We start from the raw sequence: 144179 nt of genomic DNA, 5'->3' as shown, positions 1-144179 counted from the left end.
ACCTGTAGAAAAACAATCAACAGTAAAATATTTCACAGCGAGTACAATAATTTAAAACCGTTACAACTAACCAACAAGAGCAACAAGTCTCTCAATAAGAGTCATTGTGATCCTGGAGGAAACTAACATCAGGTCCAGCCAAGCATTCCTAAGTGCCGTTGTACTCCCGGAACAAGTGCGTCTTGAGCCTTTTCTTGAAGGTGGGGAGACAGTCAGTGTCCCTGATGGAGGTGGGGAGTTGATTCCGCCAGACAGGAGAAGAGCTTGTGTTGGGACCGGGCGCTCTTGATATATACAATATAGGCATACAATATGCTTACTATCCAGTCCAGTTTCCAATCTTGTAAACAACAGCAATTAACATCCAGTATGAGAGTTGGGGCTTTACAAGGCCTGTGGCGAGAAAAAAAAGGGTGACCACCAGATAACAGCTCAGTGTATGGCCATTGTATCTTTTGCCATTGTTCTACATTCTCAGCCTATTTACTTCTGGTGGTTCTGGTGTTAAAGTGGTAAGATAATAAGTCTAAGGCTGGGTCAATACATTCAATGTCTTTTTCATGTCCTACCTTACCCATCTCATACTGTAGTTCTCAGTAGGCCTCAATGTCAGGATTGTTGTATGTTTTTTCTTTAATAAGATGATGTATGATTTAGTCCTTCTTTGCAGTTGTCTCCGTTTGTAATGTCTCTTCTTTCATTGAGGTTGCACTCATCTCACCCTGAAAAAGGATTTGACTACATCTTATGCCTTATGTGTTTAAGAGACCCTACGCTTATTGACAACAGGGTGTGGTGTATTTATAGACATTTAGTTTGTTTTGAGAGCCTCCATTGTTATTTTGTTACCTCCCATAGCCTCTTTTTCCACAATTCTCAAATTTCCGGCAACTCTTTATTGTTTCCCTTTATACCCAACTATTTGTCTTCTCCTATCAAAAACAGATTTTAAACCCAAAAGAATTTTCTTTGGAAACTCTGGAGCAAATCCATTAAGACTGCAACTAAGCTCTAATGTGTTACTCCAAAAAAGAGAGAGACTACTGGTAACAATTAAAAAGAATGACACCAAGGGGATTGTGAGTTTTCTTTCTCAACAATTTTACACAGGCCACCTGTAGACAGGGAAGACCCTCTTAAAGTGTGCACCTTATATAAGCTCAACCCCATATATATACCCCAGGGCAAGTAGTATTAATAGCCAAATATGCCAAATTTAAGCATAAACATGGAGGACAGAGTGCATACCGTATTGCTGGACTTACAGCAGCAGGATACAAGTCTATTTCCTGACGCTGTAACCAATTAACCTGTAAAGAGCAAGCATTTTGTAAGCTCCTCCATAAAAGACATCAATTAAAATGGTGATTCATTATTTCCCTAATGCCACTGTTGCCCATTAAAGAGGAAGAGACAAAGAGGTCTACACAGCTGGCACACAGCTAACTGATAAAAACCAACATGGCAGTCTTTTCCTGTAAGAAAACCGCTAGAACCCTCTCCACAATGCCTCCAGTCAAAGGCTGCTTCAAAACCATATGAAAGCCTGCCAATGTCGATAGCCATTACATGTATATTATTCACTGTTGAAATAATACCATATTGACTGAAATACATTGACCCGACGTTTTGGTGAGAAGCAAACATTATCACAAAATAACGTTTGACTTGTTACGGTAACTGTGAGGACAGCATTCAACACACACACACACATTGGCTGGAGATCGGCGCCTTTTGATTCAAATGCAAATTTCTTGGGCAACCCCGCTCTGTGCTCAATTAAGACTGTTGTCCAAAGTGTAAACATACTTCAACAAAACTGCTTGCAGGGGGAAAACGGAATCCCCTGTTAGGAGCGAAGGCAACTGCTGGATTGCGATCATTGGTAAGTAAGGGGCATGCAGTGTGCGCAGGGAAAAACATTGAACAATTCACTGGTTTCGTCCAGTTAGTGTGCGTGCCACCACTACAAGCAAAAAGATAGAGCCAGTGCAACCTCTCCAATGCCATCAGGGCTTGGGAATGAGACACATTCTTCTAGATTTAAGGGGAGGGAAGCAAGGGGGGATGTTTTTCAACACTACAAGTGGAAGTATCTCAATAGGGACCCCCCTACACCCCCACTGAGCCCACAACAAAACAAGTTAGTTATGGATTCTCCTGGATTTTGAGGGAAACCCTCTTGAGTTTAGAGTAAAAGCCCTCCACAAAGATTCAAAGATTTACGAGGTGTAAGAAAATAAACCTTAAGATAGATACCCAAGCCTATCAATTGATTGAAAAAGCAACATCTGTTAAATCTCCCATTTACTTTTTCTCAAAGCACGCAAAACTCCAAATCTACCATAGATGTGGAGAACAAAAAAGCTATATAAATCTATGAGGAGTGAATGGGAGACGTTCAAAGTGGCCCAAAGACGGAATAAATTACTTATTCATACCCATAGAAAAGAACCACAGTCGCCTCAGTACATGGTTTAGGGCCAAATTCTGCACTGCACTTGGTGGTAACCTGAGCTCTTCACAGCTCTCCTCATCATGTCATCACCTGTTACAGTCCACAGATATACAGTATACATTTGGTACAATTCATTATCTATTCCTCTTTTACAAAGCTAGGTCCCAAAGTTGCCCTCATAACTACCTCTCTTGAGGCTGGTAATATTTTTATTTCACAACAAAGAGTGCAATATCGTAGAGGGAAAGTTAATTTAAGAAAAACCTGGCTATGATTACAAGAGGCCTTAAATAGACTTGTCTCCAGAGAGTGAATGATATACAGTACCTGTTGAAAACATGCTAATGCCATATGCAAGGGAGATTGATTTAACATCTGTGCCGTGTTAGCCTGCACTGTCCATTTCATTCATGAAAATCTGTACCTCAGGATCTACTGAAATGTATCTCATCATCCAGATAGGATTGTGACATACTATACAGACAATGGTATCCTTTGAACAGATGGCTGAGCGGTGAGGGAGTCGGGCTAGTAATCTGAAGGTTGCCAGTTCGATTCCCGGCCGTGTCAATTGACGTTGTGTCCTTGGGCAAGGCACTTCACCCTACTTGCCTCAGGGGGAATGTCCCTGTACTTACTGTAAGTCGCTCTGGATAAGAGCGTCTGCTAAATGACTAAAATGTAAATGTAAAAAAAATATATAAGAGGTCTGACATAATGACAATTCTAAGAAAAGAAATTGAGACAGGAAGATCAATCAAAAATAGAAGTATGACTATTATCAAACAGTTAGTAGTAATCAATAATGTAGCAGAATATAGATACGTATTAATTGATCAACAATATGTAACCCTTATTCTCATTTATTTTTGTTGTCCTAATCTGCAGTTTCAACAGAGATGAGAAAAACTAATATTTACCATTCATAATTTTCTAATATAGTTATTGTGCTAGATTGTTGTATGTTTTAGTCCATTTGTAATGAATGCGTAAAACAATACAGTCAAGGTTGACATCTAAGTGAACAAGTATTTAATTGCGTTTAGCCATACAACACAGTTGTTTGCATATGACCTTCTAAGTCTATGTTCGTCTGACCTTTTACAGAATTCACCCTAAAGCAAATTCTAACCTCACTGTTAAACTTACCCCTAACCCTTAGCCTATAAGATGTTTGATATCATAACTGTGTTAATTGCCATCCCTTTAAAGCCTTCACTGTTTTATTGCATACGACAGATGCATTCGATAAACAGAGAAACGCAGATAATTAATACAGCATAGTAAGACACCAAACCGTTCCATGATATTACAGTTTATTACTATAGTTAATAACACTCGTGGAAAGGAACGGCTTCATGTAAAGTATTACTGGACTTTGAAGTGCTGTGGAAAATACAGACGTCTCGGACTTGTTGGTCGTCCAACGTAAAGAGAACCAAACCAAACCTCAAAGGGTCCTCTCAAGAGTGACTCATGGCTTTAAGGTCAGTGGGTATGAGGTTATGGTGTAATCCCTGATGCTGCTGGTCATCCTTAGCATCCTTACAATACACACACAGACACGCACACCCACACAAACACACGCGCACACACACACAGACCTGTAGCCTGTGAATTTCCAAGTAGATGCCAGCCATGAGGAGTCCTACCTGGGAATTAAGTGAAGGCAGATTGGGAGTCTGACGAGAGATTTCCTACTTTGGAGGAGGTATGGAACAAATGACTGAGTACTTGTAAGGGTCGCAGATCCAGAAGATATTCTAAGACTCTTTTGCGTGATGAGTTGCTTGGATCAAACAGATTCACTTACCAGACAAGCATGACGATGGACTAATCGGCTCCACTCTTGTTCTCTGTGTGTCTGTGTTCTTTAGGAAATCCAACACACACATACACACTCTCTATCTCTCTCTCTCTCTCTCTCTCTCTCTCTCTCTCTCTCTCTCTCTCTCTCTCTCTCTCTCTCACTCTCACTCTCTCTCATCGTTTACCCTGAGTCTGTAGGGAAATCTGGGTGAATCAGTGCTAATTTCCCTATCAGTGGTAAGTCCAGTTTCTCCACCAGCCCACTGTTGTTATTGATGTTCTCTAGGGCTAAGTGGCTCAACATGGCATTCAATGGGTTGGTCTCTGAGGTCACATCCTTACATGAATTAAAGGCAGGCTTATATCCCCCTCCCCCCCCACCTAATTGCATTGATCTGGTTTAGCCAGAAGCACATTTACAAGTAACCTCTCCTCTCCCCACCCCCCTTTTAAATCATAGAGGAAATGTATCAGTTCTCACTATCAACTGGATATGGTTTAAGGCGTCTTCCTTGAGCTACGATTTGGTTAGTTGCACACAATTTCATCACCTCCAGTTCCTTTGACTGTTTGAAGGGTACTGAACCATTCCTGAATTACTTGGTAACTATCTATGGTACTACTGTCTCCAACAGCTGCATCTTGTTGTCACTCAAAGAGATCGACAGGTACTTTCAAGGGAATTGTTTTTCAAAGCACTTGATATCAGCAATGAAGCACATTGTACCTGCTTGGCCACTGTAGTTGAGCATCATTATAAAACTCAAAAGCACCCTTTTAAGGATTATCGAGCTACACTTTGATGGACCATCAACCTTTGCTTTCAGGCCAACAAATGAAGCTACACCAGCTGTTATGCTGAAAAATATATTAAAAACCTGCCATAAATGTGGTGAGTTATTTTTGCATTTGAGAATTTATGATTCACTTTAAAAAGCGAAGCTGATAGAATCCCAGAGGAATGAACACGTAGACGAACAGAGTGTTCTGTGATGTAGTTCAAACCCATTGCTTTGGTTCAGGTGACAACCCTTGGAGAACGGAGAGGAGGAGGAGATATAAATCTGGAGGATTACAGACATCCTGTCACAAAAGATTGGCGCGGAATCCTGAACCCTTTTTGTTCCACCTCTGTATTCAGTGACAGAACTGAAGAAAAAAAGTTTGAGACATGTTGACTGCAGGACAGCATCAGGTCCTTAGGTGTCAGAGAGGCAACAATAAAATATAAACATGGCATTCTGTTCAGGTTTCTGCTAGAGGTGCAGGTAGACATGTTTATTGTTCCAGGCCAAATGGAACAGGTTTGGGAAGGCTGGAGAGTTGGAGGAGTGGGGGGGTCAGGGTGTGGGTCCAGACCTTGACAGAGCCAGAGGTTGTGCTCGGCTGAAAACTGGGTGTAAACACTGCTTAATTTCCCAGTCACACTGTTATGGACCAGAGACCACAACCAGACTTTGTGCGTCACGTACGGCTGCAGCCTCACATGCTCTCCAGAAATGCCTTCCACCTATCGCTTGATGTTGCTGTCACTTTGAGTTTTTGATTTGAAACGTCGAAAACTACCCTCATGTAGCAGACTATTTTTCCATGGTGACTCATCCTTGTCCATATAGGTAGTTCAATTCTCCTGTGAACTGCTTTTTGGTCGAGATATTGGATGAGGCTACCCCCTTCCTAGATAACTCATTAATTATTTAGAAACAAATGTTCAGTTCCGGCATTGTTCTGAATAAAATGTCTTGTATCAGAGGAAAGCTATGGGGACTACTTTGACCTTAGCAATGAATATACCAATATGTTCTCCCCCTCCTAAATCCTTTAGTCTGGAAAGACCCTATTTAAATTTATAGTCACACAATGGACATAATGTGATGGCCAGAACTCATAGGTAATCTTTTATCGTGCAAGAAGGTCTTGTCATGATCAATCTAGCAGCAAAGGTACCCCTGCAAGATAGACCTATTTTCTAATCTCAGTGCTGATCCACTCTGAAGTCTCTGGGCTTGAGAACTGACCACTGGGCTCCCCATCGAAAACGGTAAAAACAGAAGGAGGATATGGAAGTAATTACGACCACTTCTTTTTTGTCCAAATCCCATTTTACCCTCACAGAGCTTTGATGGGCTTTATCAGACAAAGACTGGAGGTCAGCAGGTTAGCGATCTTATTTCTTTACCAGTTGTCTGGTTCAGTGTGTGTTACAACCCCCCCACGCCTCCCTGTACATGTAATGTGTGCCATAATAGGTACCTTGGCCTTTGAGAAGTTGATATTGCACTTAAAATGTGTTTTTGTTTCTGCTCCACTGTACTAAGCACTGCACTATACTGTTATAGACACTACTGTAACTTAGACTGAGTCATTGTTAGACTGTAGTTGGGGAATTGAAATGTTATAGTTGCACAGTGATTTATTGTGATATTTATATTTTTCTCTGTAGATGCTTTTAACATCTAAGTTCATTTAATTAGTAATTTCTGAATTTTTACCAATGTTGAGTTAGTTCTGACCAAGTAATTTGATTGGGCAAGAAGTATGTGTGCTGAGGTAGACTATTACAGCACTTCATGCTGTACATATATCACTCTGCAGGTTCTAATAACCGTTAACTACATAACAATCATTATCCATCTTACATTTCCTTTGCACTGCAAAGATTAATACATATCCAGTGATAGTATTCAGTACAAGTATTCGGCCAGTGATAAGATGTAGACCAATACAACGTAGCAAGCTGGGGAGGAAAATGTTTTATGTGTTGTTTGGCAACAGTCCCTTCCCAGTCCAGTTGCGGAACTATTTGTTTTGGCGGAACCAAATAAATGATCAAGTAAACAAACAAACCCTAATCTGTTGTTGCTTATTACTGTTAACTGATCGATGGTGCATGTAGAACTGTTCAAATTAGGCAATTTATATTTACACGAGAATTAATATTACACGAGAGGGAATGCTGTTATACTGAACATCAGCACGGCTGGGAGTGCAGTTTACATTACATTAAGTCATTTAGCAGGTGCTCTTATCCAGAGCGATTTACAGTAAGTACAGGGACATTCCCCCGAGGAAAGTAGGGTGAAGTGCCTTGCCCAAGGACCCAACGTAATTTTTTTTGCACGGCCGGGAATCGAACTGGCAACCTTCAGATTACAAGCCCGATTCCCTAACCGCTCAGCCACCTGACTCCCTCATTATCCTCAGCTCTCAACCTGTGGTCTCTAACCTATGACCGAATCACAGCCGTGCTGATGTTCAGTATAACAGCCTTCCCTCTTGCATGACATCTCTTAATTAGCAATATGTTCGGAACTACATGACTATAACAAAATATTTTACAGCATCAAAGCATATCAGTTTCTTTTGCACTGAATTGATTATCGAGACCATGAACCCAATGGCAAATCGAAATTTTACGAATTTTTTCACATGACAAGAGAGTTACAATTTATGAATGATGAAATGCTAACAAGCATTAGAATTCTACATATCACAATTATTACAATGTTATTTTGCGATTTTTAATAGCAATATTACATATTTTATTTTTTACTGTATATCTTCAATGAAAGGTAGATGAACAAAAACTTCAGAATCCTAAACTGACTCATGTTAAAGTGAGGTAACAATTCCCAAAGGTTGCACTGCAGTATGTGCTGAAAGGTTGTCAAGTACATTATCTCACCGCTCACAACACTGCCAACCTTAGTAAATCGCCCATGTCTCAATTGAACTCCAGTAATGACTGGGAAATGGAGTCTTTGATGAGTGCAAGATCTTGAGACATGTGACCTCCCACAGGTCAAACCTACCTTCAACTAGATTTTACGCTCAATCCAATTTTCTCGATATCCTAACTCCTACATCTTCTTTTGGTAAGGTATTATTTTGTGTTTCTGACAAACAATGTGTGTCAATAGATGAAATGAAACAGCAAAAACTGATGTATTACTCTTTTCATGCTGTCATGAACTTTTGACATGAACATGTCATTATAGCTGACGTAAGCTTAGGACTTTTGACTTGACAATGCAAGTTTATTGGTTTGCCTAGCAAGTTATACCGAGTTGCCATAGATGGCTTGTGCCAAAAGTTAACCACAGCCACCATAACTGTTGACAATGACCAATTTGTCATTATTATAACAACATCCTACACATTCTAAAACAACCTAATGATTTGACATTCATTACTCTATTAGTGCCCACCTCAGACATTACAGTTTGTGTGTTAAAGACCATCTTTGTGTAACACCCTTATAAAACATCTCTGTACACACAATTTACTAAGAGTATCTAAATAACTTCAACCTTCTAAATTCTAACACTACACAAATTCACAATGACACTTTACAGAGTGACCAAGCTTCAGTGGACATTGAAATATCTGTTCATTTGTATGTCGCTGACATTTAAAGCATGTATCAAAATACATCTTAAGAGTGGTACATGTAGATCCTATGTAGTATTTGTATCATACCCACACATCTTTGTCACGTCAGTGGGTTTTTTTGAATACTGTACACCTGTTGAAAAGGGCTTTTTCTGAATGAACACATTTACATTAACACCCACTTTGCTTGACTTTATTGCAACCAGATGATTGTTTTCCTTTCACCTGTGTGAATTGTGAACAGAGTTAATACAAACATATATTCTTCTTAAAATGCTTAATATTTCTCTTTAAGTACCCCGACTTGGCACTAAAGATTACATGAATTGTTAATCTGGCACTTGCAACACAATCACCTCTTTCATCTTATGTGCCCTCTACATTTCTTTAATGCTCTGTCAGAGTTGACACTTTGGGATCAGTTTCAATATTGTGCTGGGCCTGTCATTAATGATTAATTTATCAACCAAAGCTATGAGGAGAGTTAGTTTGGTATTCAAGTTTTGACATCGTATTTCCCAGCTTTATGGAACAATGAAGAATGTAGCACTTGTTAAAAATGTCGACCAGAGCTGATGTCATCATCTGGATATGGTACCTTTTCTAAATAAATGTCCAAGCATTGACACAAGGGCACTTTGCATTGTAAACCATCCAACAGCATGATGAATGGCTATACTCCGAAACTGTGGCCCATCACCTTGGGTGAGACTTGGCTGAGGTCACTTTTCGCTGTCATCATTTGCTAATACCATCACGGACTAAAGTCTGGTTCTAAACGTCACTGAATAAGAAATAACAAACACTTCCTTGAACACAGACACACTTCCTCTACTCGAAACAGAGCAAGTGAGTAAAGATACTCCCTTCTTTACGCAAATCTTGAAGTAGAAGAGTCCTGTAACAACTTGTCTGGGTTTGTTCGGAAGGAAAGGGGCAGTGCTCACTTTATGGCAAGCGTTGAATTGTCGTCATGGGACTAATAACAGGGGATCATGTCATGGGTCCCTTCCTGTCCTTCGGGTCAGGCCTTTAACCCAAGATAAGAACTCTGCCCCAACTCAGCTTTACAGATGTAACTCTATAAAAAAACATACTCTTAAAACAAGTTTTTTTGGTTCATGAAAGGCGGTAGGCCATTAAAGCTTTCCATAACTTATCAACAACTTGAGACAGGAGCGGAAGCTTGCGCGGCAATCCTGGAAACACAGAGAGAGCATGACTCTGGTTTAAATCACAGTGGGTGCGGATAGTAAGACGACACAGATGACAATTGTTGATTCCAAAACATAGTGACGTGGTCACAGCCACACCTCCCTATTGATTGCTGAGGAACTTGGGGGCTGATTGTCTCATAATTTTACTGAGGAAGCATAACCCACAACTGAGAAACATTAGTGAGTCATTCACAGTGAGGGGATGGCAAGAATGGTAACCATAAACAGCACCACTGTTTTGGGCTAGACCATTGTTCTTTATTTATCAAAACCCATGAATAAAACATTCAGTATCTATGTTTGTAATATGCTCAGACATGGATAATGTTGACTTCATGCCATAAACAAGAGGATACATTTCTGGTACTGATTAATCAAAATGGAAACAAAGATGGATGTGGGGAACAATATTTGTAGGTCTTGTTCTGAAACAAGTTGCAACATATGGTTTGCTTTTGCTTCTAGTGGAAACCATAAACCTTGCCTACGGAGACCAAAAGAGGAAGGATTGATCTAAAGATTGGAGGTGCCACGTCTGGGCTGCATTTGATTGGCAGAGACTGGCATCGCTCGGGGAGTCTAACCCTGACCTACCTCAAGCCATGACGCTTGGTCCATTCTCACTGGAGAACCATATAGCAACAGACGCAACGAATCTGGTCTCCAAAATGACATGGGTTAATGGCAATTAACTTTTCCTGTATCTGATGGAAATCTGGATTTCATATTACCGCGGGAGTGTCCACTGGCGACACAAGTCTTATGTTTTAGTCCATGTCTTGAAATGACAAAGAGTCCAGAGCTGAAGCACACGTCTTCCAAAAGGAAAAATATGATCAGACCCTAAAGTTTGATTGGTTGTGTAATAAGCATTAAAACATACGTGAACTTCTTTGCACAGGCGCGGAAGTTATGAGGTAACTCCAAGAGGCTCCGTAGCAGTACTGGACGATCCTGTAAACTGGCTTGTGGTTATTCAGACATCTTGGTACACCGTTGTCCTTTTGTGTCGATTGTTTGGTTTTCAACCCTTTTTCAGATGCAGCTTTTTCAATATGGACTAATTGAAGTGGCTGTTGTCTGTTGTGGTGCGCTACAGTAGGCTACAGGTGTTTTTAAACGCAGCTCTCAGAGGTCAAGAATGGCACACCTGGGATGAATTTCTCTGCCAAAGAAAATCGTTTCCCTGCCAAAATGAGCACAACAGAGCAGTCACCCATCTGCAAACATTACCTAGAAGTCTGTTTGTAAATGTACAGTATATAACTCACAAATGTGTCCCCCTCCTGTCATTTTTGCATACACGCATCCAAACTTAAAACTTGCTGCCGTACTACATTTGACTGAATACCGAGCTGGGACAGTTTAGTTCCTCTTAGGAAACTGTTGGATATCATGTCGCAGGTGCTACAACAACCTGGTTATTGTCCAGAGTTCATTTGGATGCGATTGAATTGATTTTGAACGCAGAAATTGACCATGAGAAGCCACAAATGGGAAAAAGTGAAGCACAGCTTGCAAGGTTGTCTCCTAAACAAATTTTTGTGGTCTCCCATACTAAATTGTGTTCTGGGCTTTACTGTGTTCTTCCAGGTTCAGTACATCTTGTTACTTCCAAAGACATCAAAACATTTTCAAACTTTATGAATATGTCTCCTTTTTGGTACATCAATCACTGAAATGGAATAAAACTTGATCAGTTTAGCACTCATATGAACTGCAGCATTGAAATCAACTGACAATGTGTGCGCAATGCTTGTCTTAATGGTTAAACAATGAAAACTCTGATTTCTGTACAAGAGTGAAAACCAACTTGAAAGCATTTTTTTATCCAGCTGAATTGTATCATATTTTTTCATACAGTACAAAACTGTGTATGCTCATGTTTGTAGAGAAATGCAAAGTTAATGTTGTGAGCCTCTATTGAACCTCACACAGCCGACCAGTAGAATCTGTAGAATCTGCATAAATTAACATCTTAATTCTGAAGTAACAATTTTATTCTTTGGATTATACTGGATCATACTGGATTTGAAGAACAATGTAATTGTGGACCTCTTTGAGAAATGAAGTGGTCTTTTTACTGAAGTGAAATACTGTAGAGAACAGTTAACAAGGAATGAGTCTGTGAGTTCATGCACTGTACAAGATTAAGGTTAATTGAATGATGGAAATCAGGACGCAATCATTGTACTGATATAGTGTCAAACCATGACACAAAACAGACAGGAGTAAGTGTTACTATAATATACAGAAACATTATTCTTCTCACAAATATACAACAGGAATTCCCAAAAAAAGAAAAGAACAGTCTGGTGAGATGAAGAGAAAGCTCAACACTTGAAGAGGTGATTGTTTGGCGTGGGTGGAAACAGCAAGGCTCGTGTGCCACCATCCCTCCTAGCTCGTTTACAAGTTCCTACTTTATTTTTGTGTGTTTCTCCTGCACTTTGTAATCCTTTCACAGGGAAAGCTCTATGGAATGGCTCTCCTTGTTCTCACCCAGCAAACTGCCTGGAGAGAAGCTCAGACATGGCAGAGAAAGCTCCGATGGCTGGTCATTGGTTGGGTCAAACAAACATACAAACAAACAAACTAGTGTATGTTCCATGAACGTGTGATCTATGCACAAGGGATAGTGAGGACTTAGGATGTTATCCTCAAGGAAGCTGGCACCACATTGTGCTGTCTCTTGAAAACTACGCCTCAAAAGATGTCTCAAAAGTCAGGGGGAAATGGCTGTATTCATTCTTTAAAAGTTATATAGTATTGTTAAGTGTCTAAAGATTTCAACATTGCTCAGCCGGAAGTTGAAGGAAGTATTTTGAGTTTAGGAGAACAAGGAAAAACTTTGACGAAGGCTAGACTTGATGGGCCTTTTCCAAACACAAGTGTTATAATCAATTGCACAATGCTAATGAAATGAAACACCTCATTTTCCTTTAATTCCACATGCCACACAGAAAGGAACTTATTTAAAAACTTTCAAGAGCCATCAAACCAAGCCTTCATTAGTTGTTGAATGCAGCCTGACAATCTGTTTCTTCAGTGATTATCTGTACGTCATAACACTCTGGTTTACATAATTCTCTAATCAAACCTTTTGACTGGACACATTCTAAGTTACTGGGGTTAATTTATTATGGATTGAAATGAAGATGACCATTCTTTTTCTAACATTTAAAGCAATTTTATTGTTATTCGATTTTCAATGTTAGACCCCTTCATGTCCACTTTATTTTTCATTTCCTTTCCCATATACTAATTTAGGAAAACCAACCTGTGCAAGGAAAACCAAGCAAATTCGGTTGTTCAATATATATTGTTAGAATTGGTCCCAAAAGTGTTCCTGTCACTGCAAACCACCATGCAGAACAAATGCCCTAAGCCAAGAACATTTTAAAGTTTTGACTTATACCACTGAAACTAAAATTTGGCAATGCTCTACATTAAGTTTACATTAGTACTATCATGTAACTAGCAATACCTATTGTAAAAGCCTGTAGGCTTTGTATTTATATTTTAGTTAGTGCTAGTGGTGTAGGGTAAAGCGAAAGCCTAATAAGGCACCTTATTGGGTAGCAGTGTAAGGGATGAATGAATATTCTTGAGGGGCAGTTGAAGGCTGTGTTACGAAAACGACCAATGCTAGCATCCACTTAATATTGGAAAGCTCAATTTCCCCATACCGAGTTTTAGTTCTATAATAATAATAGTTCTAATATAAATACATGGTGAATGTTGTTACCAGTTATTGCTATGTAGGTACATGGCAGTTAATGTCAAATGTCAAATTTAATTGAATCTCAACAAAAAATGTTGATTTACCATACCTTTTACATAAACATTTCAGATGTTTAAAATGCACCTCTCCAATCTGAACAGCTGAAGCTAAATAAATAAAAGTTGTACATGTAAGAGTTGTTGGAAGGGTTCAGCACAGGAAGTGACTCCGGTGGCTTCTTTCAGCTGTCCCTCCCAGACGTCCCTTCACTGACAGGCACACCCTCCTACTTCCTTTGTGTCCCAAATCAGAGTCACACCACTCCCAAGCGGGAAATGACTCCCTTATCCAAGGTCAAGTCTGTGTATGTGTACACTTTTCCTGAGTACTTGCAGTACGTGGCGCATTTGTCACTTCCTTTCAACAGAAGAAAATATCATCAGTTCACGTTTCACTTACCGAAAGCTCTTGTAGGCTCGGTCAACCTTGATATAGGTATGATAAAAAACAAATAAATGAAAACAAATAATGCACACTACACTGCCCCCCCCACGCCCCCCCCCCCCCCCCCCGCCCCCCCCCCCCAGCACAGATAACCTGTTCCACATGTGGGCTCAGTCACCGGTCAGACACCCTGCAAGGAGCCAAAGTGAAGGTCTCGTTTGTACCCTGGCAGGGTAACAGATGCCCCCCTCCTACACAGTGGCGACGGTTGGGGCGGGCACACAGAGCGAACTAAACGTAATTGGAGTTGATCACAGCACTTTGTAGTAGATTAACACACAAAGTGCACACTGTAACAGTCCGGGGAGGGCAACACAGCTGCACGTCAAGCGGGGCAAAAACAGGTACGTGGAAACAGAGCTGATGCAAAGCAGAGACATCCTCGGAGAACAACAACTGGGGAAAAAATTGGTCGTTTCTCTCTCAAAACGGGGACCACCTTGAAATGGTCAGCAAAGAAAGGAGGAAAAGTTTCACTTCAGCCAGTGTTGAACAGTTAGTTTTTTAACACATAAACATCAAACATTAAGTTGATATTGCAATTACTACACAAGCACCGTACTTTACCATAAACATGTACATTTTCATAATAATGAAATACACCACTGACAAAGCATCTAAAAGTTGTCTAAGATTATTGGAAAAAAGTCATCTTAGTTGTGTATCTTGTGCATCACCATATTGATGTATGTTGTTAGCTACTTATCACTCGAAGGAAATTGCAGTTGGGTCTAATCAGACTCCCCAGATTTGAGTGACCAAGCACTTGTTGAGTTTCTGTCCAATCAGATGTTTCAGATCACAGCAGGACTGGATTAGAATACTGAAAATAATACTGAAAGCTCATTGATTCATTGTAAAGTGTTCCGGACATAATCCCCGAACCGTTTAACCTCCCAACAAAACTGTCATGAAATCAGTTGCACAAACACGTTTGTTGGTCACCAACAAAACCAGAAAATCATTCTTATGATTAACTTTAATAAAAGATGTGATTATGCGTACTCATGGATAACACACAATAACTAATAAATATATCTACCTACTTATATTAAGGATTTTCAAAAACTTGGTAAGCTCTTTAATTATTGAAAGTTGCAGTGCCAACGCCAACCATAATTAGTGACTTCACTATGACTATTGTAAAAACTTGGGTCATGACTGTGCAGAATGACTGAATCATGATTGGTACAGTATCTCTGACTAAGAAATTGTCTCGCAAGTTTTCTGATTGAAGGACTTCCTGCCATTCTTGGCGGTTTTCCTGAGTAAAGTTTGTAGTTAATCAAAAAGGGCGTCACTTTTAGGATCTACTTCCTCTCCTTGATAAAGACTGAGTCAGTCTGAACTGATGCTTACCGCTCTGTGAGAAAGTTGTAGCCTATGGCATTGAATGTCTGATGAGTTTGTAATTGTTCATTTGTCATTTCTTGTCCACATAATTATTAGAAGCATCCTCATTGGTTCCATCTCCTCTGCCACAGCTTTAGGTTCATCAGTTATCACAAAGACACGGAAAATCAATTATATAAGTAAAAGATGTGCTGTGCAAAAATGAACAGTACATTTGCCATTTCCCACTACTTAGGTTAACTATGACTACTATAAATTAGTAGTATTACAAATAGTAGGTTTTCTTCCTCTATAACTGATGCTGGCTTCATAAAATTGCTTTTTTATTTTTGCAAATGTGTAATAACATGTCTGCATTGGAATAATTTGGTACTTTTTAGTTCATGAGAAGTCTTACATAAGCATGACATATTATGTTGAATACAAATGGAAGGGACTTTGACAATTTAAAGGTAATTAAGACCTTGTAACTCAGAGCAAACAGACCACTAGGAAGGAAGTATCCCTTTACGACTGGTACAGGGTCTTTTTTCCAAAATCCAAATGTATCTTTCAACTCCCAACCACAAGTGCTAATCAGGATCAGCTGGTGAAATTGAGAGTTTGTTTTTGATGCTTGATCATCTAATTGCTCTTGTTGACTCACAATAATGACTTACGTCGTAAATCTGTCTACCTGGTCTTCGCTCTGCATTTTGTTTTCGTGAAAAGTATTATTGATTACGTTTCCATTGTTGAGGAGGTCTGCTGACACACTGGGTAGAGCGCAGCCATATGGGTTGAGGCCCAAATGCAGTGGCCTGGATTCGATTCTGGATTGGGCCATTTCTGAATGTCTTCTGCTCTGTCTCTCTCCAATAAATTACCTGTCTCTGTGTCCAAAAACGCCAAAAAATATTCTTTGAAGAAGAAAGGTTTTCCTCCTTCAACCTTTTTTTCTTTCTTTCATTACTGGGGTAATTTGATGCCATTTGGCCAGGCAGGGTGGTGGCATTGGGCTGGGTGACGCTTTTGTAACAGTGTCATCGACCTGGAGAGTCATGGGTTCTCTGAGGCAACAGCAGAAAAAAAGCAGAGGACAATACCAACGTCCTTGAGTTGCACTGTGCTCATAACAATCTAAAATCTAGGAACACTCATTTTCGCTTCACACTGCTCCAAAGATTGCTGTTTATGTTAAGTTCTCCAAAGACACACTGCTTAAACTACAAGAGTCTCTTAATGAAACTGAACCTTTTATTCCCTGCCAATATGCACTAGTCAGATGCCTGAGGCATTTCTTCCAACTAAACACGCTCAGTAGGGTTTCTAGCCTTTACTTGGACCGAGCCGACATCCCCCATAACAAATACCTCCGATGAATCTCAAAACAGATCACCCAGGAGGAGATCAAATCTCCTGTAGTGTTCGTTTCCCCTTCATGGCTTTTATTACTGAAAGCTTCCCACATTGTGTTTTGGAAAATCAATATAAGGGTATGGCCACAGTGTTGCACCTCAGAGTCAGATTGCATGGACCACCGAAAACCACAAAGTGAAATGTTCAAAAACAGATTTGATGTGAAAGCGACAGCCGTCTTCAACAGACACACGCCTATTTGGAGGCGTCGTGGATAAATGAGCTTTTCTGAGGGCGTAGGTGGGAGGTGGCTTGGCCATGTTTGAGCAGCTTTGACACTGAACAATGCTGACTGTGCAGAAATGAGCGGCCCTGAGGGTCCTTCAGTCAGAAGCAGAGAGGAGATCCCCGGGGAGGATACGGCGGGACAGGAGAGAACAGGGCGAAGACAGCAGGAGCCCCAGGCAACATGGCTGCCCGCCAAGAACACGTTGGCGGACCTCAGCTGACACAACGCTCCACTGCTTGGCCACACAGGATTTCTTTAGTTAAGGCTTACCAAGTGCATTCTGCCAGAGACAGATCTTGTGAATCCACACATACGCTAACTAATATGAAGCATATAGTGATGTGCCGAGACTCAAGCAAACCAGCATGAAGACAGGTCTGGTTTGATTATCTGTTTACTGCATATGGGGGACTTGAAAACGTGCCAGAGAAAGTATACAAACACATATTGTCATGTAAAAGTCCCTCCCCCTTTCACCCCCCCCCCCCCACACACACACACACACACATGCACACACACATGCTCAATGCTCATAGGGATGAAGCTGTAACTTGACAGGCATCCAATATATTGATTGGATGTGTTATATAAGGGCTAAGATGGTAATTCTGGCTTATAGAAAACATATTTTGACATATTCTGATTTGGTTGATGTGTTTCGTGACATTGCATTGGAAGTACTGCTACAATCCACTTCAAAACAACAAGAACTGTCAGCAAACAGCCCTTAGTACAGAAACATTTCATCAGTTCAAATGGTTATCGGCAGTCACTTTTATGTTGCAAAAATGATTGCTGACAGTGGTCTTGCTTGTTAAAAGGTTGTGTTTTTACATGGTGTAAAGTTTAGAGAAAGTTTTTGACTTTGACAACCTTCAGTGAATGAAGCAATACCCTTAAGTGCCAGAGAAGATTTAATTGCCTGGCACTCCATATGTTTATCTTACAATGAACGCATTTTACGAATGAAAAAGAAATTGCTCGCACAAAACTGATTCTATATTAATATTCAACATACATGACTGAATCAACCTCTAAGTTAGGAAACTCTCCTATTGTAAACATTACCGTTTACATCAATTATCGTTGAGGCAACGACATTGACAGACATGTTAAATGGACTGCCAAAAACACATCCTGCTGTTCCAAATGAGTTGTCATTGGCCTTTGGCAAAACAATATTTACGTAACATACTCATTTTTTTCATTAATTCGTTTGCTGTATTTTTTTTCATAGCTTAATTGGGACATTTATAGCTTCAGGGTGGAAGCAAGTAGATAATACAGTTTCCCAGCAGAAGGTACTAGAGGGTGGGGCCAAGCACAGGAACAGGAGCCAAAACTTATTGAGGGCTTGTCAATGAAGGCATCGTGTTGTGGTGTGAGCGAGCTATTCCGATATTAGGGTGGTAGTATTCATTACCGGATCAAACTGTTGGGGATTCAATTCAAATCACTTATGAATCCAGACGAAAATTCTGATATCTGTGCACAGTTACACATTCAGTAGAAAACAATGATATTTCAAAATAAATGACGCTACTGACTCTGCTTTGGAATATAACTTAGAATTAGACTGTATAAACAGAAAATATGATCATAAATATGATCATAAATAAATAAATAAAAACTGTCTGCTTGCATTGCTGTTTCAGAATTGTAATAGAGATGTACAGTATTTAGAAGTATGCATATAGTTATAGTTATCCATACAGTGACAGTGCTGGTAAATGCAAACAGTTTCGTGACTGTCCACCAAAATATTCTCTACACATTATTTGTTTGTCGCTTTGGTGAATGAAAATTAATAAAATATAAATGTAACATGCATTATGCAGTCTTATAATCAAATGAATGTCATGGGGACGGAATTGGAAAAGGTAAAAATGATATAGTGAGGTGCTTTGGGACTGGCTAATATTAGCCCAGGGTGACAGTGTGAAAACATAGCCTCTCTCAAGCGCACACACGCCAAAAAGACCTGACTAGTACTGGCTGATCTCGCAGTACAGTTGGCATGCTGTTTTAGGAATCAACTGATGACTTCCCAGGCCCGCAGCCAGCCGCTAATGTGGTGACAAATGAAGGCAATAATTTGGGGAAAAACCCCTCCCAAAGTGATGCCGACGGTCTCACTTCTTGTAAAGAAAAAGGAGTCCCAATTTCATGACCGCCCACTTGCCCGGTCATTGAAAGGTCTCCCTTCCGTTCCTCAAGTATTTACTGTGTTGGCAAACCTAATAACACACGTATTCAGGAGCCACAAGATTTTTTTCCCCGAAAATGTGGTTGCTGGGCTCTGAGTGTACAAGCTATTGTAGGACGGACAAGTAATGACTCATGGAACATATTGTGAAATAAAGTATTTATTGAATCACATGTGGTCATTGAAGATTAATTCCACTGCACATTAATGGGAAAGACACACAGGAATAAATCAGACGTTAAATTGGTGGAGGATTAAGAATAACAATATATCTTTATAGAAGTGTCCAGAGAAGTACTGTAATGTATATATCTTTGATATAGCTCAATGCCACCTTAAAAAATTTAAAAGACAAGCTAGACACACTATTGTCTTCCACTTTTATGTACATGATTGCAGCATATGTGGGAAAACACAGTAAAACACTTTGTCAACTTCTGTCTGAGTCCTGTCCAAGCAAAGCCAAAATGATATTCGATTAGTCTATCCTGTCACTTTTTCCTCATGACTGATGACTTGATCCTTGTAATCATGTACTTCCATCAGTATCACACAAATATGATAAAATATAACATTGACTTTCAGTGATTTTGGTCAAATGTGATTTCCTTATTTACAGTTTTTCTCAGTCAGGTTTGACTGACAGGTGTAATTAAACTCTTATGTACTCAGTGTCTAAATGGCAGCATTCAAAAGTATACTTTTCACCATTTATATTTTAAGAGTCATGACCATACCTTTCAATATTGCCATATTAATCTGCCGATAATCCTTTTAAAGTAGGAATTAACTACGAAGCAAAGCCTACTTGAAAAAAAGTTTGTAAATACTGACTCAGCTGTGGCAAAACAAACAAAGATTCTGTCAGTTTACATAATTCCATATGCCAAGTGAATTCTGCAAGTCACAATATGTGAGACCAGAAAACCTGCTTGCTCAGTGTTGAGCAATGAATTAATCATTACAGAGATTCTTTTCAACACATCAAAAGATTTGGCTAGATTGTGATATATGCTTTCAGACAAGACAAGATTGATATCTCCCTGCTTGTGCCAGGTAAAGCCACAATCTAATATCTAAGCCTAGGGGTCTCTGGGAGAAGGGGAAAAAAAGGTTTCAATTCATTTCACAAGTAATAGTCTGGGAGCTGTTTTAAATGGGTGCTGACTTCTTTATTAAAATAGTTCGAAGTTAACAATGATTTAGTGTTTTAAAAGGCTAAATGAGGACAAAACCAACCAAACAATAGCCACAATCAGCACTGGAAAAGCCAGTGTTTGGTTGCTACTGTTTACACATTCAGCAGTGTGTAACGATGCCAGATTGTGATAAAGATCATCTGTCAAGTGGTTCTGACCACAGTTATTATAAGAAAGGCTCTCAAACAAATGCAGAGAACACTGTTTTTAGTTACAGATGCTTTGATGTGGCTAAATCCCATCTTCAGTTCCCGTATCTCACATTAAAAAAAGAAGAAGGAATTGTTGGGCAGTGTGAGAATCAGGTAGATCTTCTAGAAGAACCACACTGAAGCGTTGTTGGTGGGACAGCTAAATAATGGTTGAGTACATTGATTATGGGCACTTTGTCAGTCAAATATCCCTTTCTTCCATCAGTTCGTCCTTTGGTCTGTTTGCTTTTTCAGTGACAAATCCCTAGATTAGGTGGTGATGAATAAAAGCTGAAAATCTCATTCTGAAATGAGGACGAGGAAAAGCGGATGGGAAAAGTGACTGTAAGCCTACACCCTGCAGCATAATGCCTCAGACATGGACTCTACGGCCACTTACCAGACACTAATTTGATTCCGTCGTATGATTCCGGAACAATCAGCACCGGGCTGTCTTTAAGGACGACTGGCAAAGCCCAGGGAATGGAAGAAGTTTGTTTGCATGGCAACATGGAGACGACACAAAAACAACAAGTGAGAACCTTGGCAGAACTTTGATAAGTCAACGCAAAAGGATTGGAAAAACCTGCCGTGGACACTCGCACCTGTAGTAGTTTGAAGAAATACTGGATTTCAACTTTGAACGGTTATGCTACCACATCTTATGGAATGTCTATTTGGCAAGGAAGAATGCAAGCCTCCATGTTGCCAGGGGAGACCTGATGGAAACTTGTCCCTCATCCTCATTGCCACAGCCAGTTTAACAGCTTTTCCATGGGACTGCTCCCGGTACCCCAACAGGCCCACCCAGCCAAGAGATGCAGGGTTTGATTGGTGTCCCGGGCGAGCCTCCATAAAACTGGTGATCCCAGCATGGTGGTTAACCCCCAGATACTTCACTCCTTCCTACTGTAAAAGCATGTCTGAGGCGTCAGGCCCCACTAAGCTGAGCAGTGCTTCTCCCAATCTTTTGCCCCTTCCTTCACCAGAATGCTAACGCTTACCTTAGCTGTCCATATCTATCAACTGTGCAATGGGAGTTGGAGATGACCTCAAGTACAGGTTCAGAGCACTTTCTGGTTTATTAGCTTATAATGGTTAAGGTTATGATTTGGGTAAAGGAAACTAATTCTCAACCTTCAATTAGAGGGAACTGTTTAGAGCATGTGGCAGCCATGGGCCTTAGTCTGTGCCATGTAAATTCTATTACACAGTACCTTTGGGAAAATGGACTGGTATACATTACCATGCATGTGTATCCCAACTGGAAAAAAGGCCACCAAGAGGTTCCTAACCCATGAATCAAAATCCATACAGAAACGTCCTCCATAGGTGACATGAAAGCTAGGTAGTGATGGTGGCAAGAGGTCCTAATTGACCTATCATGTTGCAACTAGAGTGCTCTCTCAGAGCATGGTGGAACTGTCACTTGAAAGGATGGAGAGAGTGACACAGAATTTCTTTTTCTGGCAGTATCAAAGAGTTCCCAGTGAAAACAGAGCATAATTGAATCAGCTACATACCACAAATACACTGCTATCTAGCGGATTGTTTCAGCTGAGATTTGAGGGGGCAGACTGATGAAAGGGGTGAATGAGTTTCATTCTTTGCCTGCTCTTACATTCACCCAGCCTTGTCATTGCCCACACATGTTGTATATCATTGAATTTAAGTCAAATTAGGAATTTACTGAAAGTGCAATAAAATCTTCTGTTCATGCATAAACAAAGCAAAACATCAAACTCATTGGATTCAAACAAGTTAAATCCAGACTCTAAACATTTCATGTGACGCACTTACAGTACACCAGAACACGTACGCGTTTTAGTAAGAATTGTGGGAAGTGTAAAGAAAACAATTCTGTTTCCCTTCACAAACAGTCATTACACACCTGTGTGGTCTGTGCGCAGGTCTACCTAGCTTGACGTCACAGACCCTCACCCAAACTCACGGCACATGATGTTTAGCAATATTGTGTCTCTATCCACAGTCTGTCTGTTATTTTTTGTAGATTTGATTTACAAAGAGGACTTCATAGTTAGCACGTGACCCATATCTAGCCTCTTAGTTGGTTACAGGACTGAAAAGATGTAGAATGTAGTATACTGTACTTACATGTTTATCGTGAAGTTAATTTGATTTATTTGGAGTTACTTCAATTGTACAGAATACTGTACGTTAAATTATATTATACAACTACAATGATAAATCTAAGCTATCAATTATTCTTCTCCACAGATTTTGCCATCTCCAGAGATGTGAAACATTGAAACTTAATCTCGTCAAAAGAGTAATATTAAGGTGAGAAAATGTGTCTGTCATCTCAGTAAACTGTTGATTTAGTCCATAATCCCTGTCACAGGGTAAGGGTGGATTTATAGTTCTGTCATACAAGTCTTTCACAAAAATGACAACTTTGAGGTCACAAGACCTCATAGTTGCACAGTATGATTTTCCTTTACTAAATCAGAGCTTTTCCTGCATGCAAGCTTTTGAAACTTTTGCACTATACGTCAACTGACTAGGTTGGTGCAGAGTTAATGTGAAGTGTCTGGCTGACAATACATGCAGAAATAGTGCAATGGAAATTGGTCTAATGTATATTGGACATTTCATGAGATCAAACTCATGAAGCGAGCCTTTGTTCGTCTTATTGTCTCTTTATACAGTTGTTGTTGTGAGCATGGACTAGACTGCCAACTCACCAAACGCATCTGCGCCTCTGGATTCGTAGCACACAGAGGAGGTTGGGAGCTATTGCATCGTTTTCTATGAGCAATGAACATCCTATGAAAATTCTCAGACATTACAAGCAAATGTATTATTTAATTTCTGAATCGTGAATCGACCGACTGACACATTTTTGACTTGAATCATACCATTATAACATTTTGACCATGAATCTTTTGCTATCTTTAGGAACATACTGTATAATTGGATTTTACATTGTGTGAGGTTACATACTGTAACTAGAGAGGGTACAATTTCTGGGGAAATTGTAGGGTGTGCTTGCTTGCGTCGGTTGCACAGGGGTCTGTATATTTTATATAAAAATGCATCGGGCCTGCTTATTATTTATAAAGATTACATAGATTTAAAAGCATCTTTTTTTTGCTGCTCATTTACAACTCAAAATATGAGTGAAGTGTAGAATGAAATATGATGTCTTCTCATTTCCCCTGCAAGAGGCAGCTGACAGGCTGAATCAAAACGAATACATTTGGCAGACCGGTGTACAAATGGACCTAATCTCTATGACTTAAACGTCCTTTTAAGTTGTCCCTTCTCGTGATATTTTCAGGCATTTAGACTACTCATATTGCATTCATTCATTAATAAAGAACCCCCTTTTAAGATTATTCTACGACTTTACCGGCAGAAGATAGAATCGCGATTCAAACAGTACCATCTGCTAACTGAAAATATGCCCCCAAAAACGTAAATAAGCTTGACATTTATTTAGTGGAAAATAGCTCATTCATAAAAAGCTCACTGGTAGCGATCATTGTCAGTAACAACTCAAAATGCGATATAGCCCTGTGTGGAGAAGCTGCCCCGGTAAATTCTACTACTACAGTACAGTACTAGACTACTGCTGTGTTCGTCTTGATAGCGATTGCGTTGGTTGAATTCGATTAAACGTTCCGTTGTACGGTTTAGGCTGAAATTAATTATTTTCATGAACAGATTGACAAAGTTTAGGCTGTGGCAATGAAGTTCAGGTTAGTAGTCAGATAGTTTCCCTACTGAAAGACTTTTGAGTAAGGGGAGTGCCGAACATGTTCTGTTGCCGTTTGACTTAAACAGCTGAGGAGTTGTTGTTAGCTACTCACACTAGTGTCTCGGGTACAGTAGGCTACAGCGTTGCAGTGAGCTACACTGGTTTGAAACCACAGGTAATGGTAATTTCACCAACAAATCGTTTACTAATGTCAGAATAAATCCTACAACGAAAATGTATATGTGAGGAATGTTTATTTTAACGATTGAAAACAGATACATCATAGACCACTGTAGTATGTGTTGCCCGGGCAACACAGGCTAATGTCATGATGCTAATATGTCAGTGAAATAGTAGACTACTGTTTCCGAAAGTAGATGTACTTCCTTAATAATATCAGCTTATATTGTACATTACACATCACAATTGTGTGTCATATCACAAAGTAAAATGAGTAAATATTTATCACCCTGGCCTCTTTGCTTGTGGCGTTTCTGCAGCTGCCTTGCAGTAAAGCTATAGTTAGCCTAGCTATCCCCCAAGTTAACAGATGCGAAACGAATGTTCTGCCAAAGGTAGTCACGCGTGTTTTCGTGACATTATTGCAGACCGGTGTAAAAATTGACCTAATCTCTATGATTTAAAGTCATTTTAAGTTTTTCTCTTCTCATGATATTTTCAGGCATTTAGCCTACTCATATTGCATTCATTCATGAATAAACAACCCCTTTGAAGATTATTCTACGACGTTACCGGCAGTAGAAGATGGAATCGCAATTCAAACGGTACCATCTGCTAACTGAAAATATGCCCCCCACAACGTAAATAAGCTTGACATTTATTTAGTGGAAAATTGCTCATTCATAAAAAGCTCACTGGTAGCGATCATTGTCAGTAACAACGCAACATGCGATATAGCCCTGTGTTGAGAAGCTGCCCAGGTAAATTGTACTACTACGGTACAGTACTAGACTACTGCTGTGTTCGTCTTGGTAGCGATTGCGTTGGTTGAATTGGATTTAACGTTCCGTTGTACGGTTTAGGCTGAAATTAATTATTTTCATGAACAGATTGACAACGTTTAGGCTGTGGCAATGAAGTTCAGGTTAGTAGTTAGATAGACTTTTGATTTAAGTAAGGGGAGTGCCGAACATTTTCTGTCTCCGTTTGACTTCCTAAACAGCTGTGTACTGTAGCTAGATGTTTTTGTAGTGTGTCTCGCGTAAGCTACAGCGTTGCAGTGAGCTACACTGGTTTGAAACCACAGGTAATGGTAATTTCACCAACAAATCGTTTTCTAATGTCAGAATAAATCCTACAACGAAAATGTATATGTGAGGAATGTTTATTTTAACGATTGAAAACAGATAACGCTACATCATAGACCACTGTAGTATGTGTTGCCCGGGAAACACAGGCTAATGTCATGATGCTAATACTTCAGTGAAATAGTAGACTACTGTTTCCGAAAGTAGATGTACTTCCTTAATAATATCAGCTTATATTGTACATTACACATCACAATTGTGTGTCATATCACAAAGTAAAATGAGTAAATAGTTATCACCCTGGCCTCTTTTCTTGTGGCGTTTCTGCAGCTGCCTTGATGTAAAGCTATAGTTAGCCTAGCTATCCCCCAAGTTAACAGATGTGAAATGAATGTTCTGGCAAAGGTAGTCACGCGTGTTTTCGTGACGTTAGTGACGCAGTGACGTTAGTAACGTCAGTGACTGTGGCTAGCAAATTAGCCACCGTTAGCTTCACTTTTCGCCACAAAAACTTAACTTACGCTTAAACCATGCAACGGAACGTAAATTCCAATAGAAGCAACTCAATCGCTACCAAGACGAAACTTTTGACACCTACGTTGTCTATGTAGGCCAAGTATTTACTGAGTTTTAGGGGGGCAAAAAGAAAAAAAAAAAATAATAATAATATATATGTGAGAGAACAAAGGTTGTGCTCTCGCCGAAGGCTTGAGCACACCCAACTAGAGAGGGTACAATTTCTGGGGAAATTGTAGGGTGTGCTTGCTTGCGTCGGTTGTACAGGGATTTTAATGCCATTTTTACAACTGATATTCCTGTATATTTTATATAAAAATGCATAGGGCCTACTTATTATGTATAAATATTACATAGATTTAAAAGCATCTTTTTTTTGCTGCTCATTTACAACTCAAAATACGAGTGAAGTGTAGAATGAAATATGATGTCTTCTCATTTCCCCTGCAAGAGGCAGCCTCATAGCTGAATCAAAACGAATACATTTGGCAGACCAGTGTGAAAATGGACCTAATCTCTATGACTTAAAAGTCCTTTTAAGTTTTCCCTTCTCGTGATATTTTCAGGCATTTAGCCTACTCATATTGCATTCATTCATTAATAAAGAACCCCCTTTGAAGATTATTCTACGACGTTACCGGCAGAAGATAGAATCGCGATTCAAACAGTACCATCTGCTAACTGAAAATATGCCCCCAAAAACGTAAATAAACTTGACATTTATTTAGTGGAAAATCGCTCATTCATAAAAAGCTCACTGGTAGCGATCATTGTCAGTAACAACGCAAAATACGATATAGCCCTGTGTGGAGAAGCTGCCCCGGTAAATTCTACTACTACAGTACAGTAGACTACTGCTGTGTTCGTCTTGGTAGCGATTGCGTTGGTTGAATTCGATTAAACGTTCCGTTGTACGGTTTAGGCTGAAATTAATTATTTTCATGAACAGATTGACAAAGTTTAGGCTGTGGCAATGAAGTTCAGGTTAGTAGTCAGATAGTTTCCCTATTGAAAGACTTTTGAGTAAGGGGAGTGCCGAACATGTTCTGTCGCCGTTTGACTTAAACAGCTGAGGAGTTTTTGTTAGCTACTCACACTAGTGTCTCGGGTAGGCTACAGCGTTGCAGTGAGCTACACTGGTTTGAAACCACAGGTAATGGTAATTTCACCAACAAATCGTTTACTAATGTCAGAATAAATCATACAACGAAAATGTATATGTGAGGAATGTTTATTTTAACGATTGAAAACAGATACATCATAGACCACTGTAGTATGTGTTGCCCGGGCAACACAGGCTAATGTCATGATGCTAATATTTCAGTGAAATAGTAGACTACCGTTTCCGAAAGTAGATGTACTTCCTTAATAATATCAGCTTATATTGTACATTACACATCACAATTGTGTGTCATATCACAAAGTAAAATGAGTAAATATTTATCACCCTGGCCTCTTTGCTTGTGGCGTTTCTGCAGCTGCCTTGCAGTAAAGCTATAGTTAGCCTAGCTATCCCCCAAGTTAACAGATGCGAAACGAATGTTCTGCCAAAGGTAGTCACGCGTGTTTTCGTGACGTTAGTGACGTTAGTAACGTCAGTGACTGTGGCTAGCAAATTAGCCACCGTTAGCTTCACTTTTCACCACAAAAACGCAATTTCTACTTAAACCATGCAACGGAACGTAAAGAAAAATACAACCAACGCAATCGCTACCAAGACGAACCTTTTGACACCACCGTTGTGTATGTAGTCCAAATATTGACTGATCCTTAGGGGGGCGAAAATGAATAAATAAATATATATGTGAGAGAACAAAGGTTGAGCTCTCGCCGAAGGCTTGAGCACACCCAATTACATCCATTATTCTGTTTTGTGTGAGCTGATTCTGAACTACATGACTAGACTGGACTGGAGAGAGGAGATTGTTAACATGGGCTACAAAGCCATGATTGATTTGCTAGTAAAAGTTTTTCAGAACTGGCATATTAGGACTTAAAATAGGGCACTTTGATTCCAGTGAAACAGTTGTTGGTGTCGTCATCCAAGGTTACATGTTGGTGATAAATAAATAAATAAAACACCCTGTGACACCCAAACACTAAAACATGTGTTTCTCCACATTTCAAAGGCACAAGTGACACATTTTCTGGACTGTATAAAATAAATTGGCGGCTTGTTTTTGTGGCACTGTAGCAAACACTGGAATGCATGGTCTTAAAATGTTTGGTATAATGATGAATTTAACAGGCCTAATCGTGCTGACAACAATAATTGTGACAATGATGGTGATGATACAGTAAGGTTTTATAAACTTTTATATTTAATACTCATCGTGATCATTTAAATTCCATCATGGCACTTCATGAAGTTTTTATTATTATTACAAGACATGAAAATGAAGAACATAATCATTGACAACACTGGTAACTTGTCACATGTGAAGTTACAGTTATTGCAAAACTACCAGACACAATCTACAGTAAGATTAAAACCAGTCTTTATCTCATGTCATTTAGAAAACAATTTCAAACTGGAAACACAATATAGTTTTTAACCTAAGAAGTGCCTGTTCTTTCATTTGTGTGTGTTGAATGGATATTCTAACCAAAGTAATGTCTTACGAAAACAAAAACAAAGCATGGGAACAGCAAATACTATTGCTTGTGTTAAGCAAGACAGCCAAGATAGAGAGAGAGTATTATTGTACCCTAATGCAAGAATGATACAAGTAATAGAAAAAATACAAGGATCCCAAATATGTTATTTAAAGTTACATTGATTATATTTTGTGTCACATTTGCTCAAATCACACTGCGAATACTAACGAAAGCTTGTTCGTTTTGAGGTTTCTGTCAAATAAAATTGGTGCCTTAGAAGGCAAGTCTGTCCTATACCCAGGAATAAAGGAGATTATCAAATCAAATTGTGTGTCATATAAGGAACATCACAGATTAGGACATCAAAGCTTTTGGTCTGGAGATGTTATAATGCTGAATTGTTTGCAGATGACTGTCATATTATGGGTCTAACCTATGTTGTCACCCCTTATACCACTTCTATTCTTCTCTTTTGTGCAAATATCATGGATATTTTTGGGTCATGGAATAACAATAAAGTTAGTATAAAGGCATGTGTTTTGGAATAGTCAATACAGCTTTTTAAATGAACATTTTACGCTATGTAGAAAAAAAAAGCATTCCACTTCTGCCTTTTCCATCCTCAATTTGCTCTCAGCTTTTGTGTGCAATCATCCCCAAACATAGAGCAATGATCTGTAAATGCTAAAACCATAATATAGAACCCTAGATAGTTACCTCAGAGATAGTTCAGTTTGCTTATTCAACTCTGAGAATGAAATATAATTGGCTGGAGTTGTACTTGGTCACAGCATGTATTGATGATAACAATCTATGATCATATAGGTTGATTCTAAATTTACGGTCCTTCCATAACCTTAGTTTGACATGTTGTGCCTCCGTTACAGAAACCTTCCTTACCACAAGGGCACAAGGTAATCATTCGGTACTACAATCAGTCAGTTAATTAGACCTATATCGGATCAAGTCTTTAATATGTCACCCGAAATAAGGAGACCCATAAACTCATGGGACGTGGTTGTCTCACCGGGATTCGTTTGGGTTTATCTCAGTGTTGGCATCATGACAGCAGCATTATCAGGGTTCTCACTCTACATGCTTGCACCAACTGAAATATTCGTCTTGCCCAAAAACTTCACCATCTTTGCCAAAACAACATATAGCAGTCTCTGTCTTTTTCTCAAACACACAATCTTTTTCTCTCACACACACACACATACCCTGACCACTGGCATTGGCCCCCCTCACACCGGACCATTGCATCTGCGGCTGTCATTGGCACATGCGAAAACCTTCAGAGCAGCACTGTGCAAAAAGCATTAAATAAGCCCTGTGTAATAAAACAGTTATTTATAGGACCATAACAGCCTTGTAGTTTGTCTTGCACAAACCCCAGAGGAGGAACTGAGACACTCAATCCTTCCTTAGACACTTACTGAGACTGCAGCAGAGACTACTGCACACTCACAGCCCCTCCCCTGCCTGCCTATGCATAGATTTCTGATGTAAACCAGTTAGGTTCCTCCATTTTTTAGGCCACATGAAAGCTGAAAAACGTATTAAAAATTAAGCGGATAACAATTTGTGGTGAAGACTGAGCACCAAAAAAAAATGAAAAAAAGAAAAGGCAAATCTTGTGCTCTCTCAGTATTCCTTATGATGTCATTGGGAAAAATCTGTAACATCATTAAATATACGAAAAAGAAAAGGAGAAAAACTTGTGACACCGCACTTGCGGCATGGTGAAAAAATGTGTCCCTCAGTTGTTAAAATTCAAAATAAAATAGGGCCGGGGATGAAATGTTTTGTCAAAAAGATTTGGCTTACCATGAGGTACGTGGAGTTTGACAAGTGCCTCTGGCTTGCCTCGACGCAGCTGGGGGCATACTGTTGATGAGTTCGATGACACGGGTCTCCCATGAGAACTGATACGTTCCTTAGGTTCTCACACCAGGATCCGGCGTGTGAGTGTTTTTTTCCAGTTGGTGCCACTGAAATGGGTAAACCCTCCATTAGTTCATAGGAAGACTGTATGTGGCCTCCATCCATCCGAAGCGTGGGAAACAAAAACATCCTTCCTACGGCGAGCTTCCTCTGTGGCAGCCATGGCATTAAAAACTGCAAAGGAGCCTGGAATATGTAGTTGCACAACAAGCACCCATCTGGAAACTTGTGCGTAGGCCATTAGGATTTTTGATGTTTGCTTATTTCTTGATATTTACATTCCCAAAAATTACAGCAATTTTGGTATTAATAAAAATTCACAGATTATAAATGGGATGGACATGGTTAATTGAGTAGTAGATGTTGCATTTAAGATATGTCGTTTCGGCCGCTCTGTACTAAGAACTGCACTTTACAAGGCACTACTGTAATTGAGACGTCATTGCCAGACTGTAGTTGAAGAATTGAGATGTAATCGTTGCACTGTAGTATTATCCTTTTGTTACCCATTCATTAACAGTTGGATATAATTGAGTTGTTAACGTAGCTACATACCTGAGCAATACAGTTCTTATTGTTGAACTATAGTTGCACTGTAGTATTATTGTAGTATTGTAGTATACTGTAGTATTATTTGTGCTCATCGTGCCTGAGATAACTTTGTGATGCGGCTAGTGAATGCAAACTGTTCTTTGACTCTGACAATAGAAATACTATAGAACTATACACTTCCAATACTTGACATTCTGCTATGCTTTCTATTTGCACTATTTGCATGTCGCATTGGATAAAAACATCAGCAAAATGAAGAAAGTGTAGAGATACATAGAAATCTGCTGCAAACTACACACAGCACAAATTCAGCAGCCCACTGTTCCCAAGAATGGAAAAACAATGGTTAACATAGTTAATAAAGTCACACAGTTAAATATCAGATCTAGTTAACCAACCTCACATCAATATGCCATGATAGGAGAAAAAAAATGTTGACTCCTAAATGGAGCCCTGAAGTCCAAGACAGGAATCAGTGTGATCCTACTATTGAGAAACGTAACATTCTGAAATGTTTATTCCCACTGGGGGGGGGGGGGGGGAATGACAACAAGGTTTGTGCTTTGGATGTCTACAGTGAATGTGACTCTGCTGCTGCTTGGCCATAAGGTGTCGTCGAGTTGCGCAGCTCTCTGTGACTTGCATTGGAGAGAAGCAGCAGACTTTGATGGCGTTCTCCATGTGGTGGGGTGTCAGGCCTCAGATTTCTTTCAGCAAACCTCACATTTCTGGGCATACATTGTAGGCTTGCGCTTGATGTAAGGGGTCTTCCCATCTGAATACTTGGTGTCACAAACCCCCCAGCTTGTACAGTAATTGAGACATTCAACAGCTTTGCCACACTGTAGAAGCCAAGCTGATGTCTTCTATGCCCTGACCTCTATAGAAGAGTGTGTGTGTGTGTGGGGGGGGGGGGGGGGAGCTGGGTGGAGTGTTGCTTGTCTGTGCAGGGGATTGAAGGGGTGATGTGGATTGTTCCGGAATTGCCTCAAGTATGGGTTATTGGTTCTCTTGTACTGTGGAAGTGATTCTGGTGTACAGTGGAGCCGTAAATAGCAGTCAGAACTCTAAAGCAACGGCTGTCTTGTGAGCAAGTTCTGACAGGAGTTTGATTATCTCCTCAGTTTGCTTGGTCTAGTGGTGTTTTAGTGCTGGACTCTGCAGTAGTGGTTTCATTGAAGGGGCTCAGGTCTGGGGTTAGACTGAAGACCTGAGCCTTGTTAGTTGAGACGTATTATTCTTCAACGTTCTTGAACTTTAAGCTGCAGAGAGAGTTTCAGTCCACCTACAGTTTCCTGAAGGTTTGCAGCTCGTGGCTTTCAATCCGTAGTTCGGAAAAGCTTCCTTCAAGGTAAAGAGTTTCAAAGGCTTGTCCAGTTTGTGGGGACATGGAGTGGTTTTAGGTCTGCAAGGTTGTCGAGGTGCCTGTTAAAGAACTTGTCCCAGTTGAGAAGCAGATCGGAATCAGCATTGTAGAAGGTAAAAATGTGGCTTGTTTTATTGCTGATGAGGACACATTGGCCACTGCCACTACAAAGCATTTGGTTCATGTACAATAAAGGTCAAGCAGCAATGGCATGTTGCATGCCAGGTTGTATCAACATGATCGAACAGCTAAAACTAGTGTTATCTTTTCTGTGCTAAAGACCGAGTCTGAGATGTCTTCTGTCATTTTCTCGATGCCACAACCATAAGAACACGACCCACTCAGGTTGGATGGGAGCTGTTGGCAAACGCATGATTGTGGGCCATGTCGAGTGTTTCCACAGTGACGAAAATGCTTTCACACCTGATTTAGTGGTTCCGAACAGACCGATTACACATTTGCAACCTTGAATGAAACCTTGTCTAGCAGGTTTGGGGTATTCAAGTGCAGTGGTATACTTACCAAACTATCCATCGCCATACAGTGCCATCCATAATCAATGAGCACTGTCTAAAGACATCAACATCCACTTCTAGAGTCAATTCTGGCAGTGTATGTTGATTCTTGTCAAGAATGAGTGTAATTCTTAGGCCTAGGGTGTTATCGGTGAGAGGTTTTCCTCATCAATAGGCGAAAGGATGAAGTTCCGGTCTCCATTATAAAAACTTCTCTTTGTGTTGGGTAAGTGAGTTTGAGTGTGCGAGAGAGTGAGAATTAGGGAGAGGATGAGTTACTGAATGGGGTGAAGACAGACAGAGAGAAAGAGAGGCAAAGGTTACAGATATAATTGAGTGTTTATCATAATGAATGCTTATGGAAATACATTTTTTGATCTATTCTTGTCAAACAACAATATCACACAGTAAAGAAAATCATATTATATGGATAGTATGTATTTAATTCTGCAGAGGATGACATGAGGAGACAGCAAATACTGCCACTCTGTGTTCCAAAACAGACAGTGCTACAGTAGAATGCGTCTCACTGAAGCGCACCTCTCCAAATTCTCACATACCTCATGAATACCCTCTGGATCAACGGCAGTGTAGGGTGACATCAAAACAACTTGTGAAAGATATTTATAAGCAGACAAAAATACAATTAACATATAATCAATATCTAATGTCAAGCGGGCATTTTTTTTACCTAAGAAAACCCACGCTACAAGTTCTTATAACGACAGAGGCATCACCAGTATTTTAACATGATGACAGTTAAACTTTAGCTATTTTCACAGGCTTTAGTTTTTTCATGAGGTGTTGCTTCGCGTTAGTATACCTGACCCAGTATTAAGTGTCACGTCCATCACAATGGAGATTCAGAGTTTGCGCTAGACAACTCTAATGAGCTAAGACCTGCGTGATTACAACCTTTTAGAGGCACACACACCAATCAAATGGTTGTAACTTGCTTGTGAGGAAATAAACAAATCCATCTTATTCCTCTGTGAATGCAGAAGCAAGTAGCCTAACATCCTCGCCAGAAACATCATTACGAAGCCAAACAAATTATCGAAAATATATATGCTAACGTGATAAATTATATCCACAAAAGAATATTATGCAGCCAATTGGCGAGTTCTGAGCAGGAGAAATATTCAATAAGAGCATATCTTGGATTGACAATACTGGAGAGAAAAAAGGGGGTGATATCTTGTATTGTATTACCATATTGAGAGATTTTACGGTTATAGGCTATTTGGAAATGTTTAATTTATATAAATTGACATTGACATACACGTCTAACATGCTTAGCATCGCGCACTATTATGGTGCAATAGTAATTACAGTTATTTAATAGGCCTACCCATAATTTAAAAAAAAGAGTTGTCCATATTTAAAGACTTTTTTCCTGTACAGTCCTATAGAGCCTTCTACAATTGCTTTAGAATCCAAGATAGCATCTTTTTTATTTCGTATTATTGGCTCCAGAGCTGTATAATCATATATTAAGCCTATTCCTGACGTTTCGTTTTAGTGGCAACTCAAAGTGTACACACAAAGCACATTTAGTGCAATCGTTTTGTGTCACTCAAAGGTCCGGTGGTTTGATTCTTTGGTCTGATTCGATTTTTTTGATCAACAATGACCAGAACTAGAATGATTTAATTATACATGTGTATGACGCGCTCCTCAAGACGCAGGTACAATGGGGGGGGGGGGGGGGGGGGGGGGGGGGGCACATTTGGCAAGGTTTTGAACTAAAGGAGGCTGGGCCATTACTCAGGTTATCATGACATCACCAGTGGTGAGCTATAAAGCCATGAGTAGTAATTCACAGAGTTAGAGAGGCACTTGAGAAGCTTGGAGTAAGGAGCAGCCGGGGCAAATAAAGTTTATCAGCCGATAAGGTTTAACGTTTTGAACTTTACCACAGAGGACTCACATAGGCTACCAAGCTTGTCAGGATGAACTTCTTGCATTTGGTGGCTTGTGGACTTATTATCACCTTGCTGTCAGTTAAGACTGGGGCAAAACCTTTAACACAGGCACAACAGAAGGTGAGACTATTTTCCTGATTTGAATGATATATCGAAACCAAAAAGGATTGCCAGTGTTATCAATCTATCAGACGACTATTGTTGTTAAGGTTTGTGATGGCCATTATGTCATCCAAGCAAAGTGTGTTGAATGAACAGATGTGTTCGGACATAGATGGAATTGGTCATCCTCACACAATTAGATGTAACGTTTTGTACAGTTTAACTATAGGCCAATGTAGAAACATAAAGTGGTGAGGGTTTGTTAAGCAGATGTGCTTCCAGAAAGGTCACGTATTGAAATTATCCAAGAGTTTCCTACGCAACATGTTTACCCTGTCCCGGTACCCAAGCGCGCCTGCAGTCAACTGCAGATTGCGCGCTGGCAAGAAGGATGAAACAAAGGACATCGATTAAATCCATATAAAACTGGAATCTGCGTTGCTTTAATGAAAGAAAACTAGCACATCAATAAGTACGAACTGTTTTCGTTGCAAGTTGCATTGAAAATGTTTTGCTTCGTCTGATGAGTGTACAAAAGCGCATCAAAATAACAGGTGAAACGGCGACTTGAATGCTTCACTATTTCAGCACCAATTTTCGCCTACAAGCAAAGTCACTAAATTAAGACTGATTAAAAAACAGTTTAAGACAACATATTTATTGAAAGCGTAGCTTTCTGCACGAGAAGATCTACATTGCATTGTGCACCTGTTTTGCTTTCTGACGCAATTTCAAAAGCACAATTTTCTATATCGAAAATAGGTTCCGAGATAGACCTGTATGAAGGTTAGCTTATTAAATAGCCTACTGCCTTTTCAGTATCTTCAAGTTCTAACATTTGGATAAAGTGTAGACAGTACTAATATTTTAACCCTCGTGCGTCCATGATAGAGGTGGCTTAAGGAAAATGCTTTATGTGGATAGACTGTATTTAGATTTCAGGAACACTGGAACGTAAAAATGTTCGGTTTGTAGTTTGCGAGTGCAGGCTTTTTTATCTTCGCATCTCAATTTAGCCTTTATATTTTCAATCAGGTAACAATAAATTGCGTGTTGTTTAGGCTATTTAAGGAAGTGGGTTTTGCATAACTGGAATATCATGTATTTGTATCCTAGTCTCTTAGAAGTTTGCTGGGGGAAGAGTTGGCGGAGTTTCTGGAGTCGGATGAACAGGAGAGGAGGCTGGAGACTGTCCGTTCTCGAGTACGCTTGCTTCGAGATCTGCGCATGGACACTCGCGCCAAGGGGATGTGGGCGCGCCTGCTGAACGACCAGCCCAGCGGGCGGAGACACAAACAGAACACCAAGAAAGGAGGGGCTGGGTCCCGGAACGGGAGCGGATGCTTCGGACACAAGATGGACAGAATAGGCACCATTAGCGGCATGGGCTGTTAGGAGATGGAGCAGCCAATAGTGTGGGTATGTGTCCCTTCCTCGCAAATCCCCTAAATGACCAATAGAAAACAACATCAAACGGTATCGCAGTTTGTAGTGACTATCTGATACGTGATTAATAATTATTCATTCATCATTTACGACAAGTAATAGGCCTAGTGCTATTCGACAATACCTATCTGACGAAATGCAGTTAATAAATTACAAACGAACGCAGACAGGAGGAAGGACATGACAAATGCCAAGTCATAAACCAAATGAATGAACAGAATTTATCTATAATCTGATTTAATTTGTCTGTTGAGACGATGAGGTCACATGAACATGCAGTGAGGTAAAATGTCCCTCTCTCTGTCATACCGTGTTGTAACTACTCTGCAACAAGTAACTTCCTCCTTATATCGTGTCTAAAAGCCCAATAGCTTTCCTGTAGAAGAACACTTTAGAACTGAACAGTGTGTCCTAAACTAACTGAAGTGACAGAACCAGATGTTTTTAAGGAGACAAATCCCATAGATTTAGTGCAAGGTGTGCAGTGTAAACGCCAAGATGAGGTAAGGACGTCTATCCACGTCATCATAAATGATCAAATCTGCTAGATGAAAGTCTGGTGTTATTATAGATGGGGGCAAAAGTTCATGTTATGAAACTGCATAGATAGCCAACACAGTCATTGTCAAGTGACTTTCATTACAGACCTATATTTCTTGGTGGAAGATGAGTAGATTTCCCAGACTTAAAAGCTGACATGCACGCGCGCACACACACACACACACACACACACTAAGCGTAGTCAAGACAACTGTTGTGTGTTCATGTTGTAAGAACGTTACAAGGTCACATTAGAGGGGAGGTAGAAAGGATGTAGTATCAAGGAGGCCAGGTGACACACAGTAGCCAGAGGCTTTGGGCCAATCTTGTGGTCATGTCATAGTGAAATCCTTGTACGGGGGTGACGTTTGTGGCGCCTGCAAACATTGTGACTCACTGAGTGTGTTTGTAACTCACTGTTTCACAGCTGTTTCCTCTGACAACACATTGGCTAGTATTAGGTGCTAGGTTTGGTTCAAGAAGCACAGACTGTGGACATGTGGTATAGCAGATATCATTTGTACAGACAATTTATGGAAGGTTGACTAAGAACTATTTTAAAGGCACAAATAAATGCTTTCTTAGTGTAACCATACATCTCCTCTCTCTTTTCTCTCCGGGCAGTTCTGACGATGGGTTTGGACAACTTGGATTCAGTTTGTCCTCACCTGAGGGAAAACCTACAAAGTGATGGATTTTTTGGTACGAAAAGCCACCATGACCAGCATTAACGAGGACTGAGACAACAACGCTAGAAAACCCATATGTAGAACATAAAAAGACCAACACACACACACATACACCCACACCCACACACTACAAGATGGAGGACAATGGTGTAAAAAACACAAACTGCAAAGCTGTATATTGTTGCTGCTGCTGTACATTCATGTACTTCATTCCTGCATAAATGTATTTATGTTTAAAAAAAAAACTATTTATATGTTTATAAAAGAGATATTTATAAATATGAGTTTTATTTATGTAACATTTGGAAAATGGATGAAAACTGCAGGTCAATCCGTTTGTAACTTTTTTTTTGTCTTAAATAGTTGTAAATGTTTTCAAAATGATAAAAAAAAAACATTCCATGTGCACTTATGGACCTCCTCCCAGTTCTTATTTATTGGGATAGATATTCTATGATTAGGAGTAAAATATGGAAGGACAGAACAACTGTGGTAGGCCTATACTCTCTGGTAGTAGGTGCTAATACAATTGCCTTCTAGCCACTTCCGTGAAGACTGCTAAATTATACTGCAGTATAATATAAAGTCCAGGCATCTGGAAGGTTTCTAATCTTGGCTATCATACAGAAATGTATCATAAAATCACCTGTCCATGTTCATTAGTACTCCTGGGACTCAGTCAAACACCTACCACCTGCTGGAATGAAGTGTAATCTGTCAGTCAACATTTTTGGATATCACAAGACTGACAGTCAAGGCCGTAGCCATGGAGTCAACATTGGGGGGGACAACAAAATTTTTTACAATTATAATTTCGGACAGCGTGCGTGGTTGCCTGTCGTAACGTAGCACATTTATATTTGTATATAAATTTATTAATATATTTTGACCAGATTTGTATATTGGGGGGGATGTGTGTCCCCCAATATGTATTATGATTATGGCCTTGCTGAGAGTAACACTTTGAGATAAGGTCTAATAATCATAAGGTCCTGGATATATTAGAAATCAACAGCAGACCTCTACCTTTCAAGACTAGCAATGTGTCCCTGAAACACAAGAGGGCAGCAACTGTGCTAGGAAACACTTGCAGCCAAACAGACCTAATGGAAACTGAGGGCTCATGCTTGTCAAGGAGGGTAGTCTATTCCAAGTGGCATGTCAGCTCTTTATAAGCCTGTCAATATACTGAGCTCTTAAGTTCATCACCACAGTCAGCCTAAAAATTACAGCAAATACAATTACTTGGAGTCAAATGTTTAACAGCCCGTATGTAGAAAATGACCTTTGTGACAATGGCAGGTTAGGTCCTCCATAGACAGGCGAATTGAAAAATTTAATATTGACTGCGTGATTCAATATTTTTTGTTAATGTATAGATTAAAGGCCAATGATGATAAAGTATGAATGGCCCAACCCTATGTATTTTTGGAGTTGGAAATTGTGTAAGTGTCAGACACTCTGGATGATGCCTAAATAATTCATTGAAATTGCGCTCATTCTAAAACGGTGCTCTATCCTGTTCACTTCACTGACTGTATTATATTGATCTCGATGTTGCCGAGAATGGAAGACAGTATCAGTCATCGGTAGGGAAGAGAGTAGGCAGGACAATGCCCCCTAGTGGCCCAATATTCGACGATACTCTTCTTTGCCTCACTTTTGAAGCTGTGCCAAATGTTTTTATCGTCAAAGGTGCGCACCTCTGCTATTACAGCATTTACTGCAGCCATAACATTTATGAATTCCATTAGAGCAGTTTAGAGTTATTTTTGACAGGTCTTTGAAAAACATATTAATGGACCATGTGGTAAATTATGGGAGATTGTTCACGTATGCACACATAACAAGATAATGATTCATTGGACATAGGTCTATATCTACACCATCCGCGGCCTTCTTTATATATTTTAAGAAAATATAAAAGAATGTTCTCCAGACATATTTTATTATGGATTAATTAACAGTTTTTAAAACATGTGCCTCCTGCAATTGGTTATATAAGCCTTTGTCATATAGTGATAGCCTACACCAGGTTGCAGTAGCCTACTTTTTGAAGAACACCATTCTTAGAGGTCACATCACAAAACATAAGTGAATAGTCAGTGTAAGACATGGGACTAAGAAACAATAATACAATAAACACATTGCAATGCAAAATATAAAACGACAAGTGTATGTACAAACGTTTCCCAAAACAATTAGACATGTTGAGAATTTGGAGAGATATTTACATTTCAGCAATATATAATTCACCTTTTCCATTGCAAAATGTGTCATTGGTCTAATATGTAGCCCACATCATTGCACCTTTGAGGGTAGGTTTACAAAAATATACCCTAACTTTGTAACTTTATTTTGACAATAGATGTACCATTACAAAAAGCATTAGATTATATTGAACTCTGAACAGCCAAGAACTCTGATTCTTGGCTGTTCAGAAAAAACTGATTATGGTCATCATCTCATATCTCTTACATACTGTATGTAGGGAGGGTTGTACAGTGTAGGCTATGTCTTATCTGCAGAAATGTCACTGCCCTGGTCTAATGGGGTAATGGAGGTTGAGATTACTAGTAAGACCCAACTCAGTCAATAATGTGCTGTAATTGTGCTGAAGGGTGCTTGATGTGACAAGCCCTTTCTCAAAATGCACCTGAATAGAAAATACAATTGTTGAAGGTTTATGATCTCATGCAAGAGATTGATAGGCTACATTTGAAAGGGTACACATGTCAAGCACAAAGCAAGAATGCAAACATACAAACTCTGGTCTAAGATCCTGATTTTTGTTGTCTCCTTGTGGGTTGCCACATGGTCCTGTTAACCCACTTCTGTTTTCATAAAGGGCCAAGCAGAGTGAAGAATGCAATCCTGTCACTACTGCCTGATGCTTGTCCTAACATCTAGCCATGACAGGTGCCTTTTATACAGATATTGTCTGCATATCTGAATACCATGGCCTGCTGTCCTAGACTAGAATCAACCAGAGAGGCAACCAGACAGCATGCGTCTCTCTTAAAGATAATTTGAGGGATATTTCCGGGACAGATATAGGAAATGTAAGGGAAAGAGAAAGGGAACACGCTTGACCTGTGAGCCCCAGATTAATCTGGAAGAATTACAATAAAAACTGTTATGTATGCCTGTTTTGTCAAAAGCCTAAGTTTTAAAGGACATCTTCATTTTCCACGACAACAAAAAACAACATTCTGAACTTTCAGGGAGTTCACAAGTGTCTGCTTGGAAGAGGAGAGGAAGGCCTACTGTAACCATCAAGATACAAGCCTGTCACTCTTATCATTTACATTTAGTCATTTAGCAGACACTCTTATCCAGAGCGACTTACAGTAAGTACAGGGACATTCCTCCGAAGTGCCTTGCCCAAGGTCAACGTCATTTTGCACGGCCTGGAATCAAACTGGCAACCTTCAGATTACTAGCCCGATTCCCTAACCGCTCAGCCACCTGACTCTCATATATAACATCCTAACATATTAATTGACTTAATTAACATATTGACTGTTTTTTGGGGGGAATTTCACACTGTTCCTTAAGATCTCCAAATAGGGTATGTAACATTGGTTGGGCTGAAAATGGCCCGGGTGCTATTCTATGAGCCATGATGCATCCTGTGAAATAGCCCCAGAATGAAACGAGAGGTTTTTTCCCTTTTATGGTATGCTCATGAATATATAGATGAGCTGCGCGCTGATTGGTTGGTTTACAACAAGTGAAGCTGCAGAACAAAGACGCAACACGGCCAACAGCACTCACTGAAACATCGAAGGTGGAGACTTAAAATAAAACGTACAAATAAATCTATTGTGTCTACACAACACTGTTTTCGACAGATTGACTAGATATCATTTGAAATGATAATGGTAGTCGTTTCCACTTCTGTTGTCGAAGCAAACAGGATTGACTTGGGTGGGTAACGTTAGCACTACAGCTTAGCAAACAAACTATCGTGATTCAACTCAGCTTCAGTTAGCTCTAGTTATCTTGCTGAAAAATAGATCTGGACAAACATGACAACACAGGTTATTTATTTGAATGAAACAAAGTCAGGAACATGAAATAACGTTAGCCCCATTGCCAATAAACTAAATCATCACACATTCTACCGATGCTAGATACAGGCAGGATACGTTAGAATTGCTAATAATTGTTAGCGACAACATCATACTACAGCTTACGGTTGTGATGAACATAAGGTCAGAACAGCACATATTTTCAGTCACAGGTTTTCAAAACTGTCCTAGGTGAAATGGTTCGAGCAAATGTGTAATTGAGGGTCGAACTGCAGATGGATCTTCTCATAGACAAACATCACACAGCCCGTCGAGTGTTTGGTTCCTTGGGAAGACTCTGAAAAGTGTCAGCATTCGCAGTACAGGCTGGAACACTGCATTTATGACCGTAGTCCATTTTCAATATCCTTGAAAAACGTTAATCTTTGTAATTCCGTGGAAGTAGCCTACACAGAGCAGCGCGCAGCAAATTATGGGGCGTGACAAAGGTACAGACCAAAGCCAAAAAAGACCAGAGCCCCCCAAAAAACTACCGTTTCACAGCTACATTTTTTATTGTGAGATTTGCATAGGAAAGAGGTGTCAATGGACTTTGAGGTTCACTGTATGTCCATTTTACCCACTGATCTGTCGTTATTCAACTGTGACAAGGTAAATTCGGTTCTGCAATCAATGACCCCTTTAAACAATGTACAAAATTAAGCCCTGTAATGTAAGAGGTCGATTACATTTCCTCTAACTATGGTATTTGTATTCTAATAGGCTTGTATAAGGTGGAACACAGACAAAGGAAAAGTTACATTTATATCTATGTTGGCCCTTGGGCATCTCAATGGCTCTGGGTAATCTGAGAGCATTGTTGGCTCCAATATTATCCGTGAGTGAATGCTGCCCTCATGGGGCCACGAGTTGCCTTTTAGTTATGATGTTGTTTTGTAGTACAAGATGCTAAGGTTAAGTATTCTCAACTACAACATGCTGTTTTGTAACAGTATGTGATAACAGCAGCTGTGCATTGAAAAGTAATCAGACAACTAATCTAGGTATAATTCCAGGAATTACACTATTCAGCTAATTTTCATTTTCTTATGAATGGAGAAATGTACAAGATAAAGCTAATTTTGTCTGTTGAACTCGAAGAACTAGCAACCAGTCAGTCCGACATATCGGTCCACGGGCATTGCACTTAGCTACAGTCTTAACAGTCTTATAATTATTACCAGCACTGTTTAAATTGTAACATACTACAACCCCCCCCTCAATAATTTCTTGCAATCGTAGTTCATCTATGACATTGTACCACAATATCGATAGATAAGACAATCAGAAAACATGACTTTAGACCCAAATTGAAGCACCTCCGTCAATTTAACACGTGGTGGTAAACACACGCAGTTTAACTGTACCACGTGGATAAAATAACAGCTGCGCACAGCGCATCATGGAAATGACAAAGTTTCAAATGTGTGATCAAGAAGCTGGATCATGCGAGAATACGGTTGAATAAAATGGAATTACTTTAATATTAGAACAGTTCAACACTTAAAACAGTTAGATATTCCAAGTGTAAGCTATGGCTATGATTAGCTACTTTCAGTGTTTATACACATCCCCATTCTCATATCACCCTCACATCAATGATTTAGTCAGTGCAGTAAACATCCCACGGAATACAACGGTAAAACACAAAATATATAACACTAATGTAGTTACCAAGCTAACTACTACTAATTTATGTACACAGTACACAGTACATAAATACATAAAGTCAGTCCATATTCTACTCGTGCACCCGCCGGAAGCCAATGCGCGGGTACGATGTGATAATACAAGTGCTGTGAATGGAGGAGCATGATTGTGGGCGGGGAACCGTGAACGCGCAGGGCAGCAAAGTAACCCGCGCGTCTCCTACGTATCTGTCTTTCTTTCTCAGTGTCCCACGGAGTAGACTGGGCCACGTGCAGATCCCCGTAGTATAATTTTTTTTACCCTATTCTACTCGTCCAACGCCACACAGAAAAATCATGGTTAAATTAGCGAAGGTAAGAATTGTATTTGATTGCGTTGTCTTTGTTCTGTTGTTTTTACAATGCTGTCTTTTTCATCTGAAGTTCACGTTAAGTTCGTCCATTGCGCATGCTGGGAACAAAATACGGATCAAAGCGCTGAAAAATGAATTTGTGCCTGGTATAATCATTTCTAATTAGGAGTTAAGACTGTACGGATTAGTTTCCCACGTTATTGTGTCCATTTTTAGGTTAAAGGGTTAGAATTTTCTGTAGAAAATGCACGCAATCGTTTCTTCTCGACCCAGATTTGATCAGCCATGTTTCCTCCTTTTGCAATCTTGTTCGGACCAAAATGGCCATGCTGCGCGTTCGCAAATCAAGCATGTTCTTGGTTGGCTAGCCAGCTACCTAATCCTGTTAGGGTTACGTAGTTCCGATGTAGTGTATTTATGCACAATTTTAACTAGGTGTTTTGGTTACCCTCTTAATTGTCTTATATCTAGTTTCGTATGTTAATTTAATTTTGAACCTAAGTTGCGTAATAATGCTAGTGAAGGATTTGCTTCCCTAGCAAGCTAACCAGCTTCAATGCAAGCTTAATCCGGTTAGCATGTTAGCAATGAAGTTGTTGTCTAGTGTATATTGGCCTTTGATTAGTTTGTCCTTTTAATTAGTTTGTCCTATGGATGTTAATGCTAACTGCAACAGTATGTTGGCTAACGTCGTTATTCGGACAGAAAGCTAGCTAGCAAACAAGGCCCAATATGGTCCCCACGTGGGTTGTGCGCCTGCTCCGTGCCCCACACGAGGTGCAGCGATGAGTCTTTGATTCGTAATTATTCATACTGTATCTGATTACAGGGAAACGTGTAAGAAAACTACTGCTAAATGAATTACACACGATAAACGAATTTAACTTAAGAATAACTTTATTTCAGTTATTATGAACTCATCCATACAAGGCCTTGGGTTTTTAGCACTGTAGCCTTTTGAATTCACATGGATAATTTCACATGTATAATTTTCTGCACCTCACAGGCAGCGAAGAAACAGGCAAATCCCAAAAAGAAGGCCCCACCGCCACCGAAGGAAGTTGAAGAGGAGTCAAGCGAAGAGGAGAGCGAAGAGGAGGAAGTGGTAAGACGCAACATGATAACATACATCAACAGAATGAAGCCAGGCTCTTAAAGCATCAACATGCGTATCACATTATTTAAATGGTGTTGACTTGAGCATAGACTTGTTGTATGACTAAATGGTGTCTTTGCACTTGTCGTTGTATAGGCCCCTCCTCCAAAGGCAGTCAAGAAGGCGGCAGCCAAAGCAAAGCCCACCCCTGTCAAAGCTGCCAAAAATGGAAAAGCAGCCAAGAAAGCAGAGAGCGAAGATGATGAAGAAAGCGATGGCGATTCAGGTAAGACGGACAAAACGTGCAATGGCGATTCAACCGCTTTTGTCATTTCCCCACTGTGTATTCAATGGAGTTTATTCATCCCACACACAACCTTTTTAGAGGAAGAATCCGAAGAGGAAGCTCCCCCTGCAAAAAAGACCCCCGCCAAGCCAACCCCTGCTAAGGCAGCACCGGCCAAAGCCGCCGAAGAGTCTGATGAAGAGGACGACGACGATGAAGATGGTAAATGAAAAACGCAGCCATAGTAAAATCCGTTGCCCGTATCGAGTCCCCTATATTCCCAACAGGGGCGCCTCCATTTCTTGGCATACGTGCAGTTGCTCGGTACTCACGTGTGGTATGTACGGAGGTAGAACAAAGCCAATGCTATGTCTTCGGTACCAGTGAGTGTTATCGTCTGCTGGTTCTATCCTCAATCGCTGGCACAACTAAACGGTTGGCGTTGTAAATCGGATCACATGTTTTATTGTACCCCCCACACACACACACGCACTTCAGTGGCCACACCGAGCCCGATTTGACCGTTCACCTTTGTTCACATGCAGACGAATCCGAAGAGGAGGAGAAGGCCCCGGCTCCTAAAAAAGCCACTCCTGCTAAACCTGGCGTGAAGGTAACTCCCGCCAAGGAGGAGTCTGACGACGAAGAGGATGACGATGAGGGTAAGCATTGCTTTTCATTGAAACTGTCAGTGGTCTTCTTTTTTTTTGTGTGTGTGTGATGACCAAAAAGGGACTTAATACTGAATTTATTTGCTGTCACCGTATTGGTCTGACGCCTGGACCCTCGGCCCGGTAAACGGACCGGTGCGGCGATACGGTTTGTGGAGTTTGACCTCACCGGTGTTCCCTTCTAGATTCCGAAGAAGAGATGGACACTGCCCCTGCTCCGCCGGCTGCGAAGGCTAAGAAGGCCGGGATGGTGAAGGCTAAGGAGGAGTCGGAGGAGGACGACGACGAGGACGACGATGAGGAGGATGACGAGGAGGATGAGGAGGAAGAGGGTGAGTTTCATCATCGGGACTCGACCTGCTCCGTGTCAGGTTGTCTGCGAATGAGAAATGTACACAGTATGCTGCCAAACCCTCCATTTCTTGCCATACATGCAGTTGCTCAGTACTTATGTGTGGAATGTACGGAGGTAGAACAAAGCCAATGCTATGTCTTCGGTACCAGTGTGTGTTATCGTCTGCTGGTTCTATCCTCAATCGCTGGCACACTTAATATTTGTCTACACTCAATGTTTCTGCCAATGTACAGTTAAGTCCTGTTCCGAAACATTAGTATTTGTCTCATCAGATGCCCCGGTCACCCCTGCAAAGAGGAAGGCAGAGAACAAGGAGACCCCACCCGCAAAGAAGGCCAAATCTGATGGCGAAGGTTAGCCTGGAATTTCTGATGTTTTCAAAGACCGTAGCTAGCACTGCAGTATTTATGATGAACACAAAGGGACTTAATACTGATTTCATGTGATGTCACCTTTGAATAAAATCTGACACTGTCAAGTTTTCATGAGCGCTCGCCGGTAATGTACATCCCATGAAACTAAACCAGCAAACAAATCTTCACAGGTGGCTTCTGTCTGTTCGTCGGAAACTTGAATGGCGAAAGCAAAGATTTCGACGAGATCAAAGAGGCCCTTGGTGCCTTCTTCTCCAAGAAGAACCTGGATGTTCAGGAGGTCCGTCTGGGAGCATCAAGGTTAGTCAGCCACATGTGCAACACCAGGACAGGTGTGGCGTCAAACCCCTGCTCTGGTAATTTGACACACCTTAGCCCCCCCCCTCCATTTCTTGGCATACGTGCAGTTGCTCAGTACTCATGTGTGGAATGTACGGAGGTAGAACAAAGCCAATGCTATGTCTTCGGTACCAGTGTGTGTTATCGTCTGCTGGTTCTATCCTCAATCGCTGGCACAACTCAATCAAGCCCATTGTCGTTTCTTCAAAATTGTAAAAACGGCACTCCTCCATTCCTGACTCTGCTCGCTCCAATAGGAAATTTGGCTACGTCGACTTTGCCACTGAAGAGGACCTGCAGAAAGCCATCGAGTTGAGCGGCAAGAAATTCATGGGGCAGGAGCTGAAACTGGACAGGGCCCGCAGCAAAGAGAGCTCTCAGGAGGGGAAAAAAGGTGAGTTGTCCGGACTAAAGGCACAGAGACCAGTCCCTTTGCCCCCCTAACGTGCCTTGAACAGCAGTGACTGTCCGCGCTCACACGCCTTTCTCTCCCGACAGAGAGGGATGCACGGACGCTGTTTGTCAAAAACCTCCCGTTTTCAGCTACGGCCGACGACCTCAAAGAAGTGTTTGAGAACGCAGTGGATATCAGATTACCTCCCGGACAGAATGGCTCCAACAGAGGGTGTGCATTTCTTTCCTTTTTTGTAGTCGTCGTAAACGGTGCACCGCTTACGTGTGTGTGTGTACATGTATATTTATTTAAATTCTGCGTCAAGTTCCTCTGCTGTATATTGAGTGGGCTCCGTGTGTTTGTTTGGACAGCATTGCCTACGTGGAGTTCAAGACAGAAGCCATCGCAGACAAGATGCTGGAGGAGGCCCAGGGAGCGGAAGTGCAGGGGCGCTCCATCATCGTGGACTACACAGGAGACAAGAGCCAGAAGGGAGGCAGACCTGCAGGTAAACCCCCCCTTCATCAACCTTCAAATTCCCAGTTTCATTCGGTTTCCAACACTTTTTGACGCTGGCCGATTTTCCTGGAAAGAGTGTGTTCTTAACCCAGTGAGGTGTATCCTTGTTACCCAAGTAAGAGTTGTGGAAGCGTCAAAGGGTCTTGGAACCGAAATAGTCTGGCCCGCTTGGCAGGACCAGAAATGATGCAAACATGTTACTCCCTGAACCTCTGTGAGGAATCTAAAAGATAGTCAAGTACTGAACTGGCCCTCACCCTCAATAACCAAGTTGTGGGTGTAACTCAAACGCTTAACTCCTCATTTCTCCCATTTTCAGCTGCTCCAGGAGCTGCCAGCAAGACCCTGGTGGTGAACAACCTGTCCTACAACGCAACAGAAGACTCCCTCCAAAGTTTGTTTGAGAAGGCAGTTGCCGTCAGAGTACCACAGAACAACGGCAGGCCCAAAGGGTGAGCGGTCCAGTGGCTTGCCCTCGCTGCCTCACCAGTCTTGGTTCCCGATCATTTGGATTGGTTGTTTCCAGTTTTTATTGTTGGTTGACTATCAACAACACGCCTCCGAAGTCCTTCTCATGAGCTCCTCTCTGTCCCCCTCAGTGGCGTTGTATGGATTCGCACGAGAAGCAGAGCCATAATCATAGTAGAACAGGCACGCCCACTCATTTGGACAATGCCCATGTCTGCTGTGGCACAAGTCCTTCCATGGCCCTTGGGACATCCCTTTCTAACGGCTTTGTTCTAAATTCCCGGTCTTCGTTCCTCCTGTGCAGGTTTGCCTTTGTGGAGTTTGAAAGCGCCGAGGAAGCCAAGGAGGCCATGGACAGTCTGAACGGCTCCGAGATCGAAGGCAGGGCAATCCGGCTGGAGTACAGCCAGAACAGCGGAGGCAAGCAGGACGGAGGCAGGGGGAGCTCAGGTACAGGCAGTTTGTCTTTGTTTTTGCTAGTACAGTACAATGGATTTCTTCCTCTGCTGTTGCGTTTTTCCGCCATGTTACTGACACACGTCGACCTCTTCCCTCGTCAGGCCCCACAAAAACACTGTTTGTCCGAGGCCTGTCCGAGGATACCACAGACGGCACGCTCAGGGACTCGTTCGAGGGCGCCGTCGCCGCCAGGATAGTCACAGACCGCGACACGGGCTCGTCTAAAGGGTAGGCCTCTGTGTTTTCCCCTCCCGGTGTGCGTGGGTCCCCCAGCTTCTCATGAGCTCCTCTCTGTCCAGACAGTGACGGTGTATGGATTCGCACGAGAAGCAGAGTCACGTTCACAGTCAAACCGGCACCTGCATCTGTGGGAGTTGCCTATGTCTGCTGTGATACATAAATGCTTTGCCAATTGTCTTAGGAGTTTTTTCCAGTAGCCTTCACATTAATTTCATCACGGATCTCAGGTTCCGTGTCCCTGCTGAGTGACCTCTCCCTCACTGTGTGCCCTCTCCCCCCCCTCCAGCTTTGGCTTTGTGGACTTCGACAACGAGCAGGACTGCAAGACCGCCAAAGAAGCCATGGAGGACGGTGAGATCGATGGCAGCAAGGTGACCCTGGACTACGCCAAGCCCAAGGGCGAGGGTGGCTTCCGAGGAGGCCGCGGAGGTGGCGGTTTCGGCGGCGGCGGCTTCGGCGGCCGTGGGGGAGGAGGAAGAGGCGGCCGTGGCGGGTTTGGCCGAGGCGGCGGCGGTGGTGGAGGATTCAGGGGAGGAAGAGGCGGCAACAGAGGAGGTGGACGCGGCTTCGGCGGTAAGAATGAAATCTGAACTAAAACCCCTGACTCAATAAACAGTGATCAGCGACCATATGATGCAAACGATAATGTTCTTATACTCCATGATGATCAAAGATAGTCAAGTCCTGAGGTCAAAAACGGATTACTTGGCAGTACAGTAGCCTGCCTGTGGGGTTTTTAAACCAAACTTCTAATTTGATCCTCACAACTCATTCTGCTCCTCTAATTCTAGGTGGCCGAGGTGGTGGTGGTGGTGGTGGTTTCGGAGGAAAGCCCCAGGGCAAGAAAATCAAGTTTGATGACTAAAACCTCAAGTCTACGTTATTTTTGTTCATTTTTATTTTTTGAACGGACTCTGGTTTCATCGCTTTTCAGAGCCTTTTTGGACATTCCAGAAAGCGTCATTGATAAATAATGGGCATTTTAGTCCCGTCACCCTCTTAAACCTATCCCTTTCATCATATTCCCTCATCTTCACCCCCCTCATCTTGTGGGCTGCCTACAAGATGTCCTAGCCGCCCACACATATCCATATTGAGTCAATTTGTCGGTTTTCTTTTTTCCAGAGGCGTAAAACAATGTCTAGCAACCCTGCCTGTTTGCTGTGAATAGAAGAAATGTCCCTGTTGGTTCAGATACACATTGTACATTGAACAATTTGTATTATTTCATTTTACCTTTTGTAAAAAGTGCTGTATCCTTAATATCCATATGAGTTTTGTTTTGTTTAGTTTGGCTTGGGTATAAATGTTTTACAGTTTAATGAAATTGTGAATGGATGGAGATATTAAATCTGGGCCCTGAGCTGTTGGGCGTGTAGAATCTGGTAACATTTGTGTACTGTCATGTTTTTGGGTGGGGCAAAGTCGATGTTAGAAGCCACATAAGAGCTTAAGGCCTGTATAACTCTTAAACGTGCAAAATGTAACTAAATAATATTTGTAGTGCATTGACTAATTTTCCCATCTGAGAATCTAAGGTTTTCTTGAATGTGCTGATTGAATAAACTATTGTGATTTTTAATGTGTTGCCTTTCCATACATATAAAATGGCGTGACCTATTTAATGGTCAGTTTAGTGGAGAAAGGCAGAATAATTACATCAGTTTACTGATGCTTGCCACAAGGTGGAAGTATCAGGACGTTTTTTCGTAAAAAATAAAATAATATCCTATCGTGTACCCGCGTTAGAAATGACGGGAGAGGCACCGTGTTTATCAGACACTGCCCTCACTATCTGTTGGATGATTAGTTACACATGTCCACTAGATGGTGCTAGTGTAAATCACATCTCGATAGCAACCAATACGTCTAAAGGTTTGGCGGGAATATGAAATCAATCCAACATATGCAGGCGTCACAGGACTAATAAACACGACACATTAAGTCCGTTCCGATACTTATTGGACGGGCTACCTGTCTACCCACCTGCGCGAAATCTCCCCCTGCACTCAATGTGCGTAACTAGTTTTCAACCTGGCTAAGCAGATTTAATTCGTGAAAAAAACGATGCTTATCAAAAGCGCTCTTTCGTAAACTAACTAGATTAGTCTCCCGGAAGTTCTGTAGTCAGGCAGTGCGTTCATGTGTTTTGTGGGAGTGGCTTTGAAGGGAGGGGTGGGATATAATGGTTTGAATTGTTTTAAGATAAAATAGCTAGTTTCACAAAGCTTGCCTGCACCAACTTTAAGGACCGGTGTGCTAGTGTTTAGCCACCAAACACATCACTTGAATTTGCAAAAGCAAGAGAAGTAATATGCTTTCTGTTCTCCAGTATATTGAGAGACAATTTGTATCTATTGCTTTTCCTTCAAGGTTAGAGATGTGATTGGTTGATGACATTGAAGGGACAAGCAGACAGTCGCATGACCCTGCACCTGAACAAAGGGCTCTGTTCTTCGGGTGTCCGGGCAGGAGGCACCATTGACAGGCTGCAGACAGCCGTCTGAATGCCCCCCATTTAGGTATCTTTGGGCCCCTATTTGTCAGGTTGTGACAGGGGCTTTACTGGCCTCTCGTGCCAGTGTCATGTCTAAAATTCTCAAATGTATTTCAAACTGTAGAACTAGGCCATTTCCCTTCCAGTGGAGATTTATTTTAACCACCTGGACCACAGAACCACTTGGAAACAGAAGATAAAGAAGCATTGTATATAGAGGAGAGAGTGACACTCACTTTGAGTCATTTGTTCTGAGACTGGTCTAAATGGCTTCTTCTAAATGGAAGTATACTGTGCCGAGGCTGAAGTACAATGAGTCTTTGTCTGGGGACATGGCGCTCCAGAGCCGAGTGTCATGAAGACAGTAAGGCCATGACATTCCTACATCATTCCTAGCATGGTGTAACTGACACTATTGGAGCTCTGTGCTGACTTTGCAAAAGGCAATTTCACAATCATTTATTTGATCGGCATGCTGTTTGTTTTCAGTAACTCATGAAACACTCATATTATACAACACGAAGAAGGGGTTTTTCTTTACACATTGGCTTTCGTTCAACCATAGCTAGTGTTAATGTTTTAGTCTACAGGTGAATAAAGGTCACAGTGATGATTAAGCATTTATTAGACGTGCACATGTACCCCACAGCAGATTTTGATCATTTGTTTTACGGAAACATAATCTTTCACTGAGGCATGCAATCTTGGTAGGCTGAAACATGGAAGCGATGTCAGTTCCTGTTGCCAGTGGTCTCTGCTTACATCTCCCTTGTCTTCCTCTATCAATAAGCCAAACATATTCAGAACTACACCGCTGCTACGGCTATATAGCCGTAATGGTTAAACAACCATTTGAATAACTGTTCCAAAATATTTTGCTGGCTGGCTTTTTATGGAAATAGCGAGTTTAATTGTCTGGAGCACCATGCACAACGTTTTGCGCAAGGGAAATGTTTTGCCTTCAGTATTCGCCATTGTTTGTCCAGTTATGTGTATATATAGAATGGTGTGACGGGGGAGTCTCAAGATGGCAACCTTCCCCCTCCAAGCCGAGTCAAATACGACACTTGTGTCTAGCTAGAGGGCTGGTGTGAAGGAGTGGGTGTCGACCTCTACCCTTTGCACCAAGCAGAGATCAAACGCTTTCCAATTAGTGACTGCAAACACCCAACTAGCTGTTATTGACAGGCTATGTACACAGAGGGTGAAGCCATTCAGATTCCTCTTTCCTCGGTCTATCTCTGTGAACGTGTTTGTGTTTGTATTGCTGTGCATCATACGCCATGCTTTCAGGAAGTAAGTATGCACCCTTGTCTTTCCGGTGGATCGTAACATAGGTTGAGAGGTGCCGGTAGAAAACCGCTTATTTCGCAAATGTCAAACATCCCATACTCTGATCTGTGGCTCTGTTCTATTTGATTCCCACCAAGTTATGTAAGACTTGGTGGCCTCAAGTTCCTCAGGTGTATGTATATACTGTATGTACCTCTGGTCCATTCTGGAACATGTATAGTGTCTCACCCATTATCATCTGAGCATCTTGAGAAAGAATCCAGTCGCAAGTACCTTATGCTTCATTCAGGTTGTGGTCCACTGGGAGGTTCTGTTAGCATTAAGGACTAAAGACACTAGTCTCTGATTCCCCTTTTTGCCGTACAGTGTCTAATTTGACCTCAGGAGACGGCGGACAACAATGGGGACTGGATTGGATGACTTTGCTGCTTACTTGATTTTGAGTGAAAAGGACTGAACATGAGAATGAAGCACAAGGGGCGATACTTTTGCATGAAAATGTGCTGTCTCATTTTTTATTATTTATTATCTTGACTGGAAATATGAGTCTGGCACTTTATTTTAGAGCAATTGTGCTGTGTACCGTATTACTATGCTGTAACAAAACAACTGTTGTTCATGTCTGCTTTGTCTTATACACATTGTAAGTAGGAAAAGGGTTCATGTTTGAGACATCCCTTTGGAGATATTGGTTCCTTTACTACATACCTTTATATGTGCTTCCCCGAAACAGTATACATTTACATTTATTAATTTAGCAGACGCTTTTATCCAAAGCGACTTCCAAGAGAGAGCTTTACAAAGTGCATAGGTCACTGATCATAACAACGAGATAGCCACAAAACATTGCGAGTAGCCAAAACATGAAGCACACATTGTGAACAACCAAAGTAAGTGCCAAAGGGAAGAACCATAAGAGCATGTAGTTAAACAAGTTACAATTAAACAACATGAACTGCTATAAGTGCAAGTGTACCTGTGAAAAAAACAAAAACAAAAAAAAGACAAGCAACAATAATAAAAAACACTATATCACAGCGAGTACAAACAATTTTAAATCAGTTACCACTAACCACAAGAGCAACAAGTCTCTGAGCAAGAGTCATTGTGATCCTTGAGGAAACTAACATCGGGTCAAGCGAACCATTCCTAAGTACCGTTGTACTCCCGGAACAAGTGCGTGTTGAGCCTTTTCTTGAAGGTGGAGAGACAGTCAGTGTCTCTGATGGAGGTGGGGAGTTGATTCCACCACTGGGGGGCCAGACAGGAGAAGAGCTTGTGTTGGGACCGGGCGGTCTTGAGCGGTGGGACCACCAGGCGGTTGTCTGAAGAAGACCGTAGGTGACGGGTGGGGATGTAAGGCTGCAGGAGAGACTTGATGTAGACGGGTGCGGTCCCGTTCACTGCTCGGAAGGTCAATACCAGGGTCTTGAATCTGATACGGGCCATGATAGGTAGCCAGTGGAGAGAGATGAGGAGCGGGGTAACATGGGAGCGTCTGGGTAGATTGTAGACCAGGCGGGCCGCTGCGTTCTGAATCCTCTGAACAGGGCGGGTTGCACATGCTGGGAGACCAGCGAGCAGCGAGTTGCAATAGTCCAACTTGGAGAGGACAAGTGCTTGGACTAGCAGCTGGGTGGAGTGCTCAGACAGGTATCTCCTGATCTTCCGGATGTTGTAGACAACCAATATTTGGTTTCTCCATAGCTTATCTTTGTAGTGAAAAAGTTTATGGACAATAACAAGAATGTCATAGTTTTTTATTCATGATTCCATGTTGTCTTTTTGGCCCAACGTGCAAGAGAGGACATCTCCATTGACTGGCAGTATCACTGTCAGCTGTTATGCTAGACTGAAAGATGCATGATTTTTGTATACACTTGCCATCTGAAAACGGAGCCCTTGTTCATCAATGTAGAAACTGGACATTTTAAAGTGTACTTTAACTTCTACTTATTTATTTATACATATTTGTTCTATTTGACATTATATTTCTGTTTGAACAACAATGTTAAGTGTTTGCTCTACTGGATTGTAATGTTTAGCTATGTTTACAGATAATAATGAGTCCTATCTATAAAACTGGACATATAGGGTCAGACAATGTTGTTCTTGCTGAAAAAGAAAACTCTTATTCCTCTATACTTGTATGGATTTCTTTAGTAACTTTTTATTGATAGAAATGTTTATGATACAGCATCTCAAATATGTCAGGTGATTGAAAGGCTTTAGGAGACGACTATACAAAGCTAACTAAAGGTTCCATAATATTAACCGTCAAATTAAGAATTGTAGAGAGACCAAGAATTGAATCCTCTTGATACTTGTCATGCTATTGGGCCTTGAAGATCCCAATATATGAATAAGTTGATATTATTTCAATCACCACTTTCTCATTGCTTAAGCAACTTAAAACTCTCCTGTGTTTGTCACTCCTGGCAGCTTATCAACATTAATATTCCTTAAAAATATTTATGTTAGTTGCCAATGAACTCTAGAAAAAAAATCTAGGCAAGTCTGTTAAAAGAAGATAGAAGGCTTGGAGGGGATTTTAGATATTTATTTACAAATATGATTCTGTTTGCATCTTGATTTTTACATTTATACATAATAATAATAATAATGATAATAATAATAATAATAATAGTAAAACACTACAAAATAAAAATCTATGACCCTCTACACCCCTCAACATTCAGCAGTATAATTGTTGCACATTCGCAATTAATTCCAAATAAATCCACATTACTTAAATATCCAACACCCTTTTCTAAATCAACACATCTTCTACAAGTACCAGCAGTAGTTTATTTATTTCACAGCTTCAATGTAAACCCCTCTACCATTTCATGTCAAGTATATCAGCACATTCAAATCTATGGACACACAGATATGACTGAGTTAAGAAATCTTTTTAGTTGCCAGTAGTACACTGGTAGTACACACATGAGATATCAGAAGTACAGATCAAATCTTGTTCTAAACTGTACAGCCTCAATTAAGTGCAGGACCCCCAAGGCAATGGAGTTATCTAAAAAGTATAGTTGTATGTGAAATTGAAACAATAATAACAATAATATTAAACAACACTTACACTAATGTCTTTATCAAAAAAAAGAGTTGAAGAAATCATCAGAATGTCTACCCATTTAGGACAATGGTGAGGTAGAGGAATTGTTCTTTCACCCTATCGTTAACAGACATATTACACTACTAACTACAGAGGCACTGTAAGGCTTGGTCCAAATCAAAGTGTGCAATAATGCAGTCAAAGGATTTCTGGCAATGTGGAGAAATTGGCTGTCCTTTGTGCAGCCGTTGCTACTAGTCCCCATTCCCTTTGGCTGCTGTCACTGAATTTACCTGTTGACAGTGCTTCAAAATGCCAAAAGAATATAAATCATTCTAAAGCATCACCCTAAAAAATCCAGGTAATTTCTTCATCACACGCAAGCGATGCAGTCCATAAATACCATTTACATATATTGTCCATGTCCTTCTCCGAAAAAAGGAGAACTTTTTAGTTCACATCTTCGGCAGCCCTGACATGTGCACTCTGCTCCATCAACCGCGAGCACAGAGCTCAAGTTCTCCTATTTCCTCTTCCAGCTAGCGATCCTAGCTATAAGATCTCCACTTTCTGTGAGCACACCAGTTCACTGTTTACCAGTTTCCACATGTTCATAAGGTCTGGCGGGAGCAGTTTGTGCACTACGATCATGCTCTTGAAGAAGCAGGGCTCCCTGTTTAGCTTGCTATTCTTGTTCTTCACCAGGCCGAATGTCTTAAAAGCATTGTGTTTTATAGGGGTAACCTGCAACACCTCCAGACACATGCCCAGGTACACGTCGTCAATGGGGTACAGTTCCAGTGAATCGGAAGCCCAGTAGAGCCTCCTGGCTAGTGGGCCGTCCATAAGGAAGCCCCCTCCGCCAGCGTATGGAGGGTAGTGGGTCTTGTTGTATAGCGCCTGCGGGATGTAGTACTTGTTATCCTTTCTGCGAATGGGCTTGGCTTTGAAGAGAACGTCTCCCACAAACAAGTTCTTAACGTCGCCGCTGCTCTCCAGGAACTCCAAAATGTTCTCCACGCTGACAAAGACGTCGTCGTCCCCCTTGAAGATGTAGCGCACGTCGGGGCAGTAGGTATTGAACCACTTGAGGAAGTGGGTCTCCTTGAGAGTCAGGTTGAAAAAGCTGTCCATGAAGTCCCACTGGAGGATGTCTCCGTAGATGTAGTCCTCATACTCCACCAGCTTCTGGTGGTTTGCCTTCTCCACCTCGTTGGAGGGAGTTCCCAGGAGGAAGAGCGTCTTCACACGTTTACCGTCCACAGTTCGCTCCTTGCCCCACGTCTTTCGGATGACCTCACGGCGGTCATGCTGGGTGGCAATTGACTTAATGACCATGAGGATGAAGGTCTCTCCGCCAGCACACTTCTCCGGATGATTGATAAGCATGGGGAAGAAGCGGCAGTGTCGGTATAACATGAACTGCTTGAAGTTGTCTTCGAGGCCCGTGAACCACTCCTGGTTTGAGAAGTTGAGGTTGGCGCTGCAGTTGGCACTGAACACATCCCAGGTCCTGGTACTATGGTCCTGGATTGTGTTGGGTTCCCTTGTGGTGGTGTGGGCTTGAGGCTTAGGCTGAGATTTGTTAGTCCTCCAGAAGTTGAAGCCCTGTTTTCGCTGCAGAACTCCTTCTTCTCCACTGGAGGCCTCCATTCGAGTCTGCCGCTCAATTTGAAAGGGAGCCCCAGAGCCAACTCTCCCTCTCTGGACCACTGTGAGCGTCACCCCAGCTAGGAAGAACATCACAAATACCCTCTTGTACACCCTCCATCTGATTTTGGGGTTCATCCTAAAAATATATAAAAGAAAGATGGTTAAAGATCTGCCACCCAAGTCCTCCATTCTTGGAGTTAAAATATAAGCTTGCAGAGCACAGAACACCGTATTTGGATATACTGCATATTATGATACTCTACTGGATAGTAGACCACATTGAGTGCAAAACAAATTTCAAGAGGATGAATCAAACAGATAAAACATTTGAGTTCCTTAGAAAGTGAAACTAAGGCTAAGTAGTAATGCAATGTGGTTTCCCAAAATGTCTATGAACTCATTTGTCCAAGTTATACTGGTGGGTCTCCACCAATTGTTTGTTTTTCACAAATACTTGCTTGGAAATGCAGTCTTACTTTTGCTACAGAATATTGCGTCCTACTTGAGCTTTGTTATTCTCATTGGATAATTATTCGTTTTTATGTATAGCCTCAAACCATAGATTGTTGAGATATGACCAAGTATTTTACATTACTTTGAATATAACTACAATGATGATAAGATAATGATCTCGGTGAGCTGCATCAAAGTCATCTCAGGAAGTAATTTCCTCATTAACTTATACAAAGTTGGCTCATTTCAGCTGTGAATAGAAGTACTGAAAGTACTTCTTTCTGAAGAGATAGACATTTTGTGTGACTTGTAAGTAAAAGCGTAATCCTTGACACGATGGTTCTCTACATTTGGTGTTAGCCTATGTGTAGCATTAATTGTTGTTGAAAAGAAGAATAAAAAACGAACACTTTTGATTATCCTATTAAGGGATATTTCCTACTGCTATAGTCCATCCAGGCATTTGCATTTTTTATTTCATTTCGCGGTAAGTGATAAGTTTAATCTGTCTTGAGACACTCCCAAGGACTTGAAGCACTGAAGCATCCATACAAAAAATAACTTAGTTAATTACTAATTCGTCTTCTAAGGTATGACGTTTAACAAGTTATTGGCCCTACTTTAGATAATATACACTTCGGACATTGCACCTGACATCGAATGATTTTGAAAGGGTTTTATAAACTAACCTTTATACTAATAGGACTTGCAGCATACATAAAGTGTAAAGACGACCCTATTTTAATGCAGACCACATTGGTTGAATGTTTATCCTACTAAAGTTGTATTTGTTTCGTATAGGCTATGATTCTTAGCCCTTCCCTGATAGCCTTTACGTGCGTAATTGCGCATCTTCAACAGAACAGATATGTTTTAATACATCAAAGTTGTTTTACTAAAATATAGCCAATTTCCCAAATAATTAATGTAAAAAAATACATGACTTACATTTTCATAAACTGATTATACCGATTTAGGTTGTTAATGAGATGGAACAGAGTTCCAGTTGGTTCCAACTCTGAAAATCGATACGTGGTGTGTGATCCCCTCAAATGCTTGTTAAATGAGTCCACTTGGTCAATGCAGCCGCTTCTTGAAACAAAGCAAGTACTTCAAATTCTAAATGTTACTTTGACTCCGAGGACGCTGAGATGCACAAGGTTAGGATCGAAATGCCCCCAAGTGGTGGTTCTAGAGCCTCTCGGCTTTTTAAGGTATGTGCAATGTTACGTAGGTATGCAAATTGCCCTTCTTCCGCCCATCTACTCGCAAGTGATGCATCATCTCTCTTGACTCTTATTCATGGTAATCAATACTTATGACAGCATTAAATAAAATAAATGAAATATTTCATGCAACGGGTCTGTGTCATAAGAATAGCTACATGTAACAACATATATAATTTGTGTTGAAGACAGCTTGTTTGTAAACGAAATATATATTTGCCCTGGTGGATTTTAAGCATTCTTTTCATAATTTGTTATTTCTCTAATTCGTGTCATTCTCCTTGCTCAGTTTTTATTTTCTACTGACGAGAAAGGGTGACTACAACGCCCTGCTGACGGAGAACACCTCGTCAATTGTATTAATATTTAAATCCCTGTTCAACCAGGATATGTGCGGTTCACTGCCCGTATTGGGTAACTAGCTTCCGTCAGCATACACCGTGGTAGCTAATGAGCTGTCAAGTTCAATTTCTCATTTTCCACTCAAACAGTCACTGTGTATCATAGATCTTTAGTATTTGCTCATAATTAGAGTCTGTCAACCAGCTGCTGTGCTGCGAAATACTCTCAATAAGTAACTTAGAATACTAAATACATTTCTATAGTTTGTCAGAACAATGTTTTTCATTGTGGCTTTAAAGCCATGGTAAACATCCTTCTTTTAGGTGTCAAAATCCTGGATAAAGCCTGTCCTGATCTTAAATGACAATGTCTATTGAGAGAAATTGCAAAATCTGCATAAAGGTTCTCTGGAAAGAAAATTGCTTTTACCACAGAGCAATCTTTTTGGAATTCTTTGATACTTTCAGAAATTGTACATTACAAACCACCAGGAGTGGTGACAGTCAACATGCTGACTGCACAATCACAGATGACACTGCAACCGCACTTAACCCCCAGCGAGGCAGAACTTTTCCGTCCTTGCACGCCCAGAGAGAAAGAAAACATAACAGCTTTGCTTTAAAAACAGGAATTTTTCAATCTGAACCCAGCTGCGATTCAAAATCCCCTCTTCCTCTCCTTCTCTCTCCATTTCCTGGATCCAACCAGTCGTCCTTTCGGAGGCCATGTGCATCCTGTCGTTTGCTGTGTGTGTGTGTGTGTGTGGAGGGGTAATTTTCCCATTGTCCCCCCTTCTGTGTATCAGGGGTTGTTGTGAGGTTGCTAAACTGTTCCTGGATTTCACATGCACTCACTTGAGGTTGTCTCCTCAAATCCGTTTATGACAAACATGCATCTTTCTCTCTCACGCTACCAAGCACATGACCCTTTACTTTCAGGAAGTTCCTCAAGCCTGGATCCCCATACTTTGTAATGTTACTCTATTCAGAATCCTCTAGAACATGTTGGCTTCTGGTAGCTTTATAGTAGAGGCAGATGTGTAGGGCGTGAATACGGTTTTGATAGTGGTATTTTGAACTACTTATCAAAAAACAGTGTTTTGATGTTTGCCTTTGATGATGTGTGGGCTCCACTATAGAGGAAAGGGACTTCATTACTTTATATTATTTTCCAATCTTTCGTGGAAGTTGGGACCTTCCCCTAAATATGAGTCACACATATCTGTTATGCTTACTCTAAAGCCTCTGCTCAGACATAGCCAACTAACTCTCTAAGCCTTGTTTCACCTTTAGCTTCTCCTGTTACAAGAATGAGGAAGTAGAGGAGAGCTGGAGGGCTTAGGACATTGTTTTGTAAAAAAAAAAAAAAGAAATAAGTGGGAGACCTAACAAACCTCCTTCAAGGAGGCCTGTGCTAATCCCGTGTTGAATTTAACACACCTAAGGAACTGAGGGAAATTGCGTTGGTTTCCATTTGACTGTCAACTCTCCATCCTCAACTTCAGCTCGAGTGGAAAAACCCCAGAGGATACCTTTGTCTCACCCTCTGGATAAGTGAGGGGCCTTAGCAATGCAGCACCTCATATCGACTGCGAAAGACTTCACTGCTGAGAAACAGTGACCCAAGGGCACCTTTTCTTTTTACTCAATATCTGTCTCTCTCTTTCTCCTCCGTGTGTGACAAGGTTATCCCAGTGTGCACAGACAGCTGGGACAAAAGACTTGTACAGGCTGTCCTGTGAAACCCTTGTCAGCTGTGACCTTAGATAAACACCTGCCCCCTTCCAGTTTGATGTCCCCCAAGTTTAAACATTACTTGGGGGTTACTGTAGAACAGCAAAAGAAGTTTATTCAAGATGGAAAAAAACCCACTGCAATCTATTGCACACAATTTTCCAAAGCTTTATTACTTTAAGAACAAACCATTGGTTTTGGTTAATGGTTGCATAGGTTTCCTTGATTATGCGGATTACTTCCTTTCAAATTATAAACACATGACTAATTTACAGGTCTAGCTTCAGGGTGCGTAAACCAAGTACCTATGGCTCAGTAATAATTACACACAGCATTAGACATTAAAGTTATTCTTCAAACTTCAATTATTGTCTGTCATTCATTTCTGTGTGTAACACATAGCCTACTGTTTGTGGTTGACTTCCACTGATTCATGCTTGTCAGATCTCTGTGCGCTATTGTTATGTGCAACCGTTCATATATTTCCTGACATAATTTTAGCAAAGACTTACTAATCTTTACCTTCATCCTGAACTTTTAGAAACACAAACCAAGCTGTTCAAAACACAGTGGATGATAACAGGCAGTCCATGAGCACCCCCCCCCATGTGACTCCCATATCTAAAAGTAAGCGAAAATAAGCTACCATAATGACATATGGGAAAGGGCCTCTACACTAAATACCCCCCGAAGGACACTGGTTTTACAAATGTCCAAGTAGACACACAAAGAAGCAATATATCTTATTGAAAATACATTTGACCACACACCATTTGTCAAAGCTCAATTTCGTGTAATCCATAATGTATGAAAAACAAAAGGTGACCATTGGAGAAAGGGCTGACCAGTCCTGTCGGTTGTTGACATTGCCATGGGTCAGGATACAGAGAGGGGAAAAAAGTGCCTCTAGTCTTCCTTGGTGATCGGCATAGACTTTTATCAGTCTGGTCCAGCACATGGTTGTCTACTGATAACACCTCATGTCTCTTGGCAACTGCAGGGGCATTTCCTGAATAATTCAATAATTAATTCAAGCTTGCCATGGTTAGCCTGGTTCTTTTTTTATTTTACAATATGCTTCAGGATATGCTGTGCTGGACCATTCCCACTCCCTCTTACCAGTCCTTCAAACTGTTTTCATAAGGAACGTCTGCCCCTATTTAATGTCAGGATAACAGCCGATGAGTCATTCCCCATAATCTTACTGGCACATACAACCACTTGGAGTTAGAGTCATGCTGTTCGTTTTCTTGTGTTGTGCCAATAGATAGTGATTAACACATTAACCCTTGTGCTGCCTTCGGGTCACATGACCCAAAGGTTTATAACGAACCATCGTTGTGTTTACTCAATTTTACCCAATACAAAAACAAATAATTTTCTTTTAACCATTGCAATGTGGGGGGTCTGAGACAGCCCAACGGTTAAAAGAAAATGCTTCACTTTGTTTTTGTATGCGGTAAAGTTGTCGCAATACGACGGTGGGTCTCAATGACTGATGGGTCAGAATCACCCGAAGATAACACAAGGGTTAACACAACACTATTGTTACATGAACTGTTAAAATATTAACAAAATGTCGGTGTTTAAAGTAGGTGGTCATCCCCTTTACCAAACAATTTACTGTAACACCGACAGCATCTGCACCTACTCTCATGAGGGCACAGGCAACAATGTAGGCTAACAGGTGTGTTTGATCAATCTCGGGCCAGGGGAGTAATATTAGTCTAAAGATAATCTATGATAATGGACACAAGGGGGGGATCATCCTGATACAATTTATTTTTTATTTATAAGTCAATATGTTAACTGTACCGGTATCAGATACCAATTGATTTTGGTGTGATAGCCCAAGATGATAATAAGAAATACATTCTGAACCATTCTGCGTTGTTGCAAAGTTTCTTTGGAACTTGACTCTTGGGCAAATCGAGTTATGGACGGCGCGTTTCTGACCCTCTCCAGGAACGAGCTCATCCCATAGTGTGTGCTGGCAGTGCAGCTGTTGGATGAGTTGGTGAGGGAACCACAGCCCACTGCCCCTCCTCGCCAGGGCTTGAGGGCAGTGTGCCTGACGGAACGTGACAGCTTTATGGTTTTGGCACACAAAGGGTTTCTCTGTGGGCAGCATCGCACCCACCAACACAAGCTCCACACTGCCCACTGGCCAGCTCCTTTCTGAACAGCACAAAGACACAAAGACAAGCAGGACCGTGTGGGCAAGATATGTTAACTACTTGTAATGCACGTCAATTTGGCTGTGAGGATACGGTGATTTATGATGTGGGCTTAGTTATGAGTTATCTGCATTGTGTTATTTGAATCTCAAATTCAGTGGCTCAAATACATTACATTTACATTTAGTCATTTAGCAGACGCTCTTATCCAGAGCGACACACGGTAAGTACAGGGACATTCCCCCCGAGGCAAGTAGGGTGAAGTGCCTTGCCCAAGGACACAACGTCATTTGGCACAGCCGGGAATCGAACTGGCAACCTTCAGATTACTAGCCCGATTTCTTAACCGCTCAGCCACCCGACTCCCTTTTACTACCTATTAGCATCAACTTCAGCTCGCTTCCCTTGTATGCAGAATAATCTAGCTATTATTCTGACACAAAACTCTTACAAAAATGAAACTTGAACTACAGGAACACACATACTTCATATTTATTTTGGTCACGTACAAAAATATTATGATTTACTATGAAAATACATCATAAGCAACAAACAAAAATGGCGAATGTTGTGTATGAAAGCACTCGGATAAACTATCAAAACTCTAACATGCTTCTTGAAAATGTTTATCAGATTCAGCGGTTGAAATCCAATATTGGTATAAGTCCATACTAACACATTGGAAGTTAGTCAATATAACTGTGACTTAAGCATTGCCATCTATATAAGCTAAATGTCATGTATGTAACATAACGTACACTTGTCCAGCTGAAGCACATCATCTTCAAGTCTGAAGTCTTCCTTGTAAACAATACTCAAACATAAGTTAAATCAGATCCAATATTAAAGGTTCATAATAGTAAAGTCAATACATCCACACATTTTGTGGGAGTTGGGACATTCTCCACTGCTATGTACACAAGCAAATTCAGTTCAAGACAATTTTCCACAAAAAAGGGTCATTTACAAAACAGAATATTTATATGTGGGAGAAATAATCACCCCCGCCCACCCCCTTCATTAATGTATGTCTAATGTTGGTAAAGCGACATGACAAGTAAAAAAAAAGAGGGATAAGGTGGGAAACAAGGGCAATGGTGAGAGTGGAGTATTTATTGTATGGTTGCTATCTTTGTAGTGTAGACCTAGTCATCTCTGTATACCGTACTGCTATGGCTATCAACTCCTGTCAAAACGGCTTTCATCAATGCCTTTTGCCTTAAAAAAAAGAAAAGAAAAAAGAATGATCAAATTAAAGTATGTTCAATTACTTTAATCACATTTAAGACACATCATGTGCCATTAACCCAAAAGAATGAGGGATTAATCACACATTTTCATACATCGATATGTTTACTCAATAGGTTGAACAAGTCAGTTTAAAAACATGTCATGGGATATATTATACCTTTGAGGATTTAAAGTCCCACAGGAACACAAAAACTTGGACAAAGCAACAACAATAGTTCTTGTGACAGATTGATAAAGTCCAGCTTTAAAATCAAAGCAAGTACCTTCTTGATTCAATTATCTGTGTAAACGAACAGTCACAACAAAACAAAGCTAGGATAAATACCTTAACATATACCCTCATCTACTGGCAGGACACAGTTACAATAACACCTTTAGGAGTCATCAACACTAACTTCAATCTTACAGTAGTCACAAATTCCTTAATCGACTGAAGAAGATGGACAGGGAAAGAACGAGGAAGCGAAGCTAGACAAGCCTTGGAGCAACATTCCTTATCAGTCAAGACATCCCAAAGTTGTGTATTTTAGCTAGGTCTGAACTGCGGCATACCAGAAGCTCTCCGATTCCATTGCCCAAGTACAGCATTCTAAAGTGAGTCATTCATTAGAGAGAATAGAGTTAAAAAGGTGTATATTGACATAGTCCAACAAGGAAATATATTTCCTTGCGGGAAAGGCAAGGGAAAGGCTGGGTCAAGAAGGAGTAGGTTGTTGTGGTGGGGGGGGGGGCGGGGGGGGCTTGTTGTGCTTATTGCCCAGGCGTGTTGTGTTACAGACATGCACTGTGCTGAGGTTGAAAGGGGGCCCTCTGAAGAGACACAATCCTGCATTGTTCCCCCCCCCCCCCCCCCCCTTTCTCTGTCTCCAGCCTCTCCTCCTTTGCAAACCGAGGCCGATCCCCACCGTCATGTCGCCCTGACCTGCGGATCGAGTTACAGGAAGCTGGGTGTTCGTGGGGAGATAGGCAGCTTCCGCGATGACAGGGTCCCTTCTTCACTTCCTGTGTGACTGGCTGCCTGGTGAGGGCGGAAGGGGAAAGATGGGAAGTGATGAAGGGGTGTCGCAGAAGCGTCCGCGCAGACAGATGGACGAATACATTTCCGTCACAACTAGCTTTTGAAAAAGCAAGCGCGACATTGGCCGTCACGCCCTCGTGACCACTGACAAGCGTATGCAAGTCTTGTCAAAGGTAATACGCGTTCTCCCTAGGTTCAATAATTCAAGACTGCGACAATGATGTCATCACAAAGCGGACGTCCCATTCACTGGAATCAGGTGTTGAGCTAATCTTGCCATCTACCCTAATGCATTTAGTTGGCCAAATCGACACCATGTCAGCCTCCTGTGCCATTTACTGCCACAGAATATTAAAAGGCTCATGGGTAATCATAATATTTTAATCATACAGCTCTGGAAAAAAATGAAGAGACCACTGAACCTTTTTCTTTACTTTTAAAAAGAAGTTGAGAAGGACAATTTTGAGTGAGGAACAGAAGGGTAAAATTAGCAGTGGCCTCTTACATTTTACTACCCTACTGTTCTTTACTGCACCAAATAAATATATGATTTTTCTGCATATATTTTTCTGATAGAAGCGAGTCCTGCCAGAATCAGAAAGTAATCTCCCTACTCAGATCTGCTATGCGGGGAATCAGCCCTAGGACAAAGACTGTGCTGTGACCAGTTCCACAGGAGATTGTTATTTACAAGCCCCTGTCCTGAAAATGAAGGGTGCGCTGGCAGACCCTGTTCTGACTCGTCAGGTGGGTGGCCTCAAGTATGGGAGCACCGACTTACCTCAGCTTCAGGAAACGCTGGGGGGGGCGGTGACTTGAATCTTCACAAGTCACCGCCCTTTCGGATCCGAGTCTTACCGATCGTTCAGTGTTGGGCCTAACTACTCCCAGGCTTCCGTAATGAACGTGGAACATGTAGATGCAAAGTGCAGCAGGAAGAAGTGGTCTGGGCATTAGAGTTCCTAACAGCCTTTTCCAGTAAACCCCCCAGTAGAACAACCGGAGGTAATCACCAAGGCAAATGCAATAAAGACTTTGACAGAGCATGAGGAGATCATATCGTGCGACCAAATTGAACAGGCCGCTTTACCAGAGACCTCTGGGATAGCCTTGGAGAACGTCAATAAACGTTCAGAAGACAGTGAACTGAGTCATACTTTAAAGTGCCAACAGTGTACGACAGTGAACTGAGTCATACTTTAAAGTGCCGACAGTGTACACATTTAGTCATTTAGCAGACGCTATTATCCAGAGCGACTTACAGTAAGTACAGGGACATTCTCCCCGAGGCAAGTAGGGTGAAGTGGCTTGCCCAGGGACACAACGTCAGTTGGCATGACCGGGAATCGAACTGGCAACCTTCGGATTACAAGCCCGATTCCCTCACCGCTCATCCACTTGACTCCCTGTGTAGCCGTCAGTCTTTGAACAATCTCTGATTCCATGTCTTGGCAAATGGTCAAGTCTGCATTTATTTCAATACAGGCGCTGACATTGTGATCCATGTCCATGGAAGAGGATAATCTAATAAACATTTGTTTGACTAAATGCAAACAATGTATCGTTTGAAACGTTCTCTTTATGTCTTTTATGTCAACTCGGCTCACCGTCGTTTGCCCTGGACACGGAGCTACACAGTTCTGCTCAACTGGCTCACATTCTTAATGAGAAAGTGAGAAAGTGGAGCGCACCGGTAAGGGGACTGAGAGGGAAGGGGAACGGAGGAGGCGGCGTGTGCATGAGTGTCCCAGGTAGCGGAGAGAGAGAGAGATGCACGGAGAGACGTTTGGCGAAACTCACTCTGCCTTCCCCCGCCTCCGACGGAGCCGGCTGACGTGGGCCGGCTGCTCTGCTGGGGCTCCCGCTGGGAAAACTGGGGGGCCAGGGGTGGGACGCGGCCCCTCCTCGTCCCACTGCCTTCCGAGCCAGGGGGCGTTGCGTCACTCTCGGGCGTGCGGGGAATCTTGGGCCGGCTTGTAAAGCCGGGGATGTGCTCCCTGTCAGGGAGGAGACATGGTGAGCCACTCGGTCTGGGATCAGGGCTCAGAAGCGGACGCTAACTTGGATCCGGTCAGGTCGTTTGACTTTGTTTGCTGTTGTGCTTTGAGAAGACACCTTTTGGAAATGTCACTGTTTTAGCCAGTGAAAATATTTGTGCAAATCCTATCCTTTCTTATGTAAACGATTGATCAAAAGATTGACATTGACAACAGTCTTATTGATTCTTTCATTATCTCAAGAATCTATCTCTGGTATGATGTCAAGTGATAAATGACCAGCAACATTGTTAATCAATAGTACTGAGATAACACAGGACAGGTTTCTATATAAGTGCACTAAAAACATAAATCATTGATTGCTGTCATTAGCTATCAAATACAACCAAACCTTCCATTGATGTGCTGTGGATCATGATAATCATGAAAGTCCTTGTAAATCTTAGTAAAGCTGAAATGTAGATGTTAAAAACATCTATTCCTATTACCACAATGTAGCCCATACAAAAGTGCCTCAAAGTATATGTTAAGCACCATTACACTGTACTAGAACCAATAAGGAGCTTATTGAAGCGTACAGGCCCCTTTTTCGATAAACAAGCATGCCTTTTTTTTCCAACCATTTTCTTCTGAAGTGTAACTATACTACACTTCAAAGATTTCTTTCAAGAGACATACAACTAGCACATTTGGGCAATTTCACCCCAATCAGTTCGACTCTGTCATTGAAGCTCATGGCCAACAGGCACCTTGTGTGTATTCCCTCCCAGAAGAGCTGAGCCCGTCCTGATCGGTGAAGTTAGGCTAAGACAGGGAGGAGGAGGAGGAGGAAGAGGAGTGCTGATGCTAGTTTTATTCACGGGGGCCCCTCTGCACTCCTGGGTAGCCGAGGAGCGCTTAATTAAAGTGTCGTTTCCTAGGCTCATTACACACAGGGGGATGGGGAGCAGGAGTCAAGTTCCCTTGGGCTTTGGGAGGAGGATGAGGAAAAGGGGGAGAACGGCGTGGGGGGACTGAATGAGCCTCTTTGTGGGCAGCTAGTTTAAAACGCATGTCACAGACAGCAAGAGTTGTGCTGAGTCATAGACTGGTGTGCGCCCCCCCCCACCCCCCCAAGAAAAGATTTTCTTTTCTTTTTGACTGTCTCCCACTTCCACAACTGTTTGTTTTCATCTCGGTCCCTATCAATCCACTCCATTGTCACGCCTTCCTTCTTGCCATCTCTCAGCCCCTCGTAGTCTTGTTGTGTGTGCTGACCAAAGAGCGATTGAGACAGAGATAAAACAAGCCGGAATGGATGAGACAAGCAGAGCGAGAGACACAGGCCGAGGCCGCGTTGAAACGAGGGTGCCAGGGAAGATTTAGATAGATGCATTCCAGTACCGACGTGTCAGTCTGGGCCAGGAATGTCACACTGTCACATGGCCAGTTCCCTGCGAGCCGAAGCGGCACCACTGACAGATCAATAAGCCAGAGTTTCTGTTATTGCACACACGAGTGCGCGTGCTAGTCTGTGCGGGTGTGTGTATGCAAAACCTCTGTTGGTGCGGGTGTTTTTGAGAGCGCTCGAGCATTCACCTAGGGGAAAGCCCGTTGCTCCCCTCTCTCCTCCCCTCTTCACCTCTGCCTCCGTCCGAGCCATCCAACTCGGAATCCTGGGAGAAGCGTCCGTCCTCGGAGTCTGCGCGACAGAGCAAGAGAGAGGCACAGGGAGACTAAGAAACAGAGCCAGACAAAGGCCTCGATTCCGCGCGAACACTCCTGACAGCCGTGGCGTCATTAACACACATGTAGCACAGTTCGATGCTCCCCAGCACTTGACTTTCATGGGGAGGTGTCAAGTGGCCCCATCGAGATGAGCATGGCATCGAGAGTCTTCGCATGTGCCTCGTCAGCAGAGTCATCCGTTCTGAGATGCTCCTCGTTTTTCGGCATGAAACATATTTGTGTTTATAAAAAGGTATTCAATGATGTTCAGTTTTTCCCATGGAAAGATGGAATTGAAACCAAAAGGGCAACAAAACAACAAGGATAACATAAGGGAGAAACAAATGAAATACATTTTGTTGCCAACAATTTAAGGTAAAAGACAGGCTCAAAAGCTGTTTTAAAAAGCCGTAGCTCCGCCCACTAGGCCCTTGATTCTGGGGCGAGATATTGTTTAGATAGAATACATTCGGCTACTTTTGTTATTAGCTAAACAGGGTTCTTAGCACTTCCTGCCCACAATGGACAGTTACATTCTGAATGATGTCTGATTGTGTTCAATATTGAAGAAAGAAGTGTTAAAGAACCGTTCAGCGTCATCACATACTGCCTTTTACCAACACACACGGGGGGGAAAATTCCTTTAATTCTCCCTCAGCTACAAAAAAACTATAAGGTATGGAACGCCATTAAAGTCCATTTAAATAAATAAATATGTTTACGAAATAAAATAAATGTTGATTAAATAAATTCCGAAATATAAAAATACATAAATCAATCAATATAGTTTTTGTTTTAAAGGAACATTTTTAAGGGACTACTGTTTTTTCATAAGACCTATTTGTAAAAAAAAATAATAATAATAATAATTCATTCAAAACATTCATGTCAAAATGTATGGAGTGATCATGCTGCATACTCCATGCTGGCTGTGAGTGGGTCTAGTCACCCACCGATGGTGTGGCGTAGGGAGTCGGTGCTGCTGGGTCGGCTGCCTGAGCGTGTGGGGGGCCTGGAGCTGGAGTGGAACGGGGCCAGGCTCTCATCACTTGGCGGTCTTCTCAGGAGGTACCCTCCTCCTCCTCTGTCACCCTCATCACTACCAGCTCGGAAGTCCCTAAACACGCACACACAAACACACATATATATAGAAATAATTCAAAGAAAATGTAAACATCTTGCCAGACAAACGTGGGCTCTAAATAAAATGCTGGTAATCGGTAACAAAAAAACTACTCAGCCGAATCAAAGTTCACCTCTGCTAATTAATGCTATCCAACAGGAGAACAAAGGCATGCAGAACCTGATCCCAAACAGCTTCAAGATATGGAGATAGATATCCGCAGAAGTCTGGGGAGCTCTTTGTGTGATTCCAGGACTTTACTGACCTCATTCTGCCTTTGGAGTTCAGCGCTGGTTGACCTTCTTATTAAAGATGTGGCAATGGCCAAGCCCTTTGGCACATCTGCTCGCATCGCAAATGTCTTGTATCGCTAGCAAAATATGGTACACATCTGGTTGGTTGTTTTTAAGTCACTGAGCTACTAAATAATTTTTGCGTTTGGGCTAGCTTCTTTGTTTGTGCACACCTAGAGCAAATCCTGTTGGTATTGCTATGACATCAAATTATTGGTTGTGGGTAATTAAGGGTAGTGATTTGCTACCGTTCCCTTGATTAATGGGATTCTATCAATTGAAATACTATTTATGATATAATACTGTTTATGATACAATATAGGATTGTAGACCGAAGGTCGTACTGTTAATAATTTATCAAGTACTTGTAGACATACGGTACATTTACAGCAGGGTTAGGGTTAGTACTTGAACAGACAAGAAGTGTACTATTTTACTGCTTCCTTAGCAACAATTAGCTTTCCTTTCACAACTGTTGGTTATTTTATAGGCTGACAACACGTCTTCCTGCCCTTCCTTCAGCGGCAGCCTGACAACATTCCTACTCCAGTTCTTAAGAAAAGATTTAATGACACCCACTTCTTTGTATATTTAATGTAAGGTGGAATTAAATACCACCTTACTTGGCCTCTTTCATGCTACAGTAACTCTTTTCAAACACGTTCAACCATGTTATTTAACACTCACAGGAGGATGACATAAGAGATTTCTTGTGATTTCTCGAAATGTCCTTGAAATTGTTCGATTGCACTCTATTGTAGCTGTTATGTATGCCGAAATGTATACATTTTGAGTATTACAGTTCAAAGAAGTCGACATTTGGCCTTGGAATATATTCACATTCTAACATGTTTGATCCAACGACCTAAATAGCTATTTGTACAGACAAATACTTGTAGATTTATGGCTGCTGTGGAGGAAATTGGGATTTCCTGTGTATTTACATTATTCACTAATCAATAGAACTTTCACTAATCAATACAACTAGTAACTGGATACTAGTTAGTATGTTCTCATGTGAGCTTGCTATTTATAAGGGTACATTGTGTTGGTCAGGATGAATAGATCAATGCATGTTCTAGATGTTTCCCTGCTCCAACACGCCTGATTCAAATGAATGGGTCGTTCTCCATCTCTGCAGAAGCCTGCTAACGACCATTCATTTGAATCAGGTGTGTTGGAGCAGGGAAACATCTAGAACATGCAGGACAGGTGTTCCCTGATGACCAGGGTTGGGAACCACTGCAATAGATGTTTGGGGTCAGGAGAGAGTACTGTGTAAACGTCTCTTGTGATGACGACGGGGAGAGCTCCACCTATGATCTCTCTCTGCCCTGAGAGTGGTCACGGGCCGGGACTGTTGTAACACCATTACTGCCTGACTGTCACTATCTATGTTTACATTCTTGTGCCCTATAAAAGATGGTCCTCCTGGCCTTCAGAGCTGACAGAGACATGATTGAGACCTGAGCCTGGTGTTGTCATTTATTGTCAGGTCCGGTTTTCTCTCCAAATCTGCAGATTAATAATACTTAAAAAAAATCCAGAATTCAACTGGACTTGGTCACAAAAAAACGTTCTTCATCACTGCATACAACGTTCTCTTTAGTTTTCTGTGTTAATATGAAGTAGAGCTATGGGATCGTGTGAGAAGGCACAATGCCAGGTTTGACTGGTGAGTGGTTTTGACCATTTGATCTGCAAACTGGTCTTGCAGGAAATAAATGCAAGTTGTAACTATAATGGTAGTTTGAGGGGCATGTGTTCAGACGAGTGTCTAACATCTCATGGTCACTGAAAAACAACTGTGTGGGTGTGTGTTTTGCACAGTGTGTATGCGTGTGTGTGTGCAACGTACATGGCGTGAGCGTTTCTGTGTGAGCTGGGGGTAACCGGTCTCTGCAGGGGTTCATCAACACACTGTGCAGCTGGAGTCGCCGACCTTCTTTTCAACCTCGCCATGTTGGTCATGATCTAGACAAACACACACACAAGCGATGAGGCGTGTATTTCCAGGTGCGTGTCCTCGTTCAAACCGTGCGGCACTTTTGCGGGGGGGGGGGGGGGGGGGGGGGGGGCAAGTCGGGCTTGATTGAACCACTTGAACATGTGTGGTGTTTGCGAAACCCCACAGCTGGCTGAGCTTTGGTGTCGCGGTGACACCAAAGCTCTGCTGGCCCCTGGAGTAACAGAGCTAGGTGTCGTTTGTCACACTCACAGGGGATCTCAGCTGACAAAAGGGCTGTTGAAACACAATGACCCGTGGCAGGTGTGTGAACTCAGCATGCACATGTAGGCCATCCAGGGTCGTTATGTGTCGATGCGATGCTGACCTCAAACGCAAGACCCACATGCAAAAGTCCTACTCGAGGTCTCGCTGCAGTCTCTGAATGTGTCTGAGTGCTCGTGGAGATCTGTGTGTACGTGTGTGTGTGTGACTCCCCCCGCTTACCCCTAGGTACTCTGTGGTGAGCAGGGCTTCTCCAGAGAGCTCTCGGGGCTGGGGTTGAAGCACTTCCTCTTTGTCCAGGTCGGTCTCCATCGTGTCTTCCTGTTCAAAAGAGCACAGTCTGAGACGGGGGGCTTGTGAGAGCGGCCTCGTATAAAAGCACAGAAGTGAGCTATTTAAGGCAGGGATGACACGGTGGAAAGATTTATCGTTTTGTTTAGGAGGAATTGAGTGTGCCACTGCCAGCAAAAACAAAGTCTGTAAGAAATTCCTGAGCAACTATCTATTGTATATGGAAATAAAACCAATATTTTGGAAAACCTTTAGGGCTGTAAATCTAGTCTTGGATTTGTAATGGAGTGTTGAGCAGGTTGGGAACTGTACAATAGGTTGACAGTAATAAGAAGGGGGATGGGGGGGCAATGTGTGTGTTCGCTGGGGAATGAGGGCACGTACAAGGCACTCACAATTGAGCTGGTAAACAGTGATACCCCCCCCGCACACCTTGGAGGCCTTTCAGTGTTTAGGCGGCCCTATCTATTATTGACCCACTTTTCTCGAAGCAAAAAGACACCCGATATCTGTGTCACGCCGAGATTGCCATCTACATGTTCGGGAAAGGTGTCCGATTGGATTTTTTTTTCCTGCCCCCTTATTCTCACCCACTCCCTCCCTTCTCTCGCCTTCTCTGAAAAGCCCGGTGGAATTCCTGTCTTTTTCTCTTTGTTTCTATCATTTGGCGGGAGGGGGGGGGCACATTCAGGGGGCCATACCTCCTCGTCATCATCCTCCTCCTCGTCATCAGACTCTGGTCCCACTTCTGTCACCTCAACTGGACATAGACACAAGAAGGTCAGGGGTGACAGAGGACATCAACCAAAAAAAAGCCGGCATTTCCCCACAAACATGGCGACGTTGCCAATAATACTCAGACATAAGCGTAACACAGCCACAGAAATGTGTAACAGTAATCGGACCAATGAAGCAGACCAGGGGTGCAGATGGGATTTTTGAACTGGGGGGGACCAAGCTGTCAGCAAATGATTCCAACTCAATTATTTATTTTGTGTAATGTTATATATATGTATATACATATATACAGTACCAGTCAGACTGGCAATGTTTATTGCAGCTTCAGTATATGAAGCTGCAATAAACATTAGTATGTCAATCACGCACCAAAACTTCATGCCCTCTGCAAATGTTTTATTTAAACATTTTGCTGATCTGCGTGCATGGAGCAGACCATGTACTGTAGAAGCTGCTGCTGATGTTGACCTGTGGACTGACCTGAATTGAGCTGCTTGACTATGAACTCAATTTGCCTGTTGAGCTCTGGGTTCTCCTCTTTACTGTAGCAGTGGAGTATCTCCTCCATACTCTGCAAACACACACACACACACAAATAGGGCCAGTTCAAATACACTCGCCCCCTTGTGTGTTTTGTGACCGCTAGTCCAGAAACGTAAGAATATCTCACCATCTCTCTGGCTTCCTCTCGCACGGTGTGAACACATAAAATGCTGTACAGGGCTCCGTTCACATATGGCCGAATCTGTCCCCAAAAAATACACAATACACACACACACACATAAAGAGTTGTGAGACTCCCTTAATTCGAACCCACCACATCCGAAACAATAAGGCAACGCTGCTGCAGCATGAAGGAAACGTGGGAGGGGAGCCAACGTGATGTCACTTCCAAAGGGGCTGCCTGCACGGAAAAGAACCGATTGCCAGGGGGCTACTCCTCAGAAAGCAAAGCCTGAACAGGTTTCTACATGGGATGTGTGCATGACAACATAGAACTTTGTAGACGTTAAAACGACGAGTCCGTGCAAGTCGTTTTGTGAGGGGCTGTTGTTACAGTGTGTGGCGGGGTAGGAGCCAAACGCAAGAGTTTGCCAAGGAAGGTTTTTTTTTTTTATTGATAATAGCGAAACAGACAGGGTACTCATAGTAACATGGGTAAGTACAAGACAAAGACCGGCCGCGAAACAGGAACCTAAATACCCAGAACTAAACAACACACAGGTGGACACGATGAGACTAACGAGAACTGAAACCACTCAACGAGACACAGGTGAAGACAATGACAGACACGGAAACATAGGGCAGGGGAAAACCAAAAACAGGTGGCACGGCTATGGCCGTGACAGCTGTAGGGTTTCGTTTTGAGTGGTAATGCTGTATAGTTGTGGAGCTTGTTTTTTTTCTTCTGAATAATCTACAAGCTACAATGGCAGCAAACAACCAATGCAGGAAACAAATCAGGCTGGAAACGGAGAGTGCTTAGTCTAGGTGTGCAGATTAGGCGCCGTGCTATTTTGTGAGCCTGGCACCTGTGTGTGTGTGTGTATGTGTTTGTTACCTCATGGTTCTCGTGTCCCAGGAGGTCCGTCAACACCTTCAGCACGTGTTTTGGATTCTCAGCGCACTTCCTTTTTCCTGAACACACACACACATACACAGAAGTCATCACACACACACACACACACACACACACACACACACACACACACACACACACACACACACACACACACACACACACACACACACACACACACACACACCAAGTGCAAGCCTATCTAATAAAAAATCATTACAACTATTCCAAACATGTAGGCCTTTTAAAGGCAACATCGTCCGATTCTTTAGTGGGTTGGGTCATGCTGCAATGAAGTTCAGTGTCGGACAAACCAAAAGGGACCTGACGTTTCTAGGGCACGACATGATGTTTATCGGTCCATCTATCTGGTGGTACCTTTGGTACGCAGGCAGAGGTTCATGAGTAAGGCTACGGCGTACTCCAGGGTATAGTCAGACAGGCAGTCGGAATCCTGCAGCTCATCCACCAGCCAGCCAATCAGGTCGTCAGCGATCATGGATGACTGCTGGCTCCGCCTGCAGCAGACACACCGAAACGTACACCGTGAACAGTAAGTACATCTCTCTAATAATGCCAGGAAATTAGTAAGGAAAATGTTATTTAGAAGCAAATTCGCTTTTACATTTACATTTAGTCATTTAGCAGACGCTCTTATCCAGAGCGACTTAGAGTAAGTACAGGGACATTCTCCCCGAGGCAAGTAGGGTGAAGCGCCTTGCCCAAGGACACAACTCCATTGCGTACGGCCGGGAATCGAACCAACAACCTTCTGATTAATAGCCCGACTCCCTAACCGCTCAGCCATCTGACCCCCCCTTTTTTTCACAACCGATATGGCCAGGTTAGTGCTGACTGCTGGTATGACATTGAATCCCTGCTTTCAAAGGAGTTTCTTTATGGATGAAATGCTGGCTAGCTAACAGAACGACACTATAAAATGGATATACTTTAAGTATAGATCAGTAAATTGTCAAAACTGCCTGCACATTGCAAATGTGCACAAACTCTTAACACCAAATCAACTACACATTATAATCACCGGCTGCATCACGGACATGGGCACTATTCCTACCAATTTAGCCTCCTTGGTCGTACATGTAAGCACTGTATGGAGAATTAGGCCTACAATTATGACAACTGGCTAAACCATTGTGCATGTAATGACTTCTGTTATGAACTAAATGTCTAAATGTTTGTGGTGGTAAGACAATTTAACAGAGAACCATAATACATTTTGATCAACATAACAAGCCATTGATAACGTAGGAAACAGCGGACAAATGAAGGGTTACATAATCAATTGCATGAATGTAGGCTACCAAGGCATTGGCAATTTGACTAGAATTGATGATGTGGAGATTGAACAAGTACTTCAGAGATGACAGACAATTTTATTTGTGATCTGAGAAATATAGGTACCAAAACCACTGGAAGAACTGTCATCACCAGTTGCATCACGGGCACTGCACTATCCATCTATCTATAATTCCAGAAATATGTGAGTGTCATGGACATCATCGCAGGCACTGTGCCCTATCTATAATTCCAGGAATCTGTGTGCGTGTGTGCCCCCAATTGTATCATGGGCACTATGCATTATCTATAGTTCAAGAAATCTGTATTTGTGTGTTTCACTGACATCTTAATCACCGACTGTAACACAGGCACTGTGCACTAGTTTATACAATGAAACCGATAATGGTAAAGCTGAGGATATAATGTGTCTTTTTATGGTTGCGTTTGTTAAGGAACCCCGCCACCCTCCTCCAATAACGCTAACAAAATGACTGAAATGAATAGCCACAATACAGCTCAAACGTACAATACAATACAAAACCCTGCGCTATCATATGTACACACAGCACAGGCAAAAACACCCCTTATGTCTGAAAAAGAAAGAGCCGGTGGTTCTCGTCGTACCTCAGGCTGAGTTTCTGGAGGGCTCCCAGAACGTTCTCTCTGGTCACTGAGTCTTTGTCTTCCGACCTCAAGGCCTCGCTCAGAAGCCCCAACAGAGAGGGGACCTGGGACAGGTACACACGCCCTAGAACAGGAAACATTGTCACCTTCACTGACCCATTAGAATATCTGTTTCTGGGCACTGGGGCTATAACATGGGAACACTGTTGTTGTTATGTAAGAAAATCATGTGGAGATTAGTTTTTAACCCTGGCTATTTCATTAGGCAGAGGTCTGTCACAGAAGTAATTGCCAGTCTATACTACATGACGGCTTAGAGTGGCTAGGTAGGTGAACACTAATGTGGGGTTGAGATCCTAGCTACAATAAAAACCATTGAGTTCATTCTGCTCTGTGGTTTCTAATGGATTAAGGGGAGACCAGAGGGACGTTTGAACAACACCGTAAATCACGGACTCGATCATTTCCAATATGTCTTCGTCAGGAGACATAAGCCACAGATGCGGTTCCGGAGACTTCCAGCTAAGAGAAACGTATTGGTTTGCTGTCTGCAGAAACAGGATGCTCTCAAGACAGAAGCCTCGAGCTCCTCCATACACCCAATTAGAATAGGACCATGCAGCATGGCCCTTGTTGGAGCTGCATTGTTAACCTGATTTACTGGCATGAGCTACTTACCCTCTGCAAGGGAAGCGAAAGCATTGATGAGACGAGCCATGTACTGGCGGACGACCTCGTTCTTTGACCTCATCAAGTGGAGTACGGTTCTCTGTGAAACGGAACCAAAGGAGGTAGTAATACTGGGAACGGGACAGCACACATAACTATAATTACGGCGTAATTATGAGTTTGAACAGGTTTGAGTGGTCCAAATAGCATCTTAATTATCTGACGCACTTGGATTTCACACTTAACCAAGAAAACTCCAACAGCACACAGCATCGTAGTTGACAGAGGGTAAATCTTGGTATTGAAACCTTTCGAGCTGAATTCAGAAAACCTTTGCATCCGTTGCCAGTTTATCAGTCGAAATATTGACACTGCACATACATTTACCACATGCTCTATGCATTTCTTTGCTGGATGCATCATATCAAATAGTTTTCTATTAGATCTTCACCCATAAGAACAACTAAATAAGGGCAGGGTTTCCCGCAGCACTTTTCAGTTAAGGCGGCCGCCTAAGCAACACACGCATGCCGCGTTAACTACGTAGCCCCCCCCCCCCCCCCCCCCCCCCATTTTTTTGGCGATATCCGCCGTTGACCTGTTTTCTCCCTTCCATTCCAAACCGTGACCAACGCCAGTCTCCCTTCTCTGCAGAACACATTAGTTTATCTCACAAACTACCCCCCCGTTCTGACGGCAAACCCAACCATACCACATTAACGAACACATTTTCTGCGGGAAAGCCTGAAGGGTTAGTCAAATCACCTTCCTTGAACTTATTTCCATGAATAATATAGATATATATTTTTAGGTACGTATGAAATATGTCCACCCCATGAGCACATAAAACAAGACAATGCCACAAAACTAATGTTTTGTCCAAGTTACGGGACTGAGGATAAGGTCATGCAGTGCCCCAGAGGACAAGCCCTAGCCAACAGAGATAACCTAGTTTATGTTCGTGACATGATATCAAGCAATGCACACCCGTCTTTGTGCAGAGAATAAAGCTGTGTATCTCGAAAGCGACTTCGGTGTCCCATGTGACCAGAAGCTGACAAGCGCCGGAAGACAAAGAGAGGCATGAACAGGACATTTTCTGCCACATCTAAGAGGGCTCTTCTACGTGGCAACCTCGGGCCACATGAATGGGGAGTTAATTGGCACGGTCCCATGGCACTGGGAAAAAAATCTATAAACAGCTCAACAAAAGCTTGTGTCGCTCTTAACTCCTCAATCGTGAAACAAAAGCTGCATCCTTGTCCCAGCCCTTACCTAAACCATCTTACATCTTACTGTAACTCGATACCGAAGAACTATGTAACAGGAGCATTGTCTTGTAGATTGTTTGTAAGAGGCCTCCATGTGGATATAAGCGTTCATATTGAAGGCGGTCAAAGGTGCTTTCCATACAAGTTTGATTATGTGCTCAGACTACTTTGAGGAAAGGGGGAAAAAAAACTGACAGGTCTGGTTTGACTGGAGTGCAAATTTGGTTCTACAAGAAACCCTCTCTGACCCTAACCTCATGGACTGTACTGATATAGCACCTTTCTACCTTAGCGGTACTAGCGCTTTGCCTCATTCGGGCACAACTTGCCGTTCATTGTCTTGCTCAAGGACACTTCTGACACATGAAGGAACCGGGGGATCAAACCATGTGGTTAGCGGACCACACGCTCGACCCTCCTGATCCACGGCCAGCCCCAACGGAAAACGGCCAACGGCCTACCTGCCCGGTGCTGTAGCGGTCCAGGAGGTCGTTGCTGATGTAGGCCTGCAGCACTGTGTCCCTCTGCTCTCCGTGGAGGGAGCGGGTCAGCCTCTGGAAACATCCGGAGACAGAGACGCACACGCAACCTCCTTAAACTTGGCTACTTTCAGTTTGAGGCGAAACCCGCAGCGTCAGAGCAGGTCAAGTCAAGCAGAACAGCAAGTCTTTGATATATTTGATGCCACCATATGAAGATGGCAATTTGCTTTACATCAGGAAACGCGTAACATACCATATACCACATTCATACATAAAATATACAATATTTGCCTGGCAAATAAGGAAAAGCTAAGGCAGATGGTCCTCTCAGGTACTGCAGGCAGGCAGCCGGGTGCTCTTACCCAGCGCAGGGCCTGAAGTAGCAGGCCTTTGAGTCGGTCTGACCCTCCAAGCAGGTTCCTCTTTAGCTTGTCATAGTCCAGAGAAGGCAGAAGAGGCACGTCCTTAAGCCTCCTGGAGGAGCAAACAGAAGGTTAAATGGCACCTTTCTTTCAAAAGAACGATTTGTATTTTTGTGTTGTGTGTCGTGTGTTTTATTGAGGAAGTGGTGAAACACTGTGGTTTTTAAGAGCTGAGGAGTCAGACTTACGGTGGCACGATAGAGGCTCTGAGCATGGACGATGCCTGAAATAGAGAGATTCGATGATATTTACATTTACATTTAGTCATTTAGCAGACGCTCTTATCCAGAGCGACTTACAGTAAGTACAGGGACATTCCCCCGAGGCAAGTAGGGTGAAGTGCCTTGCCCAAGGACACAACGTCAGTTGGCATGACCGGGAATCGAACTGGCAACCTTCGGATTACTAGCCCAATTCCCTCACCGCTCAGCCACCTGACTCCCGATATCACGCCGGGATTTTCGTTCACTTTTTACCATCACGCACGAGTGAGAGTAAGATGCACAGTATTTGATTACGCCTTCACTGTACGCTTGGCTTCACGCCTTGACGTGTCAAGTGGCACGTAGGCACGCGATGCATGCAACGCATGAATACATCGCATTGTTTTCTTACGGTCATCTTTTGAAACCGAAAAGATGCTTAAACATGAATATGGGGTGTTTCATGGCCGCCACACAAACCCCCGCATTTTTGTTGAAGCATCTTTAAGCAAACACTTGTGTTCTTCCAACTTACCTTGGTGTCCTCTCCACCTAAAATAAACTTTGGTTAATTACTAGTTGAATTGTGTGGGGGGGGATGCATGAGGGCACAAGCAGTTTTGCATCATGCAGTCTTCTGGAAATACTCCCATGCAGTGAGTGACAAGGACCACAGGGAGTGGGGGGTGGGGGTTAGTGAGAAACATCCAATCCCATTGAACGACGGCATCCCCACTACACAGGTCTTCTAGTTTGGTTATGGAAAGGGACTTGCTAGACGAGAGAGGATACGACTGAAACGTCACAGGGAGGGGGCAACCATTAGCAGCTAAGACTAGTTTAGATTGGGCCCCCCCTGAAATTCAAGCCCATATATGTTCGCGGGCAGCTCGAGTTAAAGGTGAGGGAGGTGATCCATGTCGCCTATGAGATCAGCGTGCTTTGAACAAATCTTTGGCTTTGGCGCACAGAACGCGATCTGGGCGCAGGACATGGAACCCCCCCCCCCATTTCCAACATTTCTGTTCCGTCAAGCGTGAAGTAGCGGGTGAACGTGATCATTGACATTAGACTGGAGTCTCTCACAAGGAGACGGTGACCTGTAACAGCTTCTGCCTCCACCGGGGGGGTTAGGCCGGTGAAGAGGGTGGGCACGGGCATCTTTGATACCCTGGCCTTTGTTACTTAGCCCACGCCACGCTGCAATCCACAACAACGACCAGTGGCTTTTAACACCGTCATGTTTAGGACCATACCGTTCACTGTAATGGAAAAACTCACAAACGCTGACTTGAGAGAGAAAAAAAGTTGTACCGCCGCCACTTTGTTTTCGATCCTTTGCTGCATTTGTTTTGGTGTGGTCTTTTATGTCCCTGGGGTTATTCCTTGGCTATTGTGGGCGTTTTTGTTAGTTTGATATGCGTGTTAAGATAATCCTGGTATCTGAGTTTTGGCTACTCTCAATGGGCAGAGGGATAAAGGACACCTCAATAGAAATATCCTATAATTTGACCTCCATTACAGTCTTGGGTTTCATTAGAGAACAGTGACTCTTTCTATGAGAATAAACAAGGCCCTCTAACTGCTAAAAAGATTTCACCTTTGACTTTGGGAGTATATCGACTTTTTTTGTGGACAAAAGCCACATTTAGTTCATCAATGTAGAATTTGTTCTTTCCCCAATTATTATGCAATCTTATGCACATCTCCAATTTTTACTGAATTGCTCAAAATGACACGTTAATCCTGTCTGGTAACTGACGCGATGGAACAGTACAGGAAAAAAGGACATGATGTTTTACTCGTAAAAGTGAGTCTGGGGATCAAGTAAAAAGGCAGAAATAGTACGAATAATAGAAGAAAAAAATATTCCCAAAAGTGGTTTGCCTCTTGAAATCGAACAGTTTAGAGGACGGCCATGTAAGTGGAGGCGGTGAGATGGGTTGTTTGCGCTGTGTACGAGCCCTTAGGGAGCGAAATAAGTTGCGTCCTCGCCAGACAAAGAGGGGCCCATTCTTACTACAAACAAGGACGTGCATCCCGTTAAACGAGGACTGTAATGGGAAAACACAGAAATATAGGGCAAAAACAAAAGGTAGAGTGTATAGGCACTGGAGAGGGAGGGATGGAGGGAGCTGACAGGCAGAGGGAGAGACATCCGGGTAGCAGGCAGGACAGGGAAACGACTGGAGGGTGGGGGGGGGTGGGATGCAAACTTGCGAAAACTTACATAGCCGTCATCATACGGACTCATAGAGTAATATCCCTTTATGGACAAAGGCGTCGAACACACACACACACACAAACACACAGAGAAAGAAGCCGTTGAGTCGCGAGTACATTGAGAGAAACACAGGTAAGGTCAAACAGGGAAGCACAAGTAATAGGGTACGACATAAGAACCGTCAAAGGAGAATTGACCAAACAAGACATAAACTGTCCATCTCGTCTCAATAACCGTGATGATGAAAGGGTGTGAACGGGAGTGAAAATGCCTTTGGCTGAAGAGGTTATTTTCTGTTGTAAAGAGTCAAAGACATTCTGGGAAGAGCTCTCCTATGACATCTCCGATTTCTGTCAACCCTCAGCAAGTATTTACTGTCAGCCCTCAGCAAGTATTTACTGTATATTACATAAAGAGCAGCAGGGCGTGCATATGTGTGCTTGGCGTGACATTTAACGCTTCATCACACGCTTACAGAGGGCCATTGTACTGCATGGTATAGAACAAATTGTGGTAGAACTGAAATTAATAAAGTGAATTTAAAGGGTACTAAACAGCCTATTAAACAGGATATAGGCTGAAGTATTAATATAGAGGCTTACGTCTTACTGCTTTGTAGCAACAGGAAAGCCCCCCAAAATAAAATTCAAAATTCAAAAAACTTTTTGGACACTGAACATAACATGATTAACTAACATTGCAGCAGATAGTATGACCGTTCCCATGATAGTTTCTTTCAAGGGGAAGCATTGTGTTTCCATACGAGAGGTGAGAAGGAGAGAGGGGTTGCTTGGGCTCTCACTCACAGTGCCGGGCCTGGTGAAGTCGACGCTCTGGGCCGCGCTCTGCCTCATCTGGCTGCTGAAGAGGCGCACGCACACACTCTGGAGGTACTCTGGGGAGATCTGCAAGACACGGCACCGGGTCCCCGCGAGCCACAAGTGAGGGCAGTGAAGTGTTGGGTGGTGGTTGCTCTTTCCGAGCGTGTGGAGTAGGTGTCTGAGTCGGCATTGTAATTGTGATGTGAAAGGTGGAAATACACATGTACATATATGTATATATATACGTGTATATATATGTGTGTATGTATATATAGATATATATACGTGTATATATATCTATATATGTATATATAGATATATATCTACATAAACTCCTCAAAAAAAGTTCGGAAACGTTATTTCGGTCGAGTATTCCTCCCCTTCAATAATACCAATTGGTATTGTATTTTGTTGGAAAGCCTGATTAGTCACCTTTACAACGAGGTACAACTTGTAAGGATCGTGCGATCGTGGCACGAGCAACACAGCTAACCGTGTGGGTAGCGGCCCAAAATAATGTGCCAAAATCCTCTGCAATATTCATCTGTTGGTATTCACTCTCGTTTTGAGCTTCAAGTGGGATCAGCTTGGGCGTGCTGTACGTGCCAGAGTGACCAACGCAAACATGTTGGCTGACTTGCGACAAATCCTGGTTGAGGAATGGGACGCTATCCAACAGCAGTGTGACCAGGCTGGTGACCAGCATGGGGAGGTGCCAAGCTGTTGTGGCTGCTATGGATCTTCCACACGCTACTGAGGTCCCTGACAGTGTAAAATGAATAAAGTGTAAAAATGGCCAATATGTAACTTGTTTTTTCCTTATTACTGTGGGAGAGTGCAATTATCCAATCCACCAAGCAACTCAAAACGAGAGTGAATACCAACAGAAGAATATTGCAGGGGATTTTGGCACATTCTTTGGGGCCGCTACCCACACGGTTACGGTTGTTGCTCATTCCACGAATGCACGATCCTTACAAGTTGTACCTCGTCGTAAAGGTGACTAATCAGGCTTTCCAACGATATAAAATACAATAATACCAATTGGTATTATTGAAGGGGAGGAATACTCGACCAAAATAACGTTTCCAAACTTCAGAGTTTTTATATATGTGTGTATATATTTACATTTATTCATTTAGCAGACGCTCTTATCCAGAGCGACTTACAGTAAGTACAGGGACATACCCCCGAGGCAAGTAGTGTGAAGTGCCTTGCCCAAGGACACAAGGTCATTTGGCACGGCCGGGAATTGAACTGGCAACCTTCTGATTACTAGCCCGCTTCCCTAAGCGCTCAGCCACCTGACTCCTGACCTGACTATATATATCTATGGATATATATATGTGTGTATATATGAGTGAGAGATAGAGAACATGCTGGCTTGTGTGCCTGGACACAACACCGTGCCGTACCATTTTCCCACTGACGGTAGCTTCCAGTGAGTCCACCAGCTCAGCGGTAACTCCTATCAGGTTGTGATAGTCGACCTGTATTTTGTTTAACCTCTTCATGTAGATGGAAGCTTTCCTCTCTGACTCGGCAAGCTGGAGCTGCAAATTCAGCATGGTGTCTACGCACGCGCACGCACACACACACACACACACACACACACACACACAGAGTAGACATGCCAACATGATGTCTATTGTCTGGTCACAGACGTTCATTTGGTGGAAGGGAACAAGGGAAGTTCTGGAACAATGTGAGAGTAGTCACCTTTGGCACTCCTCCCTCCCTCCATCTGCATCATCGACGTTAAAAGGTTTAACAACGGTAAATCCAGGAGCTAACACTACAGCCTTTCACTAATCACTTTTCAAATATACACTGTTGGTGGGCATATCCTGCTTCTACATATTTGAATAGTCAATGTTAGGCAATACCTTTAGTATCACAATGCAGTATTATTGCAGAGAAAAACCAACGTCACAATTCACTTAGGTTTGCAACCTCCTGTTTGTTTAAAGTAGTGGTATCAACAGGTGAGCAAATGTCAGCCAAATAATGGCTCAATTGACATCACTCCTTTTTGGGGGGAGGCTCTGTCAAGGCAGAAAACTGGAGGGAAGTCAATGAACTCCCACGTGGCATATCATTGTCAACAAGTGTAGGAGCTATCCTCAAGGCCAAGCTGGGCATCTAGCGAATTGATTACATAATGTTAATTCACAGGCTTCCATGGCCTGGGGATATTGTATGATATATATCATACATTATGTCTTACTGCTTTGTAGCAACAGGAAAGCCCCCCAAAATAAAAAAATAATAAAAACTTTCTGGACACTGAATGTATGATATATATCATATATGATATGGTGACTATACAGAATTTTCTAGCCTATCTAGTTTCCATTATATTTCATTTATAGAAATGGTCCGGATGTCATCCATCATCCATTACTAACTAACCATTAAAATGCACATACAAATATCAGGTGTACATACCACTGTAATTGTACGTGGTCCATTTGAGAACCCAAATGGAATCCTTTTTTATTCCACGCAAAGCAAATGTTAGACTTTGCTGTGTGTGACACAACTGAGTCTGGGTGACTATTTGAATCTTAATGATGTCTTTCGTAACTCAAAGAAAAAGCTCATCATTGTAGTCTTGAATGCGTCTCGGGAGAGGTGAATGGAGCTGGCAGGTACTTGGGGGTGACATGAATCCCGGGTCATTGTTTTCCACTCCCTGATTAATTATTTAGAGCCAATTTTCTCCGCATTTGTCCGTATTGAATGGGTTACAGGATTTAAACTTGGCAGAGGATTGTGCCGCAGATTTTGAAAAAACTCCAAGCAATGAGTTTGAAGTGTACTGTGAATACAGAAAATCCGGGAACCACTCACTTGTTACTAGGCAATAGACAATAATAGACAGTGTGTTCCAACTATTGAACCCTTTGGTCAGAATCGAGACACCACTTAAATGGGAAAACCCAGTGCAAAAGGATACATATAAAGTCAGCAGCCTTGGGGTGTTGGAGGGTTTCAAAGTCACAGACAGAAACTGCTCCAGCTTTCTCTTCAAATCTGGCATCCAGGATTCCTTAATGAGCACACAAGTCATTAGTGAACACACTTTGTACGCCACAGTATACCATTCCCATACATCACAAGCAGAAATGACTCTATTCCATTTCCTAATGCAGTGGACACATTAGACACATCTTGCCTAAGTGGCTGTTGCTGTTTGTCTCTCTGTCTCTCTATCCCCACCAGACCAGACATTGGGGTTTCATTGTTTGTTAATAGTGTTCACATCCTTGACGGGTTGTTTGGCATACTTCCTGTGAACATAGCTATGGTTAATGATTAAGAGAAAGCACCTGGAAGAGGTCTCTGAAGGAGGGGTGCACTGTGGGATTGGGGACAAAGGGGAGGGCGTAGAAGGGCAGGAACTCAGTGGTCTGGCTCAGGGCGGCCCCCCGCGTCTCCAGGTAATGCTTGAAGTGGGAGATCCTTCCTTCAAACTCTGCCCGGTCCTGTATGTCAAACATATTTAAACACCTGGAAACTCAACTCTTACAAGGTTGTGGACAGCACTGGTGTTGGACAACACTGAAATGTTTTTACTTGTTAAGACTATGTACTGACGATGACTCAACATTTTTATGCATTTTGTAGGCCAGGGCATCGATATGGATTATGTGCGCCCTCTTGTGGTTAAAGATGATGACTCTTTGGTTAGTAGTTGATATATTTTCATAAGATTCAGATTGTGAACACACAGTAGCGTGGACCTTCTTTATCTGCCAGCCACACTTATTGTTGTGCATCTTAGTGGTAAAGTGAATTTATAGAAAAACCCCCAACTATAACTGAGATGAGGAATGTTGTTAGTCAGAGATAGACAGGTTTGACTGCTGTAGTATAAGGATGTGCTAAACCTACATACACCCATGTATGCATATACTTCTAAACAAAAGACAAAGAAGACTTGTGTCAGATTAGTTAACTAAAAATCGCATAAATAAATGCACGCTTACATGTCTCCCAAGGTGGTTCTTCAGAGGAAACAGAGTGAAGTGGATATGGAGGTAAAACTCCAGTTTCTGGGCGAGGGGCTCATAGTCTCGGACCTCTGAAGGCACATACTCTGTCCACAGCTCAAAGAAAACCTTCTGGTCTCCATCGTCAAATGAGCTCAGCAGGTCCTTCTATGGAGAAAACGTAGTTTGGTAGAACATTTAGCAAAACTGGAAAACTGGAAACCATAGCAGATTGTAAACTAATATGCTACTTACCTGAATAATGAGGGTTTTGGAATCCCTTAGAGTGTTTCCTTGAGGTTTTGGAACAAGCTTTCCTTTGCCTTTGCACTCTTTCTCAAAGTGTCTAACAGTTTCGTCAAATTCTCCAAACTTCAGATACTGTCAAAAATGATTGTGAGATATTGACTGGTTATGATTGGTTAGAGGATATTAACACAAAAACGCGATTTTAAATTCACGATGCCTGTAAAATCACAGTAGTGCAATCTTGATTTGCCAACATGTTATTGATATACCTCCTTGATCATTCCTAGTAGATCAGCTTCATTTGCCATGATGTCCCCCATTTCCAAAGTTTCTCTCGAATTCATGTCAACACTCGGCCTAAACAATGAGTGGGAGACAGAAATGAAGAACACAATTTATTTTATAGTATTTACACAAACATCAAAAACCCAACAAACTAGCTAGCGAAACTGTTGTGTTGTTGACAATATTGTCGTGAGTCCCAGCCCTCGCTGACAGTTCAAACATAAACTAACCTAGCTCATTTATTTGTTTTCTTAGAAAGTTATCAGATTGGCTGGGTAACACAACTAGCTCAAGCTAGCATATTGTAGAGCTAGCTACAGTAATTACTCGTTGTTGTTGTTGTAACCGAATCTGTGACACTATCTTACCTTATTTACATTGCCATTTGTTACGATGCTACCAACTCATTGACTCGTACGGATTTATAATTTATTATAACACTGGCAACATTTTATAATTTCTGCAAGAATCTAAAATGTAACGTTAGCTAGCTGCTTGGCTAATAACAGCACAGCACCACCTGCTAGCAACCATCCACAGGAAGACGCCAAAACACCTAGCAACCAGGCTTACAGGAAAGCGTGGCCAAATGTCGTAAATGTTGGTTGATCGTCTCAGCAGATAAAGGTTTAGAATTAAAACATATTATAAATCAGTTTCTAGATTTGGATTATGTTATAGGTGGTTGAATCCGAATAAAGCTTGAATACAAAATGCAAATTTAGCCTGATGTACTCTAGTCCACCACACAAACGTCATTGTAAATATCCGTTTATGTGTGAGTAGGCTACTCACAAAAATGTTATAACACCAGAGTGCATTTTTGAATAAGGAAACGATTATGCTCTGTTAAAATATCTTATCTGACAGTGAAAATTATGTTCATGTCCCACAGCCCCCCAAATAACTTCCAGGTTTATGTGCTACGGAAGTGATTGTCTAGTTCAAACGTCAAAGGTTGAACACATTGTTGCTGTGCGCGGCACACTTGATTGAATCAGTCATGAATGAAAATTGACTTTTCTAAGCCATTCTACACACCCCAATCCCATTTTCAACTTACTACTTGTAGGAAAGTCTTATTTAGTTGAAATACCATTTGTCTGATTTGAGGTAAGTGAAATTGTTCTCAATGTTTGTCTGCTAGATGGCTATATGATACATGCTAGTTAGGTAGCATGTAAGCTAATGGAGATGCTATCTAACCATAGGTAGCTAGTTGACAGACACTTCCAGATAGTTTCTTTTGTCTATCACCGTTGTTATTTAGTCATATTTGAGTGTCCCTAGCGAAATCCATTATACTGTTACGTTCACTAGGACTGATTCAGTGGGCTATGGCTGGAATTCTTTTTGAAGACATCTTTGACGTGAAGGACATTGACCCTGATGGCAAGAAATTTGACAGAGGTAAAGTTTAGGCTTATACCAATATAAAGAACAAATTGATTAATCTATTTGTCTGTCACACCCCTTTATTAGTATCAAATATGAGCGTCCATTTTATCCAATGCTCTAGTCTCTCGTCTCCACTGTGAAAGTGAATCCTTCAAGATGGACCTCATTCTGGATGTGAACATTCAGATCTACCCCGTTGATCTTGGTAAGGAGCACATCGGCCTGCCTGCCTGCTTGCCCTGTCCATTTCTGTTGCTGCTGATGTTGTTACATTTCCATTGACCGTTCATACTTAAATGTGCTATGCCCTGTGTATAATATCTAATGTCTGTTCTTCACAACCAGGGGACAAATTCAGGTTGGTTATAGCCAGCACTTTATATGAGGATGGGACACCCGATGATGGAGAGTACAATCCACAGGACGATAGGCCGTCGAGGTACTATTAAATTACATAAGATAGACTTGATTGAGGTACATTGAGGTCATGCATTAAATATATTTAGAGGGTTTGCTATTGAGGTAATGCACTAAAGGTGGTTAGGGTTAGGATTCCTATCTAATCCTTAACGTTTTTTTTCTGCTTCCTCCTAGGGCAGACCAGTTTGACTATGTGATGTATGGCAAAGTTTACAAAATTGAGGGTGATGAAACCTCTACAGAAGCAGCGACACGACTGTGAGTGACGTTCACAGGTTCAACCGATCACGGGTTCTGTTGTACAGTTTACTCCTTGTCTTGCTATATATCTTGCTTGTTATACTGAGAGGGTTTCTTGGTGCAGGCTGAATGCCACCCCTCTGCTGAGACCCCCTTCCTCTTCCTAATCATGGTGTGATCTGATCTTGCATGCGGTAACTCTTGCGCGTGTGTGTGTGTGTGTACGTTCATCCCTCCCCTCAGCTCAGCCTATGTGTCTTACGGAGGACTCCTCATGAGGTTGCAAGGAGATGCCAACAATCTGCATGGGTTTGAAGTGGACTCCAGAGTGTACCTTCTCATGAAGAAACTTGCTTTCTGAACCACACTATGCCCCGTTGAGGTTCATTTTCTCTTTTTACATCCTGACGTCTCACTGAAACAAGGACCACACTCCATATGGAAGTCACGGAGTGGTGTTCAGCTTTACGGGAGATTTGTTGGAAGACTTCCAAGGCATACAATATGTTTTTTTTAGTCACTAATTGTAGCTACTCTCGAATAGATGGACTTGGGACTGTGGAGCAAATGAACCACAGCATGTGCCACCTGTTGGTAAATTATGTAAATAAAGAAAACATTTTTTTTTATAAGAATAGAAAAAAGTTCACTAAAACTTGTCATTTATGGGGTTTATACTGATCAGTATGTTTGTTGTTCCACCATTATACTGCATTTTAAAGGCTGTTATTTTGCTTTCTCAAGTCCTGTCATCTGCCACAAACCAGTAACATATTTTGGAAACCAGTATAAATGTCTCCTGAAGGGTTGCAACCTATGGGTATTTTGGATACCATTCGTTCTGTGTTGCCTAGGGACCGAATTCTATTGCTAGTGTTGCAGGGATTCCTGTCTGCAAATATTGAAAATTGAATTAATGTGTTCCTGAAAGAGACAGTGTTTGTGTGACACAGACCTCAGTGTCAGCTGTAATGGAAGTCACAGGATGAGCTGGTCACCAATGACCCCTGGTATGTGAAGGCAGGAGTCTGAACATTAATCCTTTTCAGCACTGCTGTTTCACCATTTACTGGTATAACTTTCTAAAGCCTGGCTAATACTGTGTATGTAACAGTTAAATATTTAGGCTCCGTTAGATTTTTTCATATCTTGAATTAGATTGCAAGCAGTGCTTTCTATGAACATAAACCTTTTCAAAGAGGACATACTCTGCTGTTTTGGGCACAAATTAATGACCAAAAAAGGTTTAATAGGATGGCCCATGGTCACTATCTACGAATTATTCAGTCGTGCATGCATTGTCAAGTCACCAAAGGGTGACATTTATTTATTTTGAAAAATGCTGTGGAACAGAAAAGGCTGCACAGGTCAATGTGTTGGGCAGCTCCTTTTTTCAAGTACAAAAGGAAGAGCATACTTTCACAGTAAAAATATAAATCTAATTACACGCAAGATGAACAAAACTTTTTCTGAGTGCATTTTTTTGATGCAGTTGTATTTTTAAGAGTCTACTGAAAAAAAGTGCTCATAACCACATTCCCAAAACATCTGACAACCGGAAGCGATTTTGTACTTGCTGCTGCGATTGCGTAACGGAGAAGAGTATCCCACAACTACTAATCTGCGATTCTCACCACTGACACGTTCTCCAGAAAATATCCGACCGTTGTCATTATTGTGCGTGAACAGTTTCACGTCACAACAATTTAAGAATATGGGAGTGGTTTCCAAAAGAATTTCATCGTTTTGGGAAGGTTGTTTTCGTGAAATGTGATTGGCGAGTGCGCGCTGCAATTACGTGTTTACAATGCTGTGAATGGGACAGTTTAGGCTATGTGTTTTCCCGTCGGATATCCTTAGTCTTCAGTCAATGGAGTACGGATGCAGTGCACAATGTTTTGATTTATATCTTCTTCAAAATGCTCTATTGAGAAGCAAGGCAAGCTCCAACCGAAATATGCCTGCATTGGATCTAATTGGCTGCACTGTCTCTCGGATTAGTTTGACTTCATCGCATGGGACGGTCTTTTAGGAATACCTATTCATGTTTAAAGTATTATAACGATGCCAACATAAATTATTAAAATACACAATCAGTAGTAGCTCCAACAGCGATGGATTATCGGCGGAAAAAGAAGCTGACATACTTCACTATTGGATTGATCTTTCTTCTAAGTGGAATCGAATATGGTAAACATTTTTTTTGCTTTGATTACTCCATGGATGTAGCCTACTGTTGATTCGCTCATTGCTCAGATATTGTTAACCATACATAATATAGGAGCTGTCACATATGTCCACATCACGAACCACAAATCCAGTTAGTAAGGCACAGTACAGGCTACATTGTTTATCCAATACAGTAGGAATGTTGAGAGCAGAGTTCTAATGCAATCATTAGACAGTAACACCATTTTCAGCCTAATCATTTATAGGGGATAGTTACACTAGCTACATATACTCTTGGTAGTGTAGACAGGTGATCCATGTAGGCTTTCTGTCACCTCAAATTGAATCTCCGCACCAGTTTTATCATGCAATCTTAAAAAAAAATTGTATACCTTCAATGGTATACTACAGTACAAAAATGTTAATAATTTAAAAAAGTTATTAACAGTGTGACCAGGAAGGTTGTTTCACACTGGTGTTAAAGTGCCACTGCAGTCATGTAGGGAATCCGAGGATTTGTAGAATTGCATTTCTTTGCAGATTAAAAAAAGATTGATTTCATCTACTCTTAAACTGAGAGTTACCCCCTATATTTCTATTACACACATTTGTCTTTTTCTATGGCTCTCATACGTTCACACAATGTTATTGTCTGTGTCAACTGGTCAGTATTTCCCCACAGTGTACCTGCTTTTTGTACCAACGATTTCCAGCCACCTAATGACAACCAGCTTCAATTCTAAGTGTGTATCAATAATTGCATTTGGTCAGCACTGTTCTTTGTTTGTCTGTTGAGACATGGTTTACTTAGGCCTGCCCAGTTAGAGTTTGACACTGTTTACACATGTTTTTTGTACAGGTTTAAATAATCCATGCTAAATGTTACAAAGTTGTTCCTCAACATTCAACACTAAATGATTACCATTGATCTAATAAAGACCTAAGACATGGAAGTGGAAGAGACTTAACTGATTAGGCCTATGTACAGTGAGCAGTGTCCCAATTGGCTGGCCACCAGCTTCTATCCAATGGCATTTGCAGTTGATGAACCTGAATCATCTGCGATGCAAGCACTGATGAGTCAGTGTCCCAGGTCACAATGCTGAGAGGAGACAAGAATGTGAAATATGTTTCTAGGGGTTTGTCATGTGACATTTTAAACTGTGCGTAATGTGGACACAGTGTGCCTCTCTCCTCCCTGTGCTTACAGCTTACGTAATGTATGCAGGTCCTAGGTAGGCCTCTGTATTGTTAAAATGTTACACCCTGAGGTTTTCATTAACACGTGTGAAAACAAGTTTCAGATTAATCCTATAAATTTAGCCAATGAAGGACATTGCTCTTTTAGAATTGCATGACATACTACAATTCCCCTACCTGTGACTCCTAATACCCCTTTCACACCGGAACCAGGTTCTTATTCAGTATATTTAAGTGTGAGATGAATTTAGATTAAACCCATGACTTGTGTAATCATATTTTTAATAATTTCAGGTTAAGAAGCGAGGTTGGTGTAAAAATCTTTGGAATAGGTGTTCAAGCCAATGGTGACATTGGTGCGGAGTAACTTAACACTTTTCTTCTCCTCCACACCTTCTTTCAGCCGTAATCTTGCCCACGATATGGAGATACTTGCAGACACTGGACGCGGCTCCCTACTTCCTGGGTCTGAGCCTATCAGCTTTCAGTCTGAGTGGTCTCCTCACTGGACCTCTATTTGGCCTCTGGTCCGACCGGACCTGTGCCACCAAGAAGATCATCCTATTCGCCAACCTCTTTGAGATAATCGGTAATGGCTTGATCTCATTGCAATGTTAAACTCCCCAGTTGCTGGACCCCAGTTGGTTCAAGGTTTTTGAGCAAGAACATTTTCTTTGCAAGACTCTCACTTAAAATAAAAAATAATGTATAGATACATTTGCACAGCAGGTTTCAAAAAATTAAATCAATCCATGTTGACACACTTTATTGACTTGGTCGCTTTGCTCTCTCTTCCTCCCTCCTGAAGGCAACTTCATGTACTTCATGGGCTATTCCAAATGGCTCTTGCTGTCCAGCAGACTTGTGGCAGGTGAGAAAAACGATTGAAACCGCTGTTGCAGAAAACTCTCTGGTGCGGCACATGACTCATTTGATTAAACAATGATTTGCACATTTTAATCTGACCCCAGTTATGGACAAACATCATGTGAAATGTAGCTTTCTATGAATCTCAATAGGTAACATCGATGTCTGTCTTGGCCTCATACATAGTGTTATATATAAAGGATTACTGTATGTTAATCTCAGTGACTGACCTGTAAGTGTCCTCTCATAGGAATAGGTACTGGTGCTGGTTCATCCATCTTTGGCTTCCTAACCCGAAGCACTGCCCCAGAAGACCGTTCCACTGTGTTCGCTGCAGTCATGGCATGTCGGCAGGCTGGCCTTCTGATTGGTCAGTGCTTGTCGACATCAGTGCTTACCATGTTTTGTATTTTTTTGCTGACGCATATCGTACTCATGACATTCAGTTACTTCCTCCTACAGGTCCAGCATTCAACATCTTCCTGAGGCTCTGTGATTTTGAGATGGGCCCGTTTCTGGTCAATAAGTACACCGCACCAGGGGTAAGATCTTTGGGGCGGAAATCTTTATTACTGATGGAATAATATGTAGTCCTGTGTTACACTGTATTGTGAACAAGTTTTCGGCTACTAAAACTACTTGCAGGGTAAAACAACTAAAGTCTGCAGATGAAGTGTTATGGTGACATGTTTGCATTCAAAAGGAAGCCAAGGACAATGCTGACAGATACAAAGAACCTAAGATAGAATAAAAAGGAACAAGAACATTTTTGGATTTGTGCTCACTCACATCTAACGTCATTGGCATATTTCGCCCCCAGCTCTTCATGTGCCTGCTGTGGATCCTCCTTCAGCTGGCTGTGGTGTTCATGTACTGGGACATCCCACCCCAGGAGACAGAGGACCAAAGCGAGAGCGTAGCGGAGGGAGACAAAGAGGTGGTATCGAGAGAGGTGGAGGATATGGACGGGGATGACGACGAGGGGAAGCCCTTAATGGGGCCCCACGAGCTCCTGGGCTCCTACGGTTCGGTGGTCACCCCCGATCCACAGAGGGAGCAGGCGGCCATCTCCAACGGCGACCTGTCACACATCTCCCCGCCCTCCTCGCCGCCGCCTGAGTTGGACGTGCCATCCAACCCCTTCAAGAGGTTCAGCATGAGCCGAGGTGTGCGAGTGATTCTTTTGGCTTCAGGGTTGGGGACACATCCGTTTCAGTTTGAGGACAGGCAATTACAGTTCAGAAACCGAGCTTCTCTTTTTCTTTCTCTTTTTCTTGGTAGAGTTCCTTAGAGAAGAGGTGGTGGTTCTTCTAACCGCCCAGTTCATCACTCTCTTTAACCAGACAGCACTGGAGGTGAGCTCTGAAAATACGTCGCACACACACACACACCAACATCAAGGGCAACAGGCAAGATAAACAGAAAGCCTTCCAAGGTTAACAAAAAACCTCCACAGAAGATCAACAGAAGAAATAATTCGGTTTTATTACCTGTTAGCAAGCGTACGGATGGCTTAACCAACTAATCGTTCATTAGTGCCTTCTTAATATAGCGCTTCAATTGGGTTTAAAAAAGTGCCTTGATAAAGTGCATGTTGTGCATGTCGGAGCAATAAACAAGCCCCGAGGCCTAAATAACTCTCTGTTGACTTTGAAGATAAAATGGTGTTCATGCACGGATCCAGGAAAGAAAACAAATCTAAAGCATCGTTTGTTCCCCGAAGAACAGTGTGATGTCATTGTGGTGGGAGCAAAAAAGTGCTAGCTGCTGCTATGTCACTTTGAGTGCCACACTCTAACCTCGCCATATAATACCACATACTCTTTTTCCAAACGTAACTACACTTGCGTGCACTTCAGATACATTGTACATAGAGCCTAAAAACATGTATATTTAATAGAGATCATCAGCAACAAATGGGGGGGGAAATATAGGTTTTCTTTTGTATAGAAATGACACTTTTTTCCCCCTTGCAGACCATGGTGACCCCATTGACCCAGAAGTACTTCAACTTTGGTGAGCTGGAGAACAGTGTGATGTACTGTATCTGCGGCGTGGAGGTCATCGCTGGCTTCCTGTTTGTGCGCTGGCTGACCAAGCGAGCGGCTGAGAGGGTGGTGCTGGCTGTGGGCCTCATCCTCTGCAATATCTCCTGTGTGTGGTGTCTCATCTTCCTAGCCAATCCCCAAGGTACGGAAAAATACACTGGAGTGTGAGCTATTTCCGTTCGATGATCACCGCTTGTAGTTTGTTTGCTTCAAAAATATGTTTTCCTCGTGTTGTTTTATATTCCTTTTTTCCCCTATCCCTCTTCCTTTTTTCAGGCGGCTTTGCTTGGCAGTTAGCAGAGTTCATCATCGGTGTATTCTTGCAGGTATTGGGACTGCCCTTTGTAGCCGTAGCCCAGGTGTCTCTTTTTTCCAAAGTCACTTCAGAGAAGACTCAAGGTGAGAAACAGTGCCCTCTGGGGGAATGTTAATGAGCTAAAATCTTGGTACTGTCGAGTGAAAGATTGAACTTCAGGGCTCTAAACCTTGTACACACAATCCAACTCAGTGATAGTCCTGCACAAAATGAGACACACTTTTATACAGTTAATTATTTTTTTATTTTTTTAAATACTCCTGTGAGGTTATTTTGTCCTCCTGCTAATTTGTGTGTGTTTCCTCAGGGTTCAGTCAAGGAGTCCGTCGCTCAGTGGGAGGTCTGGCGACAATCTTAGGGCCACTGTGGGCCGGGGGACTAACTAGTAATCTTTACGTCATGCTGGGGGTGATGATGGCTTTACTGGCACTGCTCACTGTGAGTATTGAGTGTGTGTGTTTGTGTGTGTGTGTGTGTCAGTCCTAGGGTGACCACCCGTCCCGCTTTGCGTTGTACCGAACAGCATTTTCACCCCTTGTCCCGCACGTCGCATATTGAGAAAATGTCACGCATTTTCATCAGTCTGTTGGTTTTTAATTATCATATTAAGAAAACTTACATGCGTTCTTTTGCCTTTTTAAGAAAGAATTTTATTTATTATTTTTGCAGAGTCGTTTTTCACCTATATTTAACAGCGTTTCGTCAGAAGTACAAATACAACAGCCGTTTTTTAAATCCTGTCCAATGGTTGAAAAGAAAGGAGTAAGTGTGGAGCGGTGATTCGTTCCATTTGTTCCCTGTCAGAAAATAAAATATATATAATTCGGTAAATTAAAATGTTACAAGGCGGCATAATGGCAACAAAATAGAGAACATTTTCTTTTAGTAAACTGGGCTGGGCTAGGACATATACCTGGGTATCTGTTGCCTGCTGCCTTTGGGCTCAGTGATGTTGAATTTAAATGACATGTAAAATAAAGAGATGTTATTTTACATTGTGATGTAATGGTGTTTTCTGGAAGGTACTAAAGAATAAAGCATAATTTTTTTATTTATTAAGTTAGATAGACATTATATAACAGTTTCAGGTTATGTTTTAGTGTTGGTAACATGCCCCACATTGTCCCACACAAACTTATTAATCGTCCCACATTTGGTTTGTTTGATGGTGGTCACACTAGTCAGTCCGCATCTGTCCCATATGTAAACCTGAATTGATGTCCCTTCAAGAACCCCTTAGTATTTCCACTTTTATGTTATGGAAAAGTGTGTATTGTAAAAGAAGAGATACAAGATTTTCTCTCATATTTGCATCTGCATCCTTTTATGAAGTCAGAGGGAAAATAAAAGGAGACAACAAAGCTGACCAGCATGAGTGAGCGAGCTACCACGTCATATTCATTTGATAATAATAGGAATTTTGTTTGTTTGAAATAGATGATATCCTGCTGATATAGCTGATGAAATAGCTGATATCCATTCCAAGACTTGTAAGAGAGAAGTCTTGTTTTCCCTTAAATCCAAGGTCCTTTTGAGATGAAATTGTTGTGGTTATTGGTAGAGCTCGACCAATTTATTGGCGTTAGGCATTTTCAAAACTATTGGTATCAGCATTTATAATGGCCGATAAATGAATATATATATATATATATATAAAAGGGAAAAACTAAACACCTTTCAACCATGTTATGAGTGTTGGCATTGCATAGTTTGTCCACCAGAAGGCACTCTACAACGACGCTGTTGGCAACACTGGTGTTTAGAATGCCACAAACCCTACAACCAACTGATCCAGCCAGAGTCGGACAGAGTGTTAGAGAAATCTGTTTATTTGTTACGCGTTTCTGGATTTAAAAAAATAAAAAATATGCTGTCACGTGGAGATTAATAGTATATTGTTAAAAAAATATTACTTATAAGGGGACATAAGAACAGTATATTTTACTCACTAACTTACATACAAACACGAATAGAAAAATTTATTGTGCTACCTTGGTTTCAGACCTGGTACTTGTGTCATTATTCACTGGTCCTTAAAAAAGTGCAAATGAGGCTCTCTCAACTTCAAATTCTTCGTAATCTAAGGCTATGTCCATCTTTCAGATAATGCTGTTCTTCTCCTATGACCGTCTGGTGGAGCCTAGTGTGGTGGAGCATGCCGACAGCTCTGAAGATTGTGGTTGATTAGGACATGGGTACATGATGAAATAAGGAACGTAAGAGGTAAGAGCTTTAGATGAGACTTTCATGTTGCACTTTTCACTGTTTCTTTTTTTCTTTTCAAGCTTCCCAAATTTCACTCTACAACATGAACTGTCAGTGATCTCTCTCTCTCTCTCTCTCTCTCTCTCTCTGACTCTCTCTCTCTCTGTCTGTCTCTCTCTCTCTGTCTCTCTCTCTGTCTCTCTCTCTCTGTCTCTCTCACCCTCTCTCTCACACCCTTTCTCTCTCACTCTTTTTCCCTTTCTCTCACACACACACGTTTACTTTCGCTTACCAAGTATAAAAGGAAGTGGCGGCAATTCAAACATGATCTCCCTATGGTCTCAGGGCCAATGGCACCAAAGACAAAAAAACTAAGATGTAAACACTGCAGACACCTTTCAGCCCCTGGAGTGCTTCCCCGACCCTTGGTGCTCCTGGAATCTACTTACCTGCTCACAGTCTCACACACTCTAAAGAACTTAACATGATGAATGTACTTCTCTGGAAAAACATGTTTTTCCTGTGGAAATGTGTGATAAAACGGAAACTGGGGCAAAGTGGGAATATTATGTGCATAGTGCATTATAGCAATAGAACTGTATACTATTACTATGTTTAACCACAACACATTTAATTTGTTTTAAACACAAACTGAGATGTATGGCTACAACCCACTGGATGTGATCTTTTCCCAGACCTTAATTATCTGCAGGTAAATGAATTGCCTGTTTTGAAATTAAATACACCATAAATTGTGAGTGATCATATGTGCATATCACAATATGTCAAACTATGTAAAAAGACTTCATATGAGGAGCAATATGAAGAATATGTTACTATGAGATTAAATGTATGGTAACGGCAAGGGTTGTTCTAAGGATCTCACCTAAACTCCACCCTGGTTTGTTACTGATCAGTAGTATGCAGTTTTAACACTAGTTTAACTAAAGTTAACATAATATAGAATCCAATAATAACATTTACGTGATTCTTTTGCTGAAGCAGCCAAGAAAAGACATCTTTCAAACATTTATGGTCAAAAGATTCCTTGTGTTAAAAGACAGACGGGCTTAACTATAAATTTGAACTCTTTAAATATTTTTCGTGTGTGCTGGTGATATTTAAGTTTTTGTAAATTAACATTTTCAATTGTTAAAAGCTACATTCTATTGTCAATTGAAGTTGTTTATTTATTTTTTATTTATTTTTTATTTCGTCACCACCTACGTAAACTGTTTGATGAGAAAAATCTATTTTTCAGAATTGTCATTGTTTAAAATAATATGCAAAATAAATGTAAAAACCTTGCTTTATACATCGTCTGATTTTTTTCAACCTTGATGGTTTAAGGTGTGTTTCAATGCACACATAAAATCTCACAAATTAATACTTTATTTTCTATCCCTATTTAGTGCTCTATAAATTAATATGAAAATAAGAAAAAACTTTAAACGTGTGATTAAAATAATTGATATCTCTATTATATGTTATTATTTCCATCCTAAAACAGCCGACAACTTTCACATATTGCTTTAGATATTTCTGCAGCTATGTGGTGTCTTTTTTTGGTAAAAAATAAAATAAATATATATATATATATATATATATATATATAACAATCAGTGCTACCAAAGAGTCAAACAGAAATGGAGCACATGGCAATGCCTTCTACTGATGTAGTTAATAGTAAGGTATTTTGCCGAAAGATTTCTGTTGATTTAATAATTGTACAGAGTAACTTTGTTAACTGTACACATGACAATAAATAGCTTGAATTTCAAAAGAGTCTCTAACAAAATCATAAATCATTGTTTAACTTTGTTATGGGAAAAAAAACAAGATCACACTGCAAAAATGAACTATGTAAATGTAAGTAAAAAAAACGAATTTCAGAAGTTAAAGACTAAAGACAAGTTGCCAATGCAGTAAGATAATTACACTTGGTAAGATTTCTTGAAATAAGAATAATTATCTAGGCTTTAGAAAGGTGATAAATCTTTTTCAATGAGTCGTAAAACACTCATTCCAAGCACTTGATTAAGTCAAATAAACTCAAAACTAAGTTTTAAATTCTTTCAGTGTTTTTTCCTTTCTTGATATTAGTGAAAAGTTCTTTAAAGCAGAACCACTAAACAAGATGATTTATCTTAATTCAAGACTGTTCATTACTAGCTTGTTCAGCTTAAAATGAGACAAAGCATAAATAAAATAAAGCACACAGATCATTGTCAACAACAATGTATTGATGAGCAATGAGGCCTTACTTCCTTCTTGGAAAATGGCCTTGAACTTAATATGGAGTTCTAAAATATAATTAGTTATATGAAAAAGCAAGTCAAAGCAGCCAAGACAAGTCTGTCTGAGAGCATAAACTTGATTTAGGGATACATGTCAAGGGAAAGATTGTCATTTTATTCACCACTTATATCAGTCCTCCTCAAACTGTTATTGATAAAATAGAAACATGCTTATCTACCCTGAAGCTATAAAGAACAATTTATCAGAAAAATAATAACATACTGTAAAAACTTACAGTATGTTATTATTATTATAAAATGATATATTTTAGTATTTTGTATAATTTATGTTGTCTTATTCTCAAAGTATTATTTGAAATGATCATGATGTATTCTGAATAGCTTTACAAATTGCTCTGAAAATATTGAGACATTTAGAAGCATTTTCATGCTTCTAATTTTTTGTGTTGCATTCGACTAGATTCTACTCCCAGTATAAACCATTAAACAATGTTATAAGATAAAAGACTAATTCAAAACAGTTTGACAACATTGTTATAGAATGTTTAGAATTGTTGTGGTTATTGGTAGAGCTCGACCAATTTATTGGCATTTTCCAAACTATTGGTATCAGCATTTATAATGGCCGATAAATGAAAATATATATATATATATATATATATAAAAAGGGAAAAACTAAACACCTTTCAACCATGTTATGAGTGTTGGCATTGCATAGTTTGTCCACCAATGTTTAGAATGCTGAAATGTACTGAACAATGATTATGGAATAACCCAATAAGCTTTGAAAACATAGATGCCATAACCACTGCAAATTATAGATTAAATAGTTTTGAAATCTAAAATAACATGATTGTACAGCTGTGGCAATGTATCTTTTAAATGAAATTTTAAAGAACCATTTCAGCTTTTACAGCTTTATTTCCCTCTAACAATATTGTAATTATTTAGTAAACTAGTGTGTGGCATAAACACCCTGACCAATTCTCTAACTTTACTTACTTGCAAATGTCCATAAATCTGCCCAAAAAATTCTTGACTGTCCAAAGCTTTTACATACAGGTATAGAAAATGTTTGACGATACGCTATTGGACTAAATATTTAGCATTCATTTATTGCATTCAGTCATACAACACAGTTGTTTGACATTCTATGTAACTGTTTGCATCTGACCTTCGACAGAATTCACCCTAAACCTTGAGGTCATTTTTGCAGCAAAATCTGGCTATACCAATATTAATGGATGGGGATTGAATACTTGAAACATTTAAGATTTTACATTTACATTTATTCGTTTAACAGACGCTTTTATCCAAAGCGACTTCCAAAAGAGAGCTTTACAAAGTGCATAGGTCACTGATCATAACAACAAGATAGCCAAAAAACATTGCGAGTAGCCAAAACATGAAGCACACATTGTGAACAACCAAAGTAAGTGCCAAAGGGAAGAACCATAAGAGCATGTAGTTAAACAAGTTACAATTAAACAACATGAACTGCTATAAGTGCAAGTGTACCTGTGGAAAAAAGCAAGCAACAGTAATAAAAACAATATATCACAGCGAGAATTTTTTTTTAAAACAGTTACCACTAACCACAAGAGCAACAAGTCTCTAAGCAAGAGTCATTGTGATCCTTGAGGAAACTAACATCGGGTCAAGCGAACCATTCCTAAGTACCGTTGTACTCCCGGAACAAGTGCGTCTTGAGCCTTTTCTTGAAGGTGGAGAGACAGTCAGTATCTCCACCTCCAGTATTTTAACACAATATCACTTTAGGATGTTTGTGTTTTAAAACAAAATGCTAAACGGAATTACATTTACGACTAACAGTTCAGTAATATAAGAGAATTGGTCAGGGGTTTGAATCATTTTGCAAGGCACTAAATATACTGTATATTACAGTATCAAAACGATACAAAATAGATATATCTACAAAAATCTATTAAATGTAAGATTTGTTTTTATAGATTCGGATGGAGTTATTTACAGCATATTATATTTTATTTCTAATTAATAATCATATCGTGGCTTCAATTGCACTTTGTGCACTTTCAATTCACCTTGACATACAAAAGTTTCAGTAATTGATGATGAATTGGGAAAGTGATGCTGAATGTGGTGCCACTTGTTGTTCGCTGAGTCTGATAACCAAACAGCAGGGGACGCTGTGGCATTGCACAGTTGCAACCAAATGGTTTATCCTACGACCCAACGAGTTGGCAGGCTGGCCGAGTCAAAGCATTCGCCATTCCTGAAGACCCCATCGTCTGCCCGATGACGTGTTGGCGAAGGGGTGTGGCCAATGCGCTGGCCTCTCTGTGAACCCGTCTCACGCCGGGGGGGAAAGGGGGAGGGGAATGTGGAGCAGGGCCAATGACATGGGGATATTTCTGTTATGTTTTACTGGACCAACACCACGCTCGCAGCAGCAGTCTGACCGAACAGTGACCCGCCGATTAGGGTCAGAAGTTTAGAACGAGTCACGTGTCACATCTGAAGTAAGAATCGTCGGGTCGCTTCTGTCCTGCCCCACTTCCACAACAAATCAGCGAACATTTGGAAAAAAACTGATTTCGAGACGTAAACAGCAGGCGATTGTGGCGCACTACATCTATGATGGACTCGTGAACTTTCAGTGAACTCTTGAGCTTTTTCGCCGAAAGGGAGGGCAATATGGCAGGTTGGGTTGGGGGTTACTGAAGAGGACCCAAATATGTTGAAAATAGTGAGAGGAGGGCGGAGGGTAGAGTATTTTTTTGCAAGCTCATCCCCCTTGCCTGACCGCTGGTTGACCGCATGGCACGTACGGGGGGGGGGGGGGGGGGGGGGGGTGGAGAGGGGTTAAGCGAGGAATTTGGAGGATGTTTTGTAACGTGGGTGCTTGTGTGACAGTGCAGCCTCACGTGTTGTATTCACCTAGGAAGCACTGGAGGGAGCCATGTTCCAGCAATAGAACCTCCACTATTACCAGACATCACTGAATTCAGCCCCTCAGCACTGTTACAATTTCGGTCTTTGTTTAGGGAGAAACACAACACAAAGACTTGCGATTAATTTACAGAAAAAACGTTATCCTTTAGTGAAGGAATTCATGACATATAACGACACCACAGCCATGTGCTAACGTCTTTGAACTTTTGCACCTCAATACAAATAGAATATTCTGTTTGCGATGTGTTGGGCGAATGATTCAACTGTTGGCAAAAAATCTCCACCACCTCAGTCCAAAAAAAGGTTTGGGTGCCTGCAAATGTTGACGTCCCTTTATGTGAAGCACTTGAGTTGTCTTTTAATAATACATGTGTCACTCCTCATAGGTGTGAAATGTCCTCTACATAAGAGCAAGATGGGATGGAGAAAATCTGCGAAAGAGAGTAGTGTTTGAGTGTGGGTTGTGCATTGGTTGAAAATTCACGGGTGGAGAAACCGTTAGAGGTTCCTGCGAGAAACAAAGCACTAGGATGAAACAGCACAACTCATAGTCATTTAAAGTCTTACTTTACTTAAAGTTTTTTTTTATACTCATATATATATATATATCTTTAACAAATGTGCTAAAAGGTGACCTGACAAATGTGCGACGTGTTTGTTTGACTCAGTTTTAGGCGCCCTCCAAATGTAGTGGCATTGTCAACCTTCATGTTTGTAAAATGCCTCTCCATCCTGCTCTGTTGTCAACTGCATTCAATGACACAGTTGCGTGTGTTTTTTGTTGTTGTTGTTTTTTACCTAATAAATGGTCAATTCCACAGCCTCAGTCAACCATGGCTGTGTTCCTTTAGCTGGACGCTGCTGTTCCGATGGGCACGTCTTGTCAAATGGCTCAAGGTTCAGTCTTCTCACGTAATGGAAGTTTCCCGTCAAACAACCACTTCAATGCATTATCTACTCCATCTTGCTCTTGTTTTACACTGTGTCACCCTGCCTTACCCCAGCCCCCCCTCCCCTCCCCTGCCCTCCCCCTCCTCAGACTCCCCAACACACCAGGCTGTACGTACCCAGCAGGTGGCATCACCAGCTTTGCCAGGAGCTGTTGACGGTAGACCTCTGCCCCCGCTAAACAACAATAGCGCAGAACTGTGGACGGTTATGTCACATTATCCTCATCATCCTCTACAGTGTGCAGCCAAATCCTGACCCTTCTTGGTTCTCCCAGGGATCTCTTGTTTATGCCCCCACACTCTGCTATGCCTGGGCCTCAATGTGGCCTGCTTTGCCCCCCCTGCCTGCCTCCCCACTGCCCCCCCCACTGCCACACACACGCACACTCGGGCACAGGGATTACTATCCCATCTGTATCACCAGTGCAAGGTTGTACTAAGCCGATGGGAGCCCTGCTCAGTGAGGCACTGCGATTGTTAACCCTGATTAACTTGATGTGTCGTTCAGTGGAGAAATTGTGTGAAAATCAAGTGCATGCCATGACCCACTGCCCTGCCAGTGAACCAAGAGGGAATTGAGGAAGGGGAGGGAGAGGGGGTGAGAGTGAAACGGGAGAAAGAGAGCTAGCAACAGAGATAGAAAGATAGTTTGATGACAGAGAGAAAGAGGGTAGAGTATTTGAGGCTGTTTGTGGTTTGCTTCCTTTAGAGACAACAAGACAGGCTGGAGGAAAAACACATGCACATGGGTTTGAATGTGTTGTTCCAAAGAATGTAGTGGAAGCTGTCAGCATTGATAAAGATTCAAATGATAAAACGCAATTTTGGTTGAATTTCAAGGCTGTGGGATACTGGGGAGTATGTGGTGCATCAGAGGAAATGAAAGATTTTGTAACATCTGAATGTTATAACTTATGGTTAGTGTGGCTGCGGCAGAGGAGAAGAGTGGAGAAGAACAATATGGTAAAACAAGTAAATAAATGTTCCCTGTAGGGTTTTGATGATATCATGTTATCTTCATGCATACATTAATTCATTGTATGCGAAGAAATCTTGTACTACATACAATATGTACATTTCCCACTGAAAATAGGACATATATACATTATATTCACAATATAAATATTAAAGCATCACATCTGGACAAAACATGACTTTTGCAAGGGACTTTTAAGATATATGTCAATTTGTCTGCATTTGAATATCTGTGAAGATTTATATAAATATTGATGAATAGACTTTTGTTATAACCTCTCACAAAAGGATTTTATTACTCACTAAATGCACAACTTGCCATACTGCACTGCCCACATCAGATCACACACAAATTACAAATTACGGGGCAAGTCAGACCATTTAGGTGTCAAAATCTAAGTTATTTCATAGTACTGTCAACATTTATTTATTTTTATATGCTACGTATAGTGATAATATTTTGCTGAAAACACAAACGAATATATCAAATTTGACTACAAATCTAACAACGATAACTGATGAAAAGTAAATTGAAATAGGTATTTTCTGCATTCGTTGATGAGTAAAGGGTTTACTTAATTGTAATTGTTAATTGTGAGCACAAACCTTGACATAGACATTCAAGATTCAAGACTAGCATGAGATCGTAGTTGGCCCTTGCACTTTGCAATTGTTGTGGATCCTTGTTGACCCAATATTCACAATAAATTGATCTAAAATGTTTAGTAAAACTTATGTAAAACATTATTTATATGTTAAATATCAGTGTCACAAAGGCAAACTAATAACTAACTAAGTAACTAATATCCTTTTATTTTTTTTATTTTTTTACCAAACTTCATAGTTCTAGATGTATAAGGCTCTGTTAAAATTGACACCTGTGGCAATTACCCTGCTAGATTTTATTAACTGTTCTTAATATACTTATTTTATATGTATGTACTTGTTTAATATGTATGTAAAGCATCCCCTCAAAGAGTTAAAATCCTGTACAGAACTTCAGAGAATACATTTGATACATACATATTACATACTTATTTGCTACAATGAATAAAGGTTCAATAAAAATAAAAACTCTGACATTTGAAATGGCTGTTTCTACCTTTATAGTTGAGTTGCATGAATTAATGCATAGCATGAATATGTGTAATAATAGTCCTTTAAAAATAGCATCATTGCGTGTGACAATCGCCTCTTAAGCTTTCAAGCATTCTTCATTCCATGAAAATATAGTCAGCAAATCATTTACACTCACAGGATCAGGATGAACATGCAAATCTTGAGTTTCAAAAATGAATGCATGTCAGTACATAAAACAATGGGAGTAAATAAAAAAAATAAGACTTGAAAACAAACAAACAAGACGTGACTCTCACACTTTTCATACGAAATTGGTTGGATAGTTAACTTATATGACAACTAATTCTAAGGCAGGTGATCACAATGTGTACTGTACGTAGACATACCCTTAGTAGAGTGAATTGCAATAGATAACTTTTGGGGATATGGAACAGCATCCCAAACAAAGGATGATAGTAACACATTGAAGCCTTTCATGAACCTGGCTCCTCCCTGCTTTGTCCCTTCAAGTGTGTTCCATTGACCCAGTAATTAAGCTGCTTGGCATTATAAGTTGAGAAGCGGCTTTTCCGACCTGCGTTGGCAAATCTGCCTTAATCAAACCTCTCTTTTCTTTGGTCTCCCCTTCTCTGTCCCTGTCTCAGTCTCACATGAGGTCCTCCACCCTTGCTAAGACCAATGCAATAATCTTTATCATCCCTTTGAGGAAATAATCCCTTTTCTGGAATCACCCATTCAAAGACAAAAAATAATAATAAAGACACATAGAAATCAAGTAAACGCATAATTATCAGGTGACCTTTTGGTTTCCTAGGTTACATCTGATTCTGACAGAACAAATACGTTTGCTCTAGTGAATGTGGTGTCTGTTACAGCTGTACAACATGGTGGCAAGAGAGAGTGGGAGTTTCTCAGAAAAAAAAACCCGACGAAGCGTCGAAGAGGTTCCTGGCTACACTGACCTCAAGTCTGATTCTTGTTCTCCCTTCCTTTACACAGTATAAGTCAGTATTCATCCACAGCTGATCCCAGACCAGAGTACTGAGAGCTAGTCTGTCCCCTGGGGTGGTTGGGCGTTGGGTATCACAGCCAAGCATGGGTGGACTGCAGGACGATAAAAGAATGAGACAGTGGGAGAGGAGGGAGGTAGGTGGGGGTTAGAGAATGTGTGATGAGGGAGCAGGAGGGCTTTAGAAGGTCCTGGGACGTGTTAGCATTGCAAAGCAGTGACCCGGTATTAAGCGTCGTGGACAGTAGCAGTTTGATTTGATCGGGCAGTGCTGTGTTGTTAAATTGCTCATTAAATCCAATTACGCGGAGGACGGAGGGATACGTTGGAAACGGCCCTGCTCCGCTCCTGGGAGAGATTGCGTGCCTAGCGAGCGACAGGCTCGTTGCCCTGAACTCCTGATCTTGCTTCAGGGATAAAGGGGCTTGAAGGACAAGGACCTTACCCCCTCCCCCCTCCCCCCATACACTGAGATACACCCACATACAAACAAACAGATATGTTCTTGTTCTTGTCTACTCGTCTAGCACTCTTAGCCTTGACGACCATCCTTCTGGTTTTGTCTCTCCTCCCTCCTTTTTTCTTCTCCCTCTCTCCCTTTTCAGTTGTTGTTGTCAGGGTAAAAATACACAGGGCTGGTGACACCCATTTAAAGTGTGACAGGCAGGGAAGCAGTCACCCCATTTACCCCCTCAGCTCCCCCCCCCCTCAGCTCCCCCCCCCCCCCCAGCCCCCCCAGCCCCCCCCCCCCCCAACTCTGTGTCACACCAATTATTGTTTCAAGTAATGTACAACATGAATACAAAGGGCTGAGTGTTGCCCTCACATTGTGTAAACAGAGCGGGCACACCGGTGCCATGCCTCTCTGATGCCATGCCATTGTTCAGATCGTCCCTTCGTAGTGACCTCCTCTTGCCCTGCTTCCAAAAGTCTTGGTAATAAGTTTTGCAGTAACAGGAATTGTTGTGATGAGTGTCTCAACCTCACAAACTCACCATTCTTGGCATAATTTCTTAGTCTCAGTCTTATTTTTTCCATGCCTTGTAATTTTATTATCTTCATTCGAAAGCTAGGATTCAAGATACAAACGGGGGGGGGGGGGGGGGGTGCATTTTGTGTGACTTCAAATAGATTTAGAGTGTTTGTATCAAGAATCCGGATTTTGAACATGGCAGCACGAGGATTTCTCATGCTGCCATGTGAGTTCTTTCTTCATCTCGTCAAACTGTCTTAATGAATGGCCACTTGAAAGGTTGACTCAGTGTGTTGAGGAGATAATCGAAATACCAGGATTTAAGCCTTACATTTGTATCTGGGCGTTTTTCAAGACCTGTGTTACACGTATGCAGCAGATCAGCCAATGAGATCATGACATCATAATGACCCATGCTCTTATGCTAATGTACATTTCTAAGTAATTCACAGACCAGTCATAATTTTAATGAATAATGTAATTTAATAAGAAATATAAAGAATATATTTACGCCTTTATTGTATTCCTGGTCAGAGTGGGGATTGTTTTTTTTTTTTATTGTAGACCAAACAATGCAGTTATATCTATTCCTTGGGCCAATATTTGAAATTGTTTACATGAAGTCCTTACTACAAAAGAGAATACATATTTTCCTTGCCTAAACTTTTAAATGAAGTTTTTCTGGTATTATATTATATATTTTAAATCCCCTATGTACTTTGATTATTGTAAAAGGCAAATACATAAAAGCTGTTACTTATACTTTATAGGAATTATAGTTCAGCCTAAATTTACAAGATAAGGACAGCAACAGATGTTAAAACTGTTGTTATTAATGTCAATAGTTTTGCTTAAATTGCTTTAATGTCCTCTGACCAAAAACTTAAATATTGGAAATTTAGCTGAATCAGTAAATAAAACACTTTATTAATAATAATATATGTAAACAGCATTGAAAGCCAATATTTGACAAATTAATATATAAATTGTCCATCCTTGTCTTTTTTGGTTTTAGGCAATGCTTTTTATTTGCCCCCATTTTTCAAGAGATTATAATTTTGTCTATACCTTGTTTTATAGACTGTATTTTCCCAACCCGGTATATACTGTATGATTCTTTATTTTCAAACCCCATTACATGCATAAAACATCAAAATATTTTCAGGGCTTGATCCTGCTATTACATTTTCATCTCCTGTTTTTCAGCACAATAACAATCCACACTTTGGTGCATATTAGCCTCAAATGAATAATTTAGGAATACCTCAAGATTAAATGGAGTAGCCTTCAGATTTCCTTGTATTAAAAGTGCATGAACTGATAATATCTCTGATAGCTACAGCCAGCATTGAGAACATGCATTTTTGTCTGGATACAGGGTTTTAAAGTATTTTAAATAATTCATGGTGGACTTTGTCTCAAGCAGCAACCAAATGGTTTGGAACTAGGTTATAAAACTGAGGTCAGCTGTGCTTTGCAATGGAGTCTTCATCTGTGTACCTTGTTCCACAATATCAATAAGAAAGTATCATTTAATGGCCTTTTGTATTGAATGTTTCATAATAGATTAAAAGTATGTACACATTTAGGGACTTACATTTTGAATTTTACTTTGTGGTCAATAAATGTGTAGTCATTATAAATGTTCAGTAAATAACATAGAACCACTGCATAAGTTTAAAATAAAATCAATTAAATTACTAAATTTTCCTCCAGCAAACAATTATACATAAATCATCCATAGAAGTCATAGGACAACATACATACAGGACATAATACACGTAATGCACATAGCACATACATAGTACACAGTACTGCTATAGTATGTCTACCAGGTGCAATTGTAAGGCTCAAGCTTGGCAGCAGGTTGAATTCCTACAATAATGCTGAATTATATAATACTGCACAAGTAATGCAAAGATAATGTATAACTGCTTGCACACAATTTGTTAATAGTATCTACAAATTATGAACACTTAAGCTCATATAATGTTACCAGTGTTATATAAATACATAGTAAAGCAACACAGAAAACATTAAAGTTCAAATTGACAAACGTTTGAATTTGTCAAACGTTTGAATTTGAATATTGAAAATTAGAAGCTAATTTTGTTTTGAATATACTCTTGAAAAATCTAGTTTTTTACAGTGGAAAAAATACTAAAGGATCTACTGTAAAGTTATTCTATTTATATACATTATTTTACTTATCATCATTAACTTATGATGGTATACACATATCTGTAGAACTTTTATCTTAATCAGTTACTCATGTAACATAGCATTCCAGCATTGTTACAAAATGGCTGTCTCTAGAATGTTGTGGCACCTTTAATGTTTTTGTTGTTTTGCGATCTGCCAGAGCTTTTATTTTTCGATAATACAACCATGAAATGTGCCCTACTTACACTATGTATTACTGTGGTGGTGAAGTAATATTAGTTGTCATAATCTTGAGTGTGAAGTCATAAACTATGATGCTTAGTTCCTTTTCATGCAGTCATCAACACAATAAAAGTACATTTGAAGTAAATTATTAGTGGCAATAGAGTAGTGAGCTATTATCAAGCTATTATCAAGCTTATACAGCATTGCAATATTAACAGTTCATTGTCCATGCTCAACCAGTTCCATTGCTGTTATCATCATAATATTTAACTACATCCAGACAGATTAGTAGGTGTAATGCCTATCCTTAGCCCACACCGATTGTGCGTAAAATGTAATCTTACAGCGAGAGAATCAAGAGTTCCCACAATGAGACCAGCAGCCCTGCAAATGACAGTCTGTCACGATCACCATTGGAATAAAATACATGCATTTGTCCTGATCTCTCATATAGTACCACGGAAACCGTGACAAGCAAAGTTACTGTAGATGGCTGTGTATCACAGAACATTCTTGTAGTCTGAACCGCCCTACTAGGCTGGTCTTAAAAACATCTTCTCTTCCTGCGACTTGGAGAGGCATTTGCTCTCGGATGAGCAAGACTGGGATTTGTTTTACAGCACCCATGTTGCCTTCAGAAGATGTTAGCGCGAACATGGAGGGAGGACCATAAATGTCACGCTTGCAGGCTGAACTTTTCACCTCACGTTTTCCATGTTGGAGGATACAAGTGTGTCTGTTCCATAGATGGCTGCCACAAAAGGTCAAATCCCTTGATGCTGGCTCTGTTGTCTGGTGCCAGTGGTTGCGGATGTGACTCAGTATTACTAAGCCAACAGGTCATGGCTACCACCCGCTGTGGGCAAAGCATTGTGCCCCAGTCATATTACTGTGTACTCCCCACAGGGAAAACCCCTTCCCTGGGCCTGGGTCACATGTAAGCGGGGCCTTGGTCGACTCTTCTTGCACTTTATCCATCTTCCTCATCCAGTCATAAAAATGCAAGTCCTCGGGATACAAATCCCTCGACTGACACAATTGCCCTATTTGTCCTCTCAAACGTGATATCTGACAAGCTTTGATGTCACCTAAGGATACTAAAAGATCCTTAATACACTCGCCACACTGCTACTACACAAATTCATTCCAGGCCCAATAATCCAGTCTGGTCTCTAGATCCTATCAATCTCTTACCACATAACAAGTACGATATTGATGTATCTGATAAGGGAATCAGATGGCTGAGCGGTGAGGGAGTCTGGCTAGTAATCTGAAGGTTGCCAGTTCGATTCCCAGCCGTGCCAAATGATGTTGTGTCCTTGGGCAAGGCACTTCACCCTACTTACCTCGGGGGGATTGTCCCTGTACTTTACTGTAAGTCGCTCTGGATAAGAGCGTCTGCTAAATGACTAAATGTAAATGATAAGAAAACACTGAATTTACATTGGAGATGCAGATAGACATGTTGATTGTGGCCAAATGTAGTCTGCAATGGCAACCGTTTTGACAGTGGTCTGCCCTTAGCCTCCCCTCCCCCTTTGTGGAGCACATAGAGGGACCTCTTTAAACCAATCCTATCTGTAAATTCACTGTGGGGTAAACAAGGGATTAGGTTGCATTAAGTCTCTCATAGACAATCCCCAAAACGGGCAATGCCTTCGTGTGAAGATGACAGAGTGGGCTCTGGCCCATATTTCTAAATAGCCGTGTGTCTTTCCTGTAAGCATCATATGCCCCCGTACAGAGCATGCTCAGAAGCTAAAGCAGTCTTTCTCCCCCTCTCATATGTGCCGCTGGGGGTCATGGGTGGGAAAACAATGATAAACACTGACAAATAGGCTTGCATGTTTTCCAGTTCCACTGAGCAGAAGTAATCCCGAGAAGCTATGTGGGAGGGACAAGTATATGAGAGAGGTAGTGGGCAAAAAAACTGTCATCAAATGTTATTTGAATTCCTAAACCATAAAACAAGCTTGCCAAAATTGAGCTTAATGTAGCTCAATTTAGTCACAAGCCTGATGTAATGAATGTGGCAACATTTAAATAAATATTATTGAGCTATCCAAGTGCCAGTCAACGCTGAAGATACAGTCAGGGGAAATTAATTGAAATGCGATGTATTTTATTGTAATTACTTATTTTTGTTCAGTTACCACTTAATTAATTAATTAATTACCTAACTAACTAGTTAGGTACAAGAACTACGCTGAATTTTGTTATTTCCGGTTATTGTATTGAGTCATCAGTATGTACTATGTCCCTGAATACTCTTTGTTAGAAACAGTCAAATTAAATTTATATATATATATAATTTACTTCTGACTAAATATATGTGTATGGAATAACAATAAAATATATAATTAAATATTTGGAAATATATTTAGAAAAATAAGCCCAAAACTTGTATTATTTGGGAATAAACAATGTGTAAAAATAGTTTTTTAATAAACAAATTCTGAACTATTTTGGTATAATTTTACTTGTATAATGAAGACAGTTTTTCAATGTAATGCAAAAATAATTTAAACACATTCATGTCAGGTGCCATTTTATAGACTGTGGTAATCATAAATTTTCATGCCCTCCTGTAACATTAATGACTTAGGGTTACACATTCAGAACGTTTTGATGGAAACATTTTACCTCAGGGAATACAATCAGTTAAACTTATCCTGAATATAAAATCTAATTATTTTCACTCTCTTTCATCATATAAGAAACTTGTTGAGGCAAAGTTGGAATCTTTTTCTGCTGTGAATTGGTGCAATCCTCATACACTTACGGAAAGTCTAAAACATTAATTGAATCTAATTCATAAATATAAAATCTAGCCATGAAATGCTCATATTAATATTTTACCCCGATGTTCACACATGAAAAGGTGCCCTTGTGCTTCACCGTTTGCTTGTGGCATGCGATAAAGGCTTATCACTTGATAACATTGTCTTTTTTTTGCATCTTTTGATGACAGGCAAATATTCAAGCAGTTACTATTTTACCAAACTATTATTAATGACTAAAACATACTATTCAACGAACAAAGCATTTCTTAAGTTGTTTCTGTAAATGTAAGCTAATCAATGAATAATTGAAACATTGCGGCAATTAAGAAAATTAAGCAAATTCTAAAATGTTTGACAAGTGTAACAAATGTCTCCATTGGGTTTTATACAGTTTTTGGAATAAAAGAATAAACACCACAAAAAAAATTTGAGAATATATTTGGGGACATTTTTAACTTAACGATTATTGGTCTCAAAATGTTTACTTTAGTAGCTGAATACATAATAAATAGAGTCATAAAGCGTTTGGAGACAATAATCAACAATGTAATGTTTTTTGTTGTTGCATTAATAATAATGTTTTGTGCCTACAATAACTTACTGTCCCTCCTATGACTATTTAAGGGGGTGTCAAATTCAGCTCATTCATTCAGTTCATTTTATTTATTGGGAATAGGAACATTCCAAAGACAAAATCTTTGGAGAATTTTAAAGACATGGTGATATTTTTTTTCCTCCATCAAACTGTCATTTATCAGTATTAGCCATTCACTCATTACAGCACCATATCAAAAGCAATTACATGATCTCATTCCAAAGTCTCTGCTAAAAAGGGAATAGTGTAAACCGTTATGTTGCCTGATAACACTGATTAATCAATACATATTGAATTTATTTAAAAAAAACTGAAGATTGCTGTGAAGCTCAGTTTTCTAACCTTTCCTTATGCTTTAGTCACAGTTGGGGGGCTAGACACGTAAATCGGGTTAGTTTCAGTAACCAGCTTTTGAGGGGCTAGGTTTACGGTTATTGGAACAGATACGATTCTAATTAGGTTGGGTCCACACTGACAATCTATGGGTTCAAATTGTGGTTGGATAGACTACAAGCAGTGAATCTCCAGTATAGCCCTCCCCCCTCTCCTTCCAACCCACCCAACCAATCTTCAAAGCCAACTCCAGTCAAGCACGACAACCTCACTTTCCCGTCAGCTACTGCAAAAGACGTCTGGATAATAAGCACTGCCTGACAGCAAAGATAGCTTGCTAGCTGGCATAACAGCATAACAGTGTTCAGGCCTTTATTGGTACGTTAGTGATAGCTCTGTTTTGACAGACACACTGGTTGTCTCCATTCGTCAGTGCCACCAGTCAGTCTGTCAAAATGTCCTGTCTGGCAAAGTGACCTTTTAGACCTGCAGTCTTTCATCTTGTCTTCATGCTCTACTGGCCGTTTCACCTCTGGAAATGCCAACCATGGACATCACCATTCATTTACTTCAGGTGTGTTAATGCCACCTTACCTTTTCTCCCTTTCAGGATAAAACAAAACTGGTGATATGTTCTGTAGACAAGTAGTTTCTCGATGGAAGGGATGTAAATGATCATGTATGCGAATTACGCTGTGGCGTGTTTGTCCTCTTTTGCCCCTGTATTAGCCCTCGGCTAACCATGCCAGCTTTCAAAGAGAAGTGTTTGCATCGCCAGCTAGCATTAGCATTGCAGCCATGTCTAGACACTGAGAATGCTCTAGTGTCCAGAAATGCACTTGAAATCCAAAGCTACGGCAACATCCAGACTCCTAAGTTGTCTATAAAACCAAAGGCTTTAGACATTGGCCCAGTTCTACTTGTGTTGCAGATGGGATAACAATCCACATAAGTAAAACAAAGTATCACAGATATATCTGGAATCTTTATCATAACGGAAAATTCCTAAATCCCATTAATAACACAATCACTTTTTCATGAAATCTCGGAGGATTTTTCGAGGAAATGCCTATTTAGTATAAAGATTTGCTTGCCTTTGGATATGTGTTGCCACCAGAGGGCAGTAGCACACCAGCCCAGGGAGTTTTGGAGAGCCGTGTGGATGTGTGATGTGTGATGTGGCTGCCGCTGAAGAACGAGTCATGATGAATGGGAGGGAGAAAGGATGTGTGTGTGTAAGCCAGAGAGAGAGAGAGAGAGAGCTGACCCTCAGATGAACTGTAAATCTGGTGGGATCTCAGGGGGGCAGGGATAAATGCCACCCTCAACCTGACAACAGGGGGGAAAAAATAGAAAACAAGCAAAACCCAATTTGTCACGATAAGTTTGTGTACTGGTGTGAGTGCGTGTGTACATGAATGGGTTGTTTGTGTGTGTGTGTATTATCACGAGACGATTAAAGGAACAACGTGTTTGCGTGCCCCTTAATTGCAGCGCCTCATTCAAGCTGGCACTTTACGGCCCTCCGTCAAATCTCCACAAACCTCTATTGACGATGGTAGTCCGTGTGCAAATGAGACCCGTAGAACGTTTTCCTTGCAGATTCAGTGAAGTCTATTTCAACCGTTCACTGCCAGATCGTTTCTCAAAACAATCCCCTGGCTGGCTCCCTTGCCCCACTTTCTGGACTTTCTCTCCCTCTATTTTCCTTCTTCCTCAACCCCCTCTCTTCTCCCTTTTCTTTTCACTTCTCTAACACAAGCCAGGACTCTGAGGCGCATGATTAGCCACTGGCTAATTGGTATCAGATATTCAGGTTTGGACTGAAACTGTCATGACCTGAGCCAAAGCGTGCGCACATCTGCATACAAGTCACTTCTCGTGCCTCTTTGGTCTCCACTTCCAGAAACGCAGGCCTGCCTTCACGCACCCTTCCCCTCGGCCCAGACTGACTCCACGCACGGCAGCTTTGATGCTCCTTCCAAACCCCGATCAGCAGGCTTTCCTATTGACACCTTTCGTGGATTGTTAGCACCTTGACAGTGAGGCGTTTCGGCTGGGTCACGGCAGCAGCACTGAGGCAGACTGAACTGACTGGAATCGAGGGGGCCAGAGTCGATTGTAGGGAGACTGCCTTCATGACCCCCCACACCGCCACGCAGGCACACACACACACACTCCCACCCACACACACCCACACGCACAGCCAGGAATACACTTGTCAGACTTAATACAGTTTGTCACCGTTCTACGTGTTTTCATGTTTTTAGCAGGAGGTTTTTTCGCTTGGACCCCGAGACCCCGCCACCAGATTTGTTTTGGCACGTCACCGCCTGGCCTTTCTGGCTGTATCGCGGCGACGAGATCTGTCAGACGTGGAGACCCGAACGCCGTGCGAACACCGCGGGGGTAACACGAGAAAGGGAGGGGGGGGGGGAGGGAGAGAGAGAGAGAGGGGGGGGAGGGAGAGAGAGAGAGAGGGGGGGGAGGGAGAGAGCGGGACACCTGCACGCTTGCGTAACGTGCCCCGTAGGTATTGCTGAGTGCGTTCTCTTTCTGCACTGCCATCAGATAACAAGGCCATATGAATCAGAGCGGTTTGATTTGAGGGGGAAATTTGCCCAGTGCTTTTCACATGATGCTTGCTAGGGAAAAGTGACCGTGTCTCAAAACGAATCATGGTTTCCGTTCGATTCGGACGATAAGCTGACATTCGTGCTCTTTAATTAACAGGGACTATATTGTTCTACTGCCTTAAAAAGCCTCCAGATATTCTATCTGGTGACAGTTGGCACTTTGGGGTTCCTTATCCCAGTCTCCCCGCTCACCCCCATACCTCTCTCGCCTCCACGTCTGCCAAGCACAACACTGAGCGTTCAGTCTGTCTGTCCAGAGAAAAGCAAAGATAAAGCGCAATCCCTTTTCTTTTTGTTCCCCCCGGTTGGCACATCGCATCAAATTAGAACAGAGCGAAGTGGAGGCCTGTGGGGGGCGGTTGCCGTGCCTTGCTCCTGAAGTAAGAGCCAAATAGGGAAAGAGAGAGAGAGAGAGAGAGAGGGAGGTCAGCGACGAAGGCTGGGGGAGACGAGAGATGGGGCTGCTGATAACAAACGAATCCCCCCCCCTCCCCGCTTCCCCCCCCCCCCCCCCCCACCCATTCCCTAAAATTACTCCCTCCCCCCCTCCTACCCCCCATCCTCCCCTACTTAGCCCCTTAATCCTGCCTGGAAACCAAAGAGAGGAATAAAGGAGAGCGTCCACCACCCAGAGAAGCTACAATAACAAGGGACCCCAGGACCTCACCCCCCCCCCATCTAATCTAGCCCAGGCCGGTAACATGGAACCCTCTGGAACAAGTGACGGGACCGGGATATGGTTCCAGTTAAAGATTCGATCAGTGCCGCGACTAGCAACAGATGGATGCTTATCGTTAGCTGGCATCGCACCATATGACACACATTCTTAGACGCGACGGTACCTTTTCGAGTGTTGAAGGCTAATGTTGACTTCACATTACATTACATGCTGAATTAACGTGAGAAAGCGCTCATTATTCTATACATCACTCTCGATGTACTGCTCCCGACTGCCTTCCGGGTGTCTTGTTTGTTCGTTGGCGGACACGAGTTGTGTTCTGTCACAAACATGCCTCTTTGCTTCGGCGACATACTGACAAACAGTTCCGTTGATGAGGGACATTTTCCAGCAGTATTTTTGTCGTTGTGAATGCTCCCTATTATCATTGTCACTCACCTGACTGACCCAGGCGGGATTCAGTGAACAGCCCTGCCAGACTTCCCAAATATTTGCCAGCCGCCCTTTTAATAACGCCCTATATTCTTAACATGTTATTAAATGCTGTCACTCAGGGAAATACCGGGCATACTTCGGTAAAAGCCTTGGCCAGAGAAACATCCCAGGCCCTGAATGATGGATCTGTTCAGCTCTATTAAATGACCGTGTTGTGAATAGAAAGGTAGAGAGGGAGAGAGAGAGACAGAGAGGCTAGGGGTCCGGAGAGAGGCCAAACGTAGGGGTGAGGAGTTCACGTTGAGGAGGCGTGGCCGCAGGGATTTCCACAGTGACGGACAGCGGATTCGCTGCCTCCATCCCAGGGGGTTCACTGATCCCTGGACCCACCTGTCGATAGGATGATGAATCTGATAAGGGGTAAGAACAGGGGGTTAGGGGTATTTTTCACGCTCTCCCACCGTATGCATGTTCTGTATGTATCTCCATACTGTATTTACTGTATTTCTGCCTGACTCGTTGAGGTACTATTACTGGACGCAAAAGGCTGAGACACTGTCTCGTGACAGCGGGAGCAGCGGCTGGTGCAGAAGGCAACGTTTTGATATCGAAGAGCCGCCCCCCACCACCCTCCATCTGAAAGACATCAGACGAGATGAGATTTAGCGGGGCCACGAACACAGGCAGAAGTGAAAGTCACAGTGCGTGATGGGAAAATGAGTCCCAAGTCTCAAAGCGGCCACACACCACTGCTGCCAGAGTGTGGTCTGACACTGAGATCACCTGCCTGGAGACAGAGTGGATTATGGGAGATTAGGGGGTACAGGGGGGCGCTGTGTGACTTGGCACTGGGGCACTGAGTGGCACTGTTGTCCTCAGATTTAGGGGTGTGATCCGTTGCCAACACACACATAGTGTTGACACACGAATCCGGAAACACACACACATGGAGGCAGCAGGCATAAAACACACATTCACTCACGTCGACATACACAAGCACGTGTGCGCATACCCACGCACACACACATCCCCTATGTATCACCAGCATGAAGGGAGTGTGTTTTCCTTCCCAACAGTAGCAACTGTAACAATGCCACGGTTTAACTTTGAAATGGGATACATGGATTGACGTGCAAAAATGTAGCTCATAGTGTTCACTGGCTCTTAGCATAGCATGTGTGTGCTAATGTCTTTAGAGTTCAGCCATTTCCAACCTACAGCTGTTTCGTAGAATGCGTTTTAGAAATGTCAATCTTTTTTTTTAGATTGTTAATGTCTTGTTTAATGTAACTAATGTATACCGGGATACTTACCATTCAATGGAGGACCACAATGTCTGAACTCAATGTGTGGTTGGGGAAAAATGCTTTTGTAACCTGATTATTCTACGACTACAAATAAACGGACAAAATATGAACAGTATACAGTTGGTGTATAGTACATGTGTAGTTGGTAAATCAAATACACACACACACACACGCACACATACTCTGCCAGCTGTCGTTCTCTGCCTTTGAGCACCAGGCTCAGGGGACTACATTGAATCTTACTGGAGACAGTGTGGCCGACATGGTACACACACACACACACACGCACACACACAAAACACTTTTTCAACAACAAGTGTTACATTGCTAGCAATCCTCCAGTCTTATAAGTCATTTATACCTGTGCTGAAATAGTACTTTGTGGCAGAGAAGGTTCCGGCAGATCAGCACCATGTTTTCAGTGTTCTATTGAGAGAATTTTCCTCTGAAAATAACCTCATCATCCGGTTATTCCATTCAGATGCCTTCAATCACAGCACATTCTGGAGACATTACATCAACCTCATCTTCAAACACCCTGGCTAATTCTACTCAACATTTTTATTGTATATGTATTTGTATTCTTGTCCTGTATGTTCTTTTTTTAAATTATTTTATTGATGTTCTTTGATAGGGGCCAAGTGCCTGAAATAAAGCTGAAATGTAAAAAAAAAATGTAAATGAATAATCCATTCAATACTCAAACTGCAAGGGATGTTGAACAATAAGGGAAATGGGTTTGACGGCACAATCATTCAAACTGGCAGGGACATTTAAAAGCAACTCCAATAAATATTTTGGAAGAATTTCTTGACAATAAATACAAATGTGTACTTATAAATGTTTAGTTGACGCTGCCTGTGGGCATAGAACTACAAAATGCCAGGTTATTTTACATCAACGTAACATTGAAAACCACAAATTAGTGGGTACATTTCTGTGCACCGTGTTATGACCCAGACACTGACAATGGATACAAATTATTTAGGATTTTGTAAAGAATAATATATATTTTTATTGCCATCTAGTGTTTCATTACTTGCGCATGGTGAACACAATTTTACAACCCGTCTAATACGGTTTGGTTGTTTTGGAATGATTTAAGTAGCATAGGCGTTCCAAGATTCCTCCAGTCATCCAAAGCATAGTGTTGTGATTTGTAGAGTCTCTCATTGGCTGATGACAAGGTGTTGGCAGCTGTAACCAATGGGCAGTGAGTTACAGGGATATCAGTGAAATATCCTTTTTTTCATTGGTGTTTTGTGCAATAGTGGGATCTAAGCAACAGAGGCAGAGTCCAGAATCTTCAGACTATAGTGGAAGTTATTTTGAAGCCTAACAGATGGAGATGAGATTTTGGCAGGCTGCACTGTAGTTCTTGATGGACCATTTTGTTGTTCTAAAACATCAATGTTTAATGTCCAACAATCTGTTAAGAACTGTCAAGACATCTGTTGTCACACACCTGTGAAATCATTTGACAGAGTCTTCAATTCTAATGGGGTTAGTTACAGAATGTCAGAAAAGTATTTGATGTTTGTGTGTATGTGATTTTATGGCCCAGGTTCTAGACAACTTCTAGTAGTGATCTCCAGTTCACAATTATTTGTTTTCAAATATTGAGCAGATGGTGTCCTCACGTTTTTGAGCAAGTTTCTGTGTCTTATCTGTCTAGTTTTTGTCCTGATAATTTGACTCTTGGTTAGAACCGAATGCAAGAGCATGGTCTGTCTATCACGTGCCATCCATCTGCAAACATTCAACACCTTTAGTAATTACAGGTCCATAAATATGATGATATGTCATTGGTTGACATTTGTGACTGCTGGATGAGATGTATAGTATATTTTCTGTAGGTGTCTGTACAAACTCCAACCCACCATTATTTCTCCCACAGGATGTGTCTGTGTTTTTAAGAGCTACTTGGAAGTGGTGTTCACCCCCGACCTCTGACCTTTATGGAGGTTTGTTGATTGGCTGGTGACCCTCTCGTGAAGGCCAGGGTTGTGGGCTTAGATGGATGGGCTGTGTCTGTCTGTCTGCGCGTGTGTGTATGTGTCTGTGTGTGTTAATCAACTATGTCTGCTGCTGCAGGCACAGACAACATCTAGAGATCAGTCAACATGAGATCACACCTGGAGCCAAGGGATTCAGATTGCACATCCACAGTACAACAGAACATCAACTTTTTACTTCACCGTCTTCTCCACCAAACATGATTTCTTTTAGGAGACATTTACTGCCTTTACATGGGATCTAAATATGAATTCAGCCAGTGAATAAAGACCTAGGGGGATGGTTTATGGATGAACATCCCTGGCCGAATATCCTGTGGAAACAACGCACAGAAGCAATAAAAAAAAGTATATAAAACCTTTTGGTCAGATAAAGGAAAGTAGTCTGAATCTGAAGGTTTAGCAGGGGAGGTAGGGAAGTCACTTTTAAAGACAAGCGTCTTTATCTTTATGTGATGCTGCAGTAAAAGATTAAAAGGCACATAACTACAGGCCTCTAAACTAGGTGGTCTGGACTTGAAAACGTTGTTTGCAGGGGGGCCTGAGTGGAAGAAACGTCCAGACGCTACCGGCGCCTGTTAGAAAATGGAGGTTGTGCTGTGAGTGCCCATATTTCTGCTGTTGACGGACATGTGACCCTTGCCCTCAGCGGAGGAGGGAGATGTACTTTCGGAGGGCACGGTGCAGTGGAGAGTGTGGTCTGTTACTGATTAAGACTTGGACTCCCTTGCTTTCTGCCTGTCGCCCTGGTTCTCTCGACCTCTCTCCATTGTTAGGTATGTGTTTCTCTGAATCCCTTCCTCTCCGTCTACCTCTCTCTTTCTCTGTCTCTCTGTCTTTGTGTTTATCTCTCTCTCAAGACCATTAGCAGTAGGCAAACAAACGATTGTGATGTAAGCACTTTACACAATCAGGTGCATAATATCAGGTAAATTTACTGGTCATTAAATGGACATTGTTGACCAAATAAATTAGAGACATGCTGGTGGATAAGGTAATTAGGTAATAGTTAGTTGTCTAGTTGTACTATTTTCCCTTTATAATCCTAACCCCTCAATTCAAAATTGCAGTAGCTTTCGGACCCATGTATATGTGTTTACTTTTTCAAGATACGAATCTCGCTCTCCGTCTTTTTCTGTTCTTCGCCTCTCTCGATCTTTTACTGTCCGTCTGGGCGTGCTGTCCTCGCTTTTTGGAAATGAAAAAGCTCAGGCTCAGACTCTGCTACTCCCACCAGCAGTTCGCATCCTCTCTCCTCCCCTTTCACCCTCTCCTTTCTCCCTCTCCTTTCTCTCTCTCCGCTCTCCCGTCCCCCTTCTCCCCCCTTACCCCCTTCCTTCTTCATCCTTTTCTTTGTTAGTATGCCGTTCACCCCCTGTTTTTTTTCTCCCTCCTCCTTTGCCTCGTTCATTTTTCCTGTTTCCACCTCCTACGTTTGTTTACCGTTGATAACTGCTGACATGGCAGCTCCCTACTCACTCAGACACCTGCGTGCATCGTGTGGGAGTGCAAGGACAGCTGGGAGAAACAAAAGTCTTAAACCTTAATCTTAAGGTGGCTTACTTTGTAGAAGGCTTTTGCCATTATCACTTTTCAAGGACCGCTGACCCGGTTTTGTCATCTAACTAGGGAGCACGTGAAAGTACATGAGCAGAAACAGCGATAGAGGATATTGTAATAATTTATACAATAGTGACATTTACTGATAATTAGAATCATTCTTAAAAAAAATTGGCATTTGCATAGGAGATCCAAAGGGGGGGCACCTTTACGTGATGAATTTGTTTGTGAAAATGTCAGAAAGCTTTGTTCTTTTTTTTTGTGGACACATCTGTTCTTTTCTCAAAAAACAAACAAAAGGAAAGAAAGAAAGAAAAAAAGAAAGAAAAAGAGTCTCAGTGATTTAAACTAACAAAACAAGTCAGCAAAGAGGTGCACACCTGGGAACAACAGTGCCTATGTGAAGAGAAGAGTGCCATAAAGGCAAACAAAAGGAGCTACAATAACAACAACTCTGACCCTGAGCACTCACTCTAGCAGCGCATGAATTATCCATAACCAACACACGCAAAAATAAATATTTATATAGGGTATATCAATGAAAGATTTAACAATGGAAGGAAGAGCCGGCAGATTTTGCAAAAAGTCTTGCCGTACAAGATGTTAGAAAATTCTGGAAACTTTTCATAGTTTAGTGTCTCGCAGAGAGGCCAAAGGGTAGGTGGTTCAAAGCTGAGCCCTTCAACCATTTGAAAAGTCAGGCTTATGTCACTGTGTTTCAGTTTTGTTCTTGAATAGAGAGGGTTACTGCCAATGTGCAACAAAATCCTCAAAATCTCCTGGACAGAATGGAAATTAATATGTTGACCAGATTGTTGTTGTTCTTTAAAACCCTTTATTCTTTGTCTTTGATGCTGTTCGCAGTCAGATATTTTGTAGACTTCAATATCTGCTGTAGAAAGCTTTTTGGCTGCATTGCTATCCACCGTCCAGCACCTAGGGTAATGGAGTCATTAAATCATTCCCCTTTCTCATTAGATTGCATTAAAAGAGGCCAAATCCTGGAGCAAGTACACAACAGCCATTGTGAGTCTCTCCAGAACCAGGGAAAACAAACCACTTGATATCGTCAGGGAATCGTTTGGGAAATGCAAACAGGCTGTTCGGTTTCCTATTCGCTATCCTCGTCGACTCAACCGGTCAAACATGGATTAACAAGTAAAAAGAAGGGAGAGTAAAGAGAATTTTGAAGTACTTACGCTCTATCCGACTTGCATGGTTATTGGGGGTCTACAGCCGGACTCATCTCTGTGGTGCATGCGTGCGTGTGTGTGGTGTGTGTGTGCTTTTTGAGGAATTTAACACTAAACAGGCCTATATCGTCGGTCTTCACCTCCTTTTGCTTCCAGGAAAACCAGACTGATAGCTTGTCTCAACTGAAAATACACAGATAAGAAATATGAAAACAGTTATATGAATCAGTCTGAAGCTGGACACATAAAATGCAAACAAGTCTACTTTCTCGACAACATTGGCCTGGTGTGGGTGTATTTCTTTCTTTCACAAAGCCGTTCTCAGTGATCCAGTGGAGTTTGCACTTTCTCTCAAGTACTGGAGGAGCAAGTGGGTGGCCAAAGCCAAAAACATGCTCACACAAATGGACGGTATGCAGGAAAATAACCCCACCACCCTCCACACCCCACCCCAAGGGGTGTTGCAGTATGTTTTCCTGGGACGGTGAGGGTGGGACCCAGACATGACCCCTCCCCCACACACACACATTTTGTAGTTCTACTCTTCCAACCTCACCAGTCCCACTGTTTCAGGATGCTCTAAATCGCAACGTTCGCAACGAGGACAGGGCTTCAAAGGCAGATGTGGAATACACGTGTGTGTGTGCGTGCGCCCAAGTGAGCACGTGTATGAGCCTGTGCGTGTGTGATTGTTTGTGTTTCCGTGTGTATTGTGAGTAAGGTGTGGTTCAGACGACACGTCCACCGTAAGAGATTGACTCAATCCTATTCCTAATACACCTTGTCCTACCCCCTACCCTCTTAACCCCCCTAAATCACTTTTATCCTCCAGAATTCTTTTCCGTAGATCCAAAATGGCATCTATGGGAGCCTCCAGATGGGTTTGGGAGAAGCAGTTTCGAGGAGGTTGACTGTCTCTCCATTGGCAGGTCATCAACCATGGCCGGACGGCTCTAAACCTTAAAAGTGCTTGTGGGACAAGAGGTGTGATTTCCTGTTATTTCCTCCTCTTCGTTCAGGTCTTCTTCTTCCATGGCCCCTCCGTGTTGAAATACTGCATTAATCCCCTCTGTCTCCAAGACTTAAGGGATAGATCGAATCGTAGCTGTACAAATCTCGCGCGTTCACCATATTTGACGTTCTAGTCTCACACGATGGCCCCTTCGCTTCATCTCTAGGATTGGAAAAAGATTTGGGAGATACAATGAAGCTACCGTGAGGGAGGAAGTAACAAAGACGAACGCTCTGTTCTCCCGGCCATCTTACCGGGGAGTTTAGAGAGCATGACTCCATTCTCTCCATTCCCCAACTGGTCTGCAATATCCCGTCAACCGTCAGCGATAATCCCTCTCTTTCCAGCTCTCTATGACCATGCCCTCCATCCCCATCCTCCTCTCTTTCGTTCCCTCTCTCTCTCTCTCTCTCTCTCTCTCTCTCTCTCTCTCTCTCTCTCTCTCTCTCTCTCTCTCTCTCTCACTCTCTCTCTCTCTCTCTCTCTCTCTCTCTCTCTCTCTCTCTCTCTCTCTCTCATTCTCTCCCCCCCCTCTCTCTCTCTCTCATTCTCTCTCCCCCTCTTTCTCTCTCTCTCATTCTCTCATTCTCTCCCGCTCCCTCTCTCTCTCTCTCTCTCTCTCTCTCATTCTCTCTCACACAAAAGATCCCCTTAGCTCCGGCCCCGTTTGAAGTCGGGCCCAAACAGAGGAGCCCGTTCCCCCTCTTTCTCTCTCCCCCCTCCCCTCCTTCCCTCCCTTTCATTCCCTTCCCTTTTTTATATTTATTTATTTCAGGCTCCCAGGCTCACTCATCAACGCCTCCCTAAGCTGTCCCCCCGGTGCCCTTTCCAGAGAGAGCAGTTTATGCTGCTCCGTCACCACCTCCTACTCAGACGCCCCCAGCAGACCTGTCCAGCTCTCACATGCCTATCGCCCCCCCCCCCCCGCCCCCCTTACCCCCCGTCTCACCTCCCACCTCAGTAACGGCGACACCGCCCCCCCCCACCTTCCCTCCCACCTGTCTCGTTGGCTCCTCCCTCCTCCTTCCCGACCCACTACACGGTCCGGTTTGACCTCTTCCCCCTCTGACCCTGCCGGCCCCTCTTTTCTCCGTCCCATGTGGACATCTCTCTCGTCTGTCGCTCCCTCGGTCGTACCGCTTCACCTCCTCCTCCCTCACGCTGTCGTTTGTATCACCTTGTTTATGTCCAATCGGCTTTTCTGTCCCCAACATATACCCCCTGAAATCGCAATCTTTCCCTCCAACTCTTTCCTTTCCTCTTCCTTCCTTCCTTCCATCCTTCCATCCTTCCTTTCTTCCTTCCGTCCTTCATTCCTTCCTTCCTTCCTTCTCTCCATCCTTCCTTCCCTCCCTTTATCCTTCCATCTCTCCTCCCCCTGTGCCCGGTGCACACCAGATACAGGGTGAGTGATGTGTTTACGGTGGGGCTTTGCCCTAGCTTACAGTAATGGCACTAATAGCACATGGGATATTAATTCCACTGACGTTTTTATCAGCGGCGAGAGTCCATTGAGAAATGTGTGTTTCTTTACGAGCCCCTGAGTCGCTATCAGTCCTTTCGCCCCTTCTCCACTGTACACACCTGTCTCCATCAAAGGCACACAGCACGCTGTTCTCCAAGCACTCTCCGGATAATGTGCATTTGTATGCGGGGGGGAGGGGGGGGGGGGTCCTGATGATTCCTGTAATGGCTGGCCAGACGTAGAGATCAGTCAAGGCAAGCGGGATCTGTTTGTGTGGCGGTGACACCAACCACTGCATAGGCCTTTGTTATCACGGTCTGTGGTGTTCTCTGTAACACGAACACTGGCGAATAGAAATGGTTGACACCTGAGCTAAGCTGAAATGTTTATTTACACGCTGATGATGGTACACTCACGATGCGATTTGGGGTTTCCGAATACCTGTGATGAGGGTGACGTCTGATGCGGAACTAGACGCTGATATTGAATTTGAGATGGAGAGCTGACGGGAACCAAAACTAGTGGACGTGTTGACGCCATTCAATCCGGAAGTCATTGCCTGTGGTCATCACAAAAGAAAGCCTATTTCCTCAAATGTTCCTGTCAATTGCATGGAGACCTAGCTATAAAATGCTAAGTCATTTACTCCTGGAGTGTTTAGGTGTATGCGTGTGTGTGTGTGTAAAACAGTGTTTTCTTGACTGGTTTCTGGTTTTCCACACAATGGGAGTCCATGTCCATTCCCTTAATGGTTCATTTAGCATTGAATGGCGGCATTCTCGAAGCCCCCATTTCGAACAGATTGCAGCCAATATCATCTTACCCATAATTCAAAGAGTATGGGCTGATGAAAACGCCTTTCAATTATTTTGTCTGAGACGATGAAAAAGAAAAACAAGAGAGGTTGCAGTCACAAAGAGGAGACCCACATCCATACACTCACATAATGAACACAAGCACTACGTACACATGAAACACACACTGACTCTCACACACACACACCTATCCAGTGACACTCCGGACCAGCGAGGATAATACTAATGCATGGAGAAACAGCAGATTGGAGGTGACAGCTGTTGCTCTTCTCCTAAAATGTTTGATATGTAAAAGTGTTAAAGGTCAGGACTGTGCCCCTTCTCTCCTGTGTTGACAGAGTGGAGCTATAATCATTATTCCACACTGGGCCCCCCCCCTCAGGGCCACAGTCCGCCCGGCAACAGACTCATCTGCGCTCATCTGCAATTGCGACAGATGGAGCAGATTGGTAGATGTAAACCTGTCAGTCTTGAGCCACTGTAGCATCTTCCTCCCAAACCTTGTAGATCGTTAGAAAGCACGCTGTCGCACTATAATAGTTGCCAAAAGCAAGTTTGAATCAACAATCTTTGAAGGCATAAAATGAGCTTGAGCTAAAAAAAGATTATAGATATCTATCTATATATATATAGATAGATAGATAGATAGATAGTAAATAGATAGATATATAGATGGATGGATGGGTGGATAGATGGATGGATGTATAGATGGATAGATAGATATTTTAGAGGATGATTCAGATGTTTTAGATGAGGATGTTCCTTGATGTTGTTGATTGAAGATGTAGGACATGTTGCTCTTTTATCCATGTGTAGCTGATTAAGATTGTCCTAGCATGATTCTTCTCATCCTTATACATTGTGAAATATTTATGCAAGTCTTTGATTTCGTATGGGCTGAGGGCTGAGTGGGTTTCTGAACACTTTTACATTTACCATGCAGTCAGTTCCATCAAAGCCTTTTTTCCAGAATGGAATCAATTGGATCAATTCCACCTAAGCTGAACTTATTTCATACTGTACCGTGGAGTCGAGAGAGACATGACTCATGCGCTGTTTTATTTCGAAAGAGGGAGAAACAGTCACTCCTCCGAAGCAAAGAAGAAATCCCTGCCCATTTCTCCTCAATAACTTGTCATAGTTGAGCTACAGTAGTTTACATTTTGCCCTCAACTCTGCATTTGGCTACAGGGGAGGTTCTAGCAAATGACTCTGCCAATAAAAAGTCAGTAATTGTGAAGTATTCTGGCACTGGCGGATGGTTTCAAACCCCGCCATGAGAAAGTAACAGCAGCACAATTTCTTCTTTCTTTCTTGGTTAGTTGGAGGATTCGCGGGAAGGCTTTTGAGCGACTCCTATGAACTCCTATTTTCCCCTGAGGTAGGCTGGGTCTCTTAAGTGAATCTGAGTTGTTTCTCAAGACCTCTCTTTCATAACGCACGTGTTGACGAACAACACCATATGACATGAACCACAGGCTCTGTGTACTGCATGCCCCATCTGAGCATGTATTCAAGAGGGCTAACACATTCAGTTGATATTCCTGTCTCTTTCGATTGAAGATGTACAATAACCGAAAATAAACATACAAGAGGTTTGGGGGAGCACAATCACCCTTATACTTATAGACTGAGGATCCTGACTGTCTTTTTTGCACGCACCTTCCATCCAGCGCAGCAACAACAAAAAAATATGACACAACTGCTTTGCACACTGTTTAAGACCTACTGCATTAGCATTTGTCAGTGCAAGTCAATACCTCTCCAGTACTCTGTTGCATGTATGCTTGAAAGCAACAAGTTTCAAATGAACCTTGGCTTTTGAAATCATCCGAATATAATTTGAACTGCATTTGATTCAAGTTCATGTAATATCTGTGATTTCGAGGTAAAAATAGTCAGGTGGCTGAGCGGTGAGGGAATCGGGCTAGTAATCCGAAGGTTGCCAGTTCGATTCCCGGTCATGCCAACTGACGTTGTGTCCTTGGGCAAGGCACTTCACTCTACTTGCCTCGGGGGAATGTCCCTGTACTTACTGTAAGTCGCTCTGGATAAGAGCGTCTGCTAAATGACTAAATGTAATGTAATGTCAAAACTTGCACGCGGACCAGGTTCAGGTTGCGGCCCAAAGAGTGTGCTACGGTGGAACCGGATATTACCCCAAGCTCAAATAATTGGAGCCATTCATTAAGCTCGAAGCAAAGCCAGATTGTGTCAACTCCCTTGATCTGAGTTTAGCAGAGAGAAAACCCTCCCTCCTCGCTCATTCCAACGTCCAACTGTGATCCAAGGACTTGAGCTGAACTCAGCACGAAGAGCCTTCGCTTAATTAGTCCATTGTTGCAGCACGGCCCAGCATGCAACACTCAGCAGAGAGTTTCATGGGAGTTCCTCCAAACTGTCACCTGGGGTGTGGATGTCTTTTTTCCGCTTTATGCAGACATATTTTCTCCTTTTTCTAGACAGGCCGACAGAAAGGCAGACAGAAAAACTGATTAATACCGCAGATTGTATCTGCGAACAATTTGTATTTGTTCTTATTGGAACTAGTGAGAAAAGTTGGGAGCTAAGAAAGGTTAGACTGGAGACCAATCCCACCCACCTCTGTTAAACTGTCAAGTGAGCCCTAACTGTTAAGTGTCACAGAAGGGGAGGGGGGGCGACGGAATGGAGGGTATCTTGAGTTGGATCTACAGTACTGGATTCAGCAAGGCTGTCACAAACAAAGAACTCAGTCCACTTGAAATTCAAGGAATTTGCAGAAAGGGTACTCTTGTCTCGCGCAGAAATAAAACTGCAATTACATGAAGAGATTTCCGCAGTCTTTTGAACTCAGTAATTTAATATAATTTTATCCCACAGAAAACACTACAAGCATAGATGAGGTATAGAATCAGCCGGATATTGATGACATTTGAGATTAGGCACGGGCAATTACTCTCATGAATGCTTTAATAGGCTGCCCGGCACCACTGTATTGACTGTGCCATTAAGGCAAACCGCAGTCAGAGATCCCTGACAGAGATACCTATTCGATCTATCCCAAATGTTCTCTAGGGTTACTGTCCAGGCTAGATATACATTACAGGGCACAGCACTAAGAACTTCAAAACTTTGATCCAAATGTCCCCCACCTGATCCACACCAATAGGGGGAGCTGATGTATTTCTGATGGAGGAATCTCGCAGGAAAAATTGAGCCGCTGGGCTGCATTCTATTCCATTCCATTATTTTAAGATTCAACTCGGATATCGAAAAAAAGCAGTTTAGGAAACTGCAAAGATTCCTAATAAATACCTAATAAACTCACATTAATAAAAGGAGTTGAAACAAAAAATATCAATGAAGTTCCCTTCATTACAGTTCTGTAATACAGTCTCTCTAAACCACTGGACAGAATAAATGAAACTGCAGGGCATTGAATTACGTTTTATTAAACCTAATGATCTGTAATAAATGCATTTATTATGTCTTGATCACATTAATGGAGAGTTAAATTCTCATAAAACATTATGAATTGAAGGGGTGGATCATCAATTCAATTAGTCATGAAAAAGAACATTACATTATGATTGTTTTTGACCAATTACAGGGCACACTGCATAATATCATGATCTTCATGGTCTGTAGAGAAGTTTGCTTCAGATGATGTAAGCTATGGTAAACATAAATAGATATATCAGAAAGACCCATAATTACAGGGATTACAAGTAGGATAACTACATCAATATAAAGTGGCCTAATCACTTGATTTGGAATACAGCCATACTGGACTGTTCACCATTTTGTTAGCAAACCTAGAGAAGATGCCTCTGTACTGGATTAAAAAAATGTCCAAATGTGTATGCTATGTATTCAATAGATTCAATGGACAGTGCGAGGTGGTAGGTTGGAGAATTTCTAAGTCTCTGGCCTGTGTCTATGAGCTTCATTCTCACCACCTTCAACGTGCAACCATTTATGTTGTTGTTCCTTCTTTGTTTTTCTAAACCCATGCCTTCATTCACCGTGTTAAGTCCCTAAGCTTAACCGAAGCCGAATGTTGAAATTGTATTGAATGCGCGGCTCCATTTTTCATTTACAACCATGTAGAAGTTCACTTTTTGTGTATGGGAAATTCCCAATGATCATTGTGTAAATAAAGGAAACTTGTTATGTGGGAAATCATTCAGTCTTAACTCCTTGAATTGATTAAATGTTGACCAATACATAGTTTTTGGCAGTTTTTTTCCCCCTGATGGTGTTGGCTTGGCTGTTGATAAAACTGTGATTAACAAGATAATCCTTCGGGGAAATGCAGTATTTTATGCAGTGTGATTTAGAATGTATTTAATGATCGAATGTGCTTTCTGTCACTCAGATTGGATGAAGAGGAAACCCCCAGCCAGCTTCCCCCGGCTGGGGTTGCACCTTGACGTTGCGACTCCTCAGCGGCCTGCTACGTTGACGAAGGTTGACAGTGCCGTGAGGAGAAGAAACGTTTTCCCCATCGCACTCACACGCTAAACCCACTATCTCTAGCTTCGGGCCAGCAACTCTGTCGGCCTCTCTGGTTTGTTTCTACTCTTCCCTCTCGGCTTCTCCGTCTCACAGCTTTATTCCCCCGATGAAGCCCTCTCTCACCCTTGTGTCATAAATCTCCCTCTCCTTTGCACCCCCCCCACCACCACCACCACCATTCCCCCCCCCCCCCCCCCCCCCCCGTTCACTATCTGCAACAGTCATATTAACCCCTTGCCAGGCTCTATATTGCCTTTGAATAATTGAAAGTACTCCTGCCACAGTAAAAAAAAGGACCTCAATAATGGATGGCATAGGGCTTCTTTTAAAGGTGGAAGAGCCTGTTGAATAATTCACGTTGGAAATCGTAGTAAAGACACCTGTTGAGCTTCCCCAATGCTCTTTTAGATGCCTCAGGTCGTACGGTGTTAGGTGATTGTGGCTTGCAAAACAAACACGGTACCTTCAACACACTTTTTATGGTGCTGGGGAAAGCTCTCATAATCTGAACATCTCAACAATTTGTCCTTCCATACTTATTCATCCTTAAGCCTCTATATTTCTAGCTATGGTTTCATCGACCACTCACTGGTATTTTCCAGGGTGCTGGTGCTAATTCACCATTGTAAGATGAGGTATGACCACATCCGCTTCAAACACACATTATATTTAACTTAGCAAAATGTTTTTTTGCCTTTCATAATAAATCAAGAAGTAGTAAGTTCGGCAAGAACTTCAATAAAATAAAAAAAAGTAGTAAACGGATGAAATGAATTACATTTTTCATATTTATGAGTTTTGGGGAACAGAAAAGAAAAAGAAAAAAAGAAAAGAAAAAGGGAGAATTTGAATAAGTCTCTGAGACGAAGTGGAGAAAAGGACTGTCACAGTTCAGACGTTTCTCTCCAAAAACGTCCCCCAAAATTTGATCAAGCTAGCTCGAGGGGATGGATGAGGAAATAAATGGCTAGAGGTGCTTTGTCGTTTGTTTCCCTCTGTGACACAAGACGGGAGATCTCTGTCTGAGGTCACAGTCGCTGCCGACAGCACACCTGGCACCCAAGATACCGTCATCTCTTATCAAGAGAACCAAGGAGTGTGTGTGTCTGTGAGAGAGCGAGTGTTAGTCTGTGTGTATTTTGTGTTCTCACTACGTGTCTGTTTGAACAAGGTATTGACTGTGTGCTGAATCATGTCTGTTGGACAGTACACCGAAAGCGAAAGAAAGTGTTTAAAAACAAGGGTATAAAATGGTTTATCCAAAAGTTCAAGATACTTGCCCCCCCAAAAAAGAAGTCACAGCTGTTAAGTGTCTCCTTTGCTCAGGTAGTTGTTTACAGCTACTCCAAATGTCGCAGACATCTTTCACTTTGTCATTATAGTGCTTCGCTTCACCCTATTGTACCCACGCCGTTTCTAAAACAGGAAGCACTTGGGCAAGACTGTGGCTTTATGGCTTTCGTCCTCAAAAAGCCAATAGCGAAAAAGCCTTGAGTTCAGCACCTTTTGTCACACTTTTGCATGCCACCATCGCAAGCTCGCGATGAGGCGTCTCAAGATGTCAGAGGACAGTTTAATGCAAAAGAGTGAATCATTTATAAGAGACGCTCCACTTGCTCTGAAAGGTCCCTTTACCTCGATCTGTAGGTGAGTGGCCCTCTTGTCATGAAACATAATGGCGATAGCATGTAGCAGAAGTGATGGGGTGAAGGGTCAGATATAGACACGGACCAATTAAACAATAATTGATTCGATTCCGCTTGGAAATATGAAAATATTGAGAAAGAAAGAAGGGCTTTCGAAGAGTAGATCAATACAGCACACTGCCTCCCTAAAAACAAACTATAAACAAATAAATTGAGCTGGCAATTAAAGTGTATAGCTGGACTAGTTAGTGGGAGGGAGATATCACTGGTTGAAAGGAGGTATACCAGTACCAGTGTATTGGTAATCTTTGTGACCTGCATTGTGGAAGGCATGGTTTCACTCTGTTTATACAGGCTGTTCTGGGGCTTCACACTTGTTCTCATCAATAATGAATGGTGGTGGAGCTGCAATATTAATAAGCCTTAGAGCTTGAGGCACCCTGGGTTTATTTAAGGCTCCAGATTAAAAGTTGGAATAGGGGTGACAGGATCCCATGAGAATGAATAGCCCGCCTTTGGGGACCGCGACATTTGGGGTTAACTCTAACAACCCGTGTTCGATAGCTCCAAACCTGACATTGCTAAATAATTCAGAAATATGGTCGTAGAGTTAGAAAAGAAGAGCAGAGACTTAATTAATCAAGCCGTCTTTAAATACAGGGATTTCAGAAGTTACTCAAACTAGCTTTATCCTGTAGGACTACTGCCATCCTGTTGTGTGTATTCTCTAAATGTTGAGGATAGCAAATGTGACCTTTCTATATCAAATGTGACTCCCTGTTATATCTGCAGGCTTTTTTGGCCTGAGTTAGATGGAGGGGACTTGAGAAAATTGGATGCTTTCCATAAAATCACGAAAATAAGGTGAATCAACAAATCACAAGTGAGGCTGTTGCTGTTTGGAGGAAGATTTGCTTTACAATTCTGAGAGTCTGGGATAGATTGCTCCTGGAAAAATGGAAGTCAACACTATGCAGCTACCTGTTATTTTGCTTTCATCTAGCAGTCGTCAATGTTATTGTGCCTTATATTAAGGAAAAACATGTTGTTACATGTTGTGTGTAAACATATACTAGATTGACTGACAACAAATGAACAAACTAAACTTTATAGAGTTTGTATACATGTTAAAACAAGGTTTGTTACACAATGAAATATTTGAACTGACAACAACTACGGTATATCACTGAAAACATCCTTAGTTATCACTTTCTTTGTGTCCTGCACTGTGCTAAAGGAAACTGACAGTGCAGTTGACTTGCTTCTTCAGATGGCTCTGCAGCTGATATTGATTCAATCATCAAATCAAGCTGCCTTTTTGAGTAAACCCAGAGTCCAGTCTTTGAAACTTTCTGTACATTTGTATAAGAATGGAAAGTTCCAGCTCCAAGTGCAGTCTCATGTGCTTTCATGGCCAATAATGGAGTCCAATTTTAGACATCGCACAGATCCAAATAGGCAGCTCTCCAACGTTGACTTGATGTTTTTGCCGATGAAATTGGGAAAATGTGGTGATTTGACTCTGGGGTCATTCCTAATAGTGCTCTCAACTAGTTGCAGAATTCCACAGTGCTGTTGTCAAAAGCTGTAACCAAGGGCCCAAATCTGCTTTTTAACACGTGTAAAACCATCCTTCAACATTGCCTCCGCTTTTCAAACAAATCAAAGCTGGCAAACCTCAAGAAGTTGTGTCATCTTCAATCAACGAGACAAACTCTCATATCTGTTTATCCTCATACCAGCAAAACAAAGGGCATTATCGTTTGGAAAGAGTGTTTTGTTTGTCATTCAGTAATTGTTTCCTTTCTACTTTTTATTTGGATATAGGGGTATTGGTTCCAGAGATTATACAACAAACAGAGGTGACGTCATGGCCTTTTCATCCAGAAAGCTCCATTTACTCAACAGAGGCTTTAGTCCATTTACAAGCGGCTTTCTCGAGAGGTTTCAAGCACCACAGCATTTCTGTTAGACAAATACACCACATGTGACATGTTAGTGCAGGAGAACAGTGAAGAGAATAGAGAAGAACGTAACAAATGCCTTTTATATTTCTATCTTTCTTCCCTCGTATTTACATATGGATGAAGTGTCACGTTCCATGGTAATCAACGTGTATCTCGCAAAAAGCTGAAGTGAAACGTGCCATCACACAAAGAGTACACAAACTCCCTAAAAATACATATTAATATGAAATGATCACAACTTCTAGAAAGAGTTATTGTGTACACTACAGAAAAGGTTGTGTATGGATATAAATACATCAGGTGGTTTCCATATGATGACAGGAAGTTCACATTGACTCTGGTTTAATATTTATGTTCTGTTTGATCTGTCGAATAAACAATGCAAAATGTGCTTGTGCCTATCCTAAGCCTTTTACCCTTCCTCAAATAATGTGGATTTAATACAATTGGAAGTAAAACATTCTCTTCCAGACATCCCGAGCTCCTTCAAAGTGGATCCAGGAGGTGCTATCTTCTATCCTTACAAATCGATTGGCCGGTGAAGAGTTCATTATCGTGGATGAATCCATACTCCTCTCAGCCACATCTTCACCCTTTCTTCTCGCTTGGCCTTTTAATTGGCCCTCAGTCATCAGTCATCGCAGATGCTCCACCGCTCTCTTCCTCCACTCTCTGCCGTTCCAGTCTAATGACATGAAGGCTAATTTTACACCCTCCAATCGTTCCATTTCATTACTGACTGTCCAAGGCCCTTTGCCTCAATCAATAATGACCACGTTGAAATATAGAAAAAGGACTGCTCCAGACTCCTTAGACTAGAGCCAACTGTGTGAAAAAAGTTATCACGTTAGATGTAAGTGGAACGGGGCCCTGATTACAAGTTGCAGACAATGTTTGGGAAGCAAAAGCAGTATACAAATGGTAAAACGGTTTTGTGAAGAGTTTGGCTCGCATTGGTCGAAATACAATAACATGCAGTGCAAGGATATGGGAAGGATGTGCATTGAAGAATGTTGTTAGAGTTTAGATTGAGGGTTTGATAGCAGCAGAGTGTACTCTTTTTCGTGGCAGTAAACCTAATCACAACCCTAACCATAATCACCTTTTTGTTAGTTGCCTTTACTGCAGTCACACCTTTAACAAGTGGAATGGCTTATCTTTGTTGTCTCCAGAGCAGTACAAGCTTTGCACTGGACCTTTTCAGTATAGTGCCAAAGCCTAAGTGTTTTTTAAGCAACTTTCCAGCATTGTTGATGAAACCCTATACACAACTGATTCAACAGGAAACTGGTAATGAGGAAATAACTTTAGAAACCCGAGCATCACGTACCCATAATGCAAGTAACAGAGAAAACTCATGATTGGAGAACTGTATAGGGATATTTTAGGACTAAACAATGGACAGCAGTGGAGATGAGCTATCGATTTAGAATGAGAAGAAGGGGTGGGACCGGGTTCATTACCAATGGGAGGGCATAGATGATGAGTCACGGTAAGGACCAATGGGAGGCCAGTGCTGGGGAGTGATGGTGGAGCTGATTGGCTGTGGCAGTATTAATAGTAAGTGAGAGGTAATTAGGAATAAAAGACTACTTTGCGGCACCCCATTCGCTGAACGGAGCCCTGCTGTGCCACAGGCTCATTTATCTTCATCTGCTTAGCGGGCAGCTCAGAGGCAGGACAAACATAACACACACCCCCCCCCACCCCTCCATTTTTCTTCTCCCGTGATCCTTCACTACTGCTTTTACCTTTCTACCTCCAGCCGTGCCTCTCCACTCGTGGTGCTTCTCCAACTGTTCGGCTCCATTTCTCCCTCCAAAACCCTTCATTATTCTCACCCATCCTCCCATTGTCATTCACGGTTTTTCCCCGTCCGTCTCTTTTCCACGAAGGATTGTCGTTCCGTTTCTCTTTCTTCCCTTTTGCCTCTATCATACTGGTTTGTCTGACGATGACGATGATCATCGTCAGAAGCGGCTTTGACTTCCTCGAGATAACGATCACATCTACAACCACCACCAGCATAATCACCATACTCCATGCCCAACAAACAGGAGGAATCGAGAATAAGACTTTATCCAAATAGTCAGGAGTGAGACTTGACAGATGGATGAGTGCTGTTGGGCCTCTGAATTCCCCAGTGTATCCTTTCCTGTCTTGCGAAATTGCGAAGTACAAAAGAAACACAATAGATATCAAGAGACGCAAACAGATGACAGAGACAAGAGAGAAAAAGATAAAGATGCTAGACACATGCCTAAAGCACTTCAGGGTGTGACATGAAAACAGACCTTCATTTGAAAGACAGGGTAATTTGTATTGTTCATGACTTGGGGCAGTAGTAGTGTAACAGGAAAGGATATGTGCGGGGACACCGATTTATTACTCTACCTCTCTCTTATCTGTGTCTCTCACAATGTCCTTGTTGGACCGGTAATGAACAATGTTTTTAGAACAAATATACCAAAAATATATAATTCTAAATGACGTATGTAAGAAGTTGTCACCTTGTATTTACCTGGGAATTGAATTAATTGATGAGCAGGACATCTTTAACTTTGTGTAATGCAAATGGAAAGATGCTTCTGAATGGTAAGTAATACTGTAGTATCCTTTTGAGTACCTTGTGAATCCAATTCAGCACTAGGGTGTAATAGTAGGTCAAATCCACATGATTAGCCATGTTCTGACACCATTTTTAATGTCGTAAATAAAACGTTGAAAAGGGTTCTTGAAAGCCCCTCTGCTACTTTCAGACAGAAGAATACCCCCAAAAAGAGTTTGTTTACATGTGTTGTGTGTGTAGGTGTACACCTGAATGTGTGTGTAGGCCTTCTGTGTGGTCCTCCCTGCCTTCGCAATTGGACCCACACGGGATGTTTTCCCCATAACAGATTATCTCCTGTCTGATGTTAGCTACAGCTGTCCTTTTAGCGGTTACCCTCCATTGAAATGAGCAGGAGTAGCATTCAGCATTGATTAAAGCTAAAGCTAGGTGAAACTGTGTGACAGGGCACCTCTATGGCTGTCAGCTCTCAGATTCAGGGACCAGGATGAGGAGACAAAAATACCCAGACACTTCACCCTCACTGTTGACATTTCATTGAGGGGTTCATGAGGTTCGTCCAATCAGATAAGGATACCGATGGGAGCACACGTACCCAAAACCCAGGTAAAGTCTGCACGTACGCCAACACAAACAAACACACACACACGAATACACACACAAATAGACACAAGCAGCATGTCTGTATGCATGCACACACGGACTTGTTCAGACGTGTTCCGCCGGAGATCACGCTCAAATAATATTCAAAAGCTACTTTTCTTGTGACCACTCCACATACTCATGTTTCACTGTATTTACAATTCAGAGCTCTCAGCCACGGACATCTCCATGGTTCTGACAGCCACCTCAAGTAGTGGATTTGTCAAATAGTTGAATGTCAAATTCTATTTATGTGAGTGGAACTCTCTCATGCCCATTCGACAACTACCGTATCACGCTCTAATAGCCTTAGTAAATGTGTTCATATCTGGTGGCAGGGATTCATTTAGCGAACTAAATTTAAGTGATCTATATTTCATGATCTACGCGAGGGATAAAAAGTTATTAATAGCAGATTTTCACATTACATCTCAGGAACTCATTGAAAAACCCAAAATGAGAAACCGACGGCAATAGGCTAACGTGACCCTTGCAAACGACTGCAGACAATCCATTTATCCAGATTTCCTTCTTCTGGGCTCCAAAGCACAGTAACTACATTCAGGTGGCAAGCACCGTTTGCATGCCTGCTCTTTCAGCAATAGCTGCTACACATAAATTTAGCATTGTGGAAAGCCTATGAAATACACAACTGACTCATAACTGCAGAGTAGGCACAGATGGTCATTAGATTAAGGCCTTCCAGTGGTTACTGGTATTATATATTCTACAGCAAAGCACTGTTCCAGACAGTTGGCCTGAACAGATACAGTTTCTAGAACTTACTCAGCAAGCGACCTCACCAATTAATTAATCATTATTCATTGCAGTAACTAGTGCAGTGCCCGCTGGTGGCTTGCGAAATCCATGGCTCTTTGTAAACCGCTCATCCAAACAACTTCTCATGCGACACTGCATATTACTGGGTACTGAGCAATACACTGGCCGATTTTCAACTTCATACAGTGTCCAGTTCTGGAGATGATTGAGCCACAGATATACAGACAGATATTCCTGCCTTTAGAATTAGGTGGTTAGACATAGTGTATGCAAATGTCCAAATCCAAGCACCAAGTTAAACTGACTACCAACTAATACTAGTTCATATAATTCATTGTAACCAATCTGATTAGTCAAATAATGATTGATATCTATCACTAGGCCCAAAAACATTGCATTCCATTATCAATAGATAGAGATTATTTCATTTGTGAAAACATTTAGTTCAATATTATGACCATTTATCGAATGTTGTCACTTGTTTTGTGTACAATATAAATCAATTTAATATGTAACCAACACAGTAAAGTGATATATGGACTGTTATTTTACCAACAAGACTGTATATAGACTGTTAATACATACAGTACTGTACATGGAGTTATTAATTTACCTTTAATACTGGTCAAACAATTCAGATTAAATACCTACACATGTAAGCATGGAAATTGTACAATAATGTTAGAAAACCTTGCACAATTATCAAATATGAAGAGGATTAATTATCCATCTTTGTTTCTGCCTTGTCACCCAGCCCTCTATTTACCTGTAAAATCAACTTCAGTGTAAGATCAATTGGATGTTTGGGAAGTACTAATGAAAGTATATAGCCTACTACATTAAGGTAGGTGTGAATTTACAGTGTAGTCTCCTTGAAATACTTATCCTGGATCGGAGTCAGGGTGGAATTGGACATGAGTGTGTGAGTCATATAGATCCAGCTCCACATTCAACGTCTAGGGAATTACAGTCATGTTCCCCCAAGGATAAAGCATTCCTCCAGTCTACTAAAAAACGTAAATGAAATGCGATGTTGTCACCTAGGAATAATTGCCCCATCAAACACATTACCTAGACTCCGTTAAAACATCAGGGATGTAATTAACTGTTGTGCTGTTGGGATGAGAGAGAGAGAGAGTCTGTCCCCCTAAATGCTGATGTCTGGACTGATGGCTTTTCCACACAGAAAACAACAGCAGCCACCATGTACATTGTGTGAGAGCACGAAAATTTGGAAGGAGGTTTGACGTTGAATTAAAGTGAATTAAACCTAATCCTAAACCAAACCACACTTAATGCCCATAGGCCAAGCATTTACCATACTATAGAAAGTCCTTTTGAGTATGTTCTGTAACGTACACAGCAAAGACAATCCTCTAGTTTCTAGGCATAGGCCAGGGTTGTATACGTAGCTGTGGCAGTCTTAGTCTGGTGGCACAGTTTTGCACTTGATTTATGACGCCGTGCTACACTCATAATCTCTGTGTTCCTTCACTTGGTTTGATCCCAGTTCCACTGTCCAGGTCTTTCACATCCATATTTCGGGCCCCTCTGCTGTTGTCTGCAGAGAAAACCCAGGAGATTCATCATTGTTACAGCAGCGACAGGTCTATTACCTCCAGACACTAAGAAAACAGAGAGATGGAGAGAGAGAGAAAGAGAGAGAGAGAAACTTTTCAAAGGAACTCTTTCACAAACACAGAGATGAGAATCCCATAAAGAATTCCATTCGATGATTATTTAGGGCAGTCTGGCATATGAACGAGTTGAACTGTTATCTAAAAGAAAGCAAAGGTGAAACACAGATTTAGATGTCGTACATTAAGAAATTACAAAACCTCTTAAAGAGCCCTTTTATGATTTCGATTTTACGCACATAACGACAACTCTGGCTCTAATGGAAATAGCATCCAGAACTTTAAAGCCAATTTACAGAGAGGAAAACAAGGCAGGTAAAATGTTCTCCACATTCAACTTTTCTCCTATTTTTTCAATCTCCCTTTCTCACCTCACTGGTGTATCATCACTTCCTTATCTCTCTGAGGTGGTGTAGGGAGGGACTGGCCTCCCAGCCATATAACACCCTGACATATTCTTCCCTCTGCAGGGCTAGCATCAGATAATGCAGGCTATACTGCCAAGGTTTGCTTGCCTCTTCTTGCAATCTGATTTATTGAAACACACTTTACATGCAATCTCATCGGCTACAGGTTACAGTTGGTCCACTTTTGGTCCACTTTCCTTCTCTTTGTTTGTCAAGGTCTTGTCATATAGCATGTTTGTGCGGAAGATGATTGCTAAGCGCAAGCTTTACCCAAGGTCACTGGAATAAAAAGGTTACAATGAAAAGGAATAGAGAAAAAAAAAAAAAAAAACGAATATGCAACTGAGAAAAAGTTGACTTCGATGTCATATCTCAAAAAAGTGTTACCCTGCTTGAAATTCTTCAGTGTAACTGTACCACAATGTCAGCATGAGGCCCAGTGGACACCTTTTTGCAGCACAGTGGTGCACAAACAAGTCTTGGAAAAACCACTGTGGGGATAGTATCAAACAGTTTGTCTGTCCATAGATGTAACACCTGAATGCTTAAGATGGCCGCCTGTGGGAGTCATCCGTGTGTGAGATCTTGAGCGAATTGGTGGAAATCTGTGCGTGTAATGTTGTATCTATAGCGGGGCTAGGGATGCGTGACACAAACCAGGGCTGGAGATAAGGGCTCAAGAGGGAGGGTGGTGTGACAGCAGATAAGCCCGAGCACAGGAAGGAGAGGGCCAGCAACGTGGGCACGAAATATCGAGAAAGCAAACGGAGAAAATGGAACGGCAGTGAGGATAAGACGGCGTAGATAGAACGGTCGTATTTCTCAGAGGCACACGTCCTAGCACAGAGAGTGAGAACAGTTCGATGGCTTGGGATTCCTGTTAGTGCAGTCCAACAATGTTTATGAACTCTCTTTTTCATTTATTACGTTGATTTCATGTATTTATACGTTTCACTCATTTATTAGACGCTCAGTCTAATAAACGACAGGACAAACCTTATTATATATATTTTGAAGATCTAAGTTTAGTGTTAGTTGTTATCTAATGTACCCTCTGCCCCAGATAAACTGGGGCCTAGTATACACAGCCTTACATAACGGTAAGGCGGTTGACAGTACTATTATAGGGCACAATACTGGTGGAAATTAGACAGCAAATAACTGGCATTTCCCCTACTTTTCAACCTCCTTCCCACTGTTCTGCTACCCTCGACTTGAACTCAAAACCTATACGCCATTTTGGCCTCCACAAACTCTTTCTTTGAATCCACTCTTTCTTCTTTTATTCTGTTTTTATTCTTGATTACTCTTTGCAGATTTATTTTTTCTGAGCGTTTTTCACGAGAGCTGTGTAACCCTTGCTCCACTAATGGCGTCTTGGCTTGGTTGAACCTCAGCCCAGCTCAGTAACCTGAAACAG

General features: G+C 41.7%; 6 protein-coding genes and 4 non-coding genes across 14 annotated transcripts; 8 read left to right on the top strand and 2 right to left on the bottom strand.

Annotated features, from left to right (window-relative positions):
* Positions 1-35065: 35065 nt before the first annotated feature.
* nppc (natriuretic peptide C) lies at positions 35066-38124 on the top strand. The gene is made up of 3 exons (XM_067230021.1): positions 35066-35205; positions 36304-36606; positions 37798-38124. The coding sequence occupies exons 1-2, from the start codon at positions 35113-35115 to the stop codon at positions 36580-36582; spliced, it is 372 nt and encodes a 123-aa protein (XP_067086122.1). The 5' UTR covers positions 35066-35112; the 3' UTR covers positions 36583-36606; positions 37798-38124.
* A 5681-nt stretch (positions 38125-43805) lies between these two features.
* ncl (nucleolin) lies at positions 43806-50720 on the top strand. Its single transcript, XM_067229684.1, has 16 exons — positions 43806-43938; positions 44944-45042; positions 45190-45319; positions 45419-45541; positions 45865-45981; positions 46176-46322; positions 46618-46698; positions 46890-47019; positions 47316-47452; positions 47557-47683; positions 47824-47960; positions 48291-48423; positions 48744-48889; positions 49000-49126; positions 49425-49711; positions 49930-50720. Exons 1-16 carry the CDS (start codon positions 43921-43923, stop codon positions 50001-50003), a joined length of 2013 nt encoding a protein of 670 aa, XP_067085785.1. The 5' UTR covers positions 43806-43920; the 3' UTR covers positions 50004-50720.
* Positions 45612-45749, top strand: LOC136936482 (small nucleolar RNA SNORA57). The gene has a single exon (XR_010875147.1). It is a non-coding gene; the product is annotated as a small nucleolar RNA SNORA57 (small nucleolar RNA).
* LOC136936486 (small nucleolar RNA SNORA57) lies at positions 46403-46540 on the top strand. Its single transcript, XR_010875150.1, has one exon. It is a non-coding gene; the product is annotated as a small nucleolar RNA SNORA57 (small nucleolar RNA).
* LOC136936483 (small nucleolar RNA SNORA57) lies at positions 47102-47239 on the top strand. Its single transcript, XR_010875148.1, has one exon. It is a non-coding gene; the product is annotated as a small nucleolar RNA SNORA57 (small nucleolar RNA).
* On the top strand, positions 49170-49298 carry LOC136936480 (small nucleolar RNA SNORA75). Its single transcript, XR_010875145.1, has one exon. It is a non-coding gene; the product is annotated as a small nucleolar RNA SNORA75 (small nucleolar RNA).
* Positions 50721-55441: 4721 nt separating the features above from the next.
* b3gnt7 (UDP-GlcNAc:betaGal beta-1,3-N-acetylglucosaminyltransferase 7) lies at positions 55442-59271 on the bottom strand. Its single transcript, XM_067229790.1, has 2 exons — positions 59053-59271; positions 55442-57787 (listed from the first exon to the last, which is right to left on the bottom strand). Exons 1-2 carry the CDS (start codon positions 59058-59060, stop codon positions 56551-56553), a joined length of 1245 nt encoding a protein of 414 aa, XP_067085891.1. The 5' UTR covers positions 59061-59271; the 3' UTR covers positions 55442-56550.
* A 4802-nt stretch (positions 59272-64073) lies between these two features.
* On the bottom strand, positions 64074-88861 carry LOC136936211 (lisH domain-containing protein ARMC9). Of its 4 annotated transcripts, XM_067229967.1 has the most exons (26): positions 88722-88861; positions 88338-88425; positions 88075-88200; positions 87817-87987; positions 87157-87312; positions 86784-86876; positions 85544-85568; positions 85240-85397; positions 83810-83908; positions 83010-83045; positions 80765-80799; positions 80517-80628; positions 80134-80226; positions 78411-78501; positions 77733-77856; positions 76188-76327; positions 75792-75868; positions 74901-74975; positions 74711-74801; positions 74194-74252; positions 73424-73522; positions 72830-72945; positions 70509-70672; positions 69427-69529; positions 67652-67848; positions 65706-65851 (listed from the first exon to the last, which is right to left on the bottom strand). In XM_067229967.1, exons 2-26 carry the CDS (start codon positions 88410-88412, stop codon positions 65829-65831), a joined length of 2538 nt encoding a protein of 845 aa, XP_067086068.1. In that variant the 5' UTR covers positions 88413-88425; positions 88722-88861; the 3' UTR covers positions 65706-65828. The 4 variants fall into 4 exon arrangements, with proteins under 4 accessions (XP_067086067.1, XP_067086070.1, XP_067086069.1 ...); XM_067229966.1 differs by lacking the exon at positions 67652-67848 and having other exon boundaries at positions 64074-65851; XM_067229969.1 differs by lacking the exons at positions 67652-67848; positions 80134-80226 and having other exon boundaries at positions 64074-65851.
* Positions 88862-89313: 452 nt separating this feature from the next.
* Positions 89314-91038, top strand: polr2h (RNA polymerase II, I and III subunit H). Its single transcript, XM_067229839.1, has 6 exons — positions 89314-89466; positions 89674-89763; positions 89873-89956; positions 90097-90190; positions 90346-90429; positions 90655-91038. Exons 2-6 carry the CDS (start codon positions 89691-89693, stop codon positions 90770-90772), a joined length of 453 nt encoding a protein of 150 aa, XP_067085940.1. The 5' UTR covers positions 89314-89466; positions 89674-89690; the 3' UTR covers positions 90773-91038.
* Positions 91039-92065: 1027 nt separating this feature from the next.
* mfsd8l1 (major facilitator superfamily domain containing 8-like 1) lies at positions 92066-100529 on the top strand. 2 transcript variants are annotated; one of them, XM_067229816.1, is made up of 12 exons: positions 92066-92601; positions 94184-94369; positions 94589-94651; positions 94898-95017; positions 95110-95189; positions 95468-95813; positions 95929-96002; positions 96624-96837; positions 96972-97094; positions 97319-97449; positions 99115-99234; positions 99562-100529. In XM_067229816.1, the coding sequence occupies exons 1-11, from the start codon at positions 92526-92528 to the stop codon at positions 99193-99195; spliced, it is 1494 nt and encodes a 497-aa protein (XP_067085917.1). In that variant the 5' UTR covers positions 92066-92525; the 3' UTR covers positions 99196-99234; positions 99562-100529. The 2 variants fall into 2 exon arrangements, with proteins under 2 accessions (XP_067085917.1, XP_067085918.1); XM_067229817.1 differs by having other exon boundaries at positions 99513-100529.
* The last annotated feature ends 43650 nt before the right edge of the window (positions 100530-144179 follow it).

The sequence above is a fragment of the Osmerus mordax genome, chromosome 26 (assembly GCF_038355195.1).
Source record: "Osmerus mordax isolate fOsmMor3 chromosome 26, fOsmMor3.pri, whole genome shotgun sequence".
Taxonomy (NCBI): domain Eukaryota; kingdom Metazoa; phylum Chordata; class Actinopteri; order Osmeriformes; family Osmeridae; genus Osmerus; species Osmerus mordax.
The sequence above is the reverse complement of the archived record's forward strand: the minus strand, read 5'-3'. Positions and strand labels throughout refer to the sequence as shown.

Excerpts from the sequence above, each read along its gene's own strand:
- nppc (XM_067230021.1), top strand. The coding sequence starts at position 35,113 with ATGAACTTCTTGCATTTGGTGGCTTGTGGACTTATTATCACCTTGCTG. Across the intron at positions 35,206-36,303 it reads TAACACAGGCACAACAGAAG|TCTCTTAGAAGTTTGCTGGG; the intron begins GTGAGACTATTT and ends TTTGTATCCTAG.
- ncl (XM_067229684.1), top strand. Across the intron at positions 47,684-47,823 it reads CAGAATGGCTCCAACAGAGG|CATTGCCTACGTGGAGTTCA; the intron begins GTGTGCATTTCT and ends TTGTTTGGACAG. Across the intron at positions 48,890-48,999 it reads CGGAGGCAGGGGGAGCTCAG|GCCCCACAAAAACACTGTTT; the intron begins GTACAGGCAGTT and ends TTCCCTCGTCAG.
- LOC136936211 (XM_067229966.1), bottom strand. The coding sequence starts at position 88,412 with ATGAATTCGAGAGAAACTTTGGAAATGGGGGACATCATGGCAAATGAA. Across the intron at positions 77,857-78,410 it reads TTTCGCTTCCCTTGCAGAGG|GGCGTGTGTACCTGTCCCAG; the intron begins GTAAGTAGCTCA and ends TTCCTGTTCTAG. Across the intron at positions 74,976-75,791 it reads TGGGACACGAGAACCATGAG|ATTCGGCCATATGTGAACGG; the intron begins GTAACAAACACA and ends TTTTGGGGACAG.
- polr2h (XM_067229839.1), top strand. The coding sequence starts at position 89,691 with ATGGCTGGAATTCTTTTTGAAGACATCTTTGACGTGAAGGACATTGAC. Across the intron at positions 90,191-90,345 it reads CAGGACGATAGGCCGTCGAG|GGCAGACCAGTTTGACTATG; the intron begins GTACTATTAAAT and ends GCTTCCTCCTAG. Across the intron at positions 90,430-90,654 it reads ACAGAAGCAGCGACACGACT|CTCAGCCTATGTGTCTTACG; the intron begins GTGAGTGACGTT and ends CCCTCCCCTCAG.
- mfsd8l1 (XM_067229816.1), top strand. The coding sequence starts at position 92,526 with ATGGATTATCGGCGGAAAAAGAAGCTGACATACTTCACTATTGGATTG. Across the intron at positions 95,814-95,928 it reads GAGGTTCAGCATGAGCCGAG|AGTTCCTTAGAGAAGAGGTG; the intron begins GTGTGCGAGTGA and ends TTTTCTTGGTAG. Across the intron at positions 97,095-97,318 it reads CACTTCAGAGAAGACTCAAG|GGTTCAGTCAAGGAGTCCGT; the intron begins GTGAGAAACAGT and ends GTGTTTCCTCAG.